General features: G+C 43.5%; 1 protein-coding gene and 1 long non-coding RNA gene across 2 annotated transcripts; one reads left to right on the plus strand and one right to left on the minus strand.

Moving 5' to 3' along the window:
* Nucleotides 1–19,787: 19,787 nt before the first annotated feature.
* Nucleotides 19,788–108,506, minus strand: LOC139583569 (BTB/POZ domain-containing protein KCTD16-like). Its single transcript, XM_071414796.1, has 2 exons — nt 106,427–108,506; nt 19,788–26,201 (listed from the first exon to the last, which is right to left on the minus strand). Exons 1-2 carry the CDS (start codon nt 107,268–107,270, stop codon nt 25,750–25,752), a joined length of 1,296 nt encoding a protein of 431 aa, XP_071270897.1. The 5' UTR covers nt 107,271–108,506; the 3' UTR covers nt 19,788–25,749.
* Nucleotides 108,507–114,733: 6,227 nt separating this feature from the next.
* Nucleotides 114,734–115,670, plus strand: LOC139583573 (uncharacterized). The gene is made up of 2 exons (XR_011676575.1): nt 114,734–115,215; nt 115,434–115,670. It is a non-coding gene; the product is annotated as an uncharacterized lncRNA (long non-coding RNA).
* Nucleotides 115,671–144,179: the final 28,509 nt, after the last annotated feature.

The following is a 144,179-nucleotide window of genomic DNA, read 5'->3' on the forward strand; positions in this document are numbered from 1 at the left end:
GAGCTATTTTGAGCTCTTATGAACAGTCACAGGGAGTCAGAGAAAAGGCTCACATGTCTGTGTGTTTTATTTTTTTTACAGCTCTCCCTATATGGGATAGAGGCACAAATAAATGTCTGGCAAACTGGGTTAATCATCTGTTAAAATGGGATTTATCTCTGTGGTGAAATCATCAGCGAGGACAAAAGCACTCCATTATTGTACCTCCATCTGTCTTGCCAGGTGTGACACAGAATGGGGTTCTACTAATACTCTCACTTGAAACATTTTGCAAAAGGACTTGAAAGTTGATCATTTTATTCTGATTTGATCATTTTATATCATAGATTGGATAGATGTTGACCACAGATTGCACATGTTTTTAATGAGTATTTTGCTTGGACATTGTCTTTGGGTATTTTCTTCATTGGTGTGGCCCTGGAGGTATCATGACACAAGGCGAGACCCAGATGCAGACACAGGAGGCAGATGGTTGGAGTGTTACAATATTTATTAATCCAATAGGGGAGGGCAAGATAATGGTCGTGGACAGGCAAAAGGGTCAAAACCAGTTTAGAGTCCAAAAGGTTCCGAAGGGCAGGCAGAATCAAGGTCAGGGCAGGCAGGATGATCAGGCGGGCGGGAAAGAAGTCCAGAGTTAGGGGAAGACGAATAGCAAAAAGAGAATAGCAAAAGGAGTACGGGAAAAACATACTGGTTGACTTGACTAACATACAAGACGAACTGGCACAGAGAGACAGGAAACACGGGGATAAATACACTGGGGGAAAAAAGCGACACCTGGAGGGGGTGGAGAAAATCACAGGAACAGGTGAAACAGATCAGGGCGTGACAGGAGGGTTGTCCATGTCTGTGAACTGGTTTTCAGGGAGTGGTGCTCTCAGAGAGCAATTGGTGTCATGATGAATGCATCGTCTTGGGGCTGGGTTGCTGGCGCGTGCTGTGTTTTGAGGATGTACCGGCTGTGGACTGATGGGTAGGGTGCCAATTGAAGATGGTTTTTGAGTAAAATGCACCTTTAGCTATTCACCGCTATGAAACATGTTTCTATGCTCTTTGCACTGCTTTAAACTTCCATTAATTGTTATCTTATATGTTGTGATGTGTTGAGGCTCATGTATGTGTAACTATATGTATGCTGCTCTCTTGGCCAGGGCTCACTTGAAAAAGAGATGTAAATCTCAATGTGACTTCACTGGTTAAATAAAGAATAAATACAATTTAAAATATACAAAACCCGAAATGGTAAATGAGTTGCATTAACGTGTATAAACTTTATATAGATATTGAATCAAAACGTGTTGTTGGTAATTTTATCTTTAGGTCATAATTGTAATCATCATTACGATTGTATTACTTTGTGATTGTCCTGCTGAAATGCCATATGGTAGACATGATTGTCACGCCCTGGCCTTAGTATTCTTTGTTTTCTTTATTATTTTAGTTAGGTCAGGGTGTGACATGGGGTATGTTTGTGTTTTGGGTGGTTATTATGGTAAAGGGGGTGTTGGTTTTAGTGTATGGGTTTGTGTTGAGTGTATGTGTCTAGGATTGTCTATGGTTGAGTGTAGGTGTTTAGGAAAGTCTATGGTTACCTGATTTGGTTCTCAATCAGAGACAGCTGGTTATTGTTGTCTCTGATTGGGAGCCATATTTAAGGTAGCCATAGGCTTTAGGTGTTTGTGGGTAATTGTCTATGTTTGAACGTTTGTAGCCTGTGTGTGTGTGCACAACGTTTATAGCTTCACGGTTGTTTGTTTAGTTTATGTATAGTGTTCGTTTCATGTTTTCTCTCTTCTGAATAAAAGAAGATGTTCTTTTCACGCACTGCGCCTTGGTCCTCACTCTCTTCAGTAGACGATCATGACAGAATTACCCACCAACGGACCAAGCAGCGTGACAAGCGGCAACAGGAGCAAGGCATCAAGGATTCTTGGACATGGGAGGAGATATTGGAAGGAAAGGGACCTTGGGCACAACCGGGAGAATATTGCCTCCCTCGTGAAGAGCTGGAGGCAGCGAAAGCCGAGAGGAGGCGATATGAGGAGGCAGCACGGAGGCAAGGCTGGAAGCCCGTGAGTACTACCCAAAAAATTCTTGGGGGGGGGCTAGGAGGTAGTGGGCCGAGGGCAGGTAGGAGACCTGCGCCCACTTCCCAGGCTTACCGTGGAGAGCGAGAGTACGGGCAGACACGTGTTACGCAGTAGAGCGCACGGTGTCTCCTGTACGTGTGCATAGCCCGGTGCGGGTTATTCCACCTCCCCGCACTGGTAGGGCTAGATTGGGCATTGAGCCAGGTGCCATGAAGCCGGCTCAACGCGTCTGGTCTCCAGTGCGTCTCCTCGGGCCGGCTTACATGGCACCAGCCTTACGCATGGTGTCCCCGGTTCGCCTACATAGCCCGGTGCGGGTTATTCCACCTCCCCGCACTGGTCGGGCGACGGGGAGCATTCAACCAGGTAAGGTTGGGCAGGCTCGGTGCTCAAGGGAGCCAGTACGCCTGCACGGTCCGGTATTTCCGGCGCCACCTCCCTGCCCCAGTCCAGTTCCACCAGTGCCTACACCACGCACCAGGCTTCCAGTGTGTCTCCAGAGCCCTGTTCCTCCTCCACGCACTCGTCCAATGGTGCGTGTCTCCAGCCCATTACCACCAGTGCCTACGCCACGCACTAAGCCTCCTGTGCGTCTCCAGAGTCCTGTGCATCCTGTTGCTGCTCCCCGCACTAGCCTTGAAGTGCGTGTCCCCAGCCCGGTACCACCAGTGCCGGCACCACGCACTAGGCCTAATGTGCGTATCCAGGGTCCAGTATGCCCTGTTCCTGCTCCCCGCACTAGCCTTGAAGTGCGTGTACCCAGCCCGGTACCACCAGTGCCGGCACCACGCACTAGGCCTAATGTGCGTATCCAGGGTCCAGTATGCCCTGTTCCTTCTCCCCGCACTAGCCTGAAGGTGCGTGTCCTTAGCCCGGTGCCTCCAGTTCCGGCACCACGCACCAGGTCTACAGTGCGCCTTATCCGGCCAGAGCCATCCGTCTCCCCAGCGCCATCTGAGCCATCCGTCTCCCCAGCGCCATCTGAGCCATCCGTCTCCCCAGCGCCATCTGAGCCATCCGTCTCCCCAGCGCCATCTGAGCCATCCGTCTCCCCAGCGCCATCTGAGCCATCCGTCTCCCCAGCGCCATCTGAGCCATCCGTCTCCCCAGCGCCATCTGAGCCATCCGTCTCCCCAGCGCCATCTGAGCCATCCGTCTCCCCAGCGCCATCTGAGCCATCCGTCTGCCCAGCGCCGTTAGAGCCGCCCGTCTGTCCCGAGCCGTCAGAGCCGATCGTCAGTCAGGAGCCGCTAGAGCCATTCGTCAGTCAGGATCTGCCAGAGCCGCCAACCAGACAGGATCTGCCAGAGCCGCCAACCAGACAGGATCTGCCAGAGCCGCCAACCAGACAGGATCTGCCAGAGCCGCCAACCAGACAGGATCTGCCAGAGCCGCCAACCAGACAGGATCTGCCAGAGCCGCCAACCAGACAGGATCTGCCAGAGCCGCCAGCCAGCCATGAGCGTCCAGAGCCGGCAGCCAGCCATGAGCGTCCAGAGCCGCCAGCCGGCCATGAGCGTCCAGAGCCGTCAGCCGGCCATGAGCGTCCAGAGCCGTCAGCCGGCCATGAGCGTCCAGAGCCGTCAGCCGGCCATGAGCGTCCAGAGCCGTCAGCCGGCCATGAGCGTCCAGAGCCGTCAGCCGGCCATGAGCGTCCAGAGCCGTCAGCCGGCCATGAGCGTCCAGAGCCGTCAGCCGGCCATGAGCGTCCAGAGCCGTCAGCCGGCCATGAGCGGCCAGAGCCGTCAGCCGGCCATGAACGGCCAGAGCCGTCAGCCGGCCATGAGCGGCCAGATCCGTCAGCCGGCCATGAGCGGCCAGATCCGTCAGCCGGCCATGAGCGGCCAGATCCGTCAGCCGGCCATGAGCAGCCAGATCCGTCAGCCGGCCATGAGCAGCCAGATCCGTCAGCCGGCCATGAGCAGCCAGATCCGTCAGCCGGCCATGAGCAGCCAGATCCGTCAGCCAGCCATGAGCCGTACAGCCAGGATCCGCCAGAGCAGTCCAGCCAGGATCCGTTCCTCAGTCCGGAGCTGCCCCTTAGCCTGGTGCTGCCCCTTATCCTGGTGCTGCCCCTTATCCTGGTACTGCCCCTTATCCTGGTGCTGCCCCTTATCCTGGTGCTGTCCCTTATCCTGGTGCTGCCCCTTATCCTGGTGCTGCCCCTTATCCTGGTGCTGCCCCTTATCCTGGTGCTGCCCCTTATCTTGGTGCTGTCCCTTATCCTGGTGCTGCCCCTTAGTCCGGTACTGCCCCATAGTCCGGTGCTGCCCCTTAGTCCGGTGCTGCCCCTTAGTCCGGTGCTGCCTCTTAGTCCGGTGCTGCCCCTTATTCCAGTGGGTTTAAGAAAGCGGGTAGTGACTATGGTGGGGTGGGGACCACGACCAGTGCCGGAGCCGCCGCCGTGGACGGACGCCCACCCAGACCCTCCCCTAGACTATGTGCTGGTGCGCCCGGAGTTCGCACCTTAAGGGGGGGGTTATGTCACGCCCTGGCCTTAGTATTCTTTGTTTTCTTTATTATTTTAGTTAGGTCAGGGTGTGATATGGGGTATGTTTGTGTTTTGGGTGGTTATTATGGTAAAGGGGGTGTTGGTTTTAGTGTATGGGTTTGTGTTGAGTGTATGTGTCTAGGATTGTCTATGGTTGAGTGTAGGTGTTTAGGAAAGTCTATGGTTACCTGATTTGGTTCTCAATCAGAGACAGCTGGTTATTGTTGTCTCTGATTGGGAGCCATATTTAAGGTAGCCATAGGCTTTAGGTGTTTGTGGGTAATTGTCTATGTTTGAACGTTTGTAGCCTGTGTGTGTGTGCACAACGTTTATAGCTTCACGGTCGTTTGTTTAGTTTATGTATAGTGTTCGTTTCATGTTTTCTCTCTTCTGAATAAAAGAAGATGTTCTTTTCACGCGCTGCGCCTTGGTCCTCACTCTCTTCAGTAGACGATCGTGACAATGATTGCAAACTGCTGACTATCATGTATAATAAACTAGGCATGAGGTCACACTGAAGTTGTGGAATAGATCAAATGGTACATCACTGTACATTCTATACTAATGGTATTTGGTATGGTATGGAATTTATAGAATCAGATTGCTGGAACTTTGGTAGAAAGAAAGAGAACACAGGTAGTTGACTGACTGGGTGTTGTTGAGAAACATGACATAACACATTAATAGAGAAGAACAGCTCAAGGACATGACTACATACAGTTGAAGTCGGAAGATTACATACACCTTTGCCAAATACATTTAAACTCCGTTTTTCACAAGTCCTGACATTTAATCCTAATAAAAATTCCCAGTCTTATGTCAGTTAGGATCACCACTTTATTTTATGAATGTGAAATGTCAGAATAATAGTAGAGAGAATGATTTATACCAGCTTTAATTTCTTTCATCACATTCCCAGTGGGTCAGAAGTTTACATACACTCAATTAGTATTTGGTAGCATTGCCTTTAAATTGTTTCACTTGGGTAAAATGTTTCGGGTAGCCTTCCACAAGGTTCCCACAATAAATTGGGTGAATTTTGACCCATTCTTCCTGACAGAGCTGGTGTAACTGAGTCAGATTTGAAGGCCTCCTTGCTCGCACGCGCTTTTTCAGTTCTGCCCACACATTTTCTATAGGATTGAGGTCAAGGCTTTGTGATGGCCACTCCCATACCTTGACTTTGTTGTCCTTAAGCCATTCTGCGACAACTTTGGAAGTATGCTTGGGGTCATTGTCCATTTGGAAGACCAATTCGCGACCCAAGCTTTAACTTCCTGACTGATGTCTTGAGCTGTTGCTTCAATATATCCAGATAATTTTTCATCCTCATGATGCCATCTATTTTGTGAAGTGCACCAGTCTCTCGTGCAGCAAAGCACCCCCACAACATGATGCTGCCACCCCCGTGCTTCACAGTTGGGATGGTGTTCTTCGGCTTGCAAGCATCCCCCTTTTTCCTCCAAACATAACGATGGTCATTATGGCCGGACAGTTCTATTTTTGTTTCATCAGACCAGAGGCCATTTCTCCAAAAAATACGATGTTTGTCCCCATGTGCAGTTGCAAACCATAGTCTGGCTTTTTTATGGCGGTTTTGGAGCAGTGGCTTTTTCCTTGCTGAGCGGCCTTTCAGGTTATGTCGATATAAGACTCGTTTTACTGTGGATATAGATACTTTTGTATCTGTTTCCTCCAGCATCTTCACAAGGTCCTTTGCTGTTGTTCTGGGATTGATTTGCACTTTTCGCACCAAAGTACATTCATCTCTAGGAGACAGAACATGTCACCTTCCTGAGCGGTATGACAGCTGCGTGGTCCCATGGTGTTTATACTTACGTACTGTTGTCTGTACAGATGAACGTGGTACCTTCAGGCATTTGGACATTTCTCCCAAGGATGAACCAGACTTGTGGTGGTCTACAATTTTTTTCTGAAGTTTTGGCTGATTTATTTTCATTTTCCCATGATGTCAAGCAAAGAGGCACTGAGTTTGAAGGTAGGCCTTGAATTACATCCACAGGTACACCTCCAATTGACTCAAAATATTTAATTAGCCTATCAGAAGCTTCTAAAGCCATGACATCATTTTCTGGAATTTTCCAAGCTGTTTAAAGGCACAGTCAACTTAGTGTATGTAAACTTCTGACCCACTGGAATTGTGATACAGTGAATTATAAATGAAATAATCTCAATGTAAACCTAAGTGTATGTAAACCTCCGACTTCAACTGTACATTTAAAACAAGAAAAATGTAACTAAAAGGTTCTGTACTTATTCAATGCTAAGAAAAAAAAACACAGAGAGTCCTATTATTCTAGGCCTACTTGTATCATTTACGTTTTCATATATATTACATTTACATTCAGCAGCATCTAGGCTATCAGTTACACATACAGTATCAGTACATATCAATACCTACACACCAAATATTTAGGTCAAATAGCTGAGCGGCATTGTGATATGAGGTGTTGCTTTATCTTCCACAAGATATAGTCCAGAAACAAATCTAGGGTTGCTACCCAAACCGGCTGGTCGGTCATTCTATTGGTTCGTTTGCCAGAGATGCGACCGAGTCGTTCAGTCGTTTTGTTCTGTATCTATGGACGCGATCCAGTCATTCGTTCGAAATGTTCCATTGCCGTACTGGCTGGCAACGTTCTTAATCCGTAGGCAACTACGGGTAATTTACAGTCACATCAAACAGTACAAGAAGAATAACGACTGTAGCTGCCTTTGTTTAAGCTGTTTTCTAGTGACATCTATTTGGATACATCCATACAATGAGCTAATGAGGCACGATTTCGTCTGGCAGAGAAAATGTGGTCTCTCGTTAGGACATTGTTGTTCAGAGGAGCTAGCCAACAACACAAAGAAATGTCAATTGGAAAAAGGTCAAACGAAACTTCAAACTGAAGCTCGAAAGACTGCAAACTAGCTGCACTTTGTTTCATTTTACCTTTTTCCAATTGACATTTCTATGTATATATCCATAAAAATGATGTCAGCTGCCTCTCTCTCTCTCATTCCGACTCCCGACCCTTACACGTTCATTACTATAAGACAGCTGGAGATCAAATTTGAATTTTGAAACAATGTTGCAAATGTCAGAGAGACAGACAGCATGGTTTATATCAGATGGAACAGAATCGGTGGTAATTTGAGGAATAGACAGTGGCTGGAATGCGCTTTTAACCAATCAGCATTCAGGATTAGACCCACCCGTTGTATAATACTGTACATTTCCTTGAATACATTCTGGATGTGGGGACTGTGAAAAGGCCCCTGGTGACATGTCTAGTAGGGTAAGCGCGTGTGTCAGTACTGTGTGTAAGTTGACTATGTAAACAATTTGGAGTTTTCAACACATTAATGTTTCTTATAAAATCATTAAGTGATGCAGTCAGTCTCTACTCTATTTTTAGCCAAGAGAGACTGTCATGCATAGTTTTGATATTCACCCTCTGATTAAAGTGAAGAGCAACAGGTGCCACTCTGTTCTGGGTCAGCTGCAGGTCCTTCTTACTAGGTCCTTCTTTGCAGCACCTGACCACCTGCAATAATCAAGATAAGATAAAACTAGAGACTGGGCAGTTCCACGGTGATGGATTTACACGTTGACTCCGATTTTTCGCTTTTAAATGTATGCCAAACAAAAACCACTGATTTCAAAGTCTAACAAATCATACAACACAAGGACTACGTTGAACAATTTACACAGAACATTTCAGAAAAACACATTTACTTGAAGGACGTCGCATGATGGTCCCAATGGAACGTTCTTTGGGGAACGTTTTTCTAGTTCCCGGTTTGTCCCCAAAGATGTTTTTAGGATGTTTTTGGGACGTTGTGTCATAGTCCCTTGGAGGTATTGTGTAGTTCCCAGTTTGCCCAGGGGACATCCACAAGGAAGTTTTTAGGATGTTGTGTCATGGTCCCCTGAAGCTCCCCTGATTGTCCCAGTTGTCCCAAACCATTATAAGTAAAGTAACATAATGGTATCAGGGTTTTAAGGTAAGTGGTACTCTGTTCAGCTAAAATACTGTAAAAATCTTTAATTAATGACAATATGATTACATTTGACATGATCAATTAGTACAGACTTTTAAATATGATCCCACCTGGGATTAGAACTCACAACCTCTGGATTTGGGGTATACTGTATGAATAAACATACACAATGTAATGTATTGTATTCAGACCCCTTGCATCTTGTTTCCATTGATCATCATTGAGATGTTTCTACAACTTGATTGGAGTTCACCTGTGGTAAATTAAATTGATTGGACATGATTTGGAAAGGCACACACCTGTCTATATAAGGTCTCACCGTTGACAGTGCATGCCAGAGCAAAAACCAAGACATGAGGTTGAAGGAATTGTCCGTAGAGCTCCGAGACAGGATTGTGTCAAGAAACAGATCTGGGGAAGGATACCAAAATATTTCTGCAGCATTGAAGATCACCAAGAATACAGTGGACTCCATCATTCTTCAATGGAAGAAGTTTGGAACCACCAAGACTCTTCCTAGAGCTGGCTGCCCGGCAAAACTGAGAAATCGGGGAGAAGGGCCTTAGTCAGAGAGGTGACCAAGAACCCGATGGTCACTCTGACAGAGCTCTAGAGTTCCTCTATGGAGATGGGTGAACCTTCCAAAAGAACAACCATCTCTGCAGCACTCAACTAATCAGGCCTTTATGGTAGAGTGGCCAGACGGAAGCCACTCCTCAGTAAAAGCAACATGAAGTTTGCCAAACGGCTTGGAGTTTGCCAAAAGAAGAAGACGTCAGACCATGAGAAAAAATATTTTATGGTCTGATGAAACCACGATTGAACTGAATGCCTGAATGCCAAGTGTCACATTTGGAGGAAACCTGGCACGGTGAAGCATGGTGGTGGCAGCATCATGCTGCGGGGATGTTTTTCAGCGGCAGGGACTGGGAGACTAGTCAGGATCGAGGGAAAGATGAACGGAGCAAAGTACAGAGAGATCCTTGATGAAAACCTGCTCCAGAGTGCTCAGGACCTCAGACTGGGGCAAAGGTTCACCTTCCAAAAGGACAACAACCCTAAGCACACAACCAAGACAATGCAGGAGTGACTTTGGGACAAGTCTCTGAATGCCCTTGAGTGGCCCAGTCAGAGACCGGACTTGAACCCGATTGAGCATCTCTGGAGAGACCTGAAAATAGCTTTGCAGCGATGCTCCCCGTCGAACTTGACAGAGCTTGAGAGGCTCTACAAAGAAGAATGGGAGAAACTCCACAAATACATTATACTATCCAAACCATAATTAAATTGCTGGATAAAGCTTTAAAAGAGATTCTTGAATTCTTGGAGAGGTTCAATTGAGCTATTTTTAGAGACTGTAGCAGTGTGGGAGTTTTGATAATGTGAAGCAACGAGATCCATCTTTTGGTCTTTGAAAACAAATCACATATGAGAATGTAAAAAGATAAAATTATTGTGATAAAAAAAAAGAATGATTCCATAAAGGAAGATGGCCTCCTCTTTTTCTATTCTCATATGTGATTTGTTTTCAAAGACCTAAAGATGGATCTCGTTGCTTCACATTATCAGTTTCGGTTCCAAACTGTCTCTTAAATGTCCTTGTCTAGGTGGAAGCACTTACATCTGAATAAACACCAGATAAATCCCACACCTTTTAAAGAGGTTAGAATCAATTCAAGGTATTTTATTACGGGGCAATGATATATGTGCAACATCTTGTCTGCGTTTACACAGGCACCTCAATTCAGATTTTTTTTATTAATTAGTGTTTTGACCAATTACATCAGATCTTTTCACATCAGAATTGGGCTGCCTCTGTTAACATAGCCCTTGTGACATGAAAACTAATACAGTGAATAAAAAAGCAATTATTTATTGAAAATAAAAAACGCTTGGACCATAAAATTTGTTTTAGATTACAAGCATATTTTCTCAGTCTATAACATATTCCTAGACATGCATCTTAAAACCATTCGGGTAGATTCGTTTTTGTGCCAATCATGGAACTAGACCCTTGGTGATTTGGTTCGATAACGAGGTAGACCGTTGAAAAGTAAATGATGTATTTTCCTAATAAGAGAGTGCCCTTGGCCAGTGACCCTGGTCTGCAGCTTGAAGAATGGATGTTCATTTAATCTTTCCTGCTCTAACCTCTCTCACCTGGCGGACACCTCTGCTCTGAGCTGTGGCGCTCTGTAAGTGCTTCCACGCTCCTCTCTGTAATCAGTGTTAGGCTGCAATGCTGGCTCTCTTTTTTTGTCCTGCCAACGTGGAGACAAATTGCTGTCTATTCTTCCTCCTTCCCCAGAGTAGTGCATTTAAAGACTGTCTTTTTTTCATCCTTCTATTCTCTACTCCTTTGGGCACGCCAGGTATATATGTCTAGTATGCTGTGGACCGTTAAGGATGTTCTATGAGGTTTGATGGCCCCAAGGGTTGTTTTTGTGCATGGGCTTTACTCTTTTCTCTGTCTCTTACATCCAGAACTCACTACTCAACTTTTAGATGATCTTCTTCATTTTTTATTCTGATACTCCAATGATTTGGAGTGCGTGTGTCAGCTACTATGAAACTGTCCTTTTTTTCTCCTCACCTTTTTTTCTTCTTAAAAATCTAAAATGTATTCTAAATGTGCTCTCATTGCATGGCACATACATTTTGAACACTAAATAACGACAGAAATCCTTTGCATATCCACTTCCTCAGGTGTCATGTTAATGAGAATCCACCATTAACCAGATGGAATGTTATACCAACATTGGTCACACAGTATTTGGATAGTCCATCTGTAGATGCTGAGGTTACGGTTAGGGTAAGTTTTAGAATAAGAGTTAGGGTAAGGGTTGAGGTTGGAGTTAGGGCCAGGGCTAAGGTTAGGTTAAGGGTTAAAGTTAGGGTTAGTAGATAGATAGTTGAAATGTTACTGATAGTCTGTAGAGAATCTACAGATGGACTATATACAGTGGGGAGAACAAGTATTTGATACACTGCCGATTTTGCAGGTTTTCCTACTTACAAAGCATGTAGAGGTCTGTAATTTTTATCATAGGTACACTTCAACTGTGAGAGACGGAATCTAAAACAAAAATCCAGAAAATCACATTGTATGATTTTTAAGTAATTAATTTGCATTTTATTGCATGACATAAGTATTTGATCACCTACCAACCAGTAAGAATTCCGGCTCTCACAGACCTGTTAGTTTTTCTTTAAGAAGCCCTCCTGTTCTCCACTCATTACCTGTATTAACTGCACCTGTTTGAACTCGTTACCTGTATAAAAGACACCTGTCCACACACTCAATCAAACAGACTCCAACCTCTCCACAATGGCCAAGACCAGAGAGCTGTGTAAGGACATCAGGGATAAAATTGTAGACCTGCACAAGGCTGGGATGGGCTACAGGACAATAGGCAAGCAGCTTGGTGAGAAGGCAACAACTGTTGGCGCAATTATTAGAAAATGGAAGAAGTTCAAGATGACGGTCAATCACCCTCGGTCTGGGGCTCCATGCAAGATCTCACCTCGTGGGGCATCAATGATCATGAGGAAGGTGAGGGATCAGCCCAGAACTACACGGCAGGACCTGGTCAATGACCTGAAGAGAGCTGGGACCATAGTCTCAAAGAAAACCATTAGTAACACACTACGCCGTCATGGATTAAAATCCTGCAGCGCACGCAAGGTCTCCTGCTCAAGCCAGCTCATGTCCAGGCCCGCCTGAAGTTTGCCAATGACCATCTGGATGATCCAGAGGAGGAATGGGAGAAGGTCATGTGGTCTGATGAGACAAAAATAGAGCTTTTTGGTCTAAACTCCACTCGCCGTGTTTGGAAGAAGAAGAAGGAGGAGTACAACCCCAAGAACACCATCCCAACCGTGAAGCATGGAGGTGGAAACATCATTCTTTGGGGATGCTTTTCTACAAAGGGGACAGGACGACTGCACCGTATTGAGGGGAGGATGGATGGGGCCATGTATCGCGAGATCTTGGCCAACAACCTCCTTCCCTCAGTAAGAGCATTGAAGATGGGTCGTGGCTGGGTCTTCCAGCATGACAACGACCCGAAACACACAGCCAGGGCAACTAAGGAGTGGCTCCGTAAGAAGCATCTCAAGGTCCTGGAGTGGCCTAGCCAGTCTCCAGACCTGAACCCAATAGAAAATCTTTGGAGGGAGCTGAAAGTCCGTATTGCCCAGCGACATCCCCGAAACCTGAAGGATCTGGAGAAGGTCTGTATGGAGGAGTGGGCCAAAATCCCTGCTGCAGTGTGTGCAAACCTGGTCAAAAACTACAGGAAACGTATGATCTCTGTAATTGCAAACAAAGGTTTCTGTACCAAATATTAAGTTCTGCTTTTCTGATGTATGAAATACTTATGTCATGCAATAAAATGCAAATTAATTACTTAAAAATCATACAATGTGATTTTCAGGATTTTTGTTTTAGATTCCGTCTCTCACAGTTGAAGTGTACCTATGATAAAAATTACAGACCTCTACATGCTTTGTAAGTAGGAAAACCTGCAAAATCGGCAGTGTCTCAAATACTTGTTCTCCCCACTGTACATAAAGTGTTGCCCAAACATATCACACCCTAACAACCCCACTTAGATGGACTGGTCAGAATGTACATTCAGCACAAACACGTTAAGCAACAGGCACATTTCTCATGCGTTTACACAGCAGCCGTGCATGGTGTCAGTTCTATGTTCTTATCGCTTTCTTATGGAAAATTTGTTCACACCGTTTAAATTTAAGAGGGGATTTTGCACGAGGCTACTGAGGCATTTGACGTTCCATTCTCAGGGGGGTGGGGGGGGGTATTTAACACTGTAAATATTCAACCATGATTCACTAATATTGTCACTTGTTGTTCTTTATAGGACTTCTCCCAGGAATCCATTCAGCTTTTCTTCCTTGGACTAACAGGATGCTCAAGGCATGAATCAATTGCTATTACATTGCCAAATGGCTCTGGAGAGACACACTATGTCTACATTTCCTCTGCTATTTGGGTGGTTTAGACAGAATTGTGGGAACCTGTGGAAGATATTGAGTTTGCTACTTACTGACCCAGGCTAATACATGGAGCTGCTAGGAAGTCATTATAGAGTAGAAGTCCATTATGGTATCCTGTCCATGAAAGTGAAATGGCCAATGTCTGGGTTTGGAATAAAGTGAGAGCATGATACAATGTGGAATTATTTTCAATTGCCTTCAGTATATTTATTGAACGTCTCTCAGGAGCTAGAAGTCATGTCTACCTGGGGATTGAGCTGTTTTGTTAACGCTACAAAAGGGAACATTGACTTGAGCCTCCAAATGCAGAGCTGCAAAGACAAAGTACAACTGAAAACAAATCAGCTTCCAACTACAACTGTACACACATACTTTATGCAAATGAAGTACACACATCATTTATGCAAATCAGTAGCTTTTTTGCTTTGATTTACTAAGCTTTTCTAAATATTGCTTTTTCATTGGCAGTATATTGAGAACAAAGGATGGCTGGATGGAACATGTGAAAAAGCTGAATAACACTATATAACCCTGAGGCTCCAAAACCCATGCATTTCAAGAACGTTGCGAAAATCGCTGCTTTTGCAGATGCCACAACTGGTTTTGTATGTGATGCCTTGGTAAGTAGAAATTGGCTACCAAGACTTCAGAGAACACACTACAATGCTCTGAATAATTTATTCGCCCAGAATGCAAAGCTTTATCAAGTTCCCCTCTGCTCGGTCTGTGTATAACAATAAAGAAAGGTCTCGCTCGCTTACCCCTTCTCTCCTCAGCCATGTGCAGATGGCATACATATGCTTCCCTACCCTCCTAGACAATAACCAGGAGACACATATTCAGCAGGCACTAACACAGGACTGTAGCCTATTCCTGGTTCCATTCAGACGTTGTGCTCTAAAACATGCCAATCATTCAGAATCTTGACTGTTAATTTAGTTTTTGGGATCCTTACACAATACCAAGCATGCTATAGTTACTGTACGTGTGGCTTTTTAAGAATGGAGTGACAGAAGCACAGTGTGCCTGAGGAAAGTACTTCCTAAATATTTGTCCTGGTCATCTTAGTGGATAGTAAAGGTTGTAGTATGTTGAGAATGGTTGGCAGTGACAGCCATTCAACAGTGTTGAGGGAAGGATTGCTTCTTCTGCGGCTGACAATAGAATGATCAAAACCGATCATCTGATTGCTACACAAGAATGACTGCTTTCTTCCATTCTGCTGAAAAATAGATAATGTTGCATCCTTATTTGGGAGATGGTGCTGACAGTCCCACGGTCTCCGGGCCCATCCCTTTGAGACACAAGCAACACACAAAGCACATTCCACTGCAATGAAGAATTGTTATGTTCAACACAACAGTTGAGAGGGACATGAAAAGACGTTTCACAGTCGCTCACCGGCTATTCGCTTTTGAAATCAGTTAATTATCTGCAGATCGAGGGGATCAACATCTCACAAAAATAGCAGATTCCTGTTCATATGCTGCCAGAAAACAAAGACTTGTTTTAATTGTGTTTTGGCGAGGTTGTGGTGTGATGTGGAGTGTTACAGGGAGAGCTCCTCTTCACAAGATGAAAATATTTAAAGCTCACCTACCATCCCACACACCTGAGAACTCTTGTCTTTTATCAATCATATTCTCTTTACACACTGAAATGTAATGTTGAGTTTTTGTGATCGACTTGGGTTGAGATCAATACTATTTACTTTAACTGTATGGTAGGTACTGTCACGCCCTGACCTTAGAGATCTTTTTTATGTCTCTATTTTGGTTTGGTCAGGGCGTGAGTTGGGGTGGGCATTCTATGTTTTGTGTTTCTATGATTTTCTATTTCTATGTTTTGGCCGGGTATGGTTCTCAATCAGGGACAGTTGTCTATCGTTGTCTCTGATTGGGAACCATACTTAGGTATCCTTTTCCCCACCTGTCTTTGTGGGAAGTTGACTTTGTTTAGGGCACATAGCCTTTGAGCTTCACGGTTTGGTTTTGTAGTGTTTATTGTTTTTGTTCGGCGTCTTGTTTAATAAAGGAACATGTACGCTACCACGCTGCACCTTGGTTCTCATCTTTCAACAGCCGTGACAGGTACCTGTATTTTGCCGCGGTTTGGTTTTTGTCAGAACGGATGGTCGGGGGACCGGAAAATAATCATAATAATTTGTACACTGCAAATTGACCACTAGTAAGCCCAAAAAGAGATCGTCTTTGAAAATAACATAATCATTTCATACCTTGATTACATGGAGACACAATCACATATGTCTCCCTTTCTATTCGTGGGAATACTTGGGAACATACTGTATTTACTAAATGAAAATAAATCACAATCGCCTGTTGCCGACCCCTGCTGTATGGGGTGGCCCTAAGGAGCAAAATACTGTACATATTTTGACCAAACTGAAATTTGGAACATGGTGTTCCAATTTGGAACACAGTGTTCCCCCATTCCCTCATACGCCAAACTACTGCAATCCTATTTAAAAAAAACTCCTCCAACATTCAACACCAACACACTTCACTGAATACTAAACCCACTCAATAGTCTGTCACAACCTGATCTGTTACACCTGTCTTTGTGCTTGTCTCCACCCCCTCCAGGTGTCACCCATCTGCCCCATTGTTTTCCTGTTACCACACTCCAAGTGCCCTCACTTCTTCCCTGTAAGCTGTCTCGTCATTGTTGGTAATCAAGCCCACTACTGCTGTGTTGTCTGCAAACTTGATGATTGAGTTGGAGGCGTGCGTGGCCACGCAGTCATGGGTGAACAGGGATTACAGGAGGGGGCTGAGCACTCACCCTTGTTGGGCCCCAGTTTTGAGGGTCAGCGAAGTGGAGATGTTGTTTCCTGCCTTCACCACCTGGGGCGGCCCGTCAGAAAGTCCAGGACCCAATTGCGCAGGGCAGGGTTAAAACCCAGGGCCTCCAGCTTAATGATGAGCTTGGAGGGTACTTTGGTGTTGAATGCTGAGCTGTAGTCAATGAACAGCATTCTTACATAGGTATTCTTCTTGTCCAGATGGGATAGGGCAGTGTGCAGTGTGATGGCGATTGCATCGTCTGTTGGGGCGGTATGCAAACTGAAGTGGGTCTAGGGTGGCAGGTAAGGTGGAGGTAATAAGATCATTGACTGGTCTCTCAAAGCACTTCATGATGACAGAAGTTAGTGCTATGGGGCGGTAGTCATTTCGTTCAATTATCTTTGCCTTCTTGGGTACAGGAACAATGGTGGCCATCTTGAAGCATGTGGGGACAGCAGACTGGGATAGGGAGCAATTGATTATGTCTGTAAACACACCAGCCAGCTGGTCTGCGCATGCTCTGAGGATGCGGCTAGGGATGCCTTCTGGGCCAGCATCATTGCGAAGGTTAACACGTTTAAATGTCTTACTCACGTCGGCCACGGAGAAGGAGGGGGGGGGGGGGGCACAGGCCTTGTTAGCGGGCAGCAACGGTGGCACTGTATTATCCTCAAAGTGGGCAAAGAAGGTGTTTAGTTTGTTTGGAAGCGAGATGTCGGTGTCTGTGACGTGGCTGGGTTTTTATTTGTAGTCTGTGATTTCCTGTAGACCCTGCCACATACGTTGTCAGGTCTTACCAGCGTGCTTTCCAATCTTCCTGTTTCTCAAGTTCTGTTTCCTAGTTTTTCCCGATTCTGACCATTCTGCCTGCCCTGACCCCGAGCCTGCCTGCCGTCCTGTACCTGCCTGACTCTGATTTGATCACAAACCTCTGCCTGTCCTTGTCCTGTCCTTTGCCTGCCCTGTTTAAAAAAAATAAAAAATATCCGAGAACTGTACTATAGGGGCGGCAGGTAGCCTAGTGGTTAGAGCGTTGGGCCAGTAACCGAAAGGTTGCTAGATCGAGCTGACAAGGTAAAAATCTGTCATTGTGCCCCTGAACAAAGCAGTTAACCCACTGTTCCTAGGCCGTCATTGTAAATAAGAATTTGTTCTTAACTGACTTGCTTCGTTAAACAAACAAACAAACTATCTGCATCCCGTTTCTGCATCTGGATCATGTTGTGAAAAGTCTTCAATTTAGTTACTCTCACTCTGAATATTTGATAAAAATCTCCTCACAACTCAAGAAGAAATCCAACCAACAGGTCATTGTACAGAATGCATTTTTTTATTCGATGTAATTGTACATTTCCAAAATTCCGTTTCTTGTATCCAAAGACGTTTTAAATGACGTTTATTCATAAAATCATACACTTGTGGAGAAATATCAGCAAACACAATCCACGCTTTTGTGCTTATCTTTTTTTGCAAATCTTTTTGGGGTAATTATTTCAGTTTTGACATTTTCACAATAACAGATTAAATTATCTGCAATAATTCATATAGCAACATGCACACGTTCTGGACCTTTTTTAATCAAAACAACAATCTTTGTTTATACAGTTGAAGTCAGAAGTTTACATACACCTTAGCCAAATACATTTAAACTCAGTTTTCACAATTCCTGATATTTAATCCTAATAAAAAAAATCTCTGTTTTAGGTCAGTTAGGATCACCACTTTATTTTATGAATGTGAAATGTCAGAAAGTAGCAGATAATGATTTATACCAGCTTTTATTTCTTTAATCGCATTCCCAGTGGATCAGAAGTTTAAATACACTGAATTAGTATTTGGTAGCATTGCCTTTCAATTGTTTAATTTGGGTCAAACGTTTCGGGTAGGCTTCCACAATAAGTTGCGTGAATTTTGGCCACTTCCTCCTGACAGAGCTTGTGTAACTGAGTCAGGTTTGTAGGCCTCCTTGCTCGCATACGCTTTTTCAGTTCCAGCCCAGAAATTTTCTATAGGATTGAGGTCAGGGCTTTGTGATGGCCACTCCAATACATTGACTTTGTTGTCCTTAAGCCATTTTGCCACAACTTTGGAAGTATGCTTGGGGTCATTGTCCATTTGGAAGACCCATTTGCAACCAAGCTTTAACTTCCTGTCTGATGTCTTGAGATGTTGCTTCAATATATCCACATAATTTTCCTGCCTCATGATGCCATCTATTTTGTGAAGTGCACCAGACCCTCCTGCAGCAAAGCAGCCCCATAACATGATGCTGCCAGCCCCATGCTTCACTGTTGGGATGGTGTTCTTCGGCTTGCAAGCATCCCCCTTTTTCCTCCAAACATAACGATGGTCATTATGGCCAAGCAGTTCTATTTTTGTTTCATCAGACATTTCTACAAAAAGTACGATCTTTGTCCCCATGTGCAGTTGCAAAGCATAGATTTTTATTGCGGTTTTGGAGAAGTGGCTTCCTTGCTGAGCGGCCATTCAGGTTATGTCGATACAGGACTTGTTTTACTGTGGATATAGATACTTTTGTACCTGTTTCCTCCAGCATCTTCACAAGGTCCTTTGCTGTTGTCCTGGGATTGATTTGCACTTTTCGCACCATAGTACGTTCATCTCTAGGAGACAGTATGTGTCTCCTTCCTGAGCGGTATGACGGCTGCGTGGTCCCATGGTGTTTATACTTGCGTACTATTGTTTGTACAGATGAACGTGGTACCTTCAGGCGTTTGGAAATTTCTCCCAAGGATGAACCAGACTTGTGGAGGTTTATAATTGTTTTTTTGAGGTCTTGGCTGATTTATTTTCATTTTCCAATGATGTCAAGCAAAGAGGCACTGAGTTTGAAGGTAGGCCTTGAAATATACCCACAGGTACACCTCCAATTGACTTAAATGATGTCAATTAGCCTATCAGAAGCTTCTAAAGCCATGACTGATTTTCTGGAATTTTCCAAGCTGTTTAAAAGCACAGTCAACTTAGTGTAAGTAAACTTCTGACCCACTGGAATTGTGATACAGTGAATTAATCTGTCTGTAAACAATTGTTGGAAAAATTACTTGTGTCATGCACAAAGTAGATGTCCTAACCAACTTGCCAAAACTATAGTTTGTTAACAAGAAATTTGTGGAGTGGTTGAAAAATGAGTTTTAATGACTCCAACCTAAATGTATGTAAACTTCAGACTTCAACTGTATGTACTGGTCTATCGTGGCTGCTTCCTTCTATTGTGGTTTTCTTCATGGATCACACATTCAAAAGGGCTTGTAATAAGAACAAAATTACAGGACTTGCATTCACTTACAAGGGCTCTGTAACTGGGTATAACTATCTAGCAAACAAAGGAGTCAGACAGAATGCTCTAACTGAAATAGTAAATCACACACTTTAATCTCCTCTTTCTCGGGAAATACATATTTTTTTAAAATGTAAAACAGAGCCATACTCATTTGCATTCATATCAACATTGATTCATCAGACTGTAGCATAGAAGTTATACAGTTGTCAAGTTCTGAATATAATTTTTATTTTTGGGGGGGGGGGGACTGACAAGGGTCTGTATCTGATCATTAATGAATTATTCAACTATATTCAAATAAAATGATCTTTGATGTATGATCTATGATTTATCTATGTGACTATATAGTGTCTGTGCGTTTAGTGAATATGTACAGCTTTATCTTTTACAAATATTTTCTTGTTATGTACAATATAATTCACCCAACATTGTGCAAAAAAGCTCCAATCTACATTTGAAGGCCACCGTGTGTCTTTTATTCTACTATGCTCTTTTTCAGAACTTGTAAACTAGAGTATTTACTAAGACTGACTTTTTTTGTACTGGGTGTTAGTAAGGTGATAGTAAACAATATGAGATCAACTCAAAGGATAATGGTGTTTAAAAAAAATGTTGAACAAAAACTGCGCTCAGATCCACACTATCAGTTCAGTGACTCCAGTTGTAACCAATATGTACAGTATTCAGTATTATGAACACACAATGGAAATTATCCCATATTTACACATCTGAAAAATGGGCAGTATTTGCTATTGCATCTCCATCATACAACCATCTTTGTTCAGTGTTTAACATGCTGAGTAATCCTCTTTATGGGCTCAGGTGTTGTAGATGTAATACAAAACCACACTGCAGGCTTTCCTTTAACAGGGCTACTGATGTGAGCCAATCGTGTGTGTTCATGTTTCATACATGCTGGCTTTGTTCACTGCTTTACTGTGAGGTTTTTTGTTCACTGCATCATCGGTTATATTTAGCTATGCACAGGCCAATTTGAGACACCTCCCACTATGATTCTATAGGTATAATGAAAATAACAACATTAACATCAGTCTACTGTACTGCTTAGACTATCAATCAGTTCTCACAGGGATGAGAATGCATTTACACCTTGTTGATGGATGTCATTATTTACATATGCAATATGCAGGTTGACGTTTATTGTCATGAATCTTGCCCTGGAGGCAGAACTGAACGATTTCCGCAAGAAGGGCCTGCTGCAAAGTCAAAATTGGCTATATCATAAAAATTCATGAAAACAAACATGAGCTTTTTGGTCTTAATTTAAGGTTAGGATTAGGCAGTACAGTTAGTAGTGTGGTTTAATTTAGGGTTATGGTTAGGTTTAAAATCAGATTTCATGACTTTGTGGCTGTGTCAGCTAGTGACCACTCTGCAGAGCTGCCTCCAGGGCAAGATTCTTGACAATAAATGCACACCTGCATAAAATATAATACATTTTTGGGTTACTTAGAATTTAATATCTTTGTGTGATAAGTTATATGTAGCTATCCTTTTATACAGATGTAATTGACAAGATAAAATACTTTGGAATGAAAAATAAATATTATGAAATACAGTATGTAGGTAAAAAAAATCATATATGAATGACTGAATAAATAAATGGGGACAACCATTTTGTGAGAGTTTTAACTGCCAAGCCTCTGTTTGTATATCGCACTAAACAGTACCACTGAATAACTTAATAGTAGTCCAAATGCATGACTTGTACATGGGCATTATTTAAGAAAACAATAATCTCTTGTATAGGAAATCAACAACTATATTTTAGATTTGTGCTGAGTTTTTCATTATAATTTATCGATCCCTACATAGTGATTCTGTAACATACATACAATGGGCAGTGCAGGGACAACTAAAACAATCTTAATAAATAGTCGTATACATGGGTATTATTTTCTTTACAATGATGCTTTGAAAATGTGATTGTATCCAAGACCTATGTCATTGAATGTTCTATGAGCAGATGTATTGAAACATTTTCAGGATATCCAAAACATCCTAATATTTATATATTTCTTAATTCCATTCTTTTACTTTTAGATTTGTGTGTACTGTTGGGAATTGTGAGATCCTACTGCACTTTTGGAGCTAGGAAAACAAGCATTTCGCTACACCTGCAATAACATCTGCTAAATATGTCTATGTGACCAATAACATTTGATTTGATAGATCCAATTCCTTTCACATCATAGTGCTTTATACAAACAGACTAAGTCAAGAAAAAAGTGAGGACATTATAACTAGTGGACATTAATGTATGCTCAACTGTTGACATGCTGTTTAAATATATATATTTTATTCAGGTTTAAGAAACAAGAGCATCATCACCAGAGCTTTGACCTTTGAAGCCAGGGCTAGAGTGGAAGAATATCTAATAGAGTTGTCATTCACTAAGGGTGCTGAAGTGAGTGTACCACATCTGATATACAGCAAGTGCTCATTAGTTCAACATCATCTTGTATAGCTTGCTGATGCACATCATGGGCCAATTTGCAACCATCAAAAACTGCCAGATTATCGCCAGCTGATCTCTCGTTAAAACATCAATATGTGCTAAAATCACCCGCACAGCTGATCTCAATTGCAACCAACATTGGCCAGCGATTTACCGCTCTCTAACATAGATTTTATTTTTATTTTTATCTTGATTGCAGCCAAAATGTTCGCCTTTGGTTGGTATTATCATTGGAAAAATGTAGTTCTATTTTATGAGCAGACTAAGGCCGATGTATCTATTTGACAGTCATTTCATACAACTGAAATAAAGTATTTCCTTGTTAACCACGGCAAATCTACTGTGGAAATTTACCCGACATGCTGTATGAATGGAAAAATAATGTTGATGGTGTAGCCTACTCTTATTATTTTGTTGTTTCCAAAATATATATCAGACAAAAAAATTGAAAATTATACCTGCTTGCTCTAATTGTGTAACTATAGTACCTCATCTATTTTCCTTTCTTTTTCGGCATGTTCTCTGTGAAGTAGGCAATGGGAGTTTTGTTTTTCACCTTGTTTTTCACCTTGGCCTAGTGCTAACGTGCTGAATCAATCTATTTTTTTATTTTCCTTGCTTTAGTTATTGGATTTTTCCTGACTCTTATCATCGGATGGGCCCTAGCCATCAATCAGTAAGTCTCTGCTCTTTTGATCTGCGGTTTTAGTTGCGTTGTGTTAGTTGTGTTCTAACTGGTCTCCGGTAGTTGAGCTCTAGCTTACTGACCATACCTGTGCTGGTTAGGTAGGCTGGCTAGGCTAATAGCTAACGTTATTGGCTAAATAGCTAACGTTAGCTGGCTGGATATCTTGCTAGCTAAGATAACTGCATATACCTAACATTCTTTGATATGGTTAGATGGCATTATGTATTTCCAAAACTTTGGTTTACTTTAATGAAGCTGTAAGCTGGGTGTTGATAGCAACTGACTGACTCATTCAGTGCTAACGTAATTTGCAAAGTGTGTTAGTTATGTAACAGGAGGACTTGGACTCACTGTCATCCTGTGTCATCAGTCATAATCTTAAATGTAATATTCCCAAAATAATTACATTATTCTGGAAATTATTAGCGCATGTCTGTGCTTACTGCTTTGTTACATAATGAACTTGATAACAACACTCCCCCGCCCCCCATGTACTTTGATCCTCACCAAGGCATGTAAGGATACAGAAAACAAACAATATTTAGATGTGGTATTCAGTGAAACCAAGAGCAGCGTGTATTCTTCAATAACCTACAAGTCTCATCAATATCTGCAGGGATGTCACCAACCATGTCTATTTGTCTTGTCCATGTACCCCAGCACCTAATCATCAATATCTATTGACCACAATGGCAACAAATACGATAGAAAACATAAATCTGTCATGGAATGTTGAACAATGCTATCCTGTCTGTTCTCCTGTGCACTCATGTCACACATTCATTGTTGAAATAAGCCCCTGATCTATCTCTGTGTGTGTGTGTGAACACCTGCTGTAACTGTAGTTAACCCTTTGGGAAAAGCACTTGCACAGGACTACGTCCCTCTTTTGTCATTGGTGTTTCTTTGTGTTTGACTTCAATCTCATTAAAACAAACCCATCCTTCATCACCCCTTAAGGAACACCTTCATCTGTATCCCTTCCCATTTCCATCTGAAAGCTGTTTTGATATACAGTATCTTTCGGTGTTTTTCAAATTCCCCAACTGAAAAAAAAGCCCATACTTCCTCTGGAGTTGCCTGCGTTCCTGAAAGTGTTGAAATCAAAGAAGCTATTCATCCCCTCCGCTCTGGCAGCAGGTATTTTTAGAAAGTGCATTATCGGGACAGCATGAATCATTTATCATTCTGATACACAGGTATCTTCGATTTCTGTGCCATCTGCATGCAAAAATCAGCAGTGTGTGTAGAACAATCTCTCACACACCAATTGTGCTCTTTAGTGCTTTCAAAAGATTGTGGATAAAACTGTGCAGTCAGATACACCCTTTGAGCGTACAGGAAGCAGTTGGTGAAGAAAGAGATGTCTTTTGACTTTTGTCCATTGCCATTATTCCATTGAGAACAGTCTTCCAGAACCTAAAGCATAAGACATACAGTAGACACTGAGGCAGTGGCGATGAGCATCAATACATACATACATACATACATACATACAAACGTACATACAGTTGCGGCCAAATATATTGGCACCCGTGGACCTTTCTTAAATAATTCTAAAATAAGTTGTTGGATTTTCAACACTACAGAACCAATTTTATTTTTGTAAACTTAAGTTTACATTTTTAAATTAGAAAATAAAGACAAATGGCATGGACAAAATGATTGGCATCCTGGAGCTAGTACTTGGTTGCAAAGCCTTTGATCAAGAAAGCTGCAGACGAACACTTTTTGTAGCCGTCATTGAGCTTGCTGCAACTTTCTCCTGGCAATTTTGCCCACTTTTCAGAAGCAAACTGCTGTAGTTCTTACATTTTTGAGGGGTGGCCTCCACCAATTGCTGTTTTCAGATCTCACCATAGGTTTTCAATGTGACTTAGATTTGGACTCTTCGCTGGCTACTCCAGAACAGTCCAGCATCTCTTCTTGAACCATTCCTGGGTGATTTTTGATGTGTGTTTGGGGTCGTTGTCCTGCTGGAAGATCCACAACCTTCAATGGGGACCCAGTTTGGACTCCAAATCACCTGATCATCTGAAGATTTATTGATGCCTTGCGCATAACAAGGACTCCAGTATTAGAGGCAGCAAAGGAACCCCACAGCATTATCAAACTTCCCCCATATTTGATTGTAGGGGAGGGTCTTTCATTGAATTCTTCATTTTGTCATCAGTAAATACAGCGCTCATCTGTTTTGCTAAAGAGCTCAAATTTTGTTTCATTGGTCCACAGAACATTTCCCCCAGGATTTAGGCTTGTTTAGGTAGTTATTTTGAGAAGTTCAACAGGCTTTTTTTGTGTCTCCTTCAGCAGTGGGGTCTTCCTATGTTTACCAATGACTAAATGAAGCATTTAAAGAAAATAACACCCACCTTAAATCAAACATGGGGCAGGTTCGATAATGCTGTGGGTTACTTTGCTGCCTCTGGGGACCGTGAATGTGTGCAAGACATTATGAAATCAGCAGATTATCAAGGTGTTTTGGAGTACAACGTTCAACCCAGTGTCAAAAAACGTTGCAAGTAGAAAGTCGCAGCAAGCCCATTTATGGCTACAAGAAGCATTTGTTGGCAGCTATCTTGGCCAAAGAGTGTGCAACGAAGTAGTAGCTCAAGGGTGCCAATAAATGTACATTTAAATTGTAAGTTAAGTAACTTAAGTTCTGCAATGTTGAAAACCCAATAACAAGGTGTGGAGAAACCAAAAGTTTATTTGAGAAGAAATAGGGAATTATTAAGTAAATCAAGTAAATTGCAAGGGTGCCAATACATACATACAGTTAGCTAAACAGTCATGGTTTTATGCTTGTGTTTTTTTGCTGTCTCTGTGATGCCTAAGTGTTTTAACTGGATCCCTCTCAGACACGGTACTTCCTCAGTAGATCTGCCTGCCACATGTACTTCCTCTCCGGGAAGCGCTCGGGGATCTTGATCTTGCGGAAGTCCTGGATGCACTTCTCCAGCTCCTCCTCAATGGTCATCTTCTCCTTGGCCGGCCTCTTCTTGCAGGTGCTGGTATCTCGGGAGCTGGCAGTGAGTGTTCGGAGGAGATCACTCTTCCTGCGCTGCTCCGACTGCTGCAGCATCTGCACCGGGCCCTTCTTCTGCGGCCGGTCCAGGGTCTGGACATGGACGTGGGACTGCTGGCTGACCGGCCCACAGATAACGGTGCCGTGGGGTGAGCTGGCCTCTGACTGGCTCTCGGAGCTTGAGGTGGAGAGCTCGTTGAAGGAGGTGCCGCTCTCGCCCTCTCCCTTGTGGGTCTTGCAGCAGCAGTCGCAGGGCGGGGAAGACCACCGAGAGGTGCCACCTGGAACACAGAGGGAATAGACGATCAGATGGGGTCTAACAACACAATAACACGGTCAGTTTGGCAATGAAAATATTAATTATTCTTTTAAAAACTAAATGGAGTCACCTAAAAGATGGCATTTCTCCATGTTTAAACAAATACACACCACAAAACAAGTAAAGTACTCTCTGACACAATAGAGTGAAGTTGCAGTACAATAGATGAATTGGATGGTCTATGAACTGTGTTGCTTGAATCCTCTGGTGTGTTTGAACCAGGCAGCGCATTCACCAGCCCCAGACTGGACAGTGCTTTGTAAACTTCCTTTGACATTTGGCTATTGTTAACATGCAACTTTGTGTGTGCTTAAACTGTAAAATGTTTCTTTCTCTCAAGGAAAATTATGTTACGTAACAAATTGCTATGCATAGGCTGGTTGCAGTAGAACAACATTCTCAGCTGTAGCGTTTAGGGCCAAGGACAAGAATGCATTGAGAAATCACATCTCATAGAGCTGTAAACCTAGGCTTATTTATTTTTCATGGTTACTTGTTAAATAATTTAATAAAGAGGGATCTATTGCCTATGAATTTATTTCACATTTAGCAAGAAGGCATTGCCTCTTGAAACAAGTTTGCTTTGCACACATTTTCTTTTCATGAAGTTCAATGCTACAGTTTCCTTTTATGTAAAGCACAACATTTTACATCAATAAATAGCATGTACTTACAAATATCCAATTTAGATCGTTTGTTTTAATCTATAACTCTACAGTGGGCTAAATTGATTTACTTATTAGCATTGCAAAAATCTATTTATCCTCCCTATGATGTCCCTCTGATGTCGTTTTCCAACACTCAGTGTCATCTATCAGTGTCGTCTATGCTGCACACAGTGCAGCACACAGTCAAGTACTACCGCTGTGAAATCAGCCTGCCATCAAAGATTGTGACATAAATGGAGCAAACTCAGTCACAGCCACTCCACCAGCTACCCAGGCAATCTATGGCTGCCTCCCAATTGTGCACTCTAAAGGGAATATGGTGTCATTTGGGACGCCACCTCTAATTACCACTACCATCCCAATACAACTTTCCCTACTCAGTCAAGGACTGTGAATACTGGGCCGACAACTGACATGGGGGACGGGGTCCATCTTTTGTGTTTATGTACCAGGGAAGGAAACAGAATTCATTTGTGTCACTCAGCATGAAAAGGGATCTTTGATTGATGAGCTGGTGCCTCAATACATAATTGGTTCTGAAAATTGGGCCCTGACTCTACAGAACGGCTAAATCTGTCACTAGGCAATTTTTTGGGGTCCAAATAAAATTAACAGGATACTCCAAAGCAGTGCTGATGGTGCGTATTAGACTTGGTTGTGGGGACAGTAGTTTGGATCTGTACTGCTATTATTTCCCTCCTATCTGTCAGGTACATACCCTGATGTTGACAGATACCTTCTACACCTTATATTTAAGACACATCGCATGGTTCTACACACTCCACATTCACATCTGTAATTATCACATGTATGTCTATGATGACTGATTACAATGGTAATGAGTGACGACCTGAGAAATATTGCCGTCTTTTGTGTGATAATGATCTATACTTCATCTACACTTAAAAGGTAAAGACAGAATTGTAACATTCCCAGATGTTTCCGCTCGTTACACCATTCACTTCCAGTCCCAGAAGTTTAGTAGAAAGCATATTAGTGACTCGGACTCGGACTCTGACTGCTCTATTCAATTCAGAAACCACTGGAACTGATCCTTTAATTATTTGTTATAGCTTCCCCTGAGGGCTACAATAGGATGTAGTGTGGAGTTATTATTATATCTGACAACACAACCTGCAATCCATTATCCACAGCTAATTGTGGGGGAAATAATTTGAACTTGAAATCCATTTCTGTACATAGCATATTTTCCCACTCTCCCTGTTAATCTGTCACTGTTTAATATCTCTACAGTCAACAGGGGTGTCCTCGACACACTGATGTACTGTATAAACTTACCAACTTGATTTAGTAGGCAACACGTGATACTGTGCTGTAGTCAGATCCACAGTGGACACATCACTCATGAACCGGGACTTCAATCTGCACAAATACATAGCAGGAGAGGACCTATAGATTGGCTGTGCCTAGCCTATACTGTATGACCTGGGGGTGGGAGGAAGGCTTGTGGGCCAGAGTCTCTCTCTGTGTCAATACCCCCCCCCCCCCCCCCCCTGCATAATTCTATGTTCAGACCCATGCTGGGTTCAGGGCTGTGGGACTGTGGGGATGGAGGCTGTGGTAGGAGCTGGTTTATGTGATCTCCTATGTTGTCACTGGCACTTGCTCTGAGGCTGTGTTTGTCCTTCCCCAGTCCACACGTTCCCTTCCTCTCCTCCCCGCTAGACTCCCTAAGCCCGGAGCCATTAATCTCAGAGGGGACCTCCACAGCCTCAGTTATCAGAACCCACAAAAGGAGCTGCCTCCCCTCTTCAGACAGCCACCCTCCTCTTCCCCCACCGTCACACAGCTCTCCTCCTTGCTTGGCACTAAGCGTCTCGATCAATCCAATCCACCACCACCTCGCCTACCCGTGCTGCTCTGCACGCCACACATCTGTCTCCTCTCTGTCTCCCCATCCACCCATCCATCTTCAGGCCGCTTTCCAACCGTATCAACACATCAGCGATTCGGTGGAGGTGTGTGAACGATTGCCCCCTGATTGATTTCTGTCATAAAGCTCTGTGACGTGTAGAGGGTATTCAGGGAAGCAAATAACCACTCTTTTTGTCTTTTGTTAAGGTTTGGCACATCAAAGCAACTGACATGCATATTGTTAATAGGCTATGACAATGAATTTAATGCTGGAAACAGTGGGTGAGTCTGGATTTGCCAAGTACAGGCTGTACAAGCTACTAAGCCTCAAGGTGTGTACTTTAATCATTGAGAACAATGGGTATATATTGTAGAACACAAGACAAATACCTTTAAACGTTTCAACAGTACCAGTACGCAATACTCATCTGCAATTTGAGAGAGATGTTAGAATGAACATTTCTGCTGACAAATTAATATTCAAATGGTATATTTTCAAGAAAATATTGGGGGTGTGAGGGACAATTGCATAATTGGCATAACTGAAATGGAGGATGAGGCATCCTATATTATATTCCTTTCTGTCTGCAACCTAATCAATAATAAAAAATAAAAAAGTATTAATCACATGCTTCGTAAACAACAGGGGTAGACTACACTGCTCGCGTCGCGTGCGCGAGCGTTGCAAAATAAATTTAGACATACATGTTATTCAATTGTGCCGTGGCGGAGATCTTTGTGGGCTATACTCGGCTTTGTCTCAGGATGGTAAGTTGGTGGTTGAAGGTATCCCTCTAGTGGTGTGGGGGCTGTGCTTTGGCAAAGTGGGTGGGGTTATATCCTGCCTGTTTGGCCCTGTCTAGGGGTATCATCGGATGGGGCCACAGTGTCTCCTGACCCCTCCTGTCTCAGCCTCCAGTATTTATGCTGCAGTAGTTTATGTGTCGGGGGGCTAGGGTCAGTCTGTTATATCTGGAATACTTCTCCTGTCTTATCCGGTGTCCTGTGTGAATTTAAGTATGTTCTCTCTAATTCTTTCTTTCTTTCTTTCTTTCTTTCTTTCTTTCTTTCTTTCTTTCTTTCTTTCTTTCTTTCGGAGGACCTGAGCCCTAGGACCATGCCTCAGGACTACCTGGCATGATGACTCCTTGCTGTCCCCAGTCCACCTGGCCGTGCTGCTGCTCCAGTTTCAACTGTTCTGCCTGCGGCTATGGAACCCTGACCTGTTCACTGGACGTGCTACCTGTCCCAGACCTGCTGTTTTCAACTCTCTAGAGAGCAGGAGCGGTAGAGATACTCTAAATGATCGGCTATGAAAAGCCAACTGACATTTACTCCTGAGGTGCTGACTTGCTGCACCCTCGACAACTACTGTGATTATTATTATTTGACCATGCTGGTAATTTATGAACGTTTGAACATCTTGGCCATGTTCTGTTATAATCTCCACCCGGCACAGCCAGAAGAGGACTGGCCACCCCTCATAGCCTGGTTCCTCTCTAGGTTTCTTCCTAGGTTTTGGCCTTTCTAGGGAGTTTTTCCTAGCCACCGTGCTTCTACACCTGCATTGCTTGCTGTTTGGGGTTTTAGGCTGGGTTTCTGTACAGTACTTTGAGATATCAGCTGATGTAAGAAGGGCTATATAAATAAATTTGATTTGAATTATTGCACCCACACTGCACGCGCGCGCTAAAGAGCGTCTCCGTTGCCAAGGGCTTAAAATAGAAGTCAGTTCGTTTTCTGACGCAGATCGCGCTGCAAGTCCTGCCTCTCCCATCTCCTCATTGGTTTATAGAAGCAGGTACCGACGTGCCATCTCCTCATTGGTTACACCCACGTGGGTGACTGAAAGAAGAACGAGGTCAGTGGCAGTAATGCACCTAATTTATGAAAGTTGCCAATCGCAATTTAATTCCAAGATGGCGTAGCAGTCAGACGTCTTTGTCCTCGTCGTGTCCCGTGTATATATCTCTTCATATATTTTTCTTCGCATATCTTTTATATATTTTTCTAAACCTCAACTTCAAAATACTCGCCTGCAACCTGCCTCACCCAATGTGCTTGGACCTGATTTTTTCTAAAGTATTTTTCTTTACTTTTGAACCGGAACCCCAACAGAAGCTAGCCAGCTAACTAGCCACTAGGTAGTAGCTGCTAGCGGTCATCAGCTAACCTTTAGCTCGGAAAACTCTCGCCAGTTTGCACAACGTGATTCAAACCAGAGCATACCGGATTTATTTTCTCTCCATATCCCCGGATTCCTACCGCAAGCTCTGAACCTTTTCACCTGGATCATCGCAGCTAGCTAGCTGCAATCCGAGTGGCTACTCCTAGCTAACGTCTCTGTCCTGAAGCAAGCACCAATTAGCCTGGAGCTAGCCCATGCTAGGCCCATCTCCCGGCTAGCTGAAGAGGTCCATCAGCCACTCCTTGGGCTACAATACCTATTTTTCCAATTGGCCTGGACCACTTTTACTGCGGGTACGGAGCACCGCCGATCCTTCACGACTAGACTACTGACGTAATCTGCACGAGGGGTTTCTTCAACTGGCTCCTACGTCGCGACGTCCCCTACATGCCCATCCCCTAGCCTTCTAGCCGTGGCCCGCTAGCTGTCTAGAGCATATCGGACAGTTAGCTGAATAGGTCCATCGGCCAATTTCTTACCTATTTTGCCAATTGGCCTGGACCCCTTTACTACACGGAACCCTACTAATCCATCACTACTGGTCTGCCAACGTAACCGTACGAGGAGGCTCCGCACAAGGAGGCTACAATAGACTTCTTCCGTCGCGACGTCCCTCTAAGGCCTTTCTGCTAGCCCCGGCCCACTAGCTGTCTGAATCGCTGTGTCTACAGCCAAACTAACTACTCACTAGACCTCTATGATCACTCGGCTGCACATGCCTCTCACTAATGTCAATATGCCTTGTCCATTGCTGTTCTGGTTAGTGATTATTGTCTTATTTCACTGTAGAGCCTTTAGCCCTGCTCAATATGCCTTAGCTAACACGTTAGTTCCACCGCCTACACATGCGGTGACATCACCTGGTTTAAATTATGTTTCTAGAAACAATATCTCTCTCATCATCCCTCGATGCCTAGGTTTACCTCCACTGTATTCACATACTACCATACATTTGTCTGTACATTATGCCTTGAATCTTTTCTATCGCTTCCAGAAACCTGCTCCTTTTACTCTCTGTTCCAAATGTACTAGACGACCAGTTCTTACAGCCTTTAGCCGTACCCTTATCTTACTTCTCCTCTGTTCCTCTTGTGTTGTAGAGGTTAATTCAGGCCCTGCAGTGCCTAGATCCACTCCTATTCCCCAGGTTCTCTCATTTGTTGACTTCTGTAACCGTAAAAGCCTTGGTTTCATGCATGTTAACATCAGAAGCCTCCTCCCTAAGTTTGTTTTATTCACTGCTTTAGCACACTCTGCCAACCCGGATGTCCTAGCCGTGTCTGAAACCTGGCTAAGGAAGACCACCAAAAACACTGACATTTCCATCCCTAACTATAACATTTTCCGACATGATAGAACTGCTAAGGGGGGCGGAGTTGCAATCTACTGCAGAGATAGCCTGCAGAGTTCTGTCTTACTATCCAGGTCTGTACCCAAACAACTCGAGCTTGTACTTTTAAAAATCCACCTTTCCAGAAACAAGTCTCTCCCCGTTGCCGCTTGATATAGACCACCCTCTGCCCCCAGCTGTGCCCTGGACACCATATGTGACATGATTGCCCCCCATCTATCTTCAGAGCTCGTGCTGCTAGGTGACCTAAACTGGGACATGCTTAACACCCCGGCCATCCTACAATCTAAGCTTGATACCCTCAATCTCAAACAAATTATCAATGAACCTACCAGGTACAACCCCAAATCCGTAAACACCTAACCAATTTGCCCTCCAAATACACCTCTGCTGTCTTCAACCAAGATCTCAGCAATCACTGCCTCATTGCCTGCATCCGTAATGGGTCTGCGGTCAAACGACCACCCCTCATCACTGACAAACGCTCCCTAAAACACTTCAGCGAGCAGGCCTTTCTAATCGACTTGGCCCGGGTATCCTGGAACGATATTGACCTCATCCCGTCAGTAGAGGATGCCTGGTTATTCTTTAAAAGAGCCTTCCTCACTACCTTAAATAAGCATGCCCCATTCAAAAAATGTTGAACCAGGAACAGATTTAGCTCTTGGTTCACTCCAGACCTGACTGCCCTTGACCAGCACAAAAACATCCTGTGGCGTACTGCATTAGCATAAAATAGCCCCGGTGATACGCAACTTTTCAGGGAAGTTAGGAACCAATATACACAGGCAGTTAGGAAAGCTAAGGCTAGCTTTTTCAAACAGAAATTTGAATCCTGTAGTGCAAACTCTAAAAGGTTCTGGGACACTGTATGGAGAATAAGAGCACCTCCTCCCAGCTGCCCACTGCACTGAGGCTAGGTAACACTGTCACCACCAATAAATCCACGATAATTGAGAATTTCAATAATTATTTTTCTATGGCTGGCCATGCTTTCCACCTGGCTACCCCTACCCCGGTCAACAGCCCTGCACCCCCCACCGCAATTCGCCCAAGCCTCCCCATTTCTCCTTCACCCAAATCCAGATAGCTGATGTTCTGAAAGAGCTGCAAAATCTGGACCCCTACAAATCAGACGGGCTAGACAATCTGGACTCTCTCTTTCTAATATTATCTGCCAAAATTGTTGCAACCCCTATTACTAGCCTGTTCAACCTCTCTTTTGTATCGTCTTGGATTCCCAAAGATTGGAAAGCTGCAGCGGTCATCCCCGAGACACTCTAGACCCAAACTGCTACAGACCTATATCTATCCTACCCTGCCTTTCTAAGGTCTTCGAAAGCCAAGTTAACAAACAGATTACCGACCATTTCGAATCCCACCATACCTTCTCCGCTATGCAATCTGGTTTCCGAGCTGGTCATGGGTGCACCTCAGCCACGCTCAAGGTCTTAAACGATATCATACCCGCCATCGATAAGAGACAATATTGTGCAGCTATATTCATCAACCTGGCCAAGGCTTTCGACTCTGTCAATCACCACATTCTCATCGGCAGACTCAACAGCCTTGGTTTCTCAAATGACTGCCTCGCATGGTTCACAAACTCAAATCAAATCAAATCAAATTTTATTAGTCACATACACATGGTTAGCAGATGTTAATGCGAGTGTAGCGAAATGCTTGTGCTTCTAGTTCCGACAATGCAGTAATAACCAACAAGTAATCTAACCTAACAATTCCACAACTACTACCTTATACACACACACAAGTGTAAAGGGATAAAGAATATGTACATAAAGATATATGAATGAGTGGTGGTACAGAACTACTTCTCTGATAGAGTTCAGTGTGTCAAATCGGAGGCCTGTTGTCCGGACCTCTGGCAGTCTCTATGGGGGTGCCACAGGGTTAAATTCTCGGGCCGACTCTCTTCTCTGCATACATCAATGATGTTGCTCTTGCTGCTGGTGATTCTCTGATCCACCTCTACGCAGACGACAACATCCTGTATACTTCTGGCCCTTCTTGGACACTGTGTTAACTAACCTCCAGACGAGCTTCAATGCCAAACTCTCCTTCCGTGGCTTTCAACTGCTCTTAAATGGAAGTAAAACTAAATGCATGCTCTTCAACCGATCGCTGCCCGCACCTGCCCACCGGACTAGCATCACTACTCTGGACGGTTCTGACTTAGAATATGTGGACAACTACAAATACCTAGGTGTCTGGTTAAACTGTAAACTCTCCTTTCAGAGTTTACAGTTGTAAACTCTCCACATTAAGCATCTACAATCGAAAAATGTAATCTAGAATCGGCTTCCTATTTCACAACAAAGCATCCTTCACTCATGCTGCCAAACATACCCTCGTAAAACTGACTATCCTACCAATCCTCGACTTCGGCGATGTCATTTACAATATAGCCTACAACACTCTACTCAACAAATTGGATGCAGTCTATCACAGTGTCATCCGTTTTGTCACCAAAGCCCCATATCCTACCCACCACTGACTGGCCCTCGCTTCATACTCGTCGCCAAACCCACTGGCTACAGGTCATCTACAAGTCTTTGCTAGGTAAATCCCCGCCTTATCTCAGCTCACTGGTCACCATAGCAGCACCCACCCGTAGCACGCGCTCCAGCAGGTATATTTCACTGGTCACCCCCAAAGCCAATTCCTCCTTTGGCCGTCTTTCCTTACAGTTCTCTGCTGCCAATGACTGGAACGAATTGCAAAAATCACTGAAGCTGGAGATTCCCAACTCCCTCACTAACTTTAAGCACCAGCTGTCAGAGCAGCTCACAGATCACTGCACCTGTATATAGCCCATCTGTAAATAGCCCACCCAACTACCTCATCCCGATATTGTATTTATTTATTTTGCTCCTTTGCACTCCAGTATCTCTACTTTCACATTCATCTTCTGCACATCTATCACTCCAGTGTTTAATTGCTATATTGCTATTACTTCGCCACTATGGCCTATTTATTGCCTTACCTCCCTTATCCTACCTCATTTCCACACACTGTATATAGACCTTTTCTACTGTATTATTGACTGTATGTTTGTTTATTCCATGTGTAACTCTGTGTTGTTGTATGTGTCGAACTGCTTTGCTTTATCTTGTCCAGGTCGCAGTTGTAAATGAGAACTTGTTCTCAACTAGCCTACCTGGTTAAATAAAGGTGAAATTAAAAAATAAAATATAAAGTCAAGAGAAGAAAAAGCCTGGAAGGAGAAAAGATAACTAGTAACGATTTGGTTAACCGTTTTATGTGTGGATTAATTGGTGGAGTAGAGGACCTTGTGTGTATTTCAGGTGAAATATCAACTCAATGTTTATATCCCAGGACAAATTAGCTAGCAACAGCAAGCTAGCTAAATAGGACAAATTAGCTAGCTAGCTACATTGCCATAAATGTTTAATGCTTTTCGACCTGTCCCCAAATTAATATAATTGGTTCAGAGTTTGTTTTGATATGTTAACCTGCGTGTTGTGATCGCGTTTGGTGTGGGGGGACTAAATGCATTTATGCAAGATGGCGCACGTTGGCGCACTCGCGCAGGGTTTGGGTTCCGTGTAACAGTGAAACATTTACTTACAGGCCCTTCCCAACAATGCAGAGTCAAGATGCTCTCAATGGTGCAGCTGTATAACTTTTTGAGGATCTGAGGGCTCATGACAAATCTTTTCAGCTTCCTGAGGGTGAAGAGGCATTGTCGTGCCCTCATCAATACTGTCTTGGTGTTTGTGGACCATGATAGATCCTTAGTGATGTGGACACTGATAAACTTCAAGGTCTCATCCCGCTCCACTACAGCACCATAGATGTGAATGGGGCATGCTCGGCCAATGATCAGATCCTTTGTCTTGCTGACGTTGAGGGAGAGGTTGCTGTTCTAGCACCACACTGCCTGGTCTCTGACCTCCTCCCTATATGCTGTCTCATCATGTTCTGTGGTCAAGCCTACCACCGCTGTGTCGTCAGAAAACTTAATTAGTCGTGCCATGCAGTCGTGTTTGAGCAGGCAGTACAGGAGGGGACTAGGCACACACCCCTGAGGGGCCCTCGTGTTGAGGGTCAGTGTGGCAGATTTGTTGTTGACTACCCTTACCCCTTGGGGGCAGCCCGTCAGGAAGTCCAGGATACAGTTGCAGAGGGAGGTGTTCAGTCCCAGGGTCCTTAGCTTAGTGATGAGTTTGGAGGGCACCATGGTGTTAAACGCTGAGCTGTAGTCAATGAACAACATTTTGACATAGGTACTCCACTTGTCCAGGTGGGAAAGGGCAGTGTGGAGTGCAATAGAGGTTGCATCATTTGTGGATCTGTTGGGGCAGTACGCGAATTGGAGTGGGTCCAGGGTGTTTGGGATGATGGTGTTGATCTGAGCCATGACCAGCCTTTCAAAGCATTTCATGGCTACAGATGTGAGTGCTACGGGGCTATTATCATTTATACAGGTTACTTTGGCGTTCTTGGGCACAGGGACTATGGTGGTTTGGTTGAAACATGTAGGTATTACAGACTGGGTCAGGGAGAGGTTGAAAATGTCAGTAAAGAGACTTGCACAGCTGAAAACTGTTGTGCTGATTAAAGAAGAGTTCCTCTGTCCAGTGTCTGTGTTATTTTGCCCATCTTAATATTTTATTTTTATTGGCCAGTCTGAAACATGGCTTTTTCTTTGCAACTCTGCCTAGAAGGCCAGCATCCCGGAGTCGCCTCTTCACTGTTGACGTTGAGACTCGTGTTTTGTGGGTACTATATAATGAAGCTGCCAGTTGAGGACTTGTGAGGCATCTGTTTCTCAAACTAGACACTCTAATGTTCTTGCTCTGTTGTGCACCGGGGCCTCCCACTCCTCTTTATATTCTGGTTAGAGACAGTTTGCGCTGTTCTGTGAAGGGAGTAGTACACAGCGTTGTACGAGATATTCAGTTTCTTGGCAATTTCTCGCATGGAAGAGCCTTCATTTCTCAGAACAATAGACTGACGAGTTTCAGAAGAAAGGTCTTGGTTTCTGGCCATTTTGAGCCTGTAATCGAACCCACAAATGCTGATGCTCCAGATACTCAACTAGTTTAAAGGAGGCCAGTTTTATTGCTTCTTTAATCAGAACATCAGCTTTCAGCTGTGCTAACATAATTGCAAAAGGGTTTTCTAATGATGAATTCGTCTTTTAAAATTATAAACTTGGATTAGCTAACACAATGTGCCATTGGAACACAGGAGTAATGGTTGCTGATAATGGGCCTCTGTACGCCTATATAGATTTTCCATAAAATAATCTGCCGTTTCCAGCTACAATAGTCATTTACAACATTAACAATGTCTACCTTGTATTTCTGATCAATTTGAAGTTATTTTAATGGACAAATTATTTAGTTTTTCTTTCAAAAACAAGGAAATGTCTAAGTGACCCCAAACTTTTGAACGGTAGTGTATATTATCCATGTCCTTGTTCAGGATATTACAGCTCTCAGGTCCCATTGATAGGATAGTCTCGAACGGAGCTCATTCAGTTTATTCTCCAGTGATTTTATGTTTGCCAATAGAACGGAGGGTAGAGGCATGTACTCACCGACGTAGGTGTTCACACGTTGGCCTCTCTTACGCCGCTTTATCTTTTCCGTGTCTCTGGGATTAGGGCCTGGCCCGGGGTATGTATGTCCTGCACCTCCATAAAGGTTAGTGATCGCTGTTCTTTCAGGCATAGGAAACAATGGCGGAAACATTATGCACCAAAAAAAGTTAAGATCAAACAAACACAAAATCGCAGAATTGGTCAGGAACCCGTAAAACAGCTGCTATCCAATGCAGCACCATTACTTCTTCACTGTGGAACAGTTTAAATGTACGTCTTCAACTGCAATCCTTTTACATCTCTCCCTGTTCCTCTGTCTTTTATAACTGTTTGTGCGAGCGTGTGTGGGTGCACACGAGAGTGTGTGTGTTTGTGTCCCTGTACTTCCTTGTGAAAATGTTTTCTTTCTTTTCATTTAGCAGGGCGTTATACAGTATCTTGGCTCAAAGTGACACTACTTGGTGACAGGTCTCAGCAAGACACTTTTCACATCCCATTTGTGCAGCAGCAGTCTGCAGCAGTGTGTGTAGCAGCCCCATATGCAGGACCTCTGCCTGCTGTGCTCTCCTCGTCACTAAGCTCTTTATTAGGTACATCTAGTATTTCCAGGCCATTGAAAAAGGCATTTTAAAATGTAGCTTTCAGGCTCCTAACCTCGTTTCCAGTGACCAAGTCTAGATAAATGAACAGGACTAATTAGTGTCTGACATACTACTAAGCTATGAAGTCTTTTAAACACAGCTTTATGTGTTCTTGGGCGATCAGGTCAAACTCCTGGGAGCAGAATCAGATAGTCTCAGTATATTTATCATTTCCTCCCATATGGAGCATCTTTAGTCACTTTAAGTACTGGCATGCTCAACTCTATAGTTTGTAATCAAGTCTTCGGGTGCAGGCTTCAAAAGGGATATACAGTGCATTCAGAAGGTATTCAGACCCCTTGACTTTTTCAACATTTGGTTCAGTTACAGCCTTATTCTAAAATTGATTCAATATGTTTTTACTCACTAATTTATGCACAATATCCCATAATGACAAAGCGAAAATGTGTTTTAAGATTTTTTTTGCAAATGTATTAAATAAGTATTCAGATCCTTTGCTATGAGACTCGAAATTGAGCTCAGGTGCATCCTATTTCCATTGATCATCCTTGAGATGTTTCTACAACTTGCTTGGAGTCCAGCTGTGATCAATTAAATTGATTGGACATGAGTTGGAAAGGCACACACCTGTCCATATAAGGTCCCACAGTTGACAGCGCACGTCAGAGCAAAAACCAAGCCATGAGGTCGAAAGAGTTGTCCGTAGGGCTCCGAGACGGGATTGTGTCAATGCACAGATCTGGGGCAGGATACCAAAACATTTCTACAGCATTGAAGGTCCCCAAGAACACAGGGGGCTCCATTATTCTTAAATGGAAGAAGTTTGGAACCAGCAAGACTCTTCCTAGAGCTGGCCTCCCGGCCAAACTGAGCATTCGGGGGGAGAAGGGCCTTGGTCAGGGAGGTGACCTGAGCTCCAGAGTTCCTCTGTGGAGATGGGAGAACCTTCCAGAAGGACAACCATCTCTGCAACACTACACCAATCAGGCCTTTATGGTAGAATGGACAGACGGAATCCACTCCTCAGTAAAAGGCACATGACAGCCCACTTGGAGTTTGCCAAAAGGCACCTAAAGACTCTCAGACCATGAGAAACAAGATTCTCTGGTCTGATGAAATCAAGATTGAACTCTTTGGCCTGAATGCCAAGCGTCACATCTGGAGGAAACCTGGCTCCATCCCTACAGGGAAGCAAGGTGGTGGCAGCATCATGCAGTGTGGATGTTTTTCAGCGGCTGGGACTGGGAGACTAGTCAGGGTCTCGAGCTTAATGACGAGTTTGGAGGGTACTATGGTGTTAAATGCTGAGCTGTAGTCGATGAACAGCATTCTTACATAGGTATTCCTCTTGTCCAGATGGGTTAGGGCAGTGTGCAGTGTGATTGCGATTGCGTCGTCTGTGGACCTATTGGGGCGGTAAGCAAATTGGAGTGGGTCTAGGGTGTCAGGTAGGGTGGAGGTGATATGGTCCTTGACTAGTCTCTCAAAGCATGGGGCGATAGTCATTTAGCTCAGTTACCTTCGCTTTCTTGAGAACAGGAACAATAGTGGCCCTCTTGAAGCATGTGGGAATGGCAGACTGGGATAAGGATTGATTGAATATGTCCGGAAACACACCAGCCAGCTGGTCTGCGAATGCTCTGAGGACGCGGCTGTAGTGGTCCTCATGAGAGCAAGTTTCATCATAGCGCTTGATGGTTTTTGCGACTGCACTTGAAGAAACGTTAAAAGTTCTTGAAATTTTCCTAATTGGCTGACCTTCATATGGCTTAAAGTAATGATGGACTGTCGTTTCTCTTTGCTTAGTTTAGCTGTTCTTGCCATAATATGGAATCTGTCTTTTACCAAATAGGGCTATCTTCTGTATACCACTCCTACCTTGTCACAACACAACTGATTGGCTCAAACGCATTAAGAAGGAAAGAAATTCCACAAATTAACTTTTAACAAGGCACGCACACCTGTTAATTGAAATGTATTCCAGGTGACTATCTCATGAAGCTGGTTGAGAGAATGCCAAGAGTATTCAAAGCTGTCAAGGCAAAGGGTGGCTACTTTGAAGAATCTCAAATCAAATATATTTTGATTTGTTTAACACTTTTTTGGTTACTACATGATTGTGTAGTTATGTGTTATTTCATAGTTTTGATGTCTTCACTATTATTCGACAATGTAGAAAATAGTAAAAATAAAGAAAAACCCTCGAATGAGAAGGTGTGTCCAAACCTTTGACTGGTACTGCACATATATATATATATATATATATATATATATATATATATATATATATATATATATATATATATATATATATATATATATAAAAGAAACAACTCTGAATCTCTGCCCAGACTGGCAAAAGTAGCCGAAAAGGGTGTTTAGCATCCCCAGTGGCTCTGGCTCCTGACCTATTTAGAGTGTTTTATATGCTGTTTAATATGACATGTAGCCTATTTGAAAGGATGTTCACTTCACCACTTCACCTTTTTATGTCTATTCAAATAATTTTCATCCAAATTCATATGGTTTTGTTTCAATACTTACAAACCAATTGGTAGGTCCAGGTAGGCACAAAACTAGATGGGTGTTGGTCAAATTGTGATTTTAATGAATGGAGCGAACCTGGAGCTGCAGTTGTTATTCCTTAGAGATGAATTTTTAGCAGAGCAGTTGGAAAGGATAAGGAGCACTGGAGTGGTGTGCAAGGGATGAGCGGGATTTCCAACCGCTCAACTCCGCTCACGTGCTCTGGTTGTCAACGTTTTACTAATGATACGATACCCGGCCAAGTATCACAAGAAAGGGGGGAGAATCCTAGCGTCCTGTTCGCCGCGTTCCCCAGACACTTGTTCTCGTTTTCTAAATGTTCTGTGCATGTGCTACGCAAAAACCTGTCACTGAAATTCACACTTCTATTCAATACAACACATTGAATTTAACTTCACACTGTTCAGTGTATAATAGAACACTGCGTAGCATGGCTTATTTGCTCATATTTGCAAAGGCCTGCCAGTGATTTGACTGGAGGAATGGGAGGAAGGAATATACATGCGTAATGATCTGCATGTCAATGTGGCAGTAAGAGGAAAACACTGCATAAAACCTTCTTTAATCTTCAGTTAACCCAGACACACACTTTCCCTCCCTTCCTAACACAACCTCTGACTCCCTCTCTCTCATAAGCACACACACCACTCTCTCTCTCCCACAAACGCGCATGTACACACACTGCTCCCAAGTTTTAAAACGTTAGGCACCAAACAGAATTTAAGGAGCTCCAGAAATAAATAGATGTTTGATATAGTTTAGGCTTGCATTGGGCCTATATGAATCCCATCTTTGAAGCACATCTAATTAGTAGCAGACCCTTTTCCTTTCTTCCTGTGCCAATCAAATTTGCCTACACCTACTGTACTGTCAAGTTACCAGTTTGTTAGCTAGCTAGGTAGCATGACTGAACAACTTTGTTTGTTATCAAACCAAATCGAACCAGGATTTGTTTTAAAACGGCCCGCAACATGTTTTGTGAAATGTTATAAAATGCGCCTGAATCCTGATAGAAATAAAAAAGAAAATATATTAAGTGAGAGGAGTTGGGAGGTTGGAAATCCCGCTCGTGGCACTTCACGTCCTTTCCAATGGCTACACTGAAAACCGCTCCCCACTCACAGGAAAATTAACTGCTGCTCCAAATGAGCTCCATTCATTAAAATCACCATTTAACCAACACCCATCTATTTTTGTGTCTACCTGGACCTACCTAATTCACTTTTAGAAACACGAGTTTGGCCAGTCTGTGGCTTCATCTCCGATATGTGTCATATTTCTTTTACCTTTTAGGCTAGAGAGAAGCCTTTTTCTTTGCTGTAAAGCTGCAAGCATGCCTGTCGTGCTCCTGCTCCATTTTCCCTCTCTGACACTCAGCGGCTGCATGACAGTGGCCTTGCAAAGTCTACTCAGACTGGCCTCTGCTCTTGGTTATAACAGGCGATGAAATTATACAATGTATCAACATTGTTCGCTCTGCTCCAATGTAACAAATGTACAAATCTAACAACAGAAGACTCATCAGGGTCTGCATCCCCGCTCAACATCATGGATAAATTATATTAAAAAACTGATGGAGGAATAGATGCGCAGACTGAGAGAAGCAGGTGAGTGAAGGCTGGTAGGGAATGCTGAGAGAAGCAGGTGAGTGAGGGCTAGTAGGGGATGCGGAGAGATGCAGGTGAGTGAGGGCTAGTAGGGGAGGCGGAGAGAAGCAGGTGAGTGAGCGCTGGTAGGGGAGGCGGAGAGAAGCAGGTGAGTGAGCGCTGGTAGGGGAGGCGGAGAGAAGCAGGTCAGTGAGCGCTGGTAGGGAATGCTGAGAGAAGCAGGTGAGTGAGGGCTAGTAGGGGATGCGGAGAGAAGCAGGTGAGTGAGCGCTGGTAGGGGAGGCGGAGAGAAGCAGGTGAGTGAGCGCTGGTAGGGGAGGCGGAGAGAAGCAGGTCAGTGAGCGCTGGTAGGGGAGGCGGAGAGAAGCAGGTAAGTGAGCGCTGGTAGGGCATGCTGAGAGAAGCAGGTGAGTGAGGGCTAGTAGGGGATGCGGAGAGAAGCAGGTGAGTGAGCGCTGGTAGGGGAGGCGGAGAGAAGCAGGTCAGTGAGCGCTGGTAGGGGATGCTGAGAGAAGCAGGTGAGTGAGCCCTGGTAGGGGATGCTGAGAGAAGCAGGTGAGTGAGCCTTGGTAGGGGATGCTGGGAGAGGCAGGTGAGTGAGCCCTGGTAGGGGATGCTGAGAGAAGCAGGTGAGTGAGCCTTGGTAGGGGATGCTGAGAGAAGCAGGTGAGTGAGGGCTGGTAAGGGATACTGGGAGAGGCAGGTGAGTGAGGGCTGGTAGGGGATGCATCTGGTTGATTACAGCTGCCACGCGTGATATGAGCATGAAAGTGAAGTGGATATTATTGGACCTGTGCATTCAAGAGACCAGTGGCTGTTCCTTAAATTCAACTGAATTTATAAACATTTTTATAAAAGGCGCCAGCAGATTCTTTAGATCAAGGGCTGAAAAATGTGGTAGTATCACGTGAAACAGTACTACGGTAATCTAAAATGTTGATATCATAACTATCATGACGTATTAATGAAATACCCACCCGGACTATTTACATTGACCCCCCCATTTGTTTTCTACACTGCTGCTACTCGCTGTTTATTATCTATGCATAGGCACTTCACCCCTACCTAAATGTACAAATTACCTTGACTAACCTGTACCCCCGCACATTGACTCGGTACCGGTGCCCCCTGTATATATCCTCATTATTGTTATTTTATTGTCTTACTTTTTATTTTTAAAATGTCAGCAGTTTATTAAGTAAATAATTTCTTAACTCTATTTCTTGAACTGCCTTGTTGGTTATGGGCTTGTAAGTAAGCATTTCACGTTAAGGTCTACACCTGTTGTATTCGGCGCATGTGACAAATAAAATGTTATTTGAATTTGATTTGGTACCGTGATATTACCGTGGTACCAGTATACCGTGCAACACTATTTTGCAATGCTATTTAAGAGTAAGTAGAACGGAAATGTCCCACTATAAGGCTCTGCAGACATCACACTACTTCAGTAGATCCAAGATGGCGTAGCAGTCGGACGTGTGTTTTTGTCTTGTCCCATCCTGTTCCGTGTATATATCGTTTTCATATATATTTTAATCTCACTTTCCAACTATGGACTGAATATACTCTCCTGTAACCCACCTCACCCAATGTGGTACGGATCTGCTATTTTTATACTTTAGATCCCCCTTCATAAGCTAGCCAGCTAACTAGCTACTAGCTAGTAGTCAGTTAGCCACTGCTATCCGTCCTCACCGTTAACTCGGACATCAGCCAGCCTCAACCCAGTCAATTACTGCCAGTCTGCACAGAGCGATATCAACCCAGAGAATATCAGACTGCTTTTTCTCTATCACATCTCCGGATTCCTACCGCAAGCTCTGAACCTTTACACCAGATCATCGCAGCTAGCTAGCTGCTATCCGAGTGGCTACTCCTGGCTAACGTCTCTGTCCCGAAGCAAGCACCAGTTAGCCTGGAGCTAGCCTGGAGCTAGGCCCATCTCCCGGCTTGCCAAAGAAGTCCACCAGCCAATTCTTGGGCTACAATACCTCTTTTTTCAGTTGGCCTGGACCCTTTACTGCCGACACGGAGCCCCGCTGATCCATCACGACTGGTCTGCCGACGTAACCGTCCGAGGTGGTTTCAACAGGCTCTTCCGTAGCGACGTCGCCGGATGCCCATCTGCTAGCCCTGGCCCGCTAGCTGCCTGAATCGCCGTGTCTCCAGCTCGCCTAGTGTAGCAGCGACTACGGAATTGGCTCCTTGACTCATCTAGTGCTACTCATTGGACCTTATGATCACTCGGCTACAGATGCCTCTCCCTAATGTTAATATGCCTTGTCTATTGCTGTTTTGGTTAGTGAGTATTGTCTTATTTCACTGTAGAGCCCCTAGCCCTGCCCAACATGCCTTAGATAGCCCTTTTCTTCCACCCCCCACAAATGCAGTGACCGCCTGCCCGCAACCGTCTGCCCGACTAGCACCACTACTCTGGACGGTTCTGACTTAGAATATGTGGACAACTACAAATACCTAGGTGTCTGGTTAGACTGTAAACTCTCCTTCCAGACTCACATTAAGCATCTCCAATCCAAAATTAAATCTAGAATCGGCTTCCTATTTCGCAACAAAGCCTCCTTCACTCATGCTGCCGAACATACCCTCGTAAAACTGACTATTCTACCGATTCTTGACTTCGGCGATGTCATTTACAAAATTGCTTCCAACACTCTACTCAACAGACTGGATGCAGTCTATCACAGTGCCATCCATTTTGTCACCAAAGCCCCATATACTACCCACCACTGCGACCTGTATGCTTTCGTTGGCTGGCCCTCACTACATATTCATCGCCAAACCCACTGGCTCCAGGTCATCTACAAGTCTTTGCTAGTTAAAGCCCCACCTTATCTCAGCTCACTGGTCACCATAGCAACACCCACCCGTAGCATGCGCTCCAGCAGGTATATTTCACTGGTCATCCCCAAAGCCAACACTTCCTTGGGCCGCCTTTCCTTCCAGTTCTCTGCTGCCAATGACTGGAACGAATTGCAAAAATAACTGAAGCTGGATTCTTATATCTCCCTCTCTAACTTTAAGCATCAGCTGTCAGAACAGCTTACCGATCACTGTACATGTACACAGCCAATCTGTAAATAGTACACCCAACTACCTCATCCCCATATTGCTATTTATCCTCTCTCTCTCTACTTGCACATCATCATCTGCACATCTATCACTCCATTGTTAATGCTAAATTGCAATTATTTCACCTCATGGCTTATTTATTGCCTTACCTCCCTACTCTTCTAAATTTGCAAACACTGTACATTGATTTTTCTATTGTGTTGTTTATGTGTACCTCTGTGTTGTTTTTGTCGCACTGCTTTGCTTTATCTTGGCCATGTCGCAGTTGTAAATGAGAACTTGTTCTCAACTGGCCTACCTGGTTAAATAAAGGTGAAATAATATATTTATATATTTTTTTAAAGTATGAGAATGTGTCATAATAATTCTGATCTTTTTCTTGTTCAGTTGTGGGTCTGAGCTAAATACAGCTCTCGGCCACTGAAGACAGTCTGTGTTAGTCTTTGAAGTGACACCTAAATCAATGGCAGTCCTGTGGGTCACACTTTATTTGGATAGTCCTAATTTTCCATCTGTAGATGCTCTACAGATGGTCGTACTATCTGTTGATAAGCAACTGCTTGCTAAGGTTACAATTAGGGTTAGGTTTAGAATAATGGTTAGTTAGGGTAAGGGTTGCAATAAGTTTAGGGTTAGGATAAGGGTTAAGGTTAGGGCTAGGGTTAGTAGATAGTCAGTTGAAATGTTACTAATAGTCTGTAGATAGTCTGTAGAACATCTACAGATGGACTGTCCAAATAAAGTGTTACCGTCCTGTGAAATCAAAACATTTTATATTAAAAGACCAGGCAGGATTTGTGGGTTAATTGTCACATCATGTTTTCACAGCGTACTACAAATTGAATCAATACTTCAATGACCACTACTAGCATGAATCCGGAAATACCTAAACTACAGTATCCAATGGGTGTTTTACATGTCAATTCCAAATCTTCTAGTTGTTTTATTGGCTGTTATATGATGATTGTTAGTCTCACATACTGTTTCTACGGCAGCTGTAGACCAAATACGGTTATGGTTTGCAGACAAACACGCTCCAACACACTGAACTCAGATTATTTATTAACCGATGATCTCTATGCAAACATCCCATATTCTGCTAACAGCATTACCATTATCATGCCCCATCTGAGTCCTTTCTGGACACTCTCTCTCTCTCTCCATATCCCTTTCCCGCCACCTCACCCTCATTTGTGTCCCTCTCCCGCTGTCCACCAGAGATGCTTACAGAGAGCAAACATATTGGCATGGCCATGCTGACTTCATTATCTGTCTTGCTGCAGGAGCAAAGTGTTGATGCTGCATTCAAGGCAAAGTAGCCCAGGCGGCTGATAGATGTAGAAGCCAGATAAAGGATGTGACAGGTGGGGCTGCTGAGCTCCAGGACACAAATAATGAGCAAAATTAGCACTCCTTCCTCTCTCCCTCAGCAAACAAATGGCCGCCTAACGCATGGCCAACATTTCCCAAACAGAAACCAACGTCTTTTGTGACAGTTGATATAAAAGTAAGAAAGGCTCAGGTCCTTTTTTAAAGGGATAGCAGATTGATGGGAGTCAGATTAATATGCTGTATCAGACGTAAATCCCTTTATCCTGTCACCGCTGGCTCGGCGGCCCTGCCTGCCGCTCAGATCTATGCTTGGAGATGCTTATCTTAAAGGGTATGTGAAGGAGGGAACAGGGGAGATGTGTGTCCAGCAGCATCACTCACACCCCTTCAGGGAGGGGAGGCATCTCTCTCTGGCTGCTGATGGATCTGTTCCCAACACTGGCTCTAAGCTCTGAGAGGCCTAGTGGATTCTTAGACTTGGCACTACACTCTTTAAACAAACTGTTTATTCCCATTGACAGGTGGCTGTGTGTGTGTGTGTGTGTGTGTGTGTGTGTGTGTGTGTGTGTGTGTGTGTGTGTGTGTGTGTGTGTGTGTGTGTGTGTGTGTGTGTGTGTGTGTGTGTGTGTGTGTGTGTGTGTGTGTGTGTGTGTGTGTGTGTGTGCATAAATATCTCTAAACAGGGTGAACTAGGGGAGCAAGTAGTCCCTATTTCGCTCTACTTATATGTCTCTCAATCAACCTTCTGTCTTCTGTAGATAGTCTGACCAGGCTCTGGGTTGCAAACAGCCTCATATTTGGCAGTTTTCAGTAGAGCAGTAACCTACATATTGCATTACTACAGTGCTGTAGGCTAGAAGTTTTTGTTGCACACTTCCTGGCACTTATAAAATGGGTTAAATTTTTCTGTGACTGCATCTATGGATTCATCACCTTTGTTTATACCAATGCTGCTGTTTCTTCCCAGCAGTTGCTTATAAAATAAATTAAGTATGGATTTTGCATCTGGTCATGCCAGCTCGCTGAGACTAAAATGTCACATCCTGACAATACGCAGCCAAGTATGATTCCAGTGCATAAACAAGGTGACATACAGTGAGGTCCAAAAGTATTTAGACAGTGACACATTTTTTTATGATTTGGCTCTGTACTCCAGTACTTTTGACAATACAATGACCATGGAGTTAAAGTGCAGACTGGCAGCTTTAATTTGAAGGTATTTTCACTCATATCGGGTGAACCGTTTAGAAATGACAGAATTCTTTGTACATAGTCCCTCCATTATAGGGAACCAAAAGTATTTGGACAAATTCACTTATATGTGTATTAAATTAGCCAAAAGTTTAGTATTTGGTCATATATTCCTAGCACGCAATGATTACATCAAGCTTGTTGATATTTATGCCTCTGTAACTTTCTCATTCATCATTATTCACAATATATTCATGATTATCCGTAATCATGGTAGCATCCACATTAATGTGGGAGTGTTTAGAAACATATTCAATTCTTATTGACAATAAAAGTGACTCCAAAATAACACAATACATTACTTGTCCTTCATTTCTATTGGGCACAAAATAATCTAAAACACAATCAAAGTAAACTGCAAATGCCTCCAACAAATCTGTAGAGTCACACGCTTGATGTAGTCATTGCGTGCTAGGAATATGCGACCAAATACTAAACTTTTGATTACTTTAATACACACAAGTGAATTTGTCCAAATACTTTTGGTTCCCTAAAATGAAGGGAGTACATACAAAAAATAGAATCAAAATAAAGCTGACAGTCTGCACTTTAACCTCATAGTCATTGTATAATTTCAAATCCAAAGTTCTGGAGTACGGAGCAAAAACTAAAATAAATGTGTCACTGTCCCAATACTTTTGGACCTCACTGCATATAAAGCCTGCCTGTGGATAAATATGATAACGTGTCTTAATATAATGCTGTGATGCCAGTCTATTCTCACCACGCAGGCCAAACGCAGGCCTTGAAATTCAAAGGCAGGTAGAAACACTCTGGGAATCAATGGAGACGTTCCCAGGGGTTTCATTATGACTGCTACTGTGAAGGCTGGGGAAAGGAAATGGCTTTGAGGATATGGGACACAAACGCCGGAGCAGGTTTCCAAATATGCCAGAACTATGCTAATTCGAGTTGCAATTAAGCCATGCGTTTGCCAGCTTATCAAATGTGACTAAGAGACGTTTGTGCATATGCTAGCTCACCACAACTTAAGGAGAGCGAGAGCTTCAATGAGCTCGGCGACATCAATGTGATTTCATTCAGAGGTGGTACGCTACAGTAGCTAATTTAATTCTCACTTTTTACACAGCCATGTGTTCTTGGCGAACTAAATGGCATTACGTTTGATTTGTGAGTCAGCTTGGCTTACAGCTCTGAGCCCTGCGTGTGGTGGGTCATAATGTACGACAGCTTTGGCTCATTGTGACTTTCTGACTCCCCAGACTTTTCACACATTTGCTGCGTGTCAGGGCTCTAGGAGTGGAGCTGTGGCTCTCACACACTGCATTTAGCTCCATTCAGCACACTACATGAGGCCTCCTCCTACACATATTAGTCATATCAAAGCCAAGAAATACTACATATAAGGGAAGGAACATGTTTCTCACAACATCAGGGAAGCTTCTTGATCTGGAAGCTTTATGCCTAATAACAGATAAATATCTTGATAAAATAGACCCTTAATGAAAAACACTGTTACATTTTTGTAGGGATTCTGAGGGGTTCAAAGGTCAGCCTCCATGACAGACACAAACACCAACATAAAGATGTAGTCATGGTTACGGCAAAGCATATACACTCCCCTCCATATGTATTTGGACAGAGAAGCTAACATTTCAAATTTGTCTCTGAACTCCAGCATTTTGGATGTGAGATCGAATGTTTCATGAGGCGACACACAATGCCATCTTTTATTTGAGGGTATTTTCATACATATCTGTTTTACCGTTTGGAAATGAAAGCATGCAGTCCCCCCATAAAATAAGGGTTAAATAAAAATACAATTTCAAGAAGTCATATAAATATTTGGACAAATTCGCTTATGGTGTATTAAAGTAGTCAAAAGTTTAGTATTTGGTACCATATTCATAGCACACAATGACTACATCAAGCTTTTGGCTCTACAATTTTGTTGGTCTGCATTTGCAGTTTTGGTTGTGTTTCAGATTATGTTTTGCTTAATAGCAACTAAATGGTGAATTATGTATTGTGTCATTTTGGAGTCTAATTTATTGTAAATGAGAATATAATATGTTTTTTGAACACTTCTACTTTAATGTGGATGCTACCATGATTACGGATACTTGTGAATGAATCATTGATAATAATAACCCCCAAAATCATGACTATAGATCATACCCCCCAACACATGTTAACCTCCCGTGCTATTGTTAATGGTGAGAGGTTGGCATGTTTTGTTGTAGCCTCTGAACGGCATCTCACTCATCATTATTCATGATTCATTCATGATTTTCTTAATCATGGTATTAACAGGATTGATTTAGAAGTGTTCAAAAACATATAATCTACTCATTTAGAAATAAATTACACCAGTCATCATTCACCATTCAGTTGCTATTGGGCAAAACACAACCAAAACAAACTGCAAATGCATCCAAAGAGTTTGTAGAGTCACAAGCTTGATGTACATATGTAGGATCTTAATTTGAGCCAGTAGGCTACAGCAGGACAAAAAATCCTGCAGCAACAGGAAATGTGGATTATAAGGAATCGACATCATAATCCACTATGTAACTACACAATAATAACTGTAGTAACAACATAGTAGTTGCTTAGGTGCTCCTGGTTAATTACACGGTAATAAGGTTGTAGCGCTAACAGTTATTACACAATTGGAACAAGGAATGTGTAATTACATATCCACTTAACTCCACATGTAATTACTGATGTTATTACACATTTTCTTGTTCCACTGTGTAACTATTTTGTAATTACACATTTAAAGCTCACCTGTGAATTACCATGTTAATAACTTGAACCAAAATCGGTGCTACTACCATTGAATCCACATGTAATACCAGGGTTGAAATATGTGACCAAATACTAAACTTTGACAACTTTGAAACACTATAAGTGAATTTGTCCAAATTCTTATGCCTACTTCAAATGGGGGTGACTATATACATAAAGTGCTTTCATTTCTAAACAGTAAAACAGATATGTATGAAACCCTCGGATAAAAGATGACATTTTGTACTGTCGCCTCATATAAAAAAAATGTATCTCAAATTCAAAATGCTGGAGTATAGAGGCCAAAAAAACTATTTACCTTCACTGTCCAAATAAATATTTAGGGTAGTGTACCTATCTGCCCCCTACAGCTGGAGCAAACACAGTAGAGAGTTTAGTGGCTCCTGCAATGTGCTTAGATGCATCTGCCAGCTTTCCTCAGGCAGGCCTCAAAACCATAGAAACACTATACCATCCTGGCCCAGTAGGACTGGCAATGCCAAATTCCCTCTACCACGAAAGAAAACATGTAAATTGCGAGTTTATGGCAGCTCACATGTGCCAGTTGCAAAACAAGACAGTCATTAACCTAATTGCTGCATTGTGTTTCTGCAAAGGCTCTTGTTGAAATTGCACGCACAGCTGGCAGAAAGCTTGATAAAAACCTTCGGTAAAAAATGTTTTGTTGACTACCTCCATAGTGAATGTATTGGTGCATGATTGACTAGCCCTCCGGTTCAGTCTATGATTTTCAAGGCAGACGCACCTCTGTCATAAATGCACGGTATGACTGGCAGCCAGAGACGAATGGCTAAGAGCAGATGCCTCTCCCCTTTAGTGGTGTTTAAACACAATGGGTCTTTACAGGGACTGGAGTGGAGCCCCGCTCTTTATTCAGCCAGATGTTGACTTCTATTCAGCATTCTGGGCCTTGGTCAGCCATCACTCTGCTCTCTCTCTCACCCTCGCTCACTCTCTCTCTCTCTCGCGCTCTCTCTCTCTCTGTCCAGGCAGGTCCCCTGTGTATCCGGCCTGGAGGGGCAAATCTTTAATCTCCTAATTGGCAAATAGTCAATGGCATTACCTGAATGATGGGCGAGGGAATCAAAAGAGGCAGGCAAATGCTAAATGGTGTGTAATGCTCCGTTCTGCCACTGGGAAACAATGAAAGGAGTCATCCTTTTTAAGGGGAGCAATCAAATACAGCATTGTTTCATTTGTCGTCGTTAATACATTGAATACATAGAATTTCTCAGACTTGGACGTGGACTTGGATATTTCCAATTCCTTCCATAATCTACCAACACAGCAATGATCAATCCAACAGCCTTCCATCAATATCATTTTCAAATGATCAATTTTCCTTTCATTCGATGACATAACTGTTTCATTGCAGGTTTTAATGGATATTGATGTAAATGGAGGGAAAATCATGTTGAGAGAAAAGACAGACGGTGCCCATTTAGCAAAATGAAAAAGGCAACGTTAATAATTTAACAACCACAGACATTTTATTTCTATTTCAAGGCCTCCCTAACGTACAGTGCAGAGGCATCCTTTCCCAAATATGACTGGGTTCAGGAATGAATACAGTAAGTCTTCATCATTGTGGTTCACTAATGAGAATTTGAGAAGTTCATGAAAAAATTGCTGACAATCCACTCTGAGAATGCCTATAGTTCATCTGAGAAAAATCGATCTAACATTTATCAAAATCATTTTTGATAGATGCACAATTGCATATGATCGCCATAATGTGAATGGTATTACTCAGTTGAAATAGCAGTTGACTCGGAACGCACATCTTCTTGGATCATTGTGTCTTGTAAATGCTTAGATGGTATATACACTGAATGTACAAAACATTAGGAACACCTTCATAATATCGAGATGCACCCCCTTTTGCCCTCAGAACAGCCTCAATTCGTCATGCCATGAACTCTACACGGTGTTGAAAGCATTCCACGGGGCTGCTGGCCCATGTTGACTCCAATGCTTGCAACAGTTGTGTCAAGTTGGCTGGATGTCCTTTGGGTGGTGGACCATTCATGATACACAGGGGAAACTGTTGAGCGTGAAAAACCCATTATTGGTGCAGTTCTTGACACACTCAAACCGGTGCGGCTGGCACCTACTACCATACCCCTTTCAAAGGTACTTAAATATTTTGTCTTGTCCATTCAAGTCTCAAGGCTTAAAAATCCTTATTTAATCGGGCTCCTACCCTTCATCTACACTGAATTAAGTGGATTTAACAAGTGACAGCAACAAGGGATCATAGCTTTCACCTGGATTCAACTGGTCAGTCAATGTCACGGAAAGTGCTGGTGTTCCTAATGTTTTGTTCATTCAGTGTATTAGAAACAGCCCACACATAATGAATATACTGTCATTAAAACATCACTTGACAGAAGGTCATTATAGATCTGTTTTAATGTCCTGAGTAAATTGTTTGACCATGAGTAAATGTCATCGGCCCAGTACACATTGCCAAGATCATCACTCTACACTAGTCATTTTTGGGACAACAAGCTACGAAGCCAATATAGCTCTGATGAAGATGATGGATGTTGTCTAGTTCTTCACTGTAAACCTCAACATAGATCTGTGAGGCTGACGTTATGTTGTGGTTTTGCCTTCTGACATTTACAAACTTTTTCCATTAAAAGCCCAAAAGTGCAGGATCCACTAAATGTCAGAAATGACGTGAAAATAAATTGAGGGACAAGAGGTTTCCCTGTGAAATGAAAATATCGTTTTTTCCCCAACCTTATTTACAAAACAAGATATTGAGCCAGACACTATCAGGCAATGAAAGTGACACTGCTAAGCCCTTCATAACATTTCTGTCACATACGTTGACAAACAGGCCGCATGGAGAGAAAAAAATACATATTCATGGATTGACATTAGTGCCTATTCGCCTGTAAGAATATAATACCTCAAATGTGTAAGTCTGCACAAACCATTTCAATAACAGTAAAATGTTGAATGAATCCAAGCACACGCGTACAAACAGCATTAACTAAAAAGTAATAATAAACTAAAAGTACAGAATGAAAAACGAGAGCATCCTATTCACGAAAGAACATCTCCAAGTTAGCGAGCAGACACCCTGAATTTGGTGGTCTTTATGTTCAGCTCAACTAAACTGTGAATAGTCCTAAGAATAGTGTATCCTAATCCACCAATTAGTGTCTAGTCAGTGGGGTGGCCTCCAAGGCCCTCATAGGTAGTATAGTGCTCGACTTTCCACCAAACTTCTCACAGCAGAATTCATTAGCATGTGAAGCACAGAGCCAATTATTTGGCATTAGAGTGTCTGACTAAAGGGCTTACCTACAGTACAGGACCTTGTTATTCACACTTGGATCAACCCAAACATAATTATAAACTTAACACTTTTAAATGATTCTCTTCATGTTCTTCATGATGCCAATGTTAGAATAACAAAAATGGAATTGAGAGCTGACCTGAAAGAAGAGGGGTTGTGAATCAACAGGGTTTAAGTCAGTCTAGGAGCAGTTGGCGGGCATCGGTTGCTTGCCGGTCCTTCCAGACAGATAGATGGAATAGCTTACGGCAGGACAGTCAAGCAGGCACTATGATGACATTGATGGACAGGTAGATATTGCCTCCTAATCTCTCTCTCTCTCTCTCTCTCTCTCTCACACACACACACACACACACACACACACACACACACACACACACACACACACACACACACACACACACACACACACACACACACACACAGATTCATATCATCTTTCTCCTGTCCATCTTTCTTTCTCCTCCTCCTATCAAACACCTCAGCTCAGTCTGAAGGAGACACTGAAAGGCCAGTACACACATTAAGATCAAATTAGTATACTTTAAAACTAGTCTCTAGTAGTACAATGGAAAAGAAGAATAGTAATTTTAAATGCCCTACCCTTTTTACACATTCACCTATTCATTTTTTGGTAGTCAAAGATGTTTCTCCTTTCACTGCTGTTGTTGTGGATTTTGCTGTGTTGTTGTGGTGACCTGATTCAGAGTGTGACCTGGTTCTGTAAATGAGAATCTTCTTCCCTAACCAGACAGCATGGAATAGAAATTAGCTTGAAAAGTGGAAAGTAACGCTGCTGCAGTCCTCAAGGCTCCATGCAGTCGGCTGTCTGGGGAGAGGGACGTGGGCTGAAACAAAGAAGGAAAATAGACTATCACAGGGACTCTCTGAAGTCCTTTGTGCATCTGAAGGAGAGATGAAATGGATGTGAGCACTCTTGTCTCCTGGAGGGCATGATGAAAGCATATTCTTCCCTGGCTGTTCATTTAGTTCGGGTTTTGTTTGGGGTCAGATTGTGTGGGTAGCTTGGGAAGATGTTAATAAAATGCTTCAGTGCATTCTTTCCACTTGTCTTTGTTTCTCAACGCAGCTATGCTGCAGTGCAACTCCTGCCTTCATCCTCAAGCGTACCAAACAAATAATGTGAGAGTCACAGGTCAGTTATACCATTGGGTACTGAATTTACTTGAATTCACTTATCAAGATGGCTGGTTAGACCAAGGTTGTTTGACAGTATTAGTAGTACCCTGTTGAACATAGACTGCATGTACAGCATTATTATTATTAACTTTATGCATGTTGTACTTGCCTGCCCTAACTGCAGCCCTGCTAAAAGCACTGTACTATTTTTGTGCATGACATGATGTAACATTTCCTCACAGACATTTTCATGTGTTTTATATATATATTTCCACACTATGAGGTTGGAATATTATTGTGAAAATGCCCTTTTAGCGTAAGAACGGTTTGAAAAGAACGCCATACATTTTTGCCTGTTTTGGTGGGATGGAGTTTTGGCCTTCCATGGTGATATCACCATGAGGTAATTTAGTTAATAGACCAATAAGAAAGGGAGTTCCAAACGTATGTCACGCCCTGGCCTTAGTATTCTTTGTTTTCTTTATTATTTTAGTTAGGTCAGGGTGTGACATGGGGAATGTTTGTGTTTTGTCGTTTTGGGTGGTTATATGGTAAAGGGGGTGTTGGGTTTAGTGTATGAGTTTGTGTTGAGTGAATGTTTCTAGGTATGTCTATGGTTGCCTGAGTGGTTCTCAATCAGAGACAGATGTCTTTCATTTGTCTCTGATTGGGAGCCATATTTAAGGCAGCCATAGGCATCATGCATTTGTGGGTAATTGTCTATGTGTAGTGTTTGTGTCAGCACTATTTTTCTATATAGCTTCACGGTCGTCTGTTTGTTATTTTGTTAGTTTGTGTATAGTGTTCGTTTCGTGGTTTTCTCTCTTCTAATAAAAGAAGATGTATTTTTCACACGCTGCGCCTTGGTCCAATCTCTCACCGCAAGACGATCGTGACAACGTAACAGATAATTTTCAGTTTTCCCCTCCCAACTCAGACCACTCCCAGACAGTCTTAAAAAAAAGAAGCTAAATAGCTATTTTTGTTTCTTTATGACATTTTTTATATTGAAAACTATCACACTAAGGTACCTAATTGTTACACAGAAATTATATTGGACCTTTAACAAAAGGCACATGTCAATAGGTGGTCCAGGTAAGTAGGGGGACTTTCCTCTTCTGTTCTCTATTGTTCCTCAAGCAAGTGGGGAGGCTGATGACATCACAAATCACCATCAGACCAACTCCTTGAATCCCCTACTCCCTGTGTCATTGTGTCTAAAAAAAACACACACTATTTTACTGCATTAATACTTGGGATATCGCTTTTCAACAGCAAAAGTTTAAAAAAAATCACTGGAGTACATCTTTTAAGATTAATGAACAGGAATTAAATGACTGCTTAAAGTTGACTGATGTACTTGGCTTATCAAAGATGCAATTTGCCAGTTCTCTTCAATGTAAGAATCAGAATGGCATGATCATTTTATTCTCCCTGGACAAATTGATCGTGTCTACAATCATTGTAATCAGGCTCTCACACGCCTTTCTGCTGGGGCTCTTTCAATCTGAATTGATGGCTTAGATTGTCTGGCAGATTCGACTGCCAGCTAGGCATGGAGAGCCAAGGAGGCTGTGTCTCTTTAATGTGCATTGGGGTGACAGGATGAGAGCTTGGCTTTGACATCAAAGAGTAGATGAGCACATCCTTATCCAAGCTGTGTGCTTCAGAGGAATTTCCCCAGCCTCCAAATTGTGATATTCATTGTGTTATTATTCCCTGTCTCCATCCACTGTAAAAACGATGAAAGGTTAACACCTTCCCATGCAAAACGGGGGCACCGAGCAACATGCCTCTCGGCTTTTCATTTATTTGACCAAGCCCAACACTCCAGCCACAGAAGAGACGTGAGTCAACCACCACCGCTCTGAAGTGAGACGTGTTCTTCCTCTGTGGCTCTGTCTGTGTGAAGTGTGTTCTCATATTTATGGTGGCAGGCACTGGAGCAGCCCCATTCATTCACCATGGAGACCATCAGTCCTCTGTCCTGCTGAAGTTAATGAGGCATAGGACCCCCGTATTGTACTGCACCCTCCCTATCTCCCTAGCATGGCCTCCCCCTCCGCCCCCTCCGCACCCCTCCCTCTCTTCCCAACCATCTCCCCCTCCAGCCCCTCTGTCTCACCCCATTGCAGCCGCTCTTCCTCCTTCTCCCTCTCCTCACGTATTCACGACTCTGCCGAGGAAGATCACCCATTCAGAAGAAACTATGAATCATATCATACAGGGTTGTGATGGCTGTTGAAATATGGCCTCGCTTTCATTTTCCGCCGTACTGACAATTAAGTCCAGTATTGATTTCGTTTTAACCTCTGACAAACCTGAATGACGATGCGAAAGTTGCTAACCCAACATTCTAGTTAAATATAGAACAGTTTACTCACAACCACATTGTTATATTGGCGTGTGTAAATGGCCAAATTTTTACTTGCTATAAGCAGATTATTGGAGTAGGTTCAGTAAAAATTATTACAAGCTAATACCACGGTGGTGAACTTGTATCACCTGAGACACTGAGCTGAGATTGTATGGTGGAGACGTCATAGGAGACGGTTTCTGACCCGAGCGTGCTCCCATCTGAAGGCTGTCACAGACCTGGGGATTTCTCCCACTACATCTCTACTGTAACATCAGCTCGTCCACCACCGCCCACACCAACAGCAGGGAAATGGATAGGTAGCTGATAAATACCAGCCACTCTTCGCCTGTCTGCCCAACAGGTTACAGATGGAGAAACAGAAGGGGAGAGAGAGAGCGCCAGAGAAAGACAATGGCAGAGTTTCAGAGCAGAAAATAAAAACACAGAAAGATTGGAGAGAGCAGCAAGTCGGTGGTGCCAAACGAGGGCACGGCTATATGTATAATTACCCCCATTACAATCATTACTCTTGTATTCAAATGAACCAGCTTTCACTCTACCAGCTAGAAATGGCCCAAAATAGCTTTGAATTTTAAATTATACATTGTGATGGAAATAGATGAAACACTACCACACCCCCATTCTTCTCGTCTTCTCAACACAGATTTTTTCCCTCCAGAGCACATTCTCTCGTTGGTCGTTCCCCTCTATCTTTCTGAGCACCGTGTCAGCTGAAGGGACGGGGGCCATCTTGACAGGCCCATATTAACTCGAATAAGAGTGGGCCATTCCCGTTTTTGTTTATGTGCTTTGCCTCCGCCTCCGCAATTACCGCAGAGTGCCTTTCAAAACACTTTCATTAGGAATGCAAATAGCGTCGGCAGAGACGAGCCCTGCAGCTAGTTGATAGTTTTTTCTATTCACATCGGTCTGAGAGCCACCGATAGTGAGTACTATAGACAGGAAGGCCTTAACACGCCACTGTGAAATATGGTTCATTTACACTCAGGAGTTGCCTGAAAGGCAATGGATGGATATGATTATGTCCCAGGTTGGGAAGGAGGCAATGGGGAGTACACAAAGTTTTTAAAAGTTTTTTTACTTTGATCTCATGGAGAAATGGAAATGCTAACATTGTTTATCTACCTTTACATTCCTTGGAGCCATGAATGTGCAATAAAAAACAACATCAATCATGCAATTATGTTCCTCACAAAGGGTAATTGTGGATAATCACCAGGGTCACATTGAGTTAATGTTCATATTCTAATGAACAAAGGGCTCCACATCAGGCATCTGTGATGAGTGTACGGAATTGAAATGATCAGCCAATAGAAAGACGAGTACTGTAATGATTCATTACTTACCGATTGAATGTAAACCTATGTAATACTCCTTATTTGCATTCCAATAAAGTGGATAAAAACACAACAAACGGTGCCACCGACCCTTTTAGTTGCACAGGGCTTATAGAAAGTCAGAGCCATTCATCAGTGACTCATTCGGGCTGCGATCAATGTGCTCGACATTTTATGAAAGGTAATGAACAATCCCTCTCTAAAATGGTTTGGTGTGAAATAACTACCACTAGTAATGGTGCCATTTTCCGAGGTGGAGGAGAGGGAGGGCACTCGGGATGAAGTTATCGACTGCCTAAGCCTTAGAAAACCTGACACTGTGATCCCTTCCCCCAGAGTCATCCTCTTGCTTACCTTTCAACAAGTGCTCTGCTAGCTACTACAGCCATGGAATACCATGGACTAGGAACCATCTTGGTGCATTTCCATGCAGGATTTACCCCATTTTTTTACCCAAAAGGCTCAGACTTTTCTGTTTCCGTCTACGCGAGCTGGCACGTGTCTTACTGGGCCATGGCTCCGGTGGACCTGCTCTCACTTGGGGCCAAGATGGCCACTGGTACTTTTCAGCTGACATTTACATAACAATGGCTAACTGTGGACTTTAATACCTTCTCATAAAGCAACTGTTTTAATTATGGTTATCACTTCTGCTCTTCACAAGTCCTCACTGTCAGCGCTGGCTATGGAAATAAAATGTCTCTAGTATAACATAAGGGTGTATATACTAGTGTAACACTGGTGTTACAGTCAAAAAGCAACAGGCAGTCAAAAAGTGAGGGCAGCCTCTTAAACGGGTAATGATCCTACCAGGTCCTGATGGAAAGCCCTGTGGGAGGTATCACTGGGCTGGGCTAGGGTCGCTGGGTGTGTGTGGTGGTGGATATCACACACCTGCTAGTATGAGGGCAGTAAATGATGCAGTCTTTCCTGCTCTGTTGATTTAGGAAAAGTGTACCCTCAGTTGGGTTCCTTGTCATGGAGATTCAGGGGAGATAGGGTTAATGGGGCGGCAGGTAGCCTAGTGGTTAGGTTGCAAGATCGAATCCCCAAGCTGACAAGGTAAAAATCTGTTGTTCTGCCCCTGAACAAAGCAGTTAACTCACTGTTCCTAGGCCGTCGTTGAAAATAAGTATTTGTTCTTAGCTGTCTTGCCTAGTTAAATAAAGGTAAAATAAAAAAAATGGGGAGAGGATTACTTTCAAAGCACTTGACCTGCTTAAATTATTTCTGTCTGCTGGTCCATTCAAATGGCTACCGGACTAGAGAAAACACAGACCTACAAATTTGCATCTATTTAATTAAAAGTAGTGTTTTCTTATAATCAAATTGCATTTCAGCAACTAACAGTTTTCCAATAGTGAAAACAGGACAAAATTCTGATTTGGACAGCGTACAGAAGAAACACAATACCTTCAACTCTAACCCCATGTCACGCATACTGCTCCCCCTGTGTCCCCTACTGATTCTCCCCCCTGAACAGAAAGATGCTGAATCCTTCAAGATGCATTAGCATGTAAACCATTTCTCCTCTACCTGCTGTCAAAATGGGCACATCGCGCTCCCTGGAGAAATACCAGGAGATAGCATCAATGCCAAGTCTTCCCTCATTAGAAACAGCCTGGACAAGGTTCCACTGACCAAGCCAGATGCACGGGGACCCACTGAAACAGCGGAACTTGCATGAGTATGTGTCTGACATTTTGACTCGTGTATTTTGTATGCAGAGGGACCGGAGGGAGACAGAGACAGCCTGCAGTTCCCCTTTTTTCTCTTTTGTTTGTGCTATTCAGAGTGACTGTTCAGATAAAACTAGGAGGCTGGAGCTGATGCTGGGGCTTGTCATGCAGAGGCACGCAGCCTTGGAGCCCATGGGTGAGACTCAACCTCAATGTGCCAAAGAGCCACTGCATGGTGTGCCAGCCAGTCAGTCAATCCTGTGATGGCTGAGGGTCTAAGCTGTTGAGGTTTACCATTTCTAGCAGCATATCCTGTCCTACTACTGTGACAGCTGCAAGCAGCTCCTATTCCTTCCTCCTCTGCCCCCATATGACCTCGGAGGTCTCACGAGTCTATCAAGATGCCTGTCCTTTTACAACTGCCAGAGACTATCAACAACAAATGAAAACCCTGCTTATTATTTCTATCAGAGCTGGAACACTCCTTTGTTTGTATCAGCATAGTATCTGGTCTGAAGTGCAGGGGGGCAGGGAGGGCATTGGAGGCTGACAGTGAGGGCTGAGAGCTGGCTCAGGGCTGGCTGAGTGGGTTCATGGGTCAGAGGAAAACAAATCCATCATTTTGCTGAGCTGCAGGCTAGGACTGGGGGAATAGGCTATACGGACACACCTGGTTCCCAAATTGATGATGTATGTCGCGCAGCTGAGAGTCGAGTGTGGAGACGATTCGTTCAGGCAGTCATCCTGATTAGCCCCTTCCCAGACCCAGCTAGTTTATCCTGGCTAGATTCAACAACAGCAGCATGGCTAGTTGAAACTTGTAGAATAAAGTGATGTTTATTTTGATGGGCGAGGGGAAAAATAACTTGTAGTATTGGTCACCATCTGGATTTGGCCACTATCTCTCAACTACCTCGTTCCCTTGTACATGGACTCTGTATTGGTACTCCTTATATATAGCCTTGTTATTGTTATTTTATTGTGTTACTATTTCCTTTTTTATTTAGTAAATATTTGTCTTACTTTTTAACTCTGCATTGTTGGAAATGGGCTTGTAAGTAGGCATTTCACAGTAAAGTCTACACTTGTTATATTCGGCGCATGTGGATTCTGAACACTCCGTAGTCCCAACTTTGGCAGACAAGTTTCAAATTCTCAGGGAAGTTTCTAGCCACAAGCATAAACTAGCTAGTTGGGAAGGGTTCGTCAGGACGACTGACTGAACCGAATCTGTTCATCTCCACTCGACTCTCGCTGCGCAACAAACGTAATCAATTTGGGCACCAGGCATGTCCATATCTCTTCTACCAGGGCTGGCATTCTGAACATTAGAGCACACTGGCTATGACATATTATGACTGTATCTTTTAAGGGTCTGTGAGGTTTATAGCACTACATCAAAACCAAGGCTCCTTGATGAGAATTAGCATATGGATCTAACCAAGTAGTGATTAAATGCAATAATCCATCCAGAAAACCATCCAGAAAGTAAACATATATCAAAACAATCAGCAAGATATTGAGTATATTTCAATGTTAAGCAGACTTCATCATTGGATCTTGAGTATGACCTACCTTACAATAAAATACTTCCAACTTCCAGTCATCCAATATTACAAACAGCTTGCCGTATAATTCAAAACAACCGAATGCTGACTCATTTAAGTGTTCACACTGCTAACCGGGCATAGAGGCCTGCTTCAAGTATATGCCAACCCAATATGGATCCCGGGGCAATATATAGCCTGTCCCCAGTGACTGACCTAATGTAGGTCCAGCAGCTTTTAGCTAATATAACAGCTAAGTGCTAGAAACCCAGACGGCTGATGCTCTCTCTCTCTCTCTCTCTCTCTCTCTCTCTCTCTCTCTCTCTCTCTCTCTCTCTCTCTCTCTCTCTCTCTCTCTCTCTCTCTCTCTCTCTCTCTCTCTCTCTCTCTCTCTCTCTCTCTCTCTCTCTCTCTCTCTCTCTCTCTCTCTCTCTCTCTCTCTCTCTCTCTCTCTCTCTCTCTCTCTCTCTCTCTCTCTCTCTCTCTCTCTCTCTCAAAACCTCTGAAGGCAGAGAGAGAGAACAGAGCAGCAGCTGTCTGAGAGACATACTGCAGAGAAGATATAATCACATTCATATTGAATGTGTAGGAATTAGAAGGTAGCCAAAACACCCCAAACACAACACAAAGCAGACTGGCACTGAAACTTCCACTCAAACTCTTTGGATCTAATTTAAGATCCTGACAATGTTGGTTATGAGCTCAAGCAACCAGTGCATTAAATGCTGATGAGATTATTCCATTATTTATCATAATGTTAAGAGGTTAACTGATATTCCAATTCAGTTACTTAAGTGATAATGCCCTCGAAGCCAGTGGTTGGAGGATATATTTGCATGGGTGTTGTTTGGCCCTAGATATCCTCCAAACTCTGGCTTCGAGGACATTATCAATTTTATACAACGGGTTATCAACATATTCAAATAATGTATAACGATGTGCGCTGAGAGTCGGGAAGCAAGTTCAGGGAGTGAGTGTTTTAATAAATAAACGGAACATAATACAAAACAAGAAACTCGAACAGCACACAGACATGAAAAAGAAATAGAAACAATGACGCCTGGGGAAGGAACCAAAGGGAGTGACATAAACTCAGCAAGAAAAGAAACGTCCCTTTTTCAGGACCCTGTCTTTCAAAGATAATTCGTAAGAATCCAAATAACTTCACAGATCTATATTGTAAAGGGTTTAAAATATGTTTCCCATGCTTGTTCAATGAACCATAAACAATTAATGAACATGCACCTGTGGAACGGTCGTTAAGACACTAACAGCTTACAGACGGTAGGCAATTAAAGTCACAGTTATGAAAACTTAGGATGCTAAAGAGGCCTTTCTACTGACTCTGAAAAACACCAAAAGAAAGATACCTAGGGTTCCTGCATCTGCATGTGGACTGCAGATGTGTCCAGGGCAATAAATTGCAATGTCTGTACTGTGAGACACCTAAGACAGCACTACAGGGAGACAGGACGGTCAGCTGATCGTCCTCGTAGTGGCAGACCACGTGTAACAACACCTGCACAGGATCGGTACATCCGAACATCACACCTGCGGGACAGGAACAGGATGGCAACAACAAGTGCCGGAGTTACACCAGGAACGCACAATCCCTCCATCAGTGCTCAGACTGTCAGCAATAGGCTGAGAGAGGCTGGACTGCAAATTTGTCCATTACAATAACATCAAATTGATCAGAAATATAGCGTAGACATTGTTAATGTTGTACTGTAGTTTTCTCTGTATTATGGAGGCTTAAGCCCTATTCGGACAGGATAAGTTTTAATGGGGGAGCTCAGCTAATGTAATTATGAACACAAGCGCAAATCACCACATGCATAACTCTAGTCCCGTCTGAATTTGCCATCAGTAATTTTTACTTGGCAGGAAGGTTATTATCTCAGCCCTAAAAACCTACAGTTTTTCGGCAAACTCCCAGGTGATAATACTTATCCCTTGCGAATCGTCATTCCGTTTAACAGGTGCTGAACCCAGTTTGGGTAAGAACAATTATCTGTTTTGTCACATATCAACTTTTCTAGTCCCATACGTCTCTTTTAAAAGAAAGTGGACGATATCGTCCCAATGAATTGATAAATTGCCAAATACGTCAGTTAACTACATTTCTGCATAGGTTACAGTTCATGGTTAAATTTTAATATTCATTATTATTTTGACTTTATCCGAACTGAAGGCCATTTGTCCAATGTTAGGCTATCCCTAGACATTTGAAATATCTTCATGCCTAGAAGAGCCTCCAGGCTTCCGTCATAACGGTAAATGTTGAATGAGGGAAAAAATGAATTACAGAGGCAGTTTGATTAAACTAATCCCGTCCAAATCGTCCACTGGAAAAACGGACATGCTGGGGTTATAATTACATAACTGACGTTCTATAGTAATACTAGTCCCACGAGAATATGGCTTTAGTTGACTGTTTATGCAAAGTCTAAATTGGAGAAAAGCAGAGGTTTTAGTAAGGAGGGGATGGTATGAGTGGCCATGTACGAATATCCATACTTGCGTCCTAAATAGTAGGTCGTTTGAGTATGCGAAAAAATGATGTTTTATAGTATGTGACATTTAGAAAATTAAGTATACTTTAAATTCCCAGATGACATACTAATTTTGACTTTGACAAAAGCTGATAATCAGCTCTCAATTAGATGAACCAATAGCAGGAAGCAACGCATTCGCGCATTACGCATTCTCAGTATATGAATATAATACATTTTATAGAATGTGAATTTTTTTAAATTGCATATGTTTTAAATGCCAGGATGTTATACTCATTTTTAGCTTTTTATCTAGTAGAATGCACTCTTTTTGGGAATTTCACAGCCACAATGCATTGGAAGAGGGGGGCTGCGAGTTTTGATAGTTAGACCCCTTCAAGTAAACAAAAAAGACTACTTGGAAGATGGCGAATAGCGAAGCTTCTGCAGTGGTGTTCACACGTTCACGTTGCTCGTTCACGCCACTGTGCTCATTGGTAAGCTTCTGCTCCTGCTTCCTGTCTCTCCTTAACTTGATGACTGGTGTTTTGGCTCACTGCCATGCAATTCGCTGCTTGCTTCTACAGCACAAACTTGCAAGTTGGTCATCTCCCGGTCTTATAGTGTATGTGCAGCCAGGATCCATTCAGTGAGCAAGTCCTCCCCTTTCTCTCTGTTTGCTGTACTGGTGTGTGACTCAGGTGTGTGTTGCTTGTGTGTTTTCCATTTCACGGGCTGTACTTGTTTCAGGAGACGGGGTGCGGGCTGTATTTGCGAATCTACTGTAGCTTATAGCAAACCTTTTGTAAATTTCTGTCAAGAAGAGAGACACGTAAGCCCAGTTAGCGTAGCTACCCTGTAGTTTCAAATGGAGGTCGCTAATGAAGGGGTTTCAATGCTCCAGGAGCTGTAGCTATTTTTGCTCTATTCCAGGACAATGTGGACCGTCCGGACTTTCAATGTAGCAACTTTTTGCTCGCAGAGGACTACAGAGACGAAGTGGCTACTCTTAGCAAACAAGTAGCGAACTTACTTAAGCTACTGGGGAATCCATGTCCGCCTTCTACTCCAGTAGCTGCACACCACTCTGACCTGATGGGAGTGTCGCCATCGTGTCGTCTCTCCATAACCGACAGGCCGGTGCTCTGCAGGGAGCCCTCCCCAAAGGAGTAGTAAGATGATTCTGGATGACTTAGTGGATGTTCCTATTCTTGACCCTGCAACCAGCCATGGAGGCACGTCACTTGCCGTGGAAGTCAGAAGCAGTGACCTTTTGCAATTGGGGTATCCTTGGCGGTGGTAAGCCCGGACTAGATACAGACATCAAACAGCTTTGCCGCCCTGGATCCAGAGGTTCTGGCGACATCATCCCTGGGGGCTTCTGCTTCGAGATCGGAACCTGAGGTACACTACATCACCAAAAGAATGTGGGGACCTGCTCGTCCAACATCTCATTCCAAAATCATGCAGATTAATATGAAGTTCGTCCCCCTTTGCTGCTATAACTGCCTCCACTCTTCTGGGAAGGCTTTCTACTAGATTAGATTTTTTCCCTCACTAGAATTGTCATGCTGAAACAGGAAAGGGCCTTCCCCAAACTGTTGCCACAAAGTTGGAAGCACAGAATCGTGAATGTAATTGCATGCTGTAGCATGGAACAAAGGGGCCTAGCCCAAACCATGAAAACAGCCCCAGACCATTATTCCTCCTCCACCAAACTTTACAGTTGGCACTATGCATTCTGGCAAGTAGCGTCTCTTGGCATCCGCCAAACCCAAATTTTTCCGTCGGACTGGCAGATGGTGAAGAGTGATTCATCACTTCAGAAAACGCATTTCCACTGTTCCAGAGTCCAATAGCGGCGAGGTTTACACCATTCCAGCTGACGCTTGACATTGTGCATGGTGATCTTAGATTTGTGTGCGGCTGCTCGGCCATGGAAACCCATTTCATGAAGCTCCGGACAAACAGTTCCTGTGCTGATATTGCTTCCAGGGGCAGTTTGGAACTCGGTAATGAGTGTTTTAACCGAGGACAGATATGTACGTGCTACATGCTTCAGCAGTCGGCGGTCCCGTTCTGTGAGCTTGTGTGCCTTATCATGTTGTTGCTCCTAGATGTTTCCACATCTCAATAACAGCATTTACAGTTGATCGGGGTGGCATCCTATGACGGTACCATGTTAAAAGTCACTGAGCTCTTCAGTAAGGTTATTCTACTGCCAATGTTTGTCTATGGAGATTGCATGGCTGTGTTCTCAATGTTATACACCTGTAAACAATGGGTATGGCTGAAATACCCAAATCCACTATTTGAAGGGGTGTCCACATGGTGAATGAGGCTTCATTGGTTATGGGAGGCTAGAACCGGGTGCCAAGAGTTGCGGGCTTGCGAGAGTTCGCCTTTTGCAGGTCCTCGACGGGTCTCCCAAATAATGCAAGGCATGGGAATGGGAGGATTTCCTCTTCCATCTCGCCGGCTGTTGTCTTAGGCAGCTCTATGATAAGAAACCTCTCGTTTTCTGGAGCAAAAACCCTGTGCTACCCCGGGGCTCGAGTACAGGATATTACTAGGCTGCTCCCCACCGTTTTACGTCAGCATACAGAGATTGATGCTGTTGTAGTCCATGTGGGATTCAATGACATTAAGAATGGTAGCTCAGAACATCTGAAATAGCTGAACGGCATTTCTGGCCCTGTGGTAGTGCACGTTTTTGTCACACCTGCTCCCGCTCCCCCTCTCTGGCGCTCGAGGGTGCCAGACTGCTTATCATTACGGATACATGTCCCCTTCGTTACGCGCACCTGCGCCTCATTGGACCCACCTGAACTCTATCATTATTTGATTGCCTCCCCTTTATCTGTCTGTTTCCTTTGTTTGTTCCCTGTGTCTGCATTGATGTCGTTACCTTGTCCCCTGTCCAGACGCTGTTCCTGTCCTGTTTCATGTCTGTAGTTTAATAAATGTTCTCCCTGTACCTGCTTCCTGTCTCCAGCATTGATCCTCACAGTATTAGCAGACTACTAGCAAATCACAACTGGCTATGTGAATACTGCAGCTCCTTGAGTGTAACTTTTGTAGACAACGTTGACACCTTTTGGAAGCAGAGAACGCTCTATAAGGAGGTTGGTATCCGACCTAATCATTTGGATGCCTGGATCCTGTCCAAATACTACAAGGCAGTGCTGAGGCAATGACTGATCAAAACAAGCTTGTCAAAGGTATTTACTCTTATTAAACCGCAGCAATATCATTCCGCCACAGTTTCCCATGTTGATAGGGGTATTGTAAATTGTAATTCTGTGCCTGTTAATGTAATTTCCATTGATAGCTCTGTTGGCTCCCGTAAGGAACCCACTGTTATCTCCACCTATGCTATTAATAGTTTATATCAAGCTATAATTTTGTTACATGTGCTCATACCCTTACAGAAATGAATTTGTTGTTGCAAACTTCCTGCACGTTTTGGGCAAATTTTTTGTAAACTAAATAGTGTGCCACAAAATGTTGTCAAAAGCAAACGTTTGCCACTAGTGGTGAATCTGCGGCAACCCCCTTTGGCAACAATAATATTTATTGCCACTAGTGGCAAACAGTTTGCTAGAGATATTTTCTGGCAGACAATTCTTTCAGGATTCAATTTGAATCTGTGGCAAACCTCTAACTGTTGGAAAATGGAAACCAAGATATCTAGCTATCTACCTACCAAAGTTGTCTCATTTATTCCTTCAACTTCCTAATAAACTTTAACATTTTATTAGCTAAATGATGCCTAGTTAGCAATGTCATGTTTTATGGGAGATGGATACCCTCCCCTACCCGTGGTGTTGGAAGAGGCTGTACTGGGAGGAGGATACATCAACAGCCTGGAAACATGTTTGACTTTTTTTGAGTGATAACATTGAAAACGATACACTCGTTTAAGGTAAGTAAATGCATGTACTGTATTATTCTCATAAATGTAGCCCATATATTCATTCTTTATAACAATTAGATCTTTCATTACTTTAAACTAGTAGCTAGCTCATCTTGATCATGTTGTTCCTCATCTCTTTCTAGAAGCAATCAGTTACAAGGCAAAAATACAGATTGAGGCCTTCAATCAAACTGAGGACAGAGAAATGTGTGCACCAGACAGGTCAAGGCTTCTTGCATGCATGGCTTTCAGATATAAGTTACACTCTATAAAATGTTGGGTTGTTTGGATGACGCAAATGCTGGGTTGCAGGCATTGGGTCAATATTTGGGTTGTTTTCTGTAAATACAGCAAGGTTGGGTTGTTGGTGTTGGGTTATTAAGGTTGGGCTATGGATATTTGACCCAGCCAGTGGGTTAATTCTCCCGCCACCAACTTGTGAAGTCCACCAGAATACAGTACTTGCAAGTATTCTAGTTCTAGCTAGTGCAACTAAGTGACTGGCAGTAGAAAACAGCTAACGTTATTTAGACAGACTAAGGGTGTTTTGGCTGACTGAAAACCATGAAAACGGGAAGTAACAAACGTTTCGAATGATGAATTTGATGGTCTGTCACAGTGACTAATTCAGGTTGGTTGTCTTATCACAATAAGGTAGCTAGCTAACGTTAGCCTTGCGACAATGCTCCCGACGCTAGCTTACTGAAATAATGTTACGGAATATAACTAAATGTTTTGTCTACGTTTGTCTAGCTAGTTAACTATGACTTAACTAAAGTTAGCTAGCTAGCTACCTTAGCTTGCGGAGTCTGACACATCTTCTGGACTGTCTCAGACATTGTTTCACTCGTTAGCTACATTAGCTAAGTTAGCTGGCTAGCTACGTTACCATAGCTAGATTTTACTTATTCTCCACTTGGGTTAATTTAACCAAGCTAACGTAAACTCACCCCATTCCGTACAAATGTGCGCAACCACAACATTCAAACAAGGCTACAAAGAAAACTAATGGGACTGTAGCGACTGTGTTGACTTCAAAATCCGGGGTGTGAACTAGGTTTCTATTCAAGCGTTGATCGACATGGTAATGGCTCTATAGTATTGGAGAAATGTTGAAAAAAAACGGACCCTCTGTTACATCTAGACGTGTCATGTCGTAACGTACAGCACGCATAAAGCAACTATTTCTGTCTTACAATCTCACTCCACCACTTCTGTCATCCTTTAAAAACAAGAAATGGACAGTGACGGGGGTAAGGGGGGGATACCTAGTCATTTTTTGCATCTTCATTGCATGCGATCATCATTCTCAAAGCCGCTGTTAACTTCTAAGATCACTTTAGCACCGCCCTAAAAACCTGATTCAAATTCGACACAAACCTTCAAATAGGTATGTAATGACACATTATATAAACTCTTTATAGTGTTTTATTTACATTTTAGAGGCGATAAGGTGATAAGTTGGACAGATCGAGTGAAAAAAAGCCATTTTCCCACCCAATATCTCTCCTTCTCACTCTCACGCATTAGTTTCGCTTCCCCACCCGCCATTTTTAAAAAGACCCGACGGGGCTCATTGCCTGCTTGAATTATGCAGAAACGGGCAGTGTTTAGGTCATGTAATTTATTCTGTTGGAAAGGGGAGAAATTGTGCTTTACAATGGTATTGACATTACAGTTGATCTGGAAGTATTACGTTTTGGGGCGCAAAAATAAGGGCAATTGTACGTACCAAGGCGATGTACGTGTCACGTTCCTGACCTGTTTTCTGTTGTTTTGTATGTGTTTAGTTGGTCAGGACGTGAGCTGGGTGGGAATTCTATGTTGTGTGTCTAGTTTGTCTGTTTCTATGTCCAGCCTAATATGGTTCTCAATCAGAGGCAGATGGTAATCGTTGTCCCTGATTGAGAATCATATATAGGAGGCTTGTTTTGTGTTGGGATTTTGTGGGTGTTTGTTTCCTGTCTCTGTGTTTGTGTTCTGCACCAGATAGGTCTGTATCGGTTTTCACGGTTTGTTATTTTGTTTGTTGTTTGTAGTGTTCACTTGTTCGTTATTAAACATGTTGAACACTAGCCGCGCTGCATTTTGGTCCTCTCATTCACCTTTGGAAGAAAGCCGTTACAGAAACACCCACCAAACCCGGACCAAGCAGCGTAGCAACGGGGTGCAACAGCGGCTTAGTACACAGGACTACTGGACACAGGAGGAATGGTCTTGGGAGATCATGGACGGAAAAGGACCCTGGGGAAGGGTTGGAGAGAATCGCCGCTCTCGGGAGAAGAAGGAGGCAGCCACAGCCCAGGAGCGGTGGATTGAGGAGGCAGCACGTAAGAGGGGCTGGAAGCCCGAGAGGCTCACACACAAATTTCTTGGGGGGGGGGCTAAAGGGGAATGTGGCGAAGCCGGGTTGGATACCTGAGCCAACTCCCCGGGCTTACCGTGGAGTGAGAGGGCGTCGTACTGGTCAGACACCGTGTTATGCGGTGGAGCGCACGGTGTCCCCAGTACGCGTGCTTAGCCCAGTGCGGGCTATTCCACCTTGCCGCACTGGTAGGGCTAGGTTGGGCATCGAGCCGGGTGCCATGAAGCCGGCCCAACATATCTGGCCTCCAGTACGTCTCCTCGGGCCGGCGTACATGGCACCAGCCTTACAGGTGGTGTCCCCGGTTCGCCTGCATAGCCCAGTGCGGGCTATTCCACCTCGCCGCACTGGCAGGGCTACGGGGACCATTCAACCTGGTAAGGTTGGGGAGGCTCGGTGCTCAAGAGCGCGTGTCCTCCTTCACGGTCCGGTATATCCGGCGCCACCTTCCCGCCCCAGCCCAGTACCACCAGTGCCTACACCACGCACCAGGCTTCCAGTGCATCTCCAGAGCCCTGTTCCTCCTCCACGCACTCTCCCTATGGTGCGTGTCTCCAGCCCAGTGCCTCCAGTTCCGGCACCACGCACCAAGCCTCCTGTGGGTCTCCAGAGCCCTGTACGCACTGTTCCTTCTCCCCGCACTCGCCCTGAGGTGCGTGCCCTCAGCCCGGTACCTCCAGTTCCGGTACCACGCACCAGGACTATAGTGCGCCTCGAGAGTCCAGTGTGCCCTGTTCCTGCTCCCCGCACTCGCCCTGAGGTGCGTGCCCTCAGCCCGGTACCTCCAGTTCCGGCACCACGCATCAGGCCTATAGTGCGTCTCAGCCGGCCAGAGTCTGCCGTCTGCCCAGCGGTGCCTGAACTGCCCGTCTGCCCAGCGGCGCCTGAACTGCCCGTCTGCCCAACGCCGTCTGAACTATCCGTCTGCCCAACGCCGTCTGAGCTGGCCGTCTGCCAAGCGCCATCGGAGCCATCCGTCTCCCCAGCGCCATCTGAGCCATCCGTCTCCCCAGCGCCATCTGAGCCATCCGTCTGCCAAGCGCCATCGGAGCCATCCGTCTCCCCAGCGCCATCTGAGCCATCCGTCTCCCCAGCGCCATCTGAGCCATCCGTCTCCCCAGCGCCATCTGAGCCATCCGTCTCCCCAGCGCCGTCTGAGCCATCCGTCTGTCCCGAGCCGTTAGAGCCGCCCGTCTGTCCCGAGCCGTCAGAGCCGTTCGTCAGTCAGGAGCCGCTAGAGCCATTCGTCAGTCAGGATCTGCCAGGGCCGCCAACCAGACAGGATCTGCCAGAGCCGCCAACCAGACAGGATCTGCCAAAGCCGCCAACCAGACAGGATCTGCCAGAGCCGCCAACCAGGCAGGATCTGCCAGAGCCGCCAACCAGACAGGATCTGCCGGAGCCGCCAACCAGACAGGATCTGCCGGAGCCGTCAGCCAGCCATGAGCGTCCAGAGCCGCCAGCCAGTCATGAGCTGCCCTACAGTCATGAGCTGCCCTACAGTCATGAGCTGCCCTACAGTCATGAGCTGCCCTACAGTCATGAGCTGCCCTACAGTCATGAGCTGCCCTACAGTCATGAGCTGCCCTACAGTCATGAGCTGCCCTACAGTCCGGAGCTGCCACTCAGTCCGGAGCTGCCACTCAGTCCGGAGCTGCCACTCAGTCCGGAGCTGCCACTCAGTCCGGAGCTGCCACTCAGTCCGGAGCTGCCCCTCTGTCCTGAGCTACCCTTCTGTCCTGAGCTACCCTTCTGTCCTGAGCTACCTCTCTGTCCTGAGCTACCTCTCTGTCCTGAGCTACCTCTCTGTCCTGAGCTACCTCTCTGTCCTGAGCTACCTCTCTGTCCTGAGCTACCTCCAAAATCATGTGGGGGCCTTGGGGAGGATTCTTAGGCTAAGGTCGTGGGCGAGGGTCGCCACTCAAAGGACGCTAAGGAGGGGGACAAAGACAGTGGTGGAGTGGTGTCCTCGTCCACCGCCGGAGCCGCCACCGCGGACAGATGCCCACCCAGACCCTCCCCTTGAGTTTTAGGGGTGCGCCCGGAGTTCGCACCTTGAGGGGGGGGTTCTGTCACGTTCCTGACCTGTTTTCTGTTGTTTTGTATGTGTTTAGTTGGTCAGGACGTGAGCTGGGTGGGAATTCTATGTTGTGTGTCTAGTTTGTCTGTTTCTATGTCCAGCCTAATATGGTTCTCAATCAGAGGCAGATGGTAATCGTTGTCCCTGATTGAGAATCATATATAGGAGGCTTGTTTTGTGTTGGGATTTTGTGGGTGTTTGTTTCCTGTCTCTGTGTTTGTGTTCTGCACCAGATAGGTCTGTATCGGTTTTCACGGTTTGTTATTTTGTTTGTTGTTTGTAGTGTTCACTTGTTCGTTATTAAACATGTTGAACACTAGCCGCGCTGCATTTTGGTCCTCTCATTCACCTTTGGAAGAAAGCCGTTACAGTACGAGTTTACGTTATTTGGCAACCTTATTTCATGCTTGTATGGTGATTGAGGATAGATGCAAACGTTAGAGTTTACCTTAAATTTGATGTAGCCAAGTTAGTTTAGCTAGTTAGTTAGCTACAGTTGAAGTCAGAAGTACACATACATTTTAGCCAAATACATATAATCTCAGTTTTCACAAATCCTGACATTTAATCCAAGTAAACATTCCCTGTTTTAGGTCTGTTAGGATCACCACTTTATTTTAAGAATGTGAAATGTCAGAATAATAGTAGAGAGAATCATTTATTTCCGCTTTTATTTCTTTCATCACATTCCCAGTGGGTCAGAAGTTTACATACACTCAATTAGTATTTGGTAGCATTGCCTTTAAACTGTTTAACTTGGGTCAAATGGGTCGGGTAGCCTTCCACAAGCTTCCCACAATAAGTTGGGTGAATGTTGGCCCATTCCTCCTGACAGATATGGTGTAACTGAGTTACGTTTGTAGGCCTCCTTCCTCACACACGCTTTTTCAGTTCTGCCCACAACATTTCTATAGGATTGAGGTCAGGGCTTTGTGATGGCCAATCCAATACCTTAACTTTGTTGTCCTTAAGCCATTTTGCTACAACTTTGGAAGTATGCTTGGGGTCATTGTTCATTTGGAAGACCCATTTGCGACCAAGCTTTAACTTCCTGACTGATGTCTTGAGATGTTGCTTCAATATATCCACACAATTTTCCTGCCTCATGATGCAATCTATTTTGTGAAGTGCACCAGTCCCTCCTGCAGCAAAGCACCCCCACAACATGATGCTGCCACACCCGTGCTTCACGGTTGGCATGGTGTTCTTTAGCTTGCAAGCCTCCCCCTTTTTCCTCAACATAATAATGGTCATTATGGCCAAACATAATTTTTGTTTTTGTTTCATCAGACCAGAGGACATTTCTCCAAAAAGTATGATTTTTGTCCCCATGTGCAGTTGCAAACCGTAGTCTGGCTTTTTTATGGCGGTTTTGGAGCAGTGGCTTCTTCCTTGCTGAGAGGCCTTTCAGGTTATGTCGATATAGGACTCGTTTTACTCTGGATATAGGTACTTTGTACCTGTTTCCTCCAGTATCTTCACAAGGTCCTTTGCTGTTGTTCTGGGATTGATTTGCACTTTTCACACCAAAGTACGTTCATCTCTAGGAGACAGACCGCGTCTCCTTCCTGAGCGGTATGACGGCTATGTGGTCCCATGGTGTTCATACTTGCATACTATTGTTTGTACAGATGAACGTGGTACCTTCAGGAAATTACTCCCAAGGATGAACCAGACTTGTGGAGGTTTACAATTCTTTTTCTGAGGTATTGGCTGATTTCTTTTGATTTTCCCATGATGTCAAGCAAAGGGGCACTGAGTTTGAAGGTAGGCCTTGAATTACATCCACAGGTACACCTCCAATTGACTCAAATTATGTAAATTAGCCTATCAGAAGCTTCTAAAGCCATGGCATCATGTTCTGGAATTTTCCAAGCTGTTTAAAGGCACAATCAACTTAGTGTATGTAAACTTCTGACCCACTGGAATTGTGATACAGTGAAATAATCTGTCTGTAAACAATTGTTGGAAAAATGACTTGTGTCATGCACAAAGTAGATGTGCTAACCGACTTGCCAAAACTATAGTTTGTTAACAAGACATTTGTGGAGTGGTTGAAAAACGAGTTTTAATGACTCCAACCTAAGTGTATGTAAACTTCTGACTTCAACTGTATGTTTCCAACATATCTTTATTTCTGTACATAAATGCAGAGGTCAAGGCCAATAAATGGACAGCTTTTTAAAGATATGATGAATGAGTGGAACCTGGCCTCTTTGATACCAAAGTTTAAAGGTAAGTAAAACTGAGAAATTCCTTTGTGAGAGTGGGGACACCTTTGGGGGGGGGAGAACAAAGATTTTCATTGACCCTGCGTAAAACAGCATCTACGTCTTCCACATGGTCATCGATAACCACCCTTAATGGAAACTTGAAAGACTCAACTTCAACAGAGACTCTTAGGACCATGCAGCCACTTTGGGACTAGATACAGTACATTACAGCTACCATAGATGGTCTGGCCTTGACAGTACTTGCTTTATGGGTCATTTGCACAGATATTCTGTCACAGTGACGAAATACACACACAACACACACATCACAGGCTGGGAGCAGCTCATGTGCACTTAGGGGTAAAGTGCCTTTCTCAAGGTCACAACAGCAATAGGTAGTATACAGAGATATTGTAGCTGGTAACCTTCTGGCTGATGGATCACTCCCTGCATGTTTCCCCACAAGCAGCTCGGGGGGTTGAATATCGTCCTTTCTAATCTCTAAACTACTGCCGCCCCTATTCATTTAGCTTTTTCCTCACTCCCTTGCCTTTGTTCAACCAATTGACCTGGCTTATCAAACCTTCCCTCAACGTATTAAATTCAGAAAATGTGGATGAAACTATATCTTAAAATCTTCCCCCTAGCGGTTAAGCCTAGTGGTTAAGAGCGTTGGGCCAGTAACTGATTGGTCGCTGGTTCTAATCACGAGCCAGCAAAGTGGAAAAAACTGCCGTTCTGCCCTTGAGCAAGGCAGTTAACCCCCAACAACAAAGCTAGAAGCACAAGCATTGCGCTACACCCGCAATAACATCTGCTAATCACGTGTGACCAATACAATTTGATTAGATTTTAACTGCTCCCCGGGTGCCAAAAACGTGGATGTCGAGAAAGGCAGCCCCACGCACCTCTCTGATTCAGAGGGTTTGGGTTAAATGTGAAAAACACATTCCGGTGTAATGCATTCAGTTGTGCAACTGATTAGGTACTCCCTTTTACTCTCACTTTTACAGCGGAAGAGCTGCACCAAGAAACACTCTTCCTTTTGGACGACTCGACTGTAACCTGAAGTTGAAGAAGAACATAAAAAAGCCTTACATGCAGTGAGTATTCTGTAAATACCACCTTTTTTATACACGAGGAGAGGTCCTCGAGACACACACGAATACATAGGACTGTGGAGACACCAAGCGACACCCCAAGCTTGAGCAGTAGCCGGGTCTTGCCAGGTACATGTTCAAAGACTTACCCCCAAGCCAAATTGTCAAAGACTCCAGGCACCCCAGTCATATACTGTTCTCTCTACTACCGCATGGCAAGCGGTACCGGAGGATCCCCAAGCCATAAGACTCCTGAACAGGTAATCAAATGGCTACCCGGACTATTTGCATTGTGTGCCCCCCCAACCCCTCTTTTTACGCTGCTGCTACTCTCTGTTTATCATATATGCATAGTCACTTTAACAATACATTCATGCACATACTACCTCAATTGGGCCGACCAACCAGTGCTCCCGCACATTGGCTAACCGGGCTATCTGCATTGTGTGCCCCCCCAACCCCTCTTTTACGCTACTGCTACTCTCTGTTCATCATATATGCATAGTCACTTTAACCATATCTACATGTACATACTACCCCAATCAGCCTGACTAACCGGTGTCTGTATGTAGCCTCGCTACTTTTATAGCCTCGCTACTGTATATAGCCTGTCTTTTTCACTGGTGTTTTATTTCTTTACCTACCTATTGTTCACCTAATACCTTTTTTGCACTATTGGTTAGCCTGTAAGTAAGCATTTCACTGTAAGATCTACAGCTGTTGTGTTCGGCGCTCGTGACAAATAAACTTTGAGTTGATTTTCACTTTCACCACCCTGTGAAGTTCATCATAATTTATATAATCTGTAGCCTAAAACTGCATGCTTTCCCCGAGTTGTAGTGGGAGGACCACACAACATATCATGTCATCTCCCGTCTGGATTACTGCAACTCGCTGTTGGCTGGGCTCCCTGCCTGTGCCATTAAACCCCTACAACTCATCCAGAACGCCGCAGCCCGTCTGGTGTTCAACTTTCCCAAGTTCTCTCACGTCACCCCGCTCCTCCGCTCTCTCCACTGGCTTCCAGTTGAAGCTCGCATCCGCTACAAGACCATGGTGCTTGCCTACGGAGCTGTGAGGGGAACGGCACCTCCGTACCTTCAGGCTCTGATCAGGCCCTACACCCAAACAAGGGCACTGCGTTCATCCACCTCTGGCCTGCTCGACTCCCTACCTCTGAGGAAGTACAGTTCCCGCTCAGCCCAGTCAAAACTGTTCGCTGCTCTGGCACCCCAATGGTGGAACAAACTCCCTCACGACGCCAGGTCAGCGGAGTCAATCACCACCTTCCGGAGACACCTGAAACCCCACCTCTTTAAGGAATACCTAGGATAGGATAAAGTAATCCTTCTAACCCCCCCCCCCCCTTAAAAGAGTTAGATGCACTATTGTAAAGTGGTTGTTCCACTGGATATCATAAGGTGAATGCACCAATTTGTAAGTCGCTCTGGATAAGAGCGTCTGCTAAATGACTTAAATGTAAATGTAAATATCATCCATCATGTGACTCCAAGTTTACTTCGATATGATGGTTATTACTGTATATGAATATTTGCGCATAAAGGAGTTTCCACCACCATTTCTCGCTTAATTAATTTTCACAACACTAAAAGATCCAACAATATTGAACGAAACAAATTATCTATAGGCATTTATGAAATTGCACCAGCATTTCATGTTTCCATCAGCCCAGTCGTGATTTTTTTTCATGTCAGGTAATTCATCCGCATGGAAACGTGGTTAGTGTTGTGTAAATTAACCTATGAACCCCAGACACTGCTTGGGGCACTGGATGTGTGCTTCAAGTCCTATTATGTGTTTGATATCAACTTTCCCACTGTGCCCCAGCATTGGAATTGCTACAGACCATGGTGTATCAGCTGCCAGGAACAGAATCCCCTGCAGTTAGACTGTTGCGAGCATGTCTTTTTCCACTGAACAATAGTGGATAAGTATCTGCTCTTGTATGTAGTGTGAGAAGTGACAGGAGGAATCACAGCCCTCCGGCTAATGTGTTTGTGTGAATTAATAGATTAATGGATGGATGAGCCATGAATGTCTCATTCCAATGCTAATATGCTCTTAAGGCACTATTTATAGCTCTATTCAATTGATTCGTTTAAAAAAAAGAAGGAACTATGCATTTGTGACTGCTTTTTGCCTACAGTACGGGTATTGTGGCTCGTTTGCCTTTAGTTCAACTACTGAAGCACGTTCTGGTGTACTTTCCTTCTATCACAACAAATTATTTTAAATACAAATGTTACATTTTGGGGGTTGTGAAAAGTCCTTTATGAATGAAATACAGTTTTTAAGTAATGGAAACGTGCCACATACCATGTCCTTAGTAGAGTGAACTTCAAATATAATATTTTACATTTGTTCTGTGTAACAATGTTTTAACTGGACCCAAATGTAGACCATTGTATGGCAAACAGCATGGTGTGCGTGTGTGCTGTCACCTAAGATAGCCGAAGTGTGTCAGTGAATGTGAATAATACCACTTAAAACAGTGTCACATGCACACATTCTTTGTTTGGTACATCCATTTCAACTGAGGCTTTAGCCTGATGTTAGGACTGTTTGATTCATGACATAATACAAATCAATTCTGATAATAAATCCTATCTTATAAAATCTTATCTTGTGAAATAATACATGTTAAACAATAGGGCTTTGTTTCAATGTGCTATTAAAATGTTATATATCCTTGTGCATTCTCTGACGTGATGTACATTATGTTCTGAAATGCAGGCACTAGAAATAAATTATTTGAAATTCAACATTGTATCTTGATTGTGTATGTGGGAGGGGGTGGGAAGGTAGAGAAGTCAAAAATATGCAAGCAAAACTGATGTCACAACCCAACACACTGGGTTGTTTTAACCCTGCAATATAGTCAAATGTATTTGCAAGAAGAGGAGACTGAGATACAGAGGCTGCAGATCAGGGTGCCATGTGAGAATTTGTTGGCGAGTGGGCAACCCGCCTCTACCATCCGTCCTATTGGCCAACGTGCAATGGAGAATAAACTGGATAAGCTCGGGTCAAGACTATCCTACCAAAGAGACATTAAAAGCTGTAATATCTTATGTTTCCTGAGTCGTGGCTGAACGACAACATGGATAATATACAGTTGTCTTGGTTTTCCGTGCATTGGCAAGACAGAACAGCTACCTCCGGCAAGACAAGGGGTGGTGGTCTGTGCCTATTTCTCAATAACAGCTGGTGCACAATGTCTAATACTAAGGAAGTCTCCAGGTTATGCTCGCCTGAGGTAGAGTACCTACCAAGAGTTTTCATCTATATTTTTCATGGCTGTCTATTTACCTCCACATACCGATGCTGTATAAAGACATAAGCAAACAAGAACATGTTCATCCAGAAGTGGCGCTCCTAGTGGCAGGGGACTTTTGTGCAGGAAAACTTAAATCCATTGTACCTCATGTCTATCAGTATGTCAGTGCAACCGGAGGGGGAAAAAACTCTAGACCACCTTTACTCCACACACAGAGACGCGTACAAAGCTCTCCCTCGCCCTCCATTTAGCAAAGTTGATCATAATTCTATCGTCCTGATTCCTGCTTACAAGCAAAATACTAAGGCAGGAAGTACCAGTGACTCACTCAGTACAGAAGTGTTCAGATGATGTGAATGTATAATACAGGGCTGTTTTGCTAGCACAGAGTGGAATATGTTCGGGGATTCATCCAATGGCATTGAGGAGTATACCACATCAGTCACCGGCTTCATCAAAAAGTACATTGATAATCTTGTCCCCACAGTGACCGTACGTACAGTACCAGTCAAAAGTCTGGACACGCCTACTCATTCGAGGGTTTTTCTTTATTTTTACTATTTTCTACATTGTAGAATAATAGTGAAGACATCAAAACTATGAAATAACACGTATGGAATCATGTAGTAACCAAAAAAGTGTTAAACAAATCAACGTATATTTATATTTAAGATTCTTCAAAGTAGCCACCCTTTGCCTTGATGACAGATTTGCACACTCTTGGCATTCTCTCAACCAGCTTCATGAGGTAGTCACCTGGAATGCGTTTCAATTAACAGGTGTGCCTTGTTAAAAGTAAATTTGTGGAATTTCTTTCCTTAATGTGTTTAAGCCAATCAGTTGTGTTGTGACAAGGTAGGGGTGGTATACAGAAGATAGCCCTATTTGGTAAAAGGCCAAGTCCATATTATGACAAGAACAGCTCAAATAAGCAAAGATAAACGACAGTCCGTCATTACTTTACCAACAAACGGGTGTGATCATTCTACAGTGTTCCCTGCAGCGTACGCTCAAACTGGTGTGATTAGAAAGTCCAGTTTCGATTGACGCCACAATCAACATTTTGAGCTGGCCACACTGTTTATTCACACAGTCCTTACAGAGTTAATGTCCAGAATGTGACCAGTTTATTTTTGGATGCAATGTTCAGACATTCACAGAAGTAGCAACAGCAAAAAAAAATCCTCCAAACTGGAAAATGTGGGCTACATTTGTCCTAGCGCTAACTGCGGAAAGATTGACATAACCCAAGCGGTCATATTTGTATAACTCTCGGCTGACAGAAACTACAATATGAATTAGCTAATAGAAATTACTATTTATCATTAATCACATCAAGGGTGAGCTCAGTTTACCCGAAAGATGAGTGAACCATTCCTTCACCTCATTATAACATCTTTGGTCTGACAGACGTTTACGTGACACCCAGAATGCATTGTATGTCAACAAACATGGCACCACACATAGCTGGCAAATAGCTTAGCATTAGCTCATTATAATCAGTTCAACATTCAAAAAAGTATTTTACACACATCATAGGTGTCAATTACAATCTATGCAATTATCGGAATGCATTATTTGTCACCAGTACTTGAAAACATGTGAATAAAACTGTAAATACATTATGCTCCATACATACTTACGTACATACATACTGTACAGTAGAAACGACAACATGATATAGAAAACTTGATAGGAACGCACACATGTCCAAAGTTATTATTTGTAAGAAAAACAAGGTAGGCAATGCGAGCGCCAGCCAGAAAATGTTCCATTTCGCACAAGATTGCGCAAATATCTGCATACTTGATCTGCGCAAATATTAGTGAAGTGTGTGGGCTCACCTTGAAGAGAGAAGTTTGTCCAGCTCAGTAAAGCCTCAAACATAAATTGTCTGCAGCGCTGAAATGGGCTACTACTATGTGAATTAATGAGGATGCGGAACACACCTCAATTCAAACTATTGTTAGAAAATACAACTTGAAAATACAACCTATAGATAATTAGCAGGCTTAACTATCCTGTTGCATAATAATCATATTGTTGAACAGTTACTGCATTCTGACATTGTGTGCATAAAACAACTCACGCTGGGGTGACTGTTAGAGAGTTACCTCTGTTGTAGAGGATAAGTTCATTAAGCTCAGAAATTGCAGCCCAAATAAATGCTTCACAGTGTTCAAGTAACAGACACATCTCAACATCAACTGTTCAGAGGCGACTGCGTGAATCAGGCCTTCATGGTCAAATTGCTGCAAAGAAACAACTACAAAAGAACAACAATAATAAGAAGAGACTTGTTTGGACCAAGAAACATGGGCAATGGACATTAGACCGGTGGAAAATTTGACCATGAAGGCCTGATTTGAATCTTCCTAGAGCTGGCAACCCGGCCAAACTGAGCAATCGGGGGAGAAGGGCCTTGGTCAGGGAGATTCCTCTGTGGAGATGGGAGAACCTTCAAGAAGGATGACCATCTCTACATCACTCCACCAATCAGGCCTGTATGGTAGTGTGGCCAGACGGAAGACATTCCTCAGTAAAAGGCACATGACAGCCCGCTTGGAGTTTGTCAAAAGGCACCTAAAGGACCCTCAGACCATGAGAAACAAGATTATCTGGTCTGATGAAACCAAGATTGAACTCTTTGGCCTGAATGCCAAGCATCACGTCTGGAGGAAACCTGGCACCATCCCTACAGTGAAGAATTGGTGGTGGCAGCACCATGCTGTGTGGATTTTTTAGCAGGGACTGGGAGACTAGTCAGGATCAAGGCAAAGATGAACAGAGCAAATTATACAGAGATCCTTGATGAAAACCTGCTCCAGAGCGCTCAGGACCTCAGATGAAGGTTCACCTTCCAATAGGACAATGACCCTAAGCACACAGGTGTGCCAAGCTTGTAGCGTCATACCCAAGAAGAATCAATGCTGTAATCACTGCCAAAGGTGTTTCAACAAAGTACTGAGTAAAGGGCCTGTATACTTATGTAAATATGATATTTCAGTATTTTTATTTTTATTTTTTTTATGTATAAAAACCTGTTTTTGTTTGTCATTATGGGGTATTGTGTGTAGATTGAGGGATTAAACAAAACATATATTTTAGAATAAGGCTGTGACATAACAAAATGTGGAAAAAGGGATCTGTATGTTGGGGCCATGATGAAAGTGAAGTGGGACTGGGCCTCCAGGGACATGGGCCTCCAGTCCTGACATTCGGGAAATGGCACGGCTGCGTCTGTGCAGTTTTCAGGAGGCACTTACACAGAGCTGCAGGACTGGGCTCAGACTATGAAGCTGAATATGTTTGGCAGCACCAACTTCTATGACATTCAGAATATCTACTTGTTTCCAGTCATAAATGCAGAGAATGGGGAACGAAGGATTGCTATTTTGGATTGTTCCTGGATCAGGAGGAAATGGTGTTGGGGCACACCTTTCTGGGGATGCACACAGTGACAGTCCGGGCTACAGGTCTCTTATCTTTTTATTGCTATTTAACGATCTTATTTGTGTTAGTATGTGTTTTTTGTCATGTGTTTTCACGGGTCTTGTCTTTTTGTAATTTTTATGGTGATGCTAAGTGATGAAACAATTTCCCAATTAGTGATTAATAAAGAAGTACACTCTCTCTATAGCGCCAAATACACCACCTATTCCCTGATTACCGATGACACTAGATATGAATGCTCAAACATTTTGCTATGGATGGCTTTAGCAGCTAGTAGCCTACACTCTTAGAAAAATGGTTACAAAAGTTTTCAGCTGTCCCCATAAGAGAACCCTTTTTGGTTCCAGGTAGAACAATTTTGGGTTCCATGTAGAACCCTCTGTGGAAAGGGTTCTGCATAGAATCCAAAAAGGGTTCTTCAAAAGGTTATCCTATGGGGACAGCCGAATAACCCTTTTAGGTTCTAGATAGCACCTTTTTTCTAAGAGTGTAGTTGTCTAGCATGCTAGTCTACAAGCAAAGGGAAGTCCACAAGCGAAGGGAAAAGGTGAGCGGAGTAGAGCATGTAGATGCGTGAAGGAAAATACAGTGAGCAAAGTGATCATGCTGTTCGTATGTGGCTGCTATGAAAGTGACCTGTGTTTGCGTGTGATCATAAGTGTATTCATTCCGCAGATTCTGTTGAAAACGTTTCTTAAATGGAACGAAACGGGTATAAACATACCTGAATTTGTACAATTGAAACTGTTGTTTGCAACTGTTGGAATAATGATTACACCCTAGATCAGCTAGAAGCAGGCAAGAGTATGCAATGCGGTATTGGATATGTCTGTCACCTTGATTACAAAGCTTTTCCTCTCAACCTCTACACCTACGTTGTAAACTTTCATTTATAGGCTAGGCTGTAGCACCCTCATGATGGGTATAGGGAACTTTTGAGTATCATGTAGTAACCCTAAACCTATCAATGTTACATTGAGCTGGGTGAATGGATATGCTGAAATAGAAATAAGGCCATGCACGTAAAAAAAAGTATCATCCACCCTCATCTTAAATAGCACAGTCCGACACTGATCTCACAGAGACACATTACCTACCCAGGTAAACAGAACGTAAGTGAACATTTTGTCTGATCTGGGAACTTTAATTTTTAGGTTGCAGGGAGGTGCTGAGAACATTTGACTATTGTTCCCTGTCCCTGAAAGTTTTCCTGGGAGGTTTTATTAACGTTCTGAGAACGGGAATTAAAGGTTATTTGAAGGTAATGAAATAACGTTCTGAGAACATAACATTCAATAAGACTTTTATTAACACTGCTAGCTACCTTAACTGTTTGAACTGCAAGCACAGATAGGACACATGGACATTCACGTGCTTAGGCATTAATCATGGAAACACATGTATTTTTTATTGTGGCATGGCGTCAGTGACATTCAAACCTATGATCTTCTGTTTTCTATCCATGGAATCAGTCTACTGCACCTCAAGGATGGAGCTAGCATGCCGTGTTTTCTTAACTCATACAAAGCTGTTCATTTTAGTCTATTCAAACAGACACAATTTCAAAGGAAACAGGCACTCATTAAGATCAGGTGTGGCCAATTAGTGGTGCGGCCAACACATCTGATCACGTTTTACAAGATAGAGGATAGAGAGAGTTTTGTTGATGTTGAGAATGGAATGTATATATTTTGGAATAATGTTCTAACATGTTCTCTGAACATTAAACAAGTTTTCTTGTGTTTTTTATTAATAGTTTTCTTCAGAGAACGGAATGTAGAACGGAATGTACTGTATGTTTTTAAATAACATTCTTAGAACGTTCTTTGAACATTGCTAAAGTTTTCTTGTGCTTTTTAAGGAAAGTTTTCTTAACGTTCTCCGAACAATTTGAGAACATTAGTTTAAATAGAACCATGAGGAAACCTGTAGGAAACATTATGCTGAAGTACTGAAATTCCCACAGAACAACATTGTTTCTTTCTCTGAAAAAATTGGAGAGCATGACTTTAAATAGAACCATGAGGAAACCTGCAGGACATGTTAGGCTGAAGTACTGAAATTCTCTGAACTATTTGAGAACATGCCCAATGTCAAACCAGTTGGAGAACATTCCTAGAACATTACCAAAATTAAAAGTATCCATATTTGAACTTTTAGGAAACTCTCTGTTAAATCATGTGTCAAACACATTCCACAGAGGGCCGAGTGTCTTCAGGTTTTTGCTCCTCCCACTTGATTGATGACTTAAAGTAATTCATTAGTAAGGAACTCCTCTCACCTTGTTGTCTAGGTCTTAATTGAAAAACAAAACCCAGCAGACACTAGGCCCTCCATTGAATGAGTTTGAAACCCCTGCGTTAAAGTAATGAATGACCAAGAAAATAATGTTTTTTTGTTAAGCTCTTTAAATGTGCTGAGAATGTTCTGAAGCCAACCATCCCCAGAAAGTTTTGGAAATGTTGTATGCAAAATAACCATAGGACATCCACGCTCTCACCAAGCTTTAAGAAACATGGTTTTCAGAATGTTATGTGCTAGCTCATTGGTTCGGGGAACAGAGCCTTATTGTCAAATCAAAACCGGTAAAACAGAACTTTTAAAAAATGTTCTGAGAACAGAAGTGAAAATGTTGCCCGTTTTGGGAACATAAAGTTTTAGGTTGCAAAAACCAAAAACATACGTTCGCACAACTTCCAAGAAACCAAATGTGATAGCTGGGATGGCTCTATTGAACAAGGACAGCCGTATCTACTCGCTGCTAGCACGACTACAATAATTGCTACAAAACATGACTCCATTCATTTTAAGATCAGACAGCAGGCTCAATCAACCAATGATGTCATTGGAACTCTCCCGGAACAAACATTTTTAAATACCGCTATACCGCTATGTCTGAAACATTGCTCAGCAATCATAATTATGTATGGAGACTGAAAAACATCCCAAATAGTTTCTAGCTGTGAATTTTCCCTTTAACACTAACACATGCAATCATATCCTATCTGTCTTCCAGTAGTACCAGTATTCTACTGGCTGTGGTGCAGTCAAAGTTATTTTCAACATGATTTGCTGTCAGTGCAATTGCTGCAATGAGGCGAACTTGAGCATCGTGAGGGACTGAGAGCTAAAGAGAGAGTCTGACAGAGAGAAAAATAAAGCCAAAGAACGGCACATCAGACTACAAAAGGTGATTTTTCGCAGAGAGGATTAACTTGTGTTTGCCTTGAGTCATTGGTGACGACTTGCGCCGTTTGCTCTTAGAGCCACCATTCCTCAAAGCGCATGCAGTCAAAGAACCCGGAGAGATCATCTTTCTCCCTCCACTGCTGCTGCTGATGTGGGAGATTTGCTGCAGAGCTAATTCAGTTACCATGTGCGAGTGCTGCATTATGAAGTGTGCACAGGGGCAGTGCATTTCCTCTGTCCGTGCCTGAGTGCATGTGAACACAGAATAAGGTCCTGCTGATGTGTTTTTAATTCTCTCTCTCTCTATCTCTCTCTGAAACCTGAGTGGGCTTTGATGTCTGGAAGATATGCTGGAATCCGTTTGAAGAGTGAATGCAAACTTCCCTAATGGTGTGTGGGTGGAGGAAAGGAAGAGATACTGAAACGATCTCACGAGTTGCCAATAAAAGCATTCAGATCTCGATGTTCGCTGGCTGTTCAATATCAATGGTTGTTAACCCTAAAACTGCGATTCCAAAAGTACCCAATTGACTTCTTATTGTAATGGGCTTCACACAGCTTGTACAGTGAATCAATGAAGCTACTGTATCTTTCCCGCAAATGAGTGCTCCTGCCCCCTCCCTCCTTAGCTCCAGCTCCTTGTGTATGGAAGGCAGAGTTCATAGAGGAATGGTCTTTACAATGGACATCCCTGCCACTCAAACCTAGTCCTCAGGGCCTACCAGCTCTTCTGGAACTGTTTACACTAGAAGCATTGGATAGGACATCTTCATTGAGCAGAAACTGATTTTCAATCCCACCCAGGCCTATAAAGGCCATAGGCCACATCCCCAGATTTCTTCACGTGTCCACTTATACACATTTTCATCACAGCCCAGAACAACAACTTAGATTCTCAGTGAGACAGAGAGTATATCATTGTCCTTAGCAAGCACTATTCCACTAGTCTGGCTGATACCAAACTCGAAGTCCTCCTGACTAACATTCAATAAGAATGTCCGGAAAGGCTATTTTGATGTCTGCACGATGCGTTGATAATGAAGGGGGGTGTGCTTTCCTGGTTGGTTCTCCTCCATGTCTTTCTCACTCAAACACCCACAGGTACAGCCACACACAGCCCCCTGAGCACCGCTCCTTTCCAATACAACTGTTAGATTTTCAAATCCAAACAACAAGAGGTTTAAACCGCCCAGAGAAAAATACATTTAAGAAAACCAATCAATGTGTCCTCTCAATTTCTGAGCAAATATTGCATCTGCCCAGACCAGTGAGTCACAGCTCTTCCTGGCTGTGTACCATGTGGGTCACGTCAGCCAGGCTGCTACTCCACTGCTCATTGTTAGGAGCGTTGTTTAGTCCAGGCGATTGTGGACTCAGGCATTCTCATGCAGTGGAGGGAATTGTATGCTCATTAGCCAAGACAATGATTTTGCAAACATTTGTCTTCAAATGTACACTTGCATAAAAGAGAACAGTAAGCAGATACGTTTCCGAACAGAATGCTAATACAAATATTCATTGCACTAATGACAGATATCTCCACAAGTCTAGAGCTTACTGTATTCTAACATATTAGCATTACAGAAATAGTATGCTAGATTAGCACTGGGAAGAGGCCACAAAAGGCACTTCAAAAGGCCACAACATGTGCAATTCCACAGTAACAGACTACGATTTTTTCACTTTAAAAGTATGCCAAGCAAAAAGCAACAAACCATACAACTCGATGCACAATGACTACCTTGAACAATTTCCGTTTTAATTTTTTACAAAAACACATTTACTTGAAGAACAGTGCAGAAGCAAAGTTTGGTAACAGAATGACAGTAAAATCTCCCACAGTGTTTTATGTGACCACGTTTTTTGTTTTTTTTACTCTTAAATATCTACTCCAAATTAAGATTAAAACATGTCTTCAGAAAGAATGGGGTGTCAGCTAGGATATGACACTTTGAGTTTGAGAAAACCTATTTTGAATATTGAACTACAGTATGTGAAGTGGATTAACACCAGGTAACAGAATGATGGTAACAAACTGACATTGTGGGTCCCTGATCTATACTATACAGAAATGCATAATTATGAAAGTAATTCTGTTCATGGTGATATATCCTGAATAGGTACACAAAAGTAGAAACATGTAATATCCTCCTTTGCATTTCACGGTATTATTCTACACACTGAGTATTATTCAAATGAGCTCCGCCCCCCAAACAAGATCAAATTTGGTTGGAAATTGATAAAAAATTAAACAAAAAAGATCACAGATGACAACTGGTTTGATGCAGATTGTAAAATTATAAGGAAAAAAATTAGAACACTATCCAACCAAAAGCACAGAGACCCAAATAATGGTGAATTACGCCTTCATTACCGTGAGACTTTAAAACTCTATAAATGTACACAGAACCAAAGAAGCACAGTACAACAGAAAGCAGCTGACGCTAATTGAGGAGTCCATAAACACAAACAACTTCTGGCAAAATTGAAAAAAATAAAATAAAATCTAAACAAGAGTAATTAGCGATACAAAATGGTGACATATGGACAACCCATTTTAAAACACCGTTCAAATTGACACAAACGCAGAACAACGCCAAATTCATGAGAAGTTGAATGGATTAGAAAAAGCTATAAAGGACAATCAAAATCCACTGGACTACCCAATTACTGACCAGGAGCTCTATAAGAAACTTCAGGCTCTCAAATTTAAAAAGGCATGCGGACCTGATGGCATCCTAAATGAGATGCTCAAACTCACTAGTGCAAAATTTAAATTGGCTATATTAAAACTGTTTAATTTGATCCTGAGTGTAGGTTATTTCCCTGACATCTGGAATCAAGGACTCATAACCCCAATCTTTAAAAACGGAGACAAATTTGACCCTAACAGTTACAGAGGCATTTGTGTGAACAGTAACCTGGGGAAGGTTTTCTGTAGTATTATAAATGTAAGAGTTCTAAACTTCCTTAATAAGCACAATGTCTTGAGTAAAAGCCAAATTGGATTTATACCAAAACATCGCACAACTGATCATATTTACACCCTACACACCCTGATAGATAAATATGTCCACCAAAATAATACCAAAATATACGCTTGCTTTATCGACTTCCAAAAAACATTTGATTCTATTTGGCATACAGGACTGTTCTACAAAGTTATTGAAAGTGGTGTAGGGGGTAAAACATATGACATAATTAAATCAATGTATACTGGCAATACGTGCAGCATTAAAATTGGCAAGAAAATAACAGAATTCTTTAACCAGGGGCGGGGCCTTCATCAGGGTTGTAATCTGAGCCCTGCACTCTTCAATATTTACATCAACGAATTGGCCACTATTCTAGAAAAATCCTCAGCCCCTGGTGTTAGTCTCCATAATTCAGAGGTTAAATGCCTACTCTTCGCAGATGACCTATGCCTGCTGTCACCCACAGCACATGGCCTACAGCAGAGCCTGGACCTGCTAGAGCAGTACTGCCAGACCTGGGCCCTGGCAGTAAACCCCAAAAAGACTAAAATAATGATTTTCCAGAGAAGATCCAGATCTCAGGGAATTAGACCAAAGTTCTCAATTGGTACAAAATATATAGAGTACTGCACACACTACAATTACTTAGGTTTAAAAATAAGCTCAACTGGACACCTTAATGAGGCAGTGAATGAACTGAGAGAGAAAGCACGCAGGGCATTCTACGCCATTAAAAAGCAAATTCAAATTGAAATACCTATTAAAATTTGGCTAAAACTAATTGAATATGTCATTGAACCAATTGCACTTTATGGCAGCGAGGTGTGGGGTCCACTTGCAAAACAAGATTTCATCAAATGGGACAAACATCCCATTGAAACCCTGCATGCAGAGTTCTGTAAGATTCTCCTACATGTCCAGAGGAAAACTACAAACAATGCATGCAGGGCAGAATTAGGCAAATATCCACTAATAATAAAAACTCAAAACTCAAAAAAGAGCAATTAAGTTTTGGAAACATCTAAAATACAGTGACCCCCTCTCATATCACTACCAAGCCCTGCAATGCCAAGAGCTGAGCAAAGAAAAGAGTCCCCTCATCCAACTGGTCCTGGGGCTGTTCACAAACCTGTTCTACTAACACACTGAAGCCTCAGGACCAGAACATCCAATCAATCAGGATAAACCAAATTACAACACAGTCAAAACAAAACTATATTGCTTATTGGGAAACACAAGCACAAACACAAAGCAAAATGCAGTGCTATCTGGTCCTAAATCGACAGTACACTGTGGCTAAATATTTGACCATGGTTACTGATCAAAACCTTAGAAAAACCTTGACAAAGTACAGGCTCAGTGAGCACGGCCTTGCCATTGAGAAGGGTAGACACAGGAAAACCTGGCTCCCTGTAGAGGAAAGGCTGTGCAACCACTGCACAATAGCAGAACCTGAGACGGAGCTGCATTTCCTGACAAAATGTCAAAAATATAAAACAATTAGAGAGTGTCATTTCCCCAAATTTGAAACTCTTATTCAAGGTTTCAAAGACCTCTCTGATGAGAGTAGGCTACCAGTCCTGTTGGGGGAGGACGCAGAGAGCTGTGGGTTGGCAGCGCACTACATTGCTGCCTGCCATAAGTTGAGGGACAGTGTCTGACAGACCAATCAACCTGCACATGTACTCTACTGTATGTTTATTGTTATCGTTCAATGTATGGTTATTTTGACACTTGGTTATTGTTGTTACTGTTGTCCCGTTGACAATTTTGATTCTCATTTTTATATTGTAAATAAGCTTTGGTAATATGTACATTGTTACATCATGCCAATAAAGCAAATTGAATTGAAATGAATTGAATTGAGAGAGAGAGAGAGAGAGCGAGAGGGAGAGAGAGAGAGAGAGAGAGAGAGAGAGAGAGAATGTCCAGACTGTTTTCACACTCTTGCTTTGACCACCACATGACAGAAAGAGAAAGAAAACAGTTATGAGCTGAACATAACAGTATAGCAGTGGAAGGGAGGACAGTAGAAAGTGACCCAACTGTGGTTTGTGACTACTATGAATTTCCATTGTAGTCAATTCAGTTGCAGTCATTCTGTTACCAATTTTCTGGTCATTCTGTTACCAATTTGGTTACAGAATTTCACTTTTGAATCATTAATTGGTAGGTCTACCAGTAGGTTTCTTAAACTTACAGAAGGCAAATAATTTCTTCAAAACTAAATATACATGTTGATATTAGTTGTTAGAGGTCTTTACTTCAATGTTCTTGTGTTTTGATGTATTTCTAATACCTTTTAAGACATTTTATGCTCTATGCTTTCTAAGACCCCTTTTCCATCTGTTTGTCCAGAAATCAAAGCCTTTGCTTATTCCTAATTTTTTGGGATGAAAATGGTTGAAAGATGTACATATACCTTAATAAAAAAAAAAAAGATATAGTCTCTTAGCTTTCATTTGACACCAAATGTGATGTGCTCCTCTGAACTTCACATGTTAGTGCTCATGGGGCTTTTTACATGGAAATGCCCCTAACCATTTTTAAGGGAATAAACACACATGATTATATTCAACCAACATTAATCATAACTGTTATTGTACCTCCCACGGATGACATTTGTAGAACGGATGTTAATGGAAACTTTGGGGGAATAACAGCGACCCATTTTCTGCGTGGCACAAGAGACGCAGCAAACCTCAAGGGTACTCAGTGACATTTTGCTTAAAAGAAAGATGGAAATGTTTCTTTTTTTCTTTTTTCATGTTTACAGGTTTCTAATTCATTTATACTGTTTGAGTGGAAAATTGCTTCCACTAAGATTACACTATTGTCTGGATTGACAAGTTTTTTAAGCAATTATATGTTTTGTTCTATTGCCTCCAGCGTGATTGAGCATCAGTCACATAGTCATTACATTAAATATTTGTAGTCTTTCACAATAATAATATTTGTTCTTTCTATAGGAAAAGTGTTCTGTTTTCATTTGACAGAAACTTGATGAATTAACTTGTTAAATTCACGCAACGAAAACCCAATTAAACACTATATACTGTAAATGTGTACGCTACATGACCAAAAATATGTGGACACCGGCTCGTCAAACATTCTCCTGGCATTTGACAAACTGACTTGTTGGAAAGGTGGCATCATATGACGGTGCCACGTTGAAAGTCATTGAGCTCTTCAGTAAGGCCATTCTACTGTCAATGTTTGTCCATGGAGATTGCATGGCGGTGTGCTCGATTTCACCTATCAGCAATGGGTGTGGCTGAAATAGCCGAAACCACTCATTTAAAGGGGTGTCCACATACTTTTGTATATATAGTGTATTTCAGGCCTACAACTGAGACTGTATTAAAAAACGTATCTTTAAGTTTATCTATTTCGCAGCCAGGATCTGTGAGAAAATGCGCTTTGATGGTGACAGCAGTACAGTGAGATATCTTCTTAGGCTTCTAGGGGCGATTTAATACTTACTCTTTATCATTGCATAACATCAAAGAGAGCGTTACATAGGTATGCATGCCTGTCCTTGCTGCATGTGTTTTTTTGTCATATAATGGGCTATTTTTATTTATTGATGGTGCGTGGAAAACGCCTTACTCCAAATCAACACGGCGGTTATGGCTTTGTCACAGTGAGGTATATAAGCCTGATTGACAGGCCCTACAAAAGACAACTGAATGTCAATCATGGCCTAGTCGCCGTGCGATGGAAGAATAGGAACAGTCCAAAGGGAAACATGCTCTACCGAAACATACCAGCCCTAACTACCAGAGCAGCTCTCTCTCAAGGGTCGGTCTCTGTCGATAAGTTTCAAACGAGCGGTGCGTCATTTTCCGAAAATTAATTAAATTGCCAAACTGAATTAAAAGCCCTGGACATATTTAATGCAAGTGCTCTTAATTGTGCTTTGTTAAATTACCGTTGCCTAGCCGCAGTTTCATGTTCTGTGCCAGCGTGTTTGTCACGCCTCGTCACTGGGAGAGGAGAACGATTCCTTATGATAGCTCCTCGACAGGCTACGGATACGTCCCAAATAGCACCCTATTCCCTACATAGTGCACTACTTTTGGCCAGAGCCCTATGGGCCCTGGTCAAAAGAAGTGCATTATATAGAAAACGATGACATTTGGGATGTGTAGGAGAACAGGGGCATCACAGCCAGTCTTCACACTGTAGTAGACTTCAAAGTGGGTCATAATAGCAAGCTGAGCACGACACAATTATAATTAAAAACACATCTCCTCAATATGCTACCCAAAAATCTTTCCCACTGCATCCCAACAAAATGTAATTTTACCTCAACCACAATAATTCTACAAAAGAGCAGACATTTTGTGTAGCCATCAGCAGAGATATCACAATTTACAATGTCATACTATGTTTTAAACCAAACCTACACTATATATACAAATGTGGACACCCCTTCAAATTAGTGGATTCGGCTATTTCAGCCACACCCGTTGCTGACAGGTGTATAAAATCGAGCACGCAGCCATGCAATCTCCATAGACAAACATTGGCAGTAGAATGGCCTTACTGAAGACCTTAGGGACTTTCAACGTGGCACCGTCATAGGATGCCACCTTTCCAACAAGTCAGTTCGTCAAATGTTTTGCCCTGCTAGAGCTGCCCCGGTCAACTGTAGTACTGTTATTGTGAAGTGAAAACGTCTAGGAGCAATGGCTCAGCCGCAAAGTGGTAGGCCATACAAGCTCACAGAACGGGACAGCCGAATGCTGAAGCGTGTAAAAATTGTCTGTCCTCAGTTGCAACAGTCACTATCAAGTTCCAAATTGCCTCTGGAAGCAACGTCAGCACAAGAACTGTTTGTTTGTAGCTTCATGAAAGCTACAAACAAGCAGTGGAAACGCATTCTCTGGAATGATGAATCACGCTTCACCATCTGGCAGTCCGACAGACAAATCTGGGTTTGGCGGACGCCAGGAGAATGCTACCTGCCGGAATGCATAGTGCCAACTGTAACGTTTGGTAGAGGAGGAATAACGGTCTTGGGCTGTTTTTCATGGTTTGGGCTAGGCCCCTTAGTTCCAGTGAAGGGAAATCTTAACGCTACAACATACAATGACATTCTAGACGATTCTGTGCTTCCAACTTTGTGGCAACAGTTTGGGGAAGGACGTTTCCTGTTTCAGCATGACAATGCCCCTGTGCACAAAGCGAGGTCCATACAGAAACCTTTTTTCCGAGATCGGTGTGGAAGAACTTGACTGGCCTGCACAGAGCCCTTCAATCCCATCGAACATCTTTGAGATGAATTGCAACGCCGACTGTGAGCCAGGCCAATCGCCCAATGTGTGTGCCCGACCTCACTAACGCTCGTGGCTGAACGGAAGCAAGTCCCCGCAGCAATGTTCCAACATCTAACGGGAAGCCTTCCCAGAAGAGTGGAGACTGTTACAGCAGCAAAGGGGGGGACCAACTCCATATTAATGCCCATGGTTTTGGAATGAGATGTTCGATAAGCAGGTGTCCACGTACTTTTGGTGTATCTGTAATTCAAAGTCATGCTGATGGAGACTTACGCTCCTGTGGGCAGATTCAGCGTGTAGACCGAAGAATCTGCCAGGACTGGATGGGATGTGTGAGATAACGAGCATCGTTAGTTCTGGTTTTGGGGTTTTCGTCACCGTTTATTTGGACCTATTATTTGGACATATGGCATTGGGCGAAAGAGGTACTTTAACTGCTTTGCCTCTCGTGCTTCACGTGTGACCCTACACGGATCGGGGGGGTGGGGGAGGCTGAGAATTCCTTTTGCGATGGTGGACACTGTTTTTGCCGGAACTCTCAATTTCTATCACGTATGAATGCAGAAGTTAATCACTCAGCTGACCAGATTACCCAAGATTTTACTTCTGGGTTAACAAAGATTAACGGAGACTGGATGTCATTCTCCATCACACCTCAAGGTCATATTTCTCAAGGGCTCCTGAGTGAAGTATTTCCTTGAGACCAAGGCTATTCTTATAACCACATCACTGAAGTAAAAACACACTTAGGTGTTCTCTCTTGCTCTCTCTCTCTCTCGTTCTATAGCACTGTTTAGATGTGGCCACATCCCTTTTTGTAAATGTAATTTCCCTAGCAGGCTGGCACCCATCCTGCCAGTCAGTCCGTTATGACTAGAAGGTTTCACATGGTGTTTGAAGGACTATAAACTTAAAAACAGATCGATACATGATTTGTCCTTAGAGCAGAAGGGAAAATAAACATAAGACAAAGGAGAGGCTAAGGGAGGATCGTGAAGGAATGTATCTGCCCCCTGTGGTATTCACTGTTTACTGAATTTCTTTCAAATTGGTTTTCTTGTATCAGGTCCCCCAGAGGGATGGGAGGCTCAGGCAATTTGCCAAGCAGTCTTCCAACCTGTCAGAGGGCCCACTATCGGATGATCAATTGGACTCTAAAGATACCACAAAAGCGAGTGAACTGAAAGGAAATATGAGTTGATAACGCTAGATGAGATTTCTTACTTTTTCCAAACCATGTGACCATTATGATCGACCTAATGCTTGTGTACAAGGGAAGATTCATAGTGAATAAGTTAATGTTTAGAAATATTCAGATCTTATAGTATGCAGCGTGACACATGTCCTTCTCATAGGGTTGATTACGCTGTTGATTGTGGCCTGTGGAATGTTGTGCCACTCCTTTTCAATGGCTGTGCGAAGTGGCTGGACATGGGTGGGAACTGGAACAAGCTGTCGTACACGTCGATCCAGAGCATTTCAAACATGCTCAATGGGGAACATGTCTGGTCAGTATGCAGGCCATGGAAAAACTGGGACATTTTCAGCTTCCAGGAAATGTGTACAGATCCTTGCGACATGGGGCTGTGCATTATCATGCTGAAACATGAGGTGATGAGGGTGGATGAATGGCACAACAATGGGCCTCAGGGTCACGTCACGGTATTTCTGTGCATTCAAATTGCCATTGATAAAATGCAATTGTGTTCGTTGTATGTAGCTTATGCCTGCCCATACAATAACCACCATGGGGCACTTTGTTCACAATGTTGACATTAGCAAACCGCTCGCCCACACAACGCCATACACGGTGTCTGCCATCTGCCCGGTACAGTTGAAACCGGGGTTAATCTGTGAAGAGCACACTTCTCCAGCGTGCCAGTAACCATCGAAGGTGAGCCTTTGCCCACTGAAGTCGGTTACGACACTGAACTGCAGTCAGTTCAAGACCCTGGTGAGAACAATGAGCAAGCAGATGAGCTTCCTTGAGACGGTTTCTGACAGTTTGTGCAGACATTCTTCAGTTGTGCTAACCCACAGTTTCATCAGCTGTCCGGGTGGCTGGTCTCAGACGATCACACAGGTGAAGAAGCCGGATGTGGAGGTCCTGGGCTGCCGTGATAACACGTGGTCTGAGGTTGTGAGGCCAGTTGCACATTCTGCAAAATTCTCTAAAACGACATTGGAGGTGGCTTATGGTAGAGAAATTAACATTCAATTCTCTGGCAACAACTCTGGTGGACATTCCTGTAGTCAGCATGCCAAATGCACATCTGTTGCATTGTGTTGTGTGACAAAACTGCACCTTTTAGAGTGGCCTTTTATTGTCCCCAGCACAAGGTACACCTGTGTAATTATCATGCTGTTTAATCAGCTTCTTGATATGTAAACAAATTTGTGCACATACTTTACGAGAAATAAGCTTTTTTCACCTAAAATTTCTGTGATCTTATAATTCAGCTCATAAAACCCTTTACATGTTGCGTTTATATTTTTGATCAGAAACTATATATAGTATATATATACTGTACCGGGTGAAAACTTTGGATGCCTACCTATTCAAGGGTTTTTCTTTAATTTTACTATTTTCTACATAGTCGAATAATAGTGAAGACATCAAAACTATGAAATAACACATATGAAATCATGTAGTAACCAAAAAAGTGTTAGACAAATCAAAATATATTTGGGATGAGTTGGACCACAGAGTGCTGGAAAAGCAGCCAACAAGTCTTCAGCATATGTGGGAACTCCTTCAAGACTGTTGAAAAAGCATTCCAGGTGAAGCTGGTTGAGAGAATGTCAATAGTGTGCAAAGCTGCCATCAAGGCAAAGGGTGGCTACTTTGAAGAATCTAAAATACAAAATATATACGTATATAAATACTGTTTTTTGGTTACTACATGATTCAATATGTGTTATTTCATAGTTTTGATGTATTTGCTATTATTCTACGATGTAGAAATTGATTAAAACAAAGAAAAACCCTTGAATGAGTAGGTGTGCCCAAACTTTTGACTGGTACTGTACATAATATTATAAAGCCATGACAATATTATGTCTCGCTCCTTTCTAGCCACTGCATCCACACAGAAAGCCATGTCAAGATTATATTTCACTCTTTTCTCATTCTGCGGACGTGTCTGTTTTTCTTTCTGATCTGGTTGTTGACCTTTAGCGTCAGGGCTAGGGAGGGCAGCATGTCTCCTGAGTTAACACACCAGGGAATCCCTCTGCCTGCCTGGCGCTGTCATGACCCAAATCATCAGCACACAAGGAGTTGGGTCAGAGGACACTGTGATCCTTTTCCCCTTCCCATTGCAGTAGTGACTTCATGCAATCCAACATCATATTATAAGGAACCAAGATACAGTAAAGAAATTAACTAGCGCGAGCAAGATTCGAAAACATTGGTCTTTGGTGTTCATTAACTTAAACAATATGCAAATGTGCGGTTCACGACATAAATTGATTTGGTAAGCTTGCATTACAGAGCAGCATTAGCAATATGGCAGAGTCATAAGAGTATCTGTGTGAAGTAGAAGAGCACCAGTAACTGCTAAGGGGAAAATAATGAGGTAATGAAGCATTGCACTGAGAGGAGAGTAAAAGAACAGCACTGGCTCTGTATGCTTCAGGTGAAGTTAAAAAAAATCTATGGAAATGCAGCATACTCCAACACTGGAGAGGACACTCGGCCGAGCTATCTATCTGCACAGTATTTTCATCCTCTGAATGCTGCAAAAAGAGCACAAACGCTCCAAAAATCGAGTGGACATTAAACTCCCTTGATTGCAGAGTGCATCTCTTTTGTAGGTCCTAGTCTAGTTAGACAGTGAATGATGCTGCCTGGAAATGAGACAAACCTATTCTGGAACTACTAATGCAGCAGGCTGTGTGGCTGTTAGCATTATGTCTGCCTCTGCAAGCACGAGGAAATTGTTCACCCTCTGTAGGGGTTCAAGGGAAACCAGACATGAGAGGAGGATATGGGGAGGAGCTGAGCACAAAATGCCATTCAATATTGTGTTTTAGACAGGAGGGAAAGCTGAAAACGTAATAATAAAGTTGGCCTTAAGTTGGCCTTGGTGCAGAATAAATCAGGACAATGCTACAGATTATTACACTATATGGGTTTAGCACGTACACTACATGACTAAAAGTATGTGGGCACCGGCTAGTCAAACATCTCTTTCCAAAACCATGGATATTCAAATTGGGTTGGTCCCCCCTTTGTTGCTATAACAGCTTCCACTCTTCTGGGAAGGCTTTCCAGTAGATGTTGGAAATTTGCTGCGGGTTCTCAGACACAAGAGCGTTAGTGAGGTCAGGCACTGATGTTGGGCGATTAGGCCTGGCGCACAGTCGGCATTCCAATTTATCCCAAAGGTGTTCGATGGGGTTAAGGTCAGGGCTCTGTGCAGGCCAGTCAAGTTCTTCCACGTCGATCTCGACAAACCATTTCTGTATGGACCTCGCTTTGTGCACAGGGGCATTGTCATGTTGAAACAGGAAAGGGCCTTCCTCAAACTGTTGCCACAAAGTTGGAAGCACAGGATTGTCTAGAATGTCATTGTATGCTGTAGAGTTTTATTTCCCTTCAAGGAAACTAAGGGACCTAGCCCGAACCATGAAAACCAGCCCCAGACCCTTATTCCTCCTCCACCAAACGTTTGAGTTGGCACTATGCATTCGGGCAGGTAGTGTTCTCCTGACATTCGCCAAACCCAAATTAGTCCGTCGGACTGCCAGATGGTGAAGCGTGATTCATCACTCCAGAGAAGTTTCCACTGCTCCAGAGTCCAATGGCAGAGAGATTTGCACCACTCCAACCAACGCTTGGCATTGCGTATGGTGACCTTAGGCTTAGGTCAGGCCATGGAAACCCATTTCACGAAGCTCCCGGCGAACAGTTCTTGTGATGATGTTGCTACAGAGTTTGGAACTCTGTAGTGAGTGTTGCAACCCAGGACAGTCAATTTTGACGCTGTACGCACTTCAGCACTTAGTGCTTGTGTTGCCTACCACTTCGCGGTTGTGCCATTGTTGCTCCTAGATGTTTCCACTTCACAATAACAGCACTTACAGTTGACCAGGGTAGCTCTAGCAGGGCAGACATTTGACAAACTGACTTGTTGAAAAGGTGGCATGTTGAAAGTCACTGAGGTCTTCAGTGAGGCCATTCTACTTCCAATGTTTGTCTATGGAGATATATACCTGTCAGCAATGGGTATGGCTGAAACCTTTGAAGGGGTGTCCACATACTTTTGTATATTTATGTATCCGTTCTTATCTCACTGTTTTACCGTTTTAAAAGCTTAAACAGTGTTGACCATTTCTGTATTGCAGGCTATTTGCTGAGGGTCCAGGGGCCTCATTTATAACCTTTGCGTAAATTTCACACTAAATATCTGCTTGCGCTATTTCTGAAAAATCAGGCGCGAGATTTATAAACTTGCCGCATGCCATACATAGCATGTTTCCCATTATAAATCAGACCTGTCGAAAACTATGCAGGCTTGAAAACGCCTCCATTCCCCTTTTATGGTGACAATAACAGCCTTTATTTGCTGTATAATTTGGAAATATTGGCATTAGGCCACAGCATTCAAAAGACAAATTGTTGTTCAATATTTATTTTATCAATAGATTATTGGGTTTAAATGTCCCGCCTTGGTAAAGGCTCTGAGATTAAATAGACAATGATGTCGTGCTCTTATCACACAGCAATACTGTAGCCTACTCATACTGACAAATATTGTACATAAGCTACATTCAGTTTCTGAATGAGAAAACAATGGCAAATTGTTGTGGACCTGTCAGCAGAACATTTGAATTCAACAATGGTTTATATCGACTTTTCCCCCAACCTAAATATGATGGACTGCCCACAAATTCTGAAACATTGTAGGGCAGGCTACAAAAAAAAGTCAATTACAGTACTCACAGTAGTTACAGTTACATTTCTAGTGTGTTTTTGTTCAACTTGACTGTTTATTAAAAATATTATAGTACTACTGATATTGATTACTGCATTGTTGGGAAAGAGAAAGCAAGAAAGGCATTTCACTGTAGGCTACTTGTGCACATGACAATAAAAACTTGAAACTTGATACATAGGCCTACTCCAATGTAAATTTGAATGTATACCGTCATTATAAACCGCTCGGCCTATGATATTGCAAAACTCGAACTGCATATAGCCTATCTATTTATTAGGTCCAATTAAATGAGAGATGTGCATGGTAACTTGTTGTATGGCTCCTTCGGGAATATGAACCCATCAAAGACAGAAAAGGTGAGGAATAAATTCTGCAATGGTTATGAAAATAAAATAGTAAAAAGTTTCATATGTCTAATTCTAAGATTCCTATGTCTAATTATTTAAGATTTTAAACATAAAACACATTGATTTTCGCTCTTCTCACCAATGGCAAATGGTTGCATTCTTGTTAATATGTTTTTCCTGTTTTTATTTTTCTATGAATAATCTTTTCATCATATCTCCCATTTAAACAAAATACTTACTGTACTTGCCAGCTTGCAATACAATATTTCCACCACTACCAGATGAGCATATGCATAGTCTAAAGTTTGCAGGAGGTGAGCACATTCTCAAGTTCACATTTTGTAGTGCCAACATTTGCTTGATAACTTTTGTACGTATGCAAGGTTTATTACGCGAGAGGCGTAATGGTTAATAAAGGGTAGCTCTGCACTGAAATGTCAGCCTGTAACATCACTAATTGTCTAACATGAGATTCAGGGGTGATGGATTTTGATAATTGTCTGCTCTGTTTGCTTCCTCACTCACTCACTCACTCACTCACTCACTCACTTTCTTTCTTTCCCTCACACACACACACACACACACACACACACACACACACACACACACACACACACACACACACACACACACACACACACACACACACACACACACACACACACACACACCTTGGAGGTCCACCAACAGAGTTGAACGTGCTGATCTCACAATTAGTGGCATACCTCTGAGGCATGTTGGGCATCTTCACATTTACCCAGTGAGACAATTTACCATGGCCCTGCTGACTTCTCATAGTATTGAAATAACAGGTTCTAAAGCCAGTACGTCATTGCCTCCTGAGTCCTGATGCAAACACATGAAATATTCCATATGTTTGTTAAGTGTAACACAAGGGATGAGAAATCCAGAGTACTCTGAAGGTATCTAGCTCTTTGAAGCATGTTAGGGGACTTTCAAGGCTGGCACATATGTATTATTATTATTTAGTTTACCTTTATTTTAAAAGGGAAGACATTTTGAGGCCTAGGTCTCTTTTTCAAATGTGCACTGCACGATACAACACAAATATACACATTATACACAAAATATGCATATATACACATTAAAACACAAAACTACAGTCGTGGGAAGCACAAGTAAAACATCACAAATCACCTAGATAAACTGTTACATTCGTCCACAAATAAGTCCACAATCAATTCTCTAAACTGGCCTAACGGCAGCAGAACATTAAGGTGGAATGTATTTAGAATTTTGTTCCAGCAACACGGTGCTTTAAAACTAAAAGCAGATTTACCTACAGTGTAGCTCGGTGGAGACCCTAGGAACCTCAAGAGTTAGCCAATCCTGTGAACAGGTTAGGCAACTCAGCTGTCTATATGTCAACAGCAATGTTAGATAAGATGGGAGTTTATGAAGTAGGGCCTTGTAAACAAAAAGGAAATAATGTAGAGATACATGGGTCTTTAGCGAAGTCCAGCCAACCTTTTGATCCAGGATGCAGTGATGAGTATCAAAACTGTCACCTGTCACCAGTAGCTTACTATGACAAACACGCACAGTGAGACTACGAACCACAATATCTGTCATCCATGGGATTATAAAAAGTAAAGAAGAAATAATATATTTCAGCATGTGCTATACAGCCATAATACCACATGCCTCTGGTCACAGATACACATGGAGCTCAGGTTTCAGGATTAAGGGGTGTATTCTGACTAGAATCTTGATCCATGTTAAGAACTACAACTTCTAAAATCCATGTCAACATTCCCACAGGTCATCAAGCTGTAGTATAGAGTGAATGATTTGCATTTGTTATATACGTAAGACATGGATGTGAAGCTATGCCACGAAGGAAGAACAACCGGGGTATCTTCATTGAGATTCTATTGAAATAAAATAAACAATTAAACAATGTTATCCTGCCCCAGCCATTGAACAATGAGACGCCAGATCTACAGTATATGTAGCATTTTAGAAAATGTATATTGGTCCCACAAGTGTTACATTTTTTCTATCTCAAGAATCTCTCTCACTGTTGCTTAGTAGGCAGAAATTATTCAACATACCAGAGCAAAGAAAATTGCATATCTAAGTAAACGTGTTTAAGTGAGCGTGGAGCATAATCTCTTTCTGAATGAGGCTCATTTTTCGTTGGTGGGTCCATTGCACTTTTTTTTCTCTAGATTTATGACGAGAGTAACGAGAGTAACTCCTCACTATGCAGAAATCGCTCCACCATCTCCTGGTTGCTAAAATTCTAATAGTTCGCCCAATTTCAGTTTATGTGACAAAACAAGCAAATGTAGTGTAAAGAATCATTGTACCATCTAAACCGCTGTGAAATATATTTTCCATAAACAAAAATATTGTCTTTTCAGCTGTTTGAAGCTGGTGTACTAAACTGAAAGATGCAAAAATGAAATGAGAATGACAGATCTATCACTCATATTTCCATGTGAATTTTGTCAGGTCACCCAAAAAGTTACATATTGCAGCTTTAAATTTGATGGGTATGGGGGTCAGTCGGTATTATAAGGAAAAGTCTCATCATCATGGATATATCCACATTCAAAAGTTTCCTTCTTATGGGTAGCCTCTGGCTAGAGGTTGGTGACATGTACTACCGTGGTTTAAGATTACATTTCTTGCTAAATAAGATTTATCGACTTCATCATTTTCTTTATGGATTAGCACCTACTCCAACCTCAACAGACATTCAATAATGCAATAAGCCAAACATAATCTCCCCAAACTTGTATATATGCAAATTTCCTAGAAATTGTAATTGAGATGATTTAGACTTGTTTTGAATAAATGCTTAAGTTATTTTCCATACCCTGCCCAAGCCTAGTGCCCAGTGTTATGCTATGCATTGCAGCATCAGTGTGCTTGTGAAGAGTCACTCCAGCAGCTCTTTGTGCTATTATCTGCGGCACCACAGAGCACTTACTCCATCACAATAGCAGAAGCATCTGCCATTTCAATCCAGAAAATGGATTGATAAAGAGATGGAAGAAGGTTTTTTTGGACAATGTAATTTCTCCCTCAACAGGTCTTTCTTAGTCAAATGCACAGCAGCTCCAGAGTTCCTAGGACTCCCTTGGGGCCTGGGATTGCAGTCATTAAACAGTTTGGAGAGCAGGTCAAGGAACAGCCAGATAATCCAGTCCATCTTTCCCAGATATCCTTCCTCTCTCCTCTACCCTCCCTCCCTGGTTCTGTCTGAATAATGCAGACTTTGGGATCAGTGGCAGCTCCCCTGACAGACTGGACTGGGAAGCAGCTGCACCTATGAAGCGCAGCCTTTGAGCTGTCACGCCCCATCTCCAGCTAAGCAAATCGGTTTAAACAGGCAAACAGCGTTGAGCTCCTTCCCAAAATGTCACACCAAAGTTTTACTGCTAAACACTCATATGCTTGATGTATTACTTTTTGCAGTTGTTCAAGCTGAAACCGGTGCATGTGTGTTTGTATGGTGCCACTCTGGAAAGGTGCAAAGGCCTTGAATGTGTCGGGTCACACATGGTGCCATGCACCCTTCTTCCCACCTACCGCAACACATTACAGGAGAATTATTAATTTGTGTTTTCTAAGCTAATAGTGTTCTTTGTCACACATGACTTACCATCACCATATGAAAGGGCATTCGCAATGACCAAATTTTCTATAATGTAATAATTTGATGTATTTATTTATTTACAAGGAAGGACCCAGGCAAACGGTTTAGAAATTATTATTTTGCCCCCAAAAATGATTGCATGATTTACTATGTCTTCGGCATGCAGGTCCCAGCAGTGAGTCCTCCGACTGTCACTGAAAATGATTGATTATCAATCACTCTAACCATGCGACAAATTGGTAAATAAATGTGACTGCCGTGGATAGCAGGCGACGCAGACACCGAGACGGAGCAGTGAGGCCTATAAAAGGCAACTGGTGCGCTCTGCCAGGGGCGACGGGGGAGCAGGAGCGTGCTAGGGAGGCAGAGACGGTGAGCAGACAAACAAGAGGCTGTCACTGACTTCATTGATTCCACTGCGTGCCTTCAACCTTTACAAACTTCCCGTGTGGACTCACAGCTAAATATTGGTTGACGGGATCCGCAAAGCAATGTTATTTCACTGTAAACAAGAAGAGGTCTTTGGAGCATACTCTCATCGACAAATATACATGGTATCGCTAGAATGTGCGTTTGTGTAGTACAGAAACCAGACAGTGACAAGTGCATGCTACTCATCTGAACTGCATGAGTCATGACACAGGTTTAGCTGTTGTGGAATTGTATCTACTCCTTTTCTGAAGGAATAATCTCTAAATTGTTGCACCTGTTAATCAGGGAACTTAATATGCTCCCAACATACAGTGCTTATTGGTAATCTAATAGCATCTCCTTGCAAATTCTTCGGGGAAATGACACAGAAGAATCTACAGTATACTGTATATACTTGAGAAAATCTGGTCTCAATATGGTTTATGAGCTCAGAGTGGAATGCTGTCGCAGTATGAGCTTGCTTTAAGTTCTACCTTTTGGCAGGGCCTATGCAGCTAAGGAACACCTCCTATACTGTCACCTCTGAGTATATGTGGTGTTTTGTTGCGCCATAAAATATTTTGAGAGCCATTGTAAAACCCATCATCTTACATCTTACCATGCCTCAAAATGAAGGCTTGGAGAGAAATGAAGAGAGGCTGCAGCACACTCAGTATGGAAGATGAATAGCACTTCCCAGGTAGGAGTTTCTGGGAACAAGTGGGTTTAGACCCATGGGGGAATACAACAGAGCAGTAAGAGTGCAATTAAAAGGAGTGAACTCAAACTAGATTAGTTCTCGAGTGGGCAGACAGACACGTCCTCAACACATACCAGCATTCAAACGACACATTCTGTTGCTCAATTTGTAGTAGGCTATTTTCAGTTGTGTTTTTCATGGAGTGGATTGGAACACACCATTTCCACAGAAGATACACAGTTTGGCAAGCATTGATCACTGGCACTCACACTCTCATACACAGACAGGGACTGAGTGACTATCTCTGTGCATGCATGATATTGTGTGTGAGTGCGTGTGTGTGCGCGTGCGCGTGCGTGCGTGTGACCACTCTCAGTGCTACTTCAAAAGCAGGATGCTTGGGGAAAACTTGTAAAGCAAGTGTGCCTTCTAGTGGTGACTTGGGAGGACTATTTCACATGGGATGTGTGTAGTTACGCTGGTACCTGGTAGAAACGAAAGTAAAAACGAAAGCAACTTACGATAGAAGATGTATTCAGTGTAACTTGACCAGATCTTGTCCTCTGTGTGTCGATTCACGGAGGACGCTGTGACTGAAGAGTTACAGGCAACCATCTGGAAACCACACTCTGACAGGATGTCAAATGATCTCTCAAGGTGTTTGAACTTCAGGTAAAACCTGGAAGTATATCGATCCGGTGTCCTGTCTGGGTCTCGACTCTCATTCAAGGTCTCCCCAAAAACTTCCTTGGCTAACGCGACCCTCCCACAAATCAAAATCCGCGGGACCCTTCTGAATTTGGCGTCAGTTTGACTCTCTCTGCCCACTGTGCAAGAGCCCCTGTAACCAACTGTAATGAACCCACTTTTTCTGTCCGCCGGGACCAGTGATGACGGCGGACACATCTTGTGGTCGCTGCCATGAGAACCATCTTCAAAATCACTGTGGAAGTATTCGTCTGGACTGTGTTTTAAATCTTCGGGGGTCAATAGTTTGACCATGTCTGGCAACTGGAAGTACTCCGCTTCTTTCCTAAGCCTCCCCTTCTCTGGAAAATGGTCGGGCAGTACAACTTGTTTGTCTCTGAGGAAGTCCAGCACATATCGAAATAAAAATCCATCTCTGTCGATAAAATAGCGTCCCTTAGGGTCCCGCGCCAAGTCGTTAGTGGCATCTTTCTTGGGTGAGAATATTTTTCCCAGCAAGGAATTCGGGGTGCTTACTAACGTTGCATGACGTGTGTAATACACCTGTCCCCCGACATTTAATTCTACAACATCTGGGAAACTATTCTGAACAGATCCTTGGTCTTTGGATGTAGGGTTAGTCCTACAGTTTCCACTCAATGCCATTGTTTCCGTCATGATTGACTAAAAACTCCACCGAATTTTAGATGGAAACGGTAGATTGATGTCCAAACGTTGCTATTTTACTTGGACTAAAACAAGGTATATTTGTGTTTAAAATGTACAATTAAACACACTGAACATAAATTATGAGAATTCGATCTTATAAAGTCAGTCATTCACCTACCAGTCGCTGCAGTCTTAGAAAAATAGCATAGTGGTGGATGTCCACGAAACCCACCTCAAAAGATAACGAAACAAACGGTGTTTTGAGACTACAAAAATATATACAGACGCATCAAAGGTGTGTACCACAACAGCGTGCATCAGTTGCTCTGCTTCCATTGCCCATGGGAGAAGAACATTGCCGAGGGAAATGAATGAGGTTCATGAGAACCCTCGCGGCCAAATCACATAGAAACGCTGTCAAACGGAACATGAGCTGCCTTGCTTCTGTTTGCTAGAGCAACATGAATAGCTTATAGATAGCCCAATACTCTACATAAATGCACAAATATATCTACAACATATTCAATAGAAAAACTCATCACAACAACTTCTAAAGTCCAAAGGGAAAGATATCGTTATCACCGGCGTTTTATCTCTAACTTCCTTTGAACACGAGGACTTGGTCTTGCTGATTAAAAAGGCTGTCTGAAGAGTAACTTCACAGAGGTTGCATCCACTCCGCCCTGATGAGTCCTGTAAGTGTGTCCCCCAGTGCTCAGATTGTGCTGTTAGCGGTCGTAGGAACAAATTGTGTCATGGCTGTGGGCGCGCTGAAGGCTGCATAGCTGGAGCTGTCGGAGGAGCTGAAACGATTCTCCCGGTCCCCTCCAAGCAAGGTGGTGCAGCGTAAAAAAACAACGTCTCAGCTGATGTTGCCTCAATGGTGCAGGGATAAACCATAATAGGTAATAAATAATTACATCATCTTAAAGGAATATACTGAAATATATATATATATATCATATATTGAAAGCTACCTTTCACCTTTTTTTATGTCGACCTATAGGTTAAACTTGTGCAAACTGAAAATTATCCAACAAGATTACGTTTCAACAGCCAACACCCAATCCGAGTGCAATCATTTATCCATTATCTTAGTCCATAATAGGTTTTTGTGAGTATTTAAAACGGAAGCGATTTCAGGCTCGAAAAGAAATGGACCATGGTGTTGTCAACCATAGTGGGCCATTATGATAGAAATAAATACTTAACAGTAGCCCATCAATTTGCATTGCACTTGACTGGTCTGGTGTGGCAAATAGCTACTGCCTCCACTGTTAACATTCTGATTATGCAACAGCGCCTCTTGCAGTTATGTTCGACGCTCTAGAATAAAAATAATTTCAGGACCACGGACAGCTCCACCAGCTCACAGGCACCTTGCATGCAGCTCTAGCTTGCGGCACGTGCACATTTTAGCATTCTGTTTGTTGAAACTCAACGTGTTGTAGACTGTCTTAATGTCTCTAAATTTGTTGATACGAGAGTGGAAATAGTTATCTTGGAGATAAGTGTTTGAGGGGAATAAGGCAATTATTGATACAAAAATAATTAGGCCTACTTTTTCACGGACAGGGCTAAATGCGATTGGTTTTATAAGCCAAGACTGCACAAAGTACACAGCCATGTCATGTTGGGTATAACTCCACAATATGTTCAAGATAACTGCATCTAGGCATCCATTTCATAACAAAAGGTAATACTGCTGCTCCTTTATTAGATATAAATTCACTCTTTGGATTTGGACTTGGTTGGCCATCCCAGCAGTCATTGTTAATGGGTGTTCATATTGCCCAATATCCCACAAGAACCTTTTACTGCAGTGGGCTAAATCAGGGTCACACAGAGGGTTTCTTAGTAGTCTTAAAACAAATCTACTTTGAAACAAAAGCATACACCTCACACACATGGTTATGGGCTTTAAAAAGAAGAAACCTGTACCATGTCAGATAAGGAAGTGAAATGTATAAAATGTTGTGCTTGCATCCCAATATTACACTTTATATACATCACAGAAGACTGAAATATAACAAAACCGTTTGACATAGACACACCACATTTTCAGTTTTTATTTGATTTTTTATAATATTGATTATTTATGAAATTATGAAAAAGATTAATAACATCCACCCATGAGGCCACTAGGTCATTTGACTGCAGGAAAGACCTACTAAAACTGAGAGGAGAGATACTCTCCTCTCATTCTGAGCACTTTCATTTCAGAAGAACCTACCACCAATTGTAATATTTGATGGATTCTTCCCCTTTGTAACTTTCATCAAGTGGTTAAAAACCGCTCCAGTGGTTTACGCAGGATGATACTCGGCTACCTCAAAAGGCCTATACAGTAAATGGAAGAGATGATACAATTGCCCTCTTAAAAAAAAGGTCCACCCTAAATGTCTCTTTTTCTACTTAATGTTGTCCTGTGGTATTTCTGAAGACCTGCTGCTCCTCAGAGAGTGGGCCTTCCTGAGACCTCTGTGCACTCAGTCAGAAGTAGGCCATGGCTGTAATCATAAATACAACGTCATGTGCTGCTATTTAAAGGGGTATGACCATCTGTGAGGTGTTATACTGTTGGTGTAGTAGGGCTATGGCAGTTTCAAATGAGATACATTGGAAATCAACATTATGCTCTTTTATTTCCATTTCTTGTCTCTCCATACAGAACTGAAAGGTTTTGTTCAATAAGAACTTAGGTAGGTTTATTTAGCAGAATAATCTATCATCATCAGACACCGAGGAGCTGGTCTAGATCTACTTTACCATTGGCTTCCTCTCAAACCACAACCCCTCTATGGAGGGGGCTTAATGGAAGTATATCAGAGAGGCCCCCTACTCAGTCACATCTCTCCAGACAGAGCCTATGATGTACGATGACTTGCTCATTCACTTCAGCATGATTTCGGGGAGTGTACTTGCGTGCTTTATGCCCAGATGAATCCCCGCTCTGCATTTCATTGCACTGCTTCAGCCACTTGAAGCAGGGGATTGGGGCACCTCAGAACCATGTGGGTGAGCTCTTACAAAAAAAGCATCAAAGAAATCATGTGAAAAAAAACATGGTGTCACGGTTCATGAATCCACTGTCTCTCTCTCTCTCTCTCTCTCTCTCTCTCTCTCTCTCTCTCTCTCTCTCTCTCTCTCTCTCTCTCTCTCTCTCTCTCTCTCTCTCTCTCTCTCTCTCTCTCTCTCTTTCTCTCTCTCTCTCTCTCTCTCTCTCTCTCTCTCTCTCTCTCTCTCTCTCTCTCTCTCTCTCTCTCTCTCTCTCTCTCTCTCTCTCTCTCTCTCTCTCTCTCTCTCTCTCTCTCTCTCTCTCTCTCTCTCTCTCTCTCCCGTGTTTGTGTGGGCGTGGTTCCCAATCTCGGCCTGATTGTCTGCGCCAGCTGGAATCACTTATCTTCCCTTTATATGTTCTGTAACCAGTGTTTCTTGTTGTCAGATCGTTGTTACTTCCCTGAGGTTGTGTCGTGTGTCCGTGCTCATTCTCTCGCCGCCCTTGTGTGGATTATCTTCTGTGCTCCTTCCTACCCATCCGGACACACTCCCCTGGATTTCTCAGCACGCTATCATCGGAAGATGCGCCCTAGTCCCTGGGTCGGATTCCGTCTGAGTACAGTCTGTCTGTCCTGTTGCTGCTGTAAACTGTATTCATTAAACCATCGTTGCTTGCATCTTGCATCCGCCTCTGTATTGTCACAGAACGATCTGACCAGACCATGGATGCAGCGAGTTCAACGAGTCTGACCGAATTCATTTCCCGCAGTATCACGAGAATGGATCAACAAGAGGAGAACATCTCCAGCACAGGTCGGGCAGTACAAGCCCTTGCGACGCAGGTATCCCAGCTGACCCAACAATTACAACATCTGAGGGGTCTCGCTGCGCCACCTACACCGGCAGTTCAACCCGCCCCGCCAGAGCCGGATTCCCAGCTAGAGCCACGGCTACCGACACCAGAGGGTTATTCAGGTGATCCTGACTATTGCAGAGCTTTTCTTACGAGATGTTCCATGCATTTCTCGTTGCAGCCACGGACCTTCAACCGTGAACAGTCTAAGGTAGCATTCGTACTCACACTGCTATCAGGCAAAGCGGCTCTTTGGGGAACGGCGGTGTGGGCGAACCAGGACCCATGCTGCACCTCTTTCCAGACACTCTCCGAGGAGATGAGAAGGGTCTTCGATCGGGCCGTGGCGGGTAGGGAGGCGGCCAGACTACTCGCTGACCTTCGCCAAGGAGACCGTTCAGTATCGGAATACTCCATCCAATTCCGCACTCTGGCCGCAGAGTGTCAGTGGAACGAGGAGGCGCAGTGGGACATGTTCCTGCATGGGCTGGAGGACCGGATCCAGAAGGAGATTTATGTTCTGGACCTTCCCAGGAGTTTAAATGGACTAGTGGAACTAGCCTTGAGGGTCGACGCTCGTCTGAGTCGTATTGGCCGCCGAGCATGCCCTAACAGACCGTATAACGACCCGGAGGGCTGGCATGCCAGCGGCGGGAACACGGCCAGGTCAGCCTCCGCTCACGAACCCATGCAGCTGGGGAGAGCTCACCTCTCCCGGGAGGAGAGGGAGAGGCGGAGATCCCAAGGACTCTGTCTCTACTGTGGTAGAGCGGGCCACTTTATCCACTCCTGCCCGGTAAAAGATCAGGCCCGGTAGTAAGTATGAGGCTACTATCGGGTGGTGTCACCACAGAGAAGACCTCATCATCTACTCTCCTCCCGGTAAGACTAAGATGGGCCACCCACACGCACGACACCCAAGCCTTACTGGACTCAGGAGCAGAGGGTAATTTCATGGACTTCAAGCTCGCTCACAAACTCCAGATTCCTATCACCTCACTCACGCACAAGATATCCGTCAACGCTCTCAATGGTCAAGAACTCTCCAACATTTCTCACACCACTGAACCTATCACACTCATCACTTCTGGCAATCACACTGAGACACTATCATTTCTACTCATGGACTCACCCCTTGCACCATTAGTTCTCGGCCACCCTTGGCTCACCCAACACAACCCCAGAGTTGACTGGGGTCATAACTCTATATCCATGTGGAGTAACAAGTGTCTTGAGTCCTGTTTAGTGTCTGCTTGTTCATCTGTGTCTGATTCTGTGTTTCTAGAGGAGGCAGTGGATTTGTCTAACGTGCCCGTTGAATACCTCGACCTGAAGGAGGTGTTCAGTAAGTCCCGTGCTGCTTCTCTTCCTCCGCATCGTCCCTATGACTGTGCAATAGAATTATTGCCAGGTGAGTCTCCGCCTAAAGGCAAGTTATATTCACTCTCTGTTCCTGAGAGGGAGGCTATGGAGAGATACATCTCTGATTCTCTGGCATCTGGATTCATTCGTCCTTCCTCTTCTCCAGCGGGGGCGGGGTTCTTCTTTGTGGGGAAGAAGGACGGATCTCTGCGTCCTTGCATTGATTACCGTGGGTTGAATAACATCACAGTGAAGAATACCTATCCCTTACCGTTGATGTCCTCAGCCTTTGAAAGGTTACAGGGAGCATCCGTGTTCACTAAGTTGGATTTACGTAATGCATATCATTTGGTTCGCATAAGGAGGGGGGACGAATGGAAGACCGCGTTTAACACCCCCAGAGGGCACTTCGAATATTTGGTCATGCCTTTTGGGCTATCCAACTCCCCAGCGATTTTCCAGGCACTCGTCAATGACGTGCTGAGAGATATGATTGATCAGTTCATATATGTTTACCTGGATGACATACTGATTTTTTCTTCTTCTCTCCAGGAACACGTTCAGCACGTCAGACGAGTGCTTCAGAGGTTGTTGGAGAATGGACTTTTTGTCAAGGCGGAGAAATGCATTTTTCATGCACAATCCGTTCCATTCCTAGGTTACATCGTCTCGACTGAAGGTATTCGCATGGATCCTGACAAGGTTAAGGCTGTGGTGGATTGGCCAAGCCCAGATTCCCGTAAGGCCCTACAGAGGTTTCTGGGATTCGCCAATTTCTACCGGCGTTTCGTTCGCAACTTTAGCCAGATAGTCGCTTCTCTTACCGCCTTAACCTCCCCCAGAGTGACGTTCAGGTGGTCCGATACAGCCGAGGCTGCATTCGCCAAACTCAAGAGCCGCTTTGTTTCGGCCCCCATCCTCATAGCTCCCGATCCCTCGCGTCAGTTCGTGGTAGAGGTGGACGCTTCAGAGGTGGGGGTAGGTGCGGTACTTTCCCAACGTTCCTCTTCTGATGACAAGATGCACCCTTGCGCGTTCCTGTCCCATCGGTTATCACCTGCGGAACGCAACTACGACATTGGCAACAGAGAGTTGTTGGCAGTGAAGTTAGCACTGGAGGAGTGGCGCCATTGGTTAGAGGGTTCGGGGGTACCTTTTATAGTTTGGACCGATCACAAAAATTTGGAATATATCAGAACCGCCAAGGGACTCAACTCCAGGCAGGCGCGGTGGGCACTCTTTTTCGGACGTTTTGACTTCTCTCTCTCGTATCGCCCGGGTTCCAAGAATGTCAAACCCGATTCCCTTTCTCGCATTTTTGACCATTCTGAACGCCCATCCACTCCCGAGTGCATCCTACCCGGGACCCTAGTGGTCTCCACACTCACATGGGAGGTTGAATCGAGGGTCAAAACGGCCTTAGAAGGGGTAAAGCCTCCGCCCGGTTGCCCGCCTAATCGGTTGTTTGTGCCGGAGGGGTGTCGGTCCGATGTTATTCGGTGGGGGCATTGCTCCAACGTAGCGTGTCATCCAGGAGTCAGCCGCACTAGCTTTTTGGTTAAGCAACGCTTTTGGTGGCCACTGATGGCTCGTGACATTCACAGTTTTGTCTTGGCTTGCTCGGTTTGTGCCACTGGGAAGACTTCTAATCGACCCCCAGATGGGTTACTCCAACCGCTGTCGGTCCCTTCGAGACCCTGGTCCCACATCGCGCTAGATTTTGTTACCGCCCTCCCGCCCTCCCAGGGCAAGACGGTTGTTTTGACCGTGGTGGACCGGTTCTCGAAGGCGGCTCATTTTATTCCCTTGCCTAAATTACCATCTGCCAAGGAGACAGCGGTAACTGTCGTGGATCACGTCTTTCGCTTACATGGCCTGCCGATGGACGTAGTTTCTGACAGGGGGCCCCAATTTGTGTCCAAGTTTTGGCAAGAGTTTTGTAGGTTACTGGGAGCGAGTGTCAGTCTGTCTTCAGGGTTTCATCCCCAGAGCAACGGTCAAACGGAGAGGGCCAACCAAGATTTGGAGAGAGTGTTGCGATGTTTGGTTTCTAAGAATCCCTCTTCCTGGAGTCAACAACTCTCTATGGTTGAGTACGCTCACAATTCGTTGCCAGTGGCAGCCACGGGTCTCTCTCCGTTTGAGTGTAGTTTAGGTTACCAGCCACCTATCTTTCCCAGTACGGAGTCCGAGGTCACTGTTCCCTCCGCTCACGCTTTCATCCAGAGGTGCCGTCACGCATGGAGCAGAGCCCGTGAGGCTCTTCTCCGGGTGGGGGCGCGCACCAAGGCTAAGGCCGATCGCCGCCGGTCGAAGCCTCCGGTATACGTCGTTGGCCAAAGAGTGTGGCTTTCTACTAAGAACATTCCACTCCGATCCGTTTCGAACAAGCTTGCCCCCAAATTTATCGGCCCGTTCAAAGTCACCAGGATCATTAGTCCGGTGGCGGTCCGGCTCAAGCTTCCTCCGGCGTATAGGAGAATTAATCCTACCTTTCATGTGTCTAAAATAAAACCTGTGTTTCAGGCACGCATTAACCCGCCGGTCCCGGTTCCCCCGCCGCCACGACTTGTTGATGGGGAACCCACCTTTTCTGTCAATCGTATTTTGGACTCTAGAAGGAGGGGACGCGGATTCCAGTACCTGGTGGACTGGGAGGGTTACGGTCCGGAGGAGAGAAGTTGGGTACCTGCTAGGGACATTCTGGATCACTCCCTTATCGATGATTTCAATCGACAGGTAAATTCGCCCTAGGGGGGGGGGGTATTGTCACGGTTCATGAATCCACTGCCTCCCTCTCTCTTTCTCTTTCTCTTTTTCTCTCTCTCTCTCTCTCTCTCTCTCTCTCTCCCGTGTTTGTGTGGGCGTGGTTCCCAATCTCGGCCTGATTGTCTGCGCCAGCTGGAATCACTTATCTTCCCTTTATATGTTCTGTAACCAGTGTTTCTTGTTGTCAGATCGTTGTTACTTCCCTGAGGTTGTGTCGTGTGTCCGTGCTCATTCTCTCGCCGCCCTTGTGTGGATTATCTTCTGTGCTCCTTCCTACCCATCCGGACACACTCCCCTGGATTTCTCAGCACGCTATCATCGGAAGATGCGCCCTAGTCCCTGGGTCGGATTCCGTCTGAGTACAGTCTGTCTGTCCTGTTGCTGCTGTAAACTGTATTCATTAAACCATCGTTGCTTGCATCTTGCATCCGCCTCTGTATTGTCACACATGGTTTTCGGACATGTGTGAACAAATCACGTTCTTTGTTTTTTGGTCAGACACGTGGTTCAGACAAGTGAAGTTTTACATGTACATTTTTCACATGTGGTTTCCCCTCCTGAAAAAAATGTTCCCCATATGTGACATTTTTTCACGCATTTATTTCCTGCATTTGGGCGTTTTGAATATGGTCACCCTAATTCCACCGGTGGAAACATTGCTACCATAACATTATTTCAACCCCAAATGTGAATCTGCAATTCCACATATGAAAGTGAGATTTCCACAGTTAAGAGTTTTCTTACATGTGAAACTGCTAATTTTATGGGTTTTTATAAAGGGAGATTCAAGAGGAACCGGCGCCTGGGAGGAAAAACTGACTATAGAGCTGAGAAGCAGATAGATGGCAGCATGTCCCTTTTTTCAGCACTTATCAGTGAACCTGATAAGAGTTATTGGGGGGATTGTGTCTGTGCAATAAGCCAGCTGGTTGTCAGGTTGGTATTACCCTCAGAAAAAAAAGGTGAAAATCACACATGAACACATGAACAAATCCCAATGTGAAGAAGATTTTTTTTTCTTTTCTTTTCACGAGTCAGATACGTGGTTTTCGGACATACTGTATGTGTGAGGTTTTACATGGATTTCTCACATGACTCAGACACATGTGCTTTCCCAACATTTCACATGTGATATTCGAAGTTTCACATTTGTGCTTTGGTAAGAATGGTGTTGCGTTCCTCCAACAGAGTTCCAGACACTTGTAGAATCTACGCCAACGTGCATTGAAGCTGTTCTGGCTCGTGGTGGCCCAACGCCCTATTAAGACACTTTATGTTGGTGTTTGCTTTATTTTGGCAGTTACCTGTATATTTATTATACATTTCTCTTAATCTCAAAATATTTACTGTTCAATTCAAAATAGGGCTGTCAAACGTTTAAAAATGTAATCAAGAGAATCCCAGGATTTGCTGTGGTTAATAACAATTAATCACAAATTAAGAATTTGATCAAATTGAGCTGTTATTTAAGATTTTTACATAAAAAGCTTACAGGAATATTGAAGTCTTGATTTTGTCCAAAATAATGGTAAGCAAAATCAAGTAAATTGATAAAGCACACTTTCTTTAACCTCAATGTCAACTTGTTTTGATATTGCATAGTTTTCTTAGCTATATATATTATGTATTTTGGATGTTTTCAGTGTATTTGGAACGCTTTCAGACAATGTGATTAATCACGAAAAAATTGTTTTAATATAAAATAAAATGACCAAACGTTAACTGATTAACTCTGACAGCCCTATTTCAAAATCATCTCTTAGTAGAAAAATATCTGTTTACATTCATTACAAAAGAAAACACATTCACACATTTTCAAATATATTAATATCCCTTTTGGGCCTGTGTACTAAATGTAACAAAAACCAATGGACAGCTAACAATAACAGAAGCAAAAAAATAGCTAGGACAAAATGGAAGGCTAGCTCTCCCCTATCACAAAGCTAGCTAGCAGTTAACAATTAGCAGGCAACCATTAGATACAAACGTCATAAAAAGTAACCTTCTTAAATACATAGCATTAGAGTGGTTCACATGTGCATGTGTAAATACACTCATTTAAACCCTAAAAGTCTAAGCGGTTGTGTGTGTGGGAGGGGGGTCTCCTGGTCTGACAAACAGTGCTCTAGCTCTGCCAAATTCACCACAGATGCAGAGGTGGATGCGGTTGATTGAGACAGACACAGCCCATACAAAAAAAAGATACCTCTAGCGTAAACAGACAGATGTTGTTGGGAATTTTGTATTTATGTTAATTCGATTGACGTGTCAATTAACTCTTATGGATTTTAAGAGCCAAAACATTTCAAACGAAAATGTTAAAAATCATCTGAAACGTTCACATTGACTTACATACAAATTTGAGCTAGTTAGCTACGTAGCTAGGCTACACATGTAAGTGGGAAAATCTCATTAGTTTTTCACTTAGTCAAAACCATTAAATTATACATCAAAATGCCCAGAAAACTCATAGTTTAGTTAATCATGTTATCTCTAGATTTTGAAAATGTAACCCATGTGTACAAAATGGAAAACAGGATAAAAAATAAGGAGACACGGAGAGCTAGCTTCTCTGTTCTTTTCACTTAGCTTCTCCCAACGGTCATGGACCAATATACAAAGAAGAGAGGTGCAAGCCTGCAGCATTAACACTTCGAATGCCTCTCCCTAGTGGTAGCATACATGTACACTGAGTGTACAAAACATTAGGGAACACCTGCTCTTTCCTTGACATAGACTGACCAGGTGAATCCGGGTGAAAGCTACGATCCCTTGTTGATGTCACCTGTTAAATCCCCTTCAATCAGAGGTGAAGGGGAGGAGACAGGGTAAAGAAGTATGTTTAAGCCTTGAGAGAATTGAGACACGGATTGTGTATGTGTGCCATTCAGAGGGTGAATGGGCAAGACAAAATATTTAAGTGTCTTTGAAAGGGGTATGGTAGTAGGTGCCAGTTTGAATGTGTCAAGAACTGCAACGCTGCTAGATTTTTCACATTAGGAGAAAAACACAAATTCACCCCCACATGTGAACTTGCAATTCCACATGTGAAAGTAAGATTTTCACAAGTGGAGTTTTCCTACATGTGAAACTGCACATGTGATTTTCACTTGATTGTTTTTCAGATGTAAACTCGAAATTCACGTGAAGTGAAAACATGTTCTTTTCCTCTCGTGAAAAGGTGGCGTGAACTCTAAATGTAATACGTGAAAGTAGGTTCAGGAGGACAGACAGAATGCTGTTTGAAAGCGATTATTTGTGTATTTCCTCGAAATCCAGATTCAGCTGGCCTTGTCCAGATCCAATGGAGGACATTACAGTATGTGTTCTAAGTATATCAGTAGCAGTCTTAGACCATAATGATAAAGCATAAATACTCTGACGGACTGGGTGCATAATACTGTATCTAATCATCGTAATTCTTAAGACTAGGGGGCGATATTTTCGTTTTTGGCTAAAAAACGTACCCATTTGAAACTGCCTATTTCTCAGCCCCCGAAACTAGAATATGAATATAATTGTCAGATTAGGATAGAAAACACTCTGAAGTTTCCAAAACTGTAAATTCTTTGTCTGTGAGTTAAACAGAACTGATCCCAACCGTGAAGCATGGAGGTGGAAACATCATTCTTTGGGGATGCTTTTCTGCAAAGGGGACAGGACGACTGCACCGTTTTGAGGGGAGGATGGATGGGGCCATGTATCGTGAGATCTTGGCCAACAACCTCCTTCCCTCAATAAGAGCATTGAAGATGGGTCGTCGCTGGGTCTTCCAGCATGACAACGACACGAAACACACAGCCAGAGCAACTAAGGAGTGGCTCCAGAAGAAGCATCTCAAGGTCCTGGAGTGGCCTAGCCAGTCTCCAGACCTGAACCCAATAGAACATCTTTGGAGGGAGCTGAAAGTCCGTATTGCCCAGTGACAGCCCCGAAACCTGAAGGATCTGGAGAAGGTCTGTATGGAGGAGTGGGCCAAAATCCCTGCTGCAAGGTGTGTGCAAACCTGGTCAAGAACTACAGGAAACGTATGATCTCTGTAATTGCAAACAAAGGTTTCTGTATCAAATATTAAGTTCTGCTTTTCTGATGTATCAAATACTTATGTCATGCAATAAAATGAAAATTAATTACTTAAAAATCATACAATGTGATTTTCTGGATTTTTGTTTTAGATTCCGTCTCTCACAGTTGAAGTGTACCTATGATAAAAATTACAGACCTCTACATGCTTTGTAGGTAGGAAAACCTGCAAAATCGGCAGTGTATAAATACTTGTTCTCCCCACTGTATGTATACAGTTGAAATCGGAAGTTTACTTACACTTAGGTTGGAGTCATTAAAACTCGTTTTTCAACCACTCCACACATTTGTTGTTAACAAACTATAGTTTTTTCAAGTCGGTTAGGACATCTAGTTTGTGCATGACACAAGTCATTTTTCCAACAATTGTTTACAGACAGATTATTTCACTTTTAACTCACTGTATCACAATTCCAGTGGGTCAGACGTTTACATACACTAAGTTGACTGTGCCTTTCAACAGCTTGGAAAATTCCAGGAAATTATGTCATGGCTTTAGAAGCGTCTAATATGCTATTGACGTCAATTGAGTCAATTGGAGGTGTACCTGTGGATGTATTTCAAGGCCTACCTTCAAACTCAGTGTCTCTTTGCTTGACATCATGGGAAAATCAAAAGAAATGAGCCAAGACCTCAGAAAACAATTTGTAGACCTCCACAAGTCTGGTTCATCCTTGGGAGCAATTTCCAAACCCCTGAAGGTACCGCGTTCATTTGTACAAACAACAGCACGCAAGTATAAACACCATGGGACCACGCAGCTGTCATAGCGCTCAGGAAGGAGACCCTTTCTTCTCCTAGAGATGAACGTACTTTGGTGCGAAAAGTGCAAATCAATCCCAGAACAACAGCAAAGGACCTTGTGAAGATTCTGGAGGAAACAGGTACAAAAGTATCTATATCAACAGTAAAACGAGTCCTATATTGACATAACCTGAAAGGCCGCTCAACAAGGAAGAAGCCAATGCTCCAAAACCGCCATAAAAACCCAGACTAGTGTTTGCAACTGCACATGGGGACAACGATCGTACTTCTTGGAGAAATGTCCTCTGGTCTGATGAAACAAAAATAGAACTGTTTGGCCATAATGACCATCATTGTGTTTGGAGGAAAAAGGGGCAAGCTTGCAAGCCGAAGAACACCATCCCAACCTTGAAGCACGGGGGTGGCAGCATCATGTTGTTGGAGTGCTTTGCTGCAGGAGGGACTGGTGCACTTCACAAAATAGATAGCATCATGAGGCAGGAAAAATATGTGGATATATTGAAGCAACATCTCAAGACATCAGTCAAGAAGTTGAAGCTTGGTCACAAATGGGTCTTCCAAATGGACAATGACCCCAAGCATACTTCTAAAGTTGTGGCAAAATGGCTTAAAGACAACAAAGTCAAGGTATTGAAGTGGCCATCATAAATCCCTGACCTCAATCCTATAGAAAATGTGTGGGCAGAACTGAAAAAGCGTGTGCGAGCAAGGAGGCCTAAAAACCTGACTCAGTTACACCAGCTCTGTCAGGAGGAATTGGCCAAAATTCACCCAATTTATTGTGGGAAGCTTGTGGAAGGCTACCCGAAACATTTGACCCAAGTTAAACAATTTAAAGGCAATGCTACCAAATACTAATTGAGTGTATGTAAACTTCTGATCCGCTGGGAAAGCGATGAAAGAAATAAAAAGCTGGTATAAATAATTCTCTCTACTATTATTCTGACATTTCACATTCTTAAAAGTGATGATCCTAACTGACCTAAGACTATAATATTTACTAGGATTAAATGTCAGGAATTGTGAAAAACTGAGTTTAAATCTATTTGGCTGAGGAGTATGTAAACTTCCAACTTCAGCTGTGTATATATACGGTACCAGTCAAAAGTGGTAGGGTTTTTCTTTATTTATACTATTTTCTACATTGTAGAATAATAGTCAAGACCTCAAAACTATGAAATAACACATATGGAATCATGTAGTAACCAAAAAAGTGTTAAATAAATCAAAATACACTGCTCAAAAAAATAAAGGGAACACTTAAACAACACAATGTAACTCCAAGTCAATCACACTTCTGTGAAATCAAACTGTCCACTTAGGAAGCAACACTGATTGACAATAAATTTCACATGCTGTTGTGCAAATGGAATAGACAAAAGGTGGAAATTATAGGCAATTAGCAAGACACCCCCAATAAAGGAGTGATTCTGCAGGTGGTGACCACAGACCACTTCTCAGTTCCTATGCTTACTGGCTGATGTTTTGGTCACTTTTGAATGCTGGCGGTGCTCTCACTCTAGTGGTAGCATGAGATGGAGTCTACAACCCACATAAGTGGCTCAGGTAGTGCAGCTCATCCAGGATGGCACATCAATGCGAGCTGTGGCAAGAAGGTTTGCTGTGTCTGTCAGCGTAGTGTCCAGAGCATGGAGGCGCTACCAGGAGACAGGCCAGTACATCAGGAGACGTGGAGGAGGCCGTAGGAGGGCAACAACCCAGCATCAGGACCGCTACCTCCGCCTTTGTGCAAGGAGGAGCACTGCCAGAGCCCTGCAAAATGATCTCCAGCAGGCCACAAATGTGCCTGTGTGGTTCCCACTGTGAAGCATGGAGGAGGAGGTGTAATGGTGCTTTGCAGGTGACACTGTCAGTGATTTATTTAGAATTCAAGGCACACTTAACCAACATGGCTACCACAGCATTCTGCAGCAACACACCATCCCATCTGGTTTGGGCTTAGTGGGACTATCATTTGTTTTTCAACAGGACAATGACCCAACACACCTCCAGGCTGTGTAAGAGCTACTTTACCAAGAAGGAGAGGGATGGAGTGCTGCATCAGATGACCTGGCCTCCACAATCACCCGACCTGGTTTGGGATGAGTTGGACTCCAGAGTGAAGGAAAAGCAGCCAAAAAGTGCTCAGCAGAAGTGGGAACTCCTTCAAGACTTTTGGAAAAGCATTCCAGGTGAAGCTGGTTGAGATAATACCAAGAGAGTGCAAAGCTGTCATCAAGGCAAAGGGTGGCTACTTTGAACAATATAAAATATATTTTGACTTGTTTTACACATTTTTGGTTACTACATGATTCCATATGTGTTATTTCATAGTTGTGATGTCTTCCTTATTAGTCTCAATGTTGAAATTAGTAAGAATAAATAACAACCCTTGAATGAGTAGGTGTTCTAAACCTTTTGACCTGTAGTGTATGTACTTTTTTTCGTTGTTAGACATAAAAGACTGTAAAAACACAAGGAATAAAAGAAATTAGTTCCCAATGTCACACTCGTGATTAAAGACGCACCAAGGCGCAGCGTCTTTATTAAACGTGAAACTTCAAGAAAACAAGAAACAAACAACGAAACGTGAACGTCGTAGTGCACAAAAACACTCACACAAACAATATCCCACAACCCAGGTGGGAACAATGGAGAACTTAAGTATGATCCCCAATTAGAGACAACGATAAACAGCTGCCTCTAATTGGGAACCATACCAAGCACACCGACATAGAAATAGGAAAACTAAAACACCCCCCCTAGTCACGCCCTGACCTACAACACCATAGAGAACCAAGGGCTCTCTATGGTCAGGACGTGACACCCAAGTATTCCCACTCATAACAGAGAGACAAATGATTGTATACAAATGTAAGCAAAGTTTGAAATTATTATGTTTTAGTCAAACATGTCTGTTTGGGCTTCTTGCAGTCTACAAATTATTTGTAATTGACAATCCGCTCAAGAAAAGAATCGGCCTGCAGCTGAATATAGTTGATGACCCCTGCCCTAAACTTCCCACACTAATTAGGCTCCCACACATTTAATGGGTATAGCAACCAACATTTTGGCACGCAGTGCCTTCTTCAGGGTCTGTAATCCCAATATGTTTCAAGCTAATCAGCATTGTCCCTGGTCCCAAGAACTCCAAGGTGACCTGCCTAAATGACTATCGCCCTGGAGCACTCACATCTGTAATTATGAAGTGCTTTGAAAGGCTGGTCATGACACACATCAACACCATCAACCCAGACACCCTGGACCCATTCCAATTCTATGTAGAAATACATATGTAAGAATGCTGTTCATTGACTTTAGATCAGCATTCAACACCAAAGTACCCTCCAAGCTCATCATTAAGCTCGAAGCCCTGGGTCTGAACCTCACCATGTGCAACTGGGTCCTGGACTTCCTTACGGGCCGCCCCCAGGTGGTGAAGGTAGGAAACAACACCTCCACTTCACTGATCCTCAACACTGGGTTCCCACAAGGATGCGTGCTTAGCCCCCTTCTGTATTCCTTGTTCACCCATGACTGCGTGGCCATGTGTAACGGATGTGAAATGGCTAGCTAGTTAGCGGTGGTGCGCGCTAATAGCGTTTCAATCGGTTACGTCACTTGCTTTGAGACCTTGAAGTAGTGGTTCCCCTTGCTCTGCAAGTGCCGCGGCTTTTGTGGAGCGATGGGTAACGATGCTTCGTGGGTGACTGTTGTTGATGTGTGCAGAGGGTCCCTGGTTCGCGCCCGGGTCGGGGCGAGGGGACGGTCTAAAGTTAAACTGTTACATTGATGCTGTTGACCCGGATCACTGGTTGCTGCGGAAAAGGAGGAGGTCGAAAGGGGGGTGAGTGTAACGGATGTGAAATGGCTAGCTAGTTAGCGGTGGTGCGCGCTAGCAGCCTTTCAGTCGGTTACGTCACTTGCTCTGAAACCTGGAAGTAGTGGTTCCCCTTGCTCTGCAAGGGCCGCGGCTTTTGTGGAGCGATGGGTAACGACGCTTCGTGGGTGACTGTTGTTGATGTGTACAGAGGGTCCCTGGTTCGCGCCCAAGGTCGGGGCGAGGGGACGTACTAAAGTTATACTGTTACACATGCACGCTTCCCACTCAATCATCAAGTTTGCAGACGACACAACAGTAGTAGGCCTGATTACCAACAATGACGAGATAGCCTACAGGGAGGAGGTGAGGGCCCATGGAGTGTGATGCCAGGAAAATAACCTCTCACCCAACGTCAACAAAACAAAGGAGCTGATCATCGACTTCAGGAAACAGCAGAGGGAGCACCCCCCTAACCACATCGACGAGACTGCAGTGGAGGAGGTGGAAAGCTTCAATTTCCTCGGCGTACACATCACTGACACACTGAAATGGCCGACCCACACAGACAGTGTGGTGAAGAAGGCGCAATAGCACCTCTTCAACCTCAGGAGGCTGAATAAATTTGGCGTGGCACCTAAAACCCTCACAAACTTTTACAGATGCACAATTGAGAGCATCCTGTCAGGCTGTATCACTGCCTGGTACAGCAACTGCACTGCCCACAACTGCAGTGCTCTCCAGAGAGTGCTGCGGTCTGCCCAACGCATCATCAGGGGCCCTCCAGGACACCTACATCACCCGATGTCACAGGAAGGCCAAAAAGATTATCAAGGACAACAACCACCCGAGCCACTGCCTGTTCACCCCGTTATCATCCAGAAGGCGAGGTCAATACATGTGCATGAACGCTGGGACAGAGAGACTGAAAAACAGCTTCTATCTCAAGGCCATCAGACTGTTAAATTGCAATCACTAGCACATTAGAGGCCGCTGCCCTGTACATAGACTTGAAATCATTGGCCACTTTAATAATTGGAACACTAGTCACTTTAATAATGTTTACATATTTTGCATTACAGTGATCCCTCGCCACTTCGCGGTTCACTTATCGCGGATTCGCTATTTCGCGGATTTTCATAATGCATTTTTTATTTTTTTTTGGTGCATTGTGCTCTGCATTCTGATTCGCTAAAAACTCACTCCCGCTTCTTGTATCAAAACATGCTACGAATTGTGCTATCATTTTGTCGTCTCGTGCAGTTATGTGTACGTACATAAAACAGCTTGGCAAATTTACATTAAGTTGGCCAGGAAGGAAGGAAGGACTAACGCTTGGTCGCTTAGCAACCATGGTGCGAATGGCCACTGAACTTAAGCGAGTAGCTGAGGAATGGGACCCTTTGATGAGCCGTTCATTACAGTTCTCCAACGTAATCGATGGTGGCATGTCGGTGTACAAGGATCTTTTTGCAAAGAAGAAAAAAGAGCGACAACAGCTGCCTATCACTATGCTCTTCTCCCGAACAAACACACCTGCACCGCGGGCTTCAGAAGAAGAGAACACTGCAGAGCGCAGTCAGGATGCAGCGGCCCAGTCTGAAGAGCAGTGAAACGGCCTACACGTGAGTCACTGTATTTGTATACATGTAATAGTTGCTAATTGTAAAAAAAAAAGAAGTTTTCTATTTCGCGGATTTCACTTATCGCGGGTCATTTTCGGAACGTAACCCCCGCGATAAACGAGGGATTACTGTACTCTTCTCATATGTATATACTGTCCTATTCTACTGTATCTTAGTCAATGCCGTTCTGACATTGCTCGTCCAAATATTTATATATTCTTAATTCCATTCCTTTACTTTAGATTGTGCGTATTGTTAGATATTACTTGTTAGATATTGCTGCACTGTTGAAGCTAGAAACACAAGGATTTCGCTACACCTGCAATAACATATGCTAAACACGTGTATGTGACAAATACAATTTGATTTTATTTGAATTTGCATACCACCCCAGCAGATCCACAGATAACGCAATCTCAATAACTATGTTTGAATGCTGTTCATAGACTACAGCTCAGCGTTCAACACCATAGTCCCCTCCAAGCTCATCAACAAGGTGGGGACCCTGGGACTGAACACCTCCCTCTGCAACTGGATCCTGGGCTCCAAGGTGGTGAAGGTAGGCAACAACACCTCCACCACGCTGATCCTTGACACAGGGGCCCCTCAGGGTGTGTGCTTAGTCCCTTCCTGTACTCCCTGTTCACCCACGACTGCGTAGCCACGCATGACTCCAACACCATCAGCAAGTTGGCTGAATACATGACGGTGGTAGGCCTGAGACAGCCTACAGGGACAAGGTCAGAGCAGTGTGGTGCCAGGACAACAGCCTCTTCCTCAATGTCAGTAAGACCAAGGAGCTGTTCGTGGGCTACAGGAATAAGAGGTGAGAGCACGCCCCCACCCACAGGGCTGTAGTGAAGCCGGTTGAGAGCTTCAAGTTCCTTGGCATCCACATCACTAAGGATTTAACGCAGTACACACACACCCGCGCAATCATGAAGAGGGCACGACAGCGCCTCTTATGAACTTTTATTTTATTAGGGAGTCCAATTGAGACTAGGGTCTAATTTTTAAATGGTGTCCTGAGGACATCAAATAAAATATAAAACTACAAGATACAAGATAGAATAAAAATATACAATAACAAGTACAATACATTAGAACATCACAAACATCACAGGCATCATAAACAAATCATTAAAGTCATTCAATCAAAACAATTGCACACCTCAGTGAACTCATTTATCATCATGGTTTAAAACTGCCTTAGTGACACCAGGGAATCCAAATGTAATGAATTCCAAAAATGTGGAGCGTTAAAACTAAAAGCACTTACCTAGTTTGGTGGAGACCCGAGGATTCTCAAGAGGTAACGAACCCTGTGAACGGGTTTTAATAACAAGTAAGTCAGGAAGCTTGTATAGTACAGCTTTGTGAACAAAAAGGGAGTAATGAAGTGATCTACGGGACGTTAATGAGGACCAGCCTATCTTTTGATACAGGATGCAGTGATATGGATTAAATCTATCACCTGTGATAAAGTGAAGAGCGCAATTGTGAATGGCATCCAAAGGATTAAGAGTAGTGGCTGCTGCATTCTGATAAATGGTGTCACTGTAGTCAAGAAAATAAGCATGGCCCATTATTTTATTTTTTTACCAGGAACAGATATAGCCCTTGGTTCACTCCAGACCTGACTGCTGTTGACCAGCACACAAACATGCTGTGGCGTACTGCCTTAGCATCGAATAGCCCCCACAATATGAAACTTTTCAGGAAAGATAGGAACCAATATACACAGGCAGTTAGGAAAGCAAAGGCTAGCTTTTTCAAACAGATATTTGCATCCTGTAGCACAAACTCAAAAACGTTCTGGGACACTGTAAAGTCCAAGGAGAATAAGAGCACCTCCTCCCAGCTGCCAACTGCACTGAGACACTCTAAACCCAAACTGATACAGACCTATATCTATCCTACCCTGCCTTTCTAAGGTCTTCGAAAGCCAAGATAACAAACAGATTACCGACCATTTCGAATCCCACCGTACCTTCTGCGCTATGCAATCTGGTTTCAGATCTGGTCATGGGTGCACCTCAGCCACGCTCAAGGTCCTAAACGAGATCATAACCGCCATCGATAAGAGACAATAGTGTGCAGCCGTATTTATTGACCTGGCCAAGGCTTTCGACTCTGTCAATCACCACGTTCTTATCGGCAGACTCAACAGCCTTGGTTTCTCAAATGACTGCCTCGCCTGGTTCACCAACTACTTCTCTGATATAGTTCATTGTGTCAAATCGGAGGGCCTGTTATCCGGACCTCTGGTAGTCTCTATGGGGGTGCCACAGGATTCAATTCTCGGGCCGACTCTCTTCTCTGTATACATCAATGATGTCGCTCTTGCTGCTGATGATTCTCTGATCTACCTCTACGCAGACGACACCATTCTGTATACTTCTGGCCGTTCTTTGGACACTGTGTTAACTAACCTCCGGACAAGCTTCAATGCCATACAACTCTCCTTCCGTGGCATCCAACTGCTCTTAAATGCAAGTAAAACTAAATGCATGCTCTTCAACCGATCGCTGCCCACACCTGCCCGCCCGTCCAGCAACAATACTCTGGACGATTCTGACTTAGAATATGTGGACAACTACAAATACCTAGGTGTCTGGTTAGACTGTAAACTCTCCTTCCAGACTCACATTAAGCATCTCCAATCCAAAATTAAGTCTAGAATTGGCTTCCTATTCCGCAACAAAGCTGCCAAACATACCCTCATAAAACTGACCATCCTACCAATCCTCGATTTCGGCGATGTCATTTACAAAATAGCCTCCAACACTCTACTCAACAAACTGGATGCAGTCTATCACAGTGTCATCCGTGTTGTCACCAAAGCCCCATATACTACCTACCACTGCGACATGTACGCTCTCGTTGGCTGGCCCTCGCTTCATACTCTTCGCCAAACCCACTGGCTCCAGGTCATCTACAAGTCTTTACCAGGTAATGCCCCGCCTTATCTCAGCTCACTGGTCACCATAGCAGCACCCACCCGTAGCACGCGCTCCTGCAGGTATATCTCTCTGTTCACCCCCAAAGCCAATTCCTCCTTTGGCTGCCTTTCCTTACAGTTCTCTGCTGCCAATGACTGGAACAAACTGCAAAAACCACTGAAGCTAGAGACTCATATCTCCCTCACTAACTTTAAGCACCAGCTATCAGAGCAGCTCACAGATCACTGCACCTGTACATAGCCCATCTGTAAATAGCCCATCCAACTACCTCATCCCCATACTGTTATTTATTTTGCTCCTTTGCACACCAGTATCTCTATTTGCACACTCATATTCTGCACATCTATCACTCCAGTGTTTAATTGCAATATTGTAATTATTTCGCCACTATGGCCTATTTATTGCCTTACCTCCCTTATCCTACCTCATTTGCACACACTGTATATATACTTTTTCTATTGTATTATTGACTGCATGTTAGTTTATTCCATGTGTAACTCTGTGTTGTTGTTTGTGTCGCACTGCTTTGCTTTATCTTGGCCAGGTCGCAGTTGTAAATGAGAACTTGTTCTCAACTAGCCTACCTGGTTAAATAAAGGTGAAAAAAACGAACTGGCAGGAAAGTTGACTGTACAATCTGCTTCCTGCTGTTCAGGGAGACGCATGACCTACAGTGCATTCGTGAAGTATTTTGACACCTTGATTTTTTTCACATTTTGTTACATTACAGCCTTATTCTAAAATTGATTTTTTTTCAAATTCCCCTCATCAATCTACACACAATACCCCATAATGACAAAGCAAAAACAGGGTTAGAAATGTTTGCTATTCTGTAAATTGTTGTTGTTGTTGAAATATTACATTTTACATAAGCATTCAGACCCTTTACTCGGGACTTTGTTGAAGCACCTTTGGCAGTGATTACAAGCTTGAGTCTTCTTGAGTATGACGCTACAAGCTTGGCAAATTGGTATTTGGGGAGTTTCTCCTGTTCTTCTATGCAGATCCTCGCCATCTCTTTCAGGTTCGATGAGGAGCGTTGCTGCACAGTAATTTCAGGTCTCTCCAGAGATGTTCGAACGGGTTCAAGTCCGGGCGCTGGTTGAATCACTCAAGGACATTCAGAGACTTGTCCCGAAGCCAGTTCTGCGTTGTCTTGGCTGTGTGCTTAGGGTCGGTGTCCTGTTGGAAGGTGAACCTTCACCCCAGACTGAGGTCCTGAGCACTCTGGAGCATGTTTTCATCAATGATCTCTGTGTACTCTAGAGCTCTGTTAAAGTGACCATCAGGTTCTTGGTCACCTCCCTGATCAAGGCCCTTCTCCCCCGATTGCTCAAACTTCTTCCATTTAAGAATGATGGAGGACACTGTGTTCATGGACGTCTTCAACGCTGCAGAAATGTTTAGTGCCCTTCCCCAGATCTGTGCCTCAACACAATCCTGTCTCGGAGCTCTATGGACAATTCCTTCAACGTCATTGCTTGGTTTTTGCTCTGACATGCGCTGTCAACTGTGGGACCTTATATAGACAGGTGTGTATCTTTCCAAATCATGTCCAATCAATTGCATTTACCACAGGTGGACTCCAATCGTTGTAGAAACATCTCAAGGATGATCAATGGATACAGGATGCACCTGAGCTCAATTTCGAGTCTCATAGAAAAGGGTCTGAATACTTATGTAAATTAGGTTTTAATTATTTTTTTATTTTTATTATTTGCTAAAGTTTCTATAAACCTGTTTTCTCTGTCATTATTGTGTTTTGATTGATGAAGATATTTGTTTTAATCAATTTTAGAATAAGGCTGTAACATAACAAAATTTGGAAAATGTCAAGGGTTCTGAATACCTTACGAATGCACTGTATTTCTATAAAATAAGCATACTTTAAGCCTCAGCTTTTTAACTAGCTCTTCAGTATGTTTTTTAATTAAACATCAAATGATTATCAATCCAAAAGCCCAGCTATTTATAGGCAGGAACCTGCTCGATGAAACAACCATCCAATGCTTAAATGTGTTATCCATCTGAAATATTTCTAAGAAAGCATACATGTAGTTTTCCCCGCATTAAGTACCAATAAGGACTTTATGCAGGCAATAAAATGAGATTGCAGCTCCAATATAGTCTGGTCAGCTGAAGGGGCAATGTTACAGCTTTTTGCAGCTAAACCAATATTATTTATATAAATAGTAAAGAGGACAGGTCCCAAAAACGTTTGTAATATCGAGGTAACTTGACTTGACACCATCAGAAAGAACACACTGTGCCCTATCTGACAGATATAGTAGTTCCCAAGCCACTTGCAAGATGCCTGGTCGAGGCCCATTTCAGAATAGGGGATGGTCAACAGTATTAAAGGCCTTGAATAGGTCTATGAATATGGCAGCACAGGGATTTCTAAGCATTTTAATACATAATTTAAGACATAATTTAAGAAATGGTGGAATGTCCAGGTCTCAAACAAGACTGGTACACATTAAGAATATAATTTGAAGGTAAAAAAGTTCCTAGCTGAACGTTTGCCAGTGATTCTAATATTTTTACAAGGCAAGATAGTTTAGAAATTGGGCGGTAGTTATCTAGGTCAGAAGGATCCCCACCTTTGTAAAGGGTGAGGACATGCGCCACCTTCCAGAGCTTAGGGGTAGCACCAGAAGCAATTGTTAATTTAAACATGTGGGTCGAAGGGTTGCAGAAAGGGGGCAGAAAGCTGCAGTAGAAAGGGATCAAGCGAATCAGCTCCTGTGAATTTTTGTACATCCATTTTTTGCAAGGCGCTTAATATATCATTAACATAAAATGGTTCAAATTTAGAAAAAAAAGTGCGTGCCTGGAAGTGCGTCATTCTCTGCTATTTGTTTAAAGGTGAATAAAGGACTCCCTCTAGTGGAACTTGAGGTATTTTCAGAAGCCATTCTTTCAAATAGATGCCCAGCTGAGGATAAATGGTTATTAAAAGCACCACAAATATCATTTTTGTCTGTTATGGGACCAGAGGCTGTCATTACCTGCTGGGGCAATGAGGGGGTGTAGGTTTTCTTTCCAAAGATTTGACCCCTTACCAGAATTTAGATGGATTTCTGGATTTCCACCACTTTCAAACACAAAATTCAAGAAGTATGTTGATTTTTCATTTCTAACCAAAGACATTTATTTCTCAAATGTCTGAAGGACTGCTGTTCAGAGGTAGAATCAGTCAATTTAGACTTAATTTCATTAAATCTTTCAGACAATTTTTTAGATCTGTCTTTTACCCTTAATTTGTTATATGGGGCATGCTTATCTGCAACAGAGTTAAACAGAGAGGTAAAACATTTAAGGGCCTGATCCGAATCAGAGATAGAGGACACACCCTCCCAATCATACAACCCCAGGTCACACAGGAAATGTTGATAATTGAAAATAACGACATTTCTCTTTGTAATAATGTGTGGATACGATTTTGGTAGCTTAGTATCTCTAATAGAGGCAAGGGGACAATGGTCACTATGCTCGTTAGCAAACATTCCATTGGCTGTTTACTTGGTGAGTTTGTCAGAGTGATATCCAAAATAATAGATTTTTCTGGGCATTTTAAGTTTGGTGGGTTGGTTCAGTTATCAGTTGAGTTAAATTAAGCTCAGTAAAAATATATTTCAGTCTACCTGATATTGGTATCAACCAATCCAGTTTAAAATCAACCAATATTAATAATTCAGATTTAGCATAGTTAGACAGCAAGTCAGACAATTTGCTAAGAGCAACTGGGAGGATCAACTGAGGGCGATAAACTCCCACTAACGTTAGTTGGGCAGTGTTACCAAGGCCCACATTTACGACAAGAAATTGAAATTGCTTGGGGACAGAGGTGGTAATACACACAGCAACATTCAAGTTGTTCTTTATGAATATGGTGACACCTCCACCTGTGCCAGCTCTGTCAGATCTGTCATGACTCCTGTGAGGATCCGAAGGATCAGGTTACAGTAGGTCTGTCACGTGTGCTCCCTCTCCGGCCTCTAGGTCACCAGGCTGTTCGTTATGGCGCACATCTGTCACCATCGTTACGCGCATCAGTGCATTATGACACTCACCTGGACTCCATGACCTCCTTGATTACCTGCCCTATATATGTCACACCATTTGGTTCCTTCCCCAGGCATAATTATTTATGTTCCTGTGTCATGTCTGTGCATTGTTCTTGTTTCTTATTTTGTGTTTATTTATTAAACACTCACTCCCTGAACCTGCTTCCCGACTCTCAGCGCATTCGTTACAGGGTCCGCTCTACAGTGTGAAGTTGGTCGTGAAGTTGGTTGTTTTATGACGGTCGTAAATACCTTACAGAAACTTTCTCTTCCTTGTCATGCAATATTGAGGGAAAGAAACCTCTGTGGAACAAAGGGAGTCCTCCCGCCAAAAACTCCAGCATCAACAGATTGGGGAATGAAACAATATTTATCTTTGTCCAAACAGATGGAGTGATCCGTGGGCACTTAAAGAACAATTATGTTAGATCAGTTATGTTTTGTGATCCCATGAAGGACAGTATAACAACATAACTGTATATTTGAATGTGTATATTTCCCAGTGATCAGGGTCACACCCAAATGTTGGGGAATTGATATGATTAAATATGAAACTATTTGTGAGGTAATGTGATGTTAGCCTTCTAAATGAGAGAATTGTTTTTCATATGAAGTCTTAACCAAGTCAGTGGCCACGCCCACGTGAGCACAGACATTACGACAAAAGGAGGGAACGACCCTTTTCCTCTGAGTGCTTAAATAGCACTTGTGACACAATTTACATTTAGTCAAGAAAATGCAGGGACGGGAATCCACACGATGAAATGGCTAAGATCCATTCTGGAGAACATTTCACTATCAAACAACCATTGGTACGTCTGACGTATCCATTATAACAGAGGACAAGCTACAACCACGAAAGTTTTTGATCTCTGGTGGACAAACCAGAGACTTTCTGTCGACTGACTCTCCAGCAGACGGACTTGCGATTTAAACAGAGAGACAACAAAGGCATACAATTGTAAATATATACATTGCAATTCTTTTCGAATGAGCGTCCGTTCTTGTACAAAGTATTAGCATTTCCATGATCATAGTTATCAGTTGTGTGTACGATAGTGAAGTCCTTTGTCTTTTCTCCTGCTCTTTCTTACATGCCCCTCCATTTTCATTTTGTGTAACAAGCCGTCATATCGGTTTAGTCCACTAGGGACTTTTCATTGCATTATGTAGTACTCAATGTGTAACATTTCCTGTGTGTGTGACTATGTAATTCTGTGTGATTATTTAGTTAGTTAGTAAATAAATAATTAAGCCAATTTGTATATCGCTGATTCATCATTTATGCTAAGGTTCGTGCAGATATCCAAGGATTTTGCAACATTCTGAATGAGACTGATAGAAGGTAAACAATTAATTAATGACTCATTGATGACTGAAATGTAAGAGCTATAGAGTTCATAGAGCTATAGAGTTCATTCGGAAAACGGTAACTCGTTAAATAAACTTTTTCCGTGTTGCCCCAAGATTGCACCTTAAATAATTGTTACATGAGTCATAATTAATCATCGTAATAATTAAACATAGTTAATCGATTTGATAAAACAATCGTCATAACATTAATGATAGTCCAAAGACACGACAGATCTATAAACATTATATTCATTTAGAGACACAAAAGTCTGGCACAGACTTTTTTAACCAAGTCTCAGTAATGATCAAAATGTCCGTGTTAGTTTGAGAAGCCAGAATTACAATAAGATCCATTTTCGACATCAAACTTCTGACATTTACATGAATAAGTCCAAGGCCACAGCTGCGGAATTTCAGATCAGATAGTCTCTAACAGAAACATGCTATGTTCAGCAGGTAACACTCTATATGAAATAACCATGAGGTTGGCTTGAAAATGAATACTGTAGATACAAAATTGATTAGAACTATAACTCGAACGAGGACGTGGATTAATTCAATGAGGTTTACCTGTTTCGGGCAAGGACTGATATCCCATCACTTTTTTAGTACCTTTTCAATGTTAGCACTCAGTATCCAAGCTCCTCTGCCGATTGCGTGCAGGCCGTCCCTTTTAAGGAACTACGATCATTCAAAAACAGATTGAAAGTTGTCAATTAAATTTTCAGAGTAGAGTACTGATTTCATCCAAGAGTCCAGTGCAAATAGCCGGGAGAAGCAATCAATTCCACAACGGTGTGTTGGGATAGGGCCAGACAAAACAATCTGCTTGCCCGTAGCCAAAAGTCTGTCTCTCAGGTATTCGAAGTCCCCCTTAGGACGCTGAAAAGATTTGGCATGGGCCCTTTGATCCTCAAAAGGTTCTACAGCTGCACCATTGAAAGAATCTTGACTCTTTGCATCACCACTTGGCATGGAAAATGCAACGGCCTCAAACACAAAGCGCTACAGAGGGTGGTGCGGACAGCCCAGTACATCACTGGGGCCGAGCTCCCAGCCATCCAGGACCTCTATATCAGGCGGTGTCAGAGGAAGGCCTGAAAAATGGCAGAAGACTCCAGCCACCCTACCCATAGACTCTTCACTCTGCTACCGTCTGGCAAAAGGTACCAGAGCATCGGCTTTCAGACCAACAGGCTCTGAGACTGCTTCTACCCCCAAGCCATGACTGCTAAAAGGTTAATTAAATGGTTACCCAGACACTTTGATTGACCTTATCTTGCACTGACTCTTTGCACACTCACAAGACTATATTGTATATACACACTACAAACACACTCACTCACATATACTACACAGACCCTCTCACACAAAACCCACACACATTCACCTACGCTACATACACACACACATACACACACTTTTACACTCATCATATGCTGCTTCTGTGTTCTTAATTTGAATTGTATTATTATCATTCCTGATGCTTAGTCACTTTACGATGCCCTTTATTCTTATTTTATTTCACCTTTATTTAACCAGGTAGGCTAGTTGAGAACAAGTTCTCATTTACAACTGCAACCTGGCCAAGATAAAGCAAAGCAGTGCGACACAAACAACAACAACACAGAGTTACACATGGAATAAACAAACATGCAGTCAATAATACAATAGAAAAGGTCCATATACAGTATGTGCAAATGAGGTAGGATAAGTGAGGTAAGGCAATAAATAGGCCATAGTGGCGAAATAATTACAATATAGCAATTAAACACTGGAGTGATAGATGTGCAGAATATGAGTGTGCAAGTAGAGATACTGGTGTGCAAAGGAGCAAAATAAATAAAATAAATAACAGTATGGGGATGAGGTATTTGGATGGGATATTTACAGATGGGCTATGTACAGGTGCAGTGATCTGTGAGCTGCTCTGACAGCTGGTGCTTAAAGTTAGTGAGGGAGATATGAGTCTCTAGCTTCAGTGTTTTTGCAGTTTGTTCCAGTCATTGGCAGAAGAGAACTGTAAGGAAAGGCAGCCAAAGGAGGAATTGGCTTTGGGGGTGACCAGTGATATATACCTGCTGGTGTGCGTTCTACGGGTGGGTGCTGCTATGGTGACCAGTGAGCTGAGATAAGGCGGGACATTACCTAGCAATGTCCCGCATTACCGGTACATTACCGGTAGCCTCTGGAACTGCCGATCCGCGGCCAACAAGGCAGAGCTCATCTCAGCCTATGCGTCCCTCCAGTCCCTCGACTTCTTGGCACTGACGGAAACATGGCTCACCACAGATAACACTGCTACTCCTACTGCTCTCTCTTCGTCTGCCCACGTGTTCTCGCACACCCCGAGAGCTTCTGGTCAGCGGGGTGGTGGCACCGGGATCCTCATCTCTCCCAAGTGGTCATTCTCTCTTTCTCCCCTTACCCATCTGTCTATCGCCTCCTTTGAATTCCATGCTGTCACAGTTACCAGCCCTTTCAAGCTTAACATCCTTATCATTTATCGCCCTCCAGGTTCCCTTGGAGAGTTCATCAATGAGCTTGATGCCTTGATAAGCTCCTTTCCTGAGGACGGCTCACCTCTCACAGTTCTGGGTGACTTTAACCTCCCCATGTCTACCTTTGACTCATTCCTCTCTGCCTCCTTCTTTCCACTCCTCTCCTCTTTTGACCTCACCCTCTCACCTTCCCCCCCTACTCACAAGGCAGGCAATACGCTTGACCTCATCTTTACTAGATGCTGTTCCTCCACTAACCTCATTGCAACTCCCCTCCAAGTCTCCGACCACTACCTTGTATCCTTTTCCCTCTCGCTCTCATCCAACACTTCCCACACTGCCCCTACTCGGATGGTATCGCGCCGTCCCAACCTTCGCTCTCTCTCCCCCGCTACTCTCTCCTCTTCCATCCTATCATCTCTTCCCTCTGCCCAAACCTTCTCCAACCTATCTCCTGATTCTGCCTCCTCAACCCTCCTCTCCTCCCTTTCTGCATCCTTTGACTCTCTATGTCCCCTATCCTCCAGGCCGGCTCGGTCCTCCCCTCCCGCTCCGTGGCTCGACGACTCATTGCGAGCTCACAGAACAGGGCTCCGGGCAGCCGAGCGGAAATGGAGGAAAACTCGCCTCCCTGCGGACCTGGCATCCTTTCACTCCCTCCTCTCTACATTTTCCTCTTCTGTCTCTGCTGCTAAAGCCACTTTCTACCACTCTAAATTCCAAGCATCTGCCTCTAACCCTAGGAAGCTCTTTGCCACCTTCTCCTCCCTCCTGAATCCTCCTCCCCCTCCCCCCCTCCTCCCTCTCTGCAGACGACTTCGTCAACCATTTTGAAAAGAAGGTCGACGACATCCGATCCTCGTTTGCTAAGTCAAACGACACCGCTGGTTCTGCTCACACTGCCCTACCCTGTGCTTTGACCTCTTTCTCCCCTCTCTCTCCAGATGAAATCTCGCGTCTTGTGACGGCCGGCCGCCCAACAACCTGCCCGCTTGACCCTATCCCCTCCTCTCTTCTCCAGACCATTTCCGGAGACCTTCTCCCTTACCTCACCTCGCTCATCAACTCATCCTTGACCGCTGGCTACGTCCCTTCCGTCTTCAAGAGAGCGAGAGTTGCACCCCTTCTGAAAAAACCTACACTCGATCCCTCCGATGTCAACAACTACAGACCAGTATCCCTTCTTTCTTTTCTCTCCAAAACTCTTGAACGTGCCGTCCTTGGCCAGCTCTCCTGCTATCTCTCTCAGAATGACCTTCTTGATCCAAATCAGTCAGGTTTCAAGACTAGTCACTCAACTGAGACTGCTCTTCTCTGTATCACGGAGGCGCTCCGCACTGCTAAAGCTAACTCTCTCTCCTCTGCTCTCATCCTTCTAGACCTATCGGCTGCCTTCGATACTGTGAACCATCAGATCCTCCTCTCCACCCTCTCCGAGTTGGGCATCTCCGGCGCGGCCCACGCTTGGATTGCGTCCTACCTGACAGGTCGCTCCTACCAGGTGGCGTGGCGAGAATCTGTCTCCTCACCACGCGCTCTCACCACTGGTGTCCCCCAGGGCTCTGTTCTAGGCCCTCTCCTATTCTCGCTATACACCAAGTCACTTGGCTCTGTCATAACCTCACATGGTCTCTCCTATCACTGCTATGCAGACGACACACAATTAATCTTCTCCTTTCCCCCTTCTGATGACCAGGTGGCGAATCCCATCTCTGCATGTCTGGCAGACATATCAGTGTGGATGACGGATCACCACCTCAAGCTGAACCTCGGCAAGACGGAGCTGCTCTTCCTCCCGGGGAAGGACTGCCCGTTCCATGATCTCGCCATCACGGTTGACAACTCCATTGTGTCCTCCTCCCAGAGCGCTAAGAACCTTGGCGTGATCCTGGACAACACCCTGTCGTTCTCAACTAACATCAAGGCGGTGGCCCGTTCCTGTAGGTTCATGCTCTACAACATCCGCAGAGTACGACCCTGCCTCACACAGGAAGCGGCGCAGGTCCTAATCCAGGCACTTGTCATCTCCCGTCTGGATTACTGCAACTCGCTGTTGGCTGGGCTCCCTGCCTGTGCCATCAAACCCCTACAACTCATCCAGAACGCCGCAGCCCGTCTGGTGTTCAACCTTCCCAAGTTCTCTCACGTCACCCCGCTCCTCCGCTCTCTCCACTGGCTTCCAGTTGAAGCTCGCATCCGCTACAAGACCATGGTGCTTGCCTACGGAGCTGTGAGGGGAACGGCACCTCAGTACCTTCAGGCTCTGATCAGGCCCTACACCCAAACAAGGGCTCTGCGTTCATCCACCTCTGGCCTGCTCGCCTCCCTACCACTGAGGAAGTACAGTTCCCGCTCAGCCCAGTCAAAACTGTTCGCTGCTCTGGCACCCCAATGGTGGAACAAACTCCCTCACGACGCCAGGACAGCGGAGTCAATCACCACCTTCCGGAGACACCTGAAACCCCACCTCTTCAAGGAATACCTAGGATAAAGCAATCCTTCTGCGCCCCCCCCCCCCCTTAAAAGATTTAGATGCACTATTGTAAAGTGGCTGTTCCACTGGATGTCATTAGGTGAATGCACCAATTTGTAAGTCGCTCTGGATAAGAGCGTCTGCTAAATGACTTAAATGTAAATGTAAATGCAAAGACTTGTAGATGACCTGGAGCCAGTGGGTTTGGCAACGAGTATGAAGCGAGGGCCAGCCAACGAGAGGGTACAGGTCGCAGTGGTGGGTAGTATATGGGGCTTTGGTGACAAAACGGGTGGCACTGTGATAGACTGCATCCAGATGGTTGAGTGGAGTGTTGGAGGCTATTTTGTAAATGACATCGCCGAAATCGAGGATCAGTAGGATGGTCAGTTTTACGAGGGTATGTTTGGCAGCATGAGTGAAGGATGCTTTGTTGCGAAATAGGAAGCCGATTCTAGATTTAATTTTGGATTGGAGATGCTTAATGTGAGTCTGGAAGGAGAGTTTACAGTCTAACCAGACACCTAGGTATTTGTAGTTGTCCACATATTCTAAGTCAGAACCGTCCAGAGTAGTGATGCTGGACGGGCGGGCAGGTGTGGGCAGCGATCGGTTGAAGAGCATGCATTTAGTTTAACTTGTACTTCAGAGCAGTTGGAGGCCACGGATGGAGAGTTGTATGGCATTGAAGCTCGTCTGGAGGTTAGTTAACACAGTGTCCAAAGAAGGGCCAGAAGTAAACAGAATGGTGTTGTCTGCGTAGAGGTGGATCAGAGAATCACCAGCAGCAAGAGCGACATCATTGATGTATACAGAGAAGAGAGTCGGCCCGAGAATTTAACCCTGTGGAACCCCCATAGAGACTGCCAGAGGTCCGGACAACAGGCCCTCCGATTTTACACAATGAACTCTATCAGAGAAGTAGTTGGTGAACCAGGCGAGGCAGTCATTTGAGAAACCAAGGCTGTTGAGTCTGCCGATAAGAATGTGGTGATTGACAGAGTCGAAGGCCTTGGCCAGGTCAATGAATACGGCTGCACAGTATTGTCTCTTATCGATGGCGGTTATGATATCGTTTAGGACCTTGAGTGTGGCTGTGGTGCACCCATGACCAGCTCTGAAACCAGATTGCAGAGTGGAGAAGGTACGGTGGGATTTGAAATGGTCGGTAATCTGTTTGTTACCTTGGCTTTCGAAGACCTTAGAAAGGCAGGGTAGGATAGATAAAGGTTTGTAGCAGTTTGGGTCTAGAGTGTCTCAGTGCAGTGGGCAGTTGGAAGGAGGTGCTCTTATTCTCCATGGACTATACAGTGTCCCAGAACTTTTTTGAGTTTGTGCTACAGGATGCAAATTTCTGTTTGAAAAAGCTAGCCTTAGCTTTCCTAACTGCCTGTGTATATTGGTTCCTAACCTCCCTGAAAAGTTGCATATCACGGGGACTATTCGATGCTAATGCAGTACGCCACAGGATGTTTTTCTGCTGGTCGAGGGCAGTCAGGTCTGGAGTGAACCAAGGCCTATATCTGTTCCTGATTCTCATTTTTTTGAATGGGGCATACTTATTTAAGATGGCGAGGAAGGCACTTTTAAAGAATAACCAGGCATCCTCTACTGACGGGATGAGGTCAATATCCTCCCAGGATACCCAGGCCAGGTCGATTAGAAAGGCTTGCTCGCTGAAGTGTTTTAGCGAGCGTTTGACAGTGATGAGGGGTGGTCATTTGACCGCAGACCCATTATGGATGCAGGCAATGAGGCAGTGATCGCTTAGATCTTGGTTGAAGACAGCAGAGGTGTATTTGGAGGGCAAGTTGGTTAGGATGATATTTATGCGGGTGCCCGTGTTTACGGATTTGGGGTTGTACCTGGTCGGTTCATTGGTAATTTGTGTGAGATTGAGGGCATCAAGCTTAGATTGTAGGATGGCTGGGGTGTTAAGCATGTCCCAGTTTAGGTCACCTAGCAGCACGAGCGCTGAAGATAGATGGGGGGGCAATCAATTCACATATGGTGTCCAGGGCACAGCTGGGGGCAGAGGGTGGTCTATAGCAAGCGGCAACGGGGAGAGATTTGTTCTGGAAAGGTGGATTTTTAAAAGTACAAGCTCGAATTGTTTGGGTACCGACCTGGATAGTAAGACAGAACTCTGCAGGCTATCTCTGCAGTAGACTGCAACTCCGCCCCCTTTGGCAGTTCTATCTTGTCGGAAAATGTTGTAGTTAGGGATGGAAATGTCAGTGTTTTTGGTGGTCTTCCTTAGCCAGGATTCAAACACGGCTAGGACATCCGCGTTGGCAGAGTGTGCTAAAGCAGTGAATAAAACAAACTTAGGGAGGAGGTTTCTAATGTTAACATGCATGAAACCAAGGCTTTTACGGTTACAACAGTCAACAAATGAGAGCACCTGGGGAATAGGAGTGGAGCTAGGCACTGCAGGGCCTGGATTAACCTCTACATCACCAGAGGAACAGAGGAGGAGTAGGATAAGTGTACGGCTAAAAGCTATAAGAACTGGTCATCTAGTACATTCGGAACAGAGAGTAAAAGGAGCAGGTTTCTGGGCGTGATAGAATAGATTCAAGGCATAATGTACAGACAAAGGTATGGTAGGATGTGAATACAGTGGAGGTGAACCTAGGCACTGAGTGATGATGAGAGAGATATTGTCTCTAGAAACATAATTTAAACCAGGTGATGTCACCGCATGTGTGGGAGGTGGAACTAAAGGGTTAGCTAAGGCATATTGAGCAGGGCTAGAGGCTCTACAGTGAAATAAGACAATAGTCACTAACCAGAACAGCAATGGACAAGTCATATTGACATTAGGGAGAGGCATATGTAGCCGAGTGATCATAGGGGTCCAGTAGTTAGGCTGGCTAAAGACACGGCGATTTAGACAGCTAGCGGGCCGGGGTTAGCAAGCTAGCAGAAGGGCCTTAGAGGGACGTCGCAACGGAAGAAGTCTGTTATAGCCTCCTCGTGCTGAGTCTCCTCGTGCGGTTACGTCGGCAGACCAGTCGTGATGGATTATTAGGGGTCCAATCCAATTGAGAAAATAGGTATAGTGGCCAAGAAATTGGCCGATGGATCTCTTCAGCTAACAGTCCAATATGCTCTAGACAGCTAGCGGGCCGCGGCTAGCAGGCTAGCAGATGGACATTCATGGCACGTCGTGACGGAGGGGCCTGTTGATTAAAAAAAGCCTTGGGCAGATGACGTCGGTATTCCAGTCGTGATGGATAGGCAGGGATCCGTGTATTAAAAGGGGTCCAGGCCAATTGGCAAAATAGGTATAGTGGCCCAAGAAATTGGCCAATGGACCTATTCAGCTAACAGTCCGATATGCTCTAGACAGCTAGCGGGCTGCGGTTAGCAGGCTAGCAGATAGGCATTCAGGGGATGTCGCAACGTTGTAGCCATTTGAAGAACACCCCCAGGCAGATTACGTCGGTAGTCCAGTCGTGAAGGATCGGTGGAGCTCAGAACCGGCAGTAAAAGGGGTCCAGGCCAATTGGCAAAATAGGTATTGTAGCCCAGGAGTGGCTGATGGACCTCTTCAGCTAGCCGGGAAATGGGCCTAGCATGGGCTAGCTCCAGGCTAATTGGTGCTTGCTTCGGGACAGAAACATTGGCCAGGAGTAGCCATTCGGATTGCAGCTAGCTAGCTGCGATGATCCAGGTGAAAAGGTTCAGAGCTTGCGATAGGAATCCGGGGATATGGAGATAAAATAAGTCCAGTATGCTCTGGTTTGAAATGCGTTGTGCAAACTGGCGAGAGTTTTCCGAGCTAAAGGTTAGCTGATGACCGCTCGCAGTGGTTAGCTGACTACTAGCTAGTTAGCTGGCTAGCTTCTGTTGGGGTTTCGGTTCAAAAGTAAAGAAAAATACTTTAGAAAAAAGCAGATCCACACCTTCATGTACATATCTATCTCAAATACCTCATAACCTGCACATTGATCTGGTACTGGCACTCCCAGTATATAGCTCCATTCTTGTGTATTTTATTCCTTTTATGTTACTATTTTTCTTTTTATTATTTAAGTAAGCAAGCATTTCACAGTAAAGTCTACACCCGTTGTATTTGGTGCATGTGACAAATAAAAATGTATTAGATTTGTACTTGGTTGCATGTTTCTTTGTGTGCATAGTGACTAATAAAATCATCAGGAGTCTCTTCTGAAAAAAATGTCTCTCCATTTCTTCTATTCACTTTCCTCTCAAACTAGCAGTTCTTTTCGTTCAAATATTTTTTATTGAGCACACACAAGAATGGTGTATAGGTATAAGACAGGTATACAATTCTTATCTAAACATAAAAGAGCAAACAGAAACAAAAAGACCCAGAGTTCTGGGTACAAAACAAATATTACAAAACAAGACATACAGAATAAGGACAGGTAGAAAGAAAGAGGGTAGGTGTCACCCCCCACTTATTCCCCCCCTTTATCCCTCCCCCACTTCTTCCCCCCCCCTTATCCCTTCCCCTTATTCACCTCCCGACTGCTCGGGTGGCGGTGCCCGCACATGCTGCCCAAAGGTGGATTAAAATATTACAATTGAGAGTGCGTTAAAAAGTACAAATTCACAGCGCCGAATGGTCCAAGTAAGAGAGGAAAGGCTGCCAGATTTGATCAAATGTTGATAATTTATTGTTCAGAATATATCTAATTCTTTCTAAGTGTACAGTGTTTGCCAATTCGCTGAGCCATAATTTGGTAGTGGGCGCTTCCCTCTTTTTCCAAAACAACAAGATTAGTCAAACTAGCAGTTCTAGTGTAGTGTTCCCTTGCATAATTGTAGACTTGATTTGACTTCAGTACACAATGGACTGGAGACAATACAGTGTATTTACCCTGCACAATTGTGACAGGAATTTTCTAACGAGGGTGCTGCCGCACCAGGTTTCCTAAGCCCTTCTCTATGGCTGCTCCCTACACTTTGGCAGGCAATTTTCTCTACTAAACTGGGTCCAGAGTTCTCCCCAGAGAGAAGCAGCTTTAAAATGGAGCCTAGTGCACATTAAGGGCTTTTGCAGGCGCTCCTGGAGCTGAAATAAGTGGGAGCGCAAGACAGGGAAAGAAATTGGAGTGCTAGTCCCAACGCTAGCAGCTCTCTCAAAACAAGTGCAGGGCCATCATCCTGTTGTCTAATGAAGGAGCCTGCTGCAGTTGCAGGGAAGGGTCCCCGGCTGCCGGCTACGCCAGATTGGAGTAAACAGAAAGGCAATAGGAAACAAAAGTGAATACACGCCCATTGTTGTTATATACAATGCCCATCTGAT

Source organism: Salvelinus alpinus, chromosome 1, assembly GCF_045679555.1.
Source record: "Salvelinus alpinus chromosome 1, SLU_Salpinus.1, whole genome shotgun sequence".
Classification (NCBI taxonomy): domain Eukaryota; kingdom Metazoa; phylum Chordata; class Actinopteri; order Salmoniformes; family Salmonidae; genus Salvelinus; species Salvelinus alpinus.

Coding starts and splice junctions, on each gene's coding strand:
- LOC139583569 (XM_071414796.1), bottom strand. CDS start 107,270: ATGACGGAAACAATGGCATTGAGTGGAAACTGTAGGACTAACCCTACA. Junction 26,202..106,426: donor CACTGAATACATCTTCTATC/GTAAGTTGCTTT, acceptor TCTGTGTTCCAG/GTGGCACCTCTCGGTGGTCT.